Source organism: Cygnus atratus, chromosome 24 (assembly GCF_013377495.2).
Source record: "Cygnus atratus isolate AKBS03 ecotype Queensland, Australia chromosome 24, CAtr_DNAZoo_HiC_assembly, whole genome shotgun sequence".
Lineage (NCBI taxonomy): Eukaryota > Metazoa > Chordata > Aves > Anseriformes > Anatidae > Cygnus > Cygnus atratus.
Window position 1 is genome coordinate 4,096,914 of NC_066385.1, and position 127,504 is coordinate 4,224,417.

Consider the following 127,504-nt stretch of genomic DNA (forward strand, 5'->3'; position numbering starts at 1 on the left):
GCCCTGTGCTTTCTGATAGTGCTCTTGTTCCCATGAAAACCAAATTGCGGCATTGCTGTGGCCACCTGCGTGTTCACAAACCACCAGGGAAACACAAAACCTGATGAATGGGAATGAAATAAAGTGTGTTCAGTGTCCTCCTGCTGCTTTCGAGGAGGGACCCAGCATCTGTGAGCTGCCAGCACCAGGTCTAAGGTCAGCTAGACCCCAGGCACTGGTCCTTCAAGGGGTGGAGGAACCCCCCCCCCAAGTCCTCCCCACTGTGGAGAGTTTTGGGACTCTGTCTAGCAGTGCAGAGGAAGCTGCTTCTCCAGCCGTGTGTCCTTGTCCCATGCCCAGGACCTGGTGCCAAGGGATCCCAGGAAGCCACTGTCCAGGGCGCCCTCCCCTTGGCTTCCCTGCTGATGGGGTTTGTGCCTCTCCTCCTCTATCAGCCTCTAGTGGCTCGGCAGGAGCTTTGTCAGCACTGGCTGTGACCTGAAACTGAGCTCCCCAGCACCGAGGGGTCTGGTTCTCTGCAAAGGACTCGCTGCAGCCTGGCTTGGCAGAGAGAAACCTCGCCTTCAGAGTCAAAACCCAGCGTGTGACTTCTCACTTAGCCAGGTTCTCTTGTAGTCTTCTTGCTAAAAGTCCTCGCTTCTTCCATGCTACCCCAAGCCACTTGCAGAGGTTGCCCCAAAGCTTTGCCTGGTGCCTGTCCTGATTTATACATGGATTTTATACTGCTGCTGCCAAAGGATCCACGACCCCCATGTTAGGTGCTACACAGACACCCCTGCAGCCCTGGGCTTAGCAGACTTGCAACCTGTGCAGGCAGATGAAGTTTTTGGACAGGGAGAGCTGGACTGAGGGAGATGGGAGCATCTCTGTGTGGCCATGGCGGTGGCTGGACCCCTGTGGGACCGGGCATGGCGGGCAGTGTTGTACCTCTGACCCATGGTGTGTGCAATGCTGCCTCTTGCTATCAGGGCTGTCCGCAGGCTCTTGGCACTGGGACACCATTTCGATCCATCTTAAACTAAGAGAAATAACGCAAAACAAGTTAAGTGGGCTGCACGGGAGCTCCTCCAGCCTATGAGCACCGTTTCCCAGTGAGACGCACAGCCCCATATCCATGGCCCCATTGCGAGGGGGTGCAGCAGTGTCCAACGCCCACCCACCCTTCCCCTCTCCCTGCTGGGACCCCCCCAGTTTGGGGCAGAGCTGGGACGAGGGCAGCAGAGCCGCGTGCCCTGCAGCGGCAGCGCGGGGGCCGCGAGCGAGCGGCGGCAGCGGGGAGCGCGTGGGTGTGTGCAGGCAGGGCTGTATATCCAGTCTGGCAGAGGGTGTGCCTGCTCACACGGCGGGGAGCCGAGCCGGGAGCAGGAGCCCTGAGACACCCTCGGCTGGGGGACGTATGGCAAGGAGGGGCTCGGGAGATTAACGCCAGAACGAGACGCGTTCGCTGTCGCCTCGTGTCGTGCGCGGTCAGGTGCAGTGCAGCCCCCTCTCCCCCCAGCCCCGCGGTGTGCAGCCATGATTCACTCTCCACTGAAGACAGCGTTGGCATATGAGTGCTTCCAAGACCAGGCCAGCTCCACGCTGGCCCTGCCCTCGGATCACAAGCTGAAAACTAAGGGCACGGGGAAACAGCGGGTCCAAGAGCAAGTGATGATGACGGTGAAGCGGCAGAAGCAGAAGTCGTCGGTGTCGTCGAGTGTGGGACACTCCAACCGAGGTAATGTCCCACCGTGCGGTGGACAGCAAGGGGTCCCCTTTGAGACCGGTGCAGGTGCTGTGGGGTGCCCCTGCTGTGAGCTTTTGTGGGGTTTTGTTCATGGGGTCAGAGCGGCTTGCATCTCTAACAGGGTACCTGGGACAGGGGATGCCGGGGTCTCTTACACAGGATGGAGGCGTTATGACAAGGCACGGCACTGGTGCAGCGAGTCCATCCCTGGGGCTCTGGGCTGTGTCTGTGCCGTGCTGCTAGCCATTTGCTCCCTGGCCTTGAAGCTGCCTAAAAGCTTTGTGAACCTCTCCTCCGCAAGTGTCCCCTAGGAGGGCTTCTCCTCCAAACTCATCCCCTCCTGCAGGCAGCCAACGCCACCATCATCACAGCTCCACCGTGCCGTGGGGCTGGCAGCTCTGCGGCAGGCAGGGAGCAGGCAGCTCTGCTACGCACAGGGCATGGACCTGAGCTCTGGCAGCTCAGGCTTTGCCTCCAGAGCTCCTAACGTGTCCCCCATTTGAAGGCTGAGCCTCAGGGATGTCCCGGTGTGAGTGGCAGGAAGGGGGTGAGAGGATGAGAAATGCCCCTTCCTTACCTCAGCGGTGCAGTGGGGACGCTTCACAGTCCCCTCCGTTTTGCAGAGGGGTAGAGCAGGGTGCAGGCATCCAGCTGCTCCACCTCCACGTGGTTTGTGCAAGTCCTCAGCTGAGTCCTGGATCCAGGTTTCCTATAGGAACACCTTCCTCTTTGGCTTGAGGCTCGGCAAATTGTTTTCTTCTCTGTCCTTGCGTCTGGAGGAAGCTGACTTGGAGGGCAACCCAGCTTTCCCCAGACAGGAGCTGCAAAACCAGATGGGCACAGTAACCACAACACAAAACCTCCCGGCTCTTGGTGGTGCTTTCACCAGCAGCTGCAGCAAGCTCGCTGCTCTGGCCGGGCTTAATGGGAAGAGCAAAGCCTGAGGCTCTGGGGGATGGGGGCTGCTGGGGCTGGGACTGAGTCCTTCAGTGTGCCTGGGGAGTGCAGTGTGCGTGGAGGTGTTTGCAGGGAAGCCGGGTGAGCTGGGCTGGTCTCTGATGGCTCGTTCGGGGACTACAACTCGGTGGCAGCTTTTCTGAGCTGGATCTGGAGGCAGACTCCAGCGCTGGTGGGGTGGCACGGTCCAGACATGTTTGGGGCTGGTTTGCCAAGAGGCGCTGGGAAGGAGTGGAGGTGGCATTCCCGTAGGAGCCCTCCTGGATGCGTGCATCGTAATTGCTGCGATAGAGGGAATAGAGAAGCTTCATGGGAAAGGCGTGTGTGCAGTGATCCAAAATCTCTGCTTTCTCTCTCTTTTTTGCACGTTTGGGGACATGGACTCCTGTGGGTGGGTGGGGAACGGGGAGAGGAGAGCTTTCTTCTGCCACCAAAATGGCAGGCGATGGGAGATACAAATCCCCACCTCCCTCAGGAGGGTTTATTGCTTACAGTGTTATGGCGCCAGACCTGACCAAACAAAATACAGCCCAGGACGAGATGAGAGGCTCTGGAGGGGAATGGGGCACCACCAGCCTCCCTTTGCAGCAGAGGGTTATTCCAAGGGGAAGCAGGCAGGGGGACGTCTCCCACTGCTGCCCATGGGCAGGAAGGAAGGGAGGCAGAGGGGGATTATTCTGCTTGGAGAGGAGCCCAGGTGAAACCTCTGGGAAAGAAATAAAGAAAAGCAAATTCCCAAGCTGCCCGTCTCTGCTCGACAAGCTCAAGCTAAACCCCTCCTCCAGACACTTTTGGGAATGTCTGGGAATGGGAATTGCGTGGAAATGTGCAACTCTGGTTTCTGCGTCCCAGGGAAGCTGAGTCACATCCAGCTCCCAGCAGCTGCCTCCAAACACGGGGCTGAGGCTGCCCCGTTCCCACTGCGGGGAGGCTGGGCAGCACCGAGGTCCTGGTGCCCCTTTTTGACGGGCACGGGTGGTTTGCCCTGGGAACTGCTTCTTCCATGCGCTGCTGGAGGGACTCCCAGAAGGGCAAGGAGTTCCCATTTATTCTCCATCTTTTCTCCTGGGTGGGAGCCTGAGAGGGTCAAGCTGAACTTTCAAGGGGCAGCATTGTATCATATTGGTTTTTACTGCTGTCGGTCCTGAGGGCAGCTGAGCAGACCTAGTGAGATGCATGAATGTCTCCTGCAAGCAGGCTGAGGGTCTGTTGGGGTGGACATCTGCCACGTGCATCCCGGTATGATTTCTCTGAGATGCTCCTCAAAGGCAGCACAAGCTGGGTAATTTTTAAAGCCCCTTGATAAGTGTTCGAGTGCTGTTCCTTCTGTATCGACCCAGGTCCAGCTGTCAGTCCCTGCATGTTGATACGTGGCTTGAGCAGGAGCTGAAGAGCAGAGCAGGGCTTCCCCCAGCATCCCAAATGCCTGCACCCGTGTACGTAGGATGCGGACATGGGCATGTACCCCACCTGCACACAGCAGGGATGGGATTGTGAACCATAACTGGTGTCTCTTTAGAGGGAGCAGATGTTCCCTCAATGTCCTGCTATTGACATCTCCCAAAAAACAGTTGGTTAATTGGAGTGCAGCGGATCAAGGCAGTGAGGCCGCTGTCTGAAGATCCTGGTGTCATGCACAAGACATGGAGCGGTGGCAGGAGAAAAGGCCGAGCTGAACCAGTTCCTCCTGGCCATCAGCGCTGATCTCCCAAGTCCTCTGGCTAAAGAAAAGCTTTGCCAGCGCCTCGTCACGGGCTGGCGAGGTGCAGCAGCGAGCAGAGATCTGAGGAAACCCAGACTGAGTGTTGTATCCACCGGTGTCGCGGCTGAGCCACAAGGCAGAGGCTGGCTATGGTTGAGGGAAGTCCCACCAACATCTAATGGGGGAATTACTCCGATGTGCACGGAGGGCATTGCGGACAGTCAATGTTTTGACTTCTGTAACCTTCCCCTAGGAGGAGATGGGTCAGTGAAAGCTCCTCCACAAACCTTTCAGGTTATTGAGTATAGAAAGGGACGTCCCTTCTGCTCAAAGGCCAGGAGGCAGAAATGCAGCCTGGTCATCCCTGCACGGCTCTCAGCTGCTGGGATTTCACCAACACTTCTCTCCTAGCAGGCATCCTGCTTTGGGCTTCCCACAGGCCCTCTTCTCTTACTACTTTTTTCCTGTGTTTAATCATCCTCATTGTTTTAAGGCTGTGCATGGTTTATTATTTGACTTGTCTAGCCTGCGCTACCGGTGACGGGTTCTTGTCTTGCCTTTCCCTGCCACAGATTAATATTTATTAATATGCCTCCATTGCCACAAAACTCCCTGTTAGCTTTATGTGTCCGGCTGAAGTCTTCTACTGTCATGCTTGAAAAATGGCACTTGTGACATAACTCTTCTAGCCATCAGCCTCCTAGCTTTAAGTGCTGCAGAGTTGCCTTTGAAGAATGTAAATAACTGATTAAGAGGGACATAAAGCTCAGGCATATTGTGTTATATCAGCTCTTACTTTGCTCTGCAATGATTGATAACAGAGGAGGATTGATAACAGTGAGAGGAGGAGGAGGGCAAGGCTGGCATGTAGTGGTGCTCACAGCAATTAAGCAAAAGCTTTTGCAATCCTTATCTGTGGTACTTAGCTTTTACAGTCGTGAGCTTTCCCACCGAAGTTAATGGGATTTATTGACCAAGTTTTGAAGGAAATGCTGTGGGGCAATGGCAATTTGGGGGTGGGAGAGAGGCCCAGCCAGAGCCTGAGCGGCCCTCAGGTATTTTCTGCCCCACTGTTGGGAGGCTGTGCTTCAGTGAGCGAGTCTCCTCCATGTTTTTTCTGCCTCTGTCCCACCTGTTATTTACCATTAATGCAGTGGTTTTAATCGACTCTGTGTCTGTGCAAGTGCAAGTGGGTGCTTCAGAGAGCTAAGCAGCAGCTTGGATGCCAACAAATGGGACACAGGCATAGCTAGGAAACAGTGTCAGGAACTTCATCATTGCCCCAGTGAGCAAGTCCACCCCCTGCCAAAGTGATTTTTTATGTTTTGTTTTGTTTTGTTTCGGTATAGTTTAGTTTAGTTTAATTTATGGAGACAGTCTGTTTTACCCCAGGGTCTCAGACGGACCTGTGGCCATCCTGTATGGTCTTTACCCATGCGGTGGCTGAACAGCAGAATATCCTCCTCTCCCCTAAGGGTGGTTATACACAGCCAAGCTGCCTCTCAGGATGAGTCAGGCAGAGAACTGTGTAAACTTAGAGGACAAAACAAAGCTGATGTTTTCTTCAGCCGCCTCCAACATAAAATCCCTAGGTTCTTCCTGGCCTTCATACTGAGCTCTCCAAGCAGCAGAGCGCGGTGCTGGGGTGGCAGGAACACCTTCTCCAACCAGCAAGGCAGCTTCGAAATGCCTTGAACGTTTGAGGCTTTGTATAATTATATATTTACAACCTCTTATGTGCAAGTTCTTGGAGGTGAAGGCTACTCTTCAACAACTGAAGAACATAGACCTGCATGAAACTCCTGGCCTCTTGAATTTGTCCACTGAATGGTGACTTTACAATGAAAATTACGTGTGCCTGAACTGGTTTATTTTTTGGCATTTCCTTGCTCAACCCCCAAGCCTTTAGTGCTGTGCTTGACAGGAATGGATGCTGAGAAAAAAAGCATGGTCCCGGGGGGACTGGTCAGGTTAACCCATGAGTCACACCCAAAATCACTTTCTTCCATTTAAGGGTGCTGTTGACTCACAAACAGCATCAGGAAATTCCAGCCTGCAGACACATTCTGTTTGCACAGAACAAGAGAATGATTGTGAGAAGTAATTCCCAGGAAACTGTTATGGGATTGCACTCAGAACTCGTATCACCTGGCACAAACTTATCATCTCAAGCCCTGCCTTGCTTCTGCTGAAGCCCAGTAGTAATCTCCTCCTCTGGAGGTTCATGGGAAACTACAGGGTAGGTAAGCAGTAGGTGAATTCTGCCCCTGAATTGTACCTCCCTTCTCAGGTCGATGGCTATTTCCTTCACACTTAAACACAAGTCCTGTGAAGCTTAATGTATATGAAGCAATCAGTGCTGGAGAAATAGGCATCTTGGAACAATGCTCACTGAGTCTATACATTTTATGGAAAACGAGATCCTGTAGTTTTTCTGCACAAGCATATGCTTGTGAACCCTCTCTGCTGTTGCTTATTCTGCATTCAGTGGCGTTCTGCAGATGCTGCCATCCGTGCAGTGCTGCTCCTCTCTTGTTGACAATAGAAAGAAAATCTCATTACTTATACTGCATCTATGGGGACGATCTTCCTGAGAAAATGCAAGAATTTTTAGCCACGTACCAAATCAACATAACAGGTTCTGGATGCCTCAGGCAAGGCAATAAATGAGGCATATTCCAAGGATCGGTGGCTGTAGAAGACCTGAGTGGCTTCGGGGCCTTTGTGGTAGAGTTTATCCAGTTTATCTAAGAGATGAGTCTTATCAAACCATCAGAGATTAGGATATTTCTGACATTACCCACCAGTTTAGGTGCATAACTTGAGACAGGTAAGTCCTGATTTTGCAGTTTGTTAGACATTCAGAGCTTTCCCTGGAAGTTAATTGGGGTGTAGGGTTTGCACTTCCTCGTAACGGGACTTGGGATGCCACAATTATTGAGCACTTTTGAAAATGAAATTTAAATGACCTTAAACTCTTTTGGACCATCTGAAGGGTGTTAAGGGAATTGCAGCTTGGAAAGAGAATGAGTCGTTCTTTTTTTTTTCTCGTAGTGATGAAAGCAGCCCTGAGTTCATAATGATGGAACTTCATATATTTTCAGGAAAACAAAGTATAAACAGAGTAAACTTTCAGAGACTGGTGATGGAAATTAAAGGCAATGCTATTTGTTTTTTTTTAGTACTTGACTATTTTAGATCCTCGGGTGTTAAATAGATGTGATCATCATTTACCAAGCCCATTTGTTATTTACAACTTACTGAATTTAGCAAGCCTTGCTCACACTATTCGTGTTGATCTTGTTATTAGTCTTCAGACCAGGAAAGCATTTTGTCCCCAGCCAGACTGGCAAAAGGGTTGGGGTGGGCTTTATCTTCAGAGAAGAGACGAATTTTAGTTACCTTCAAGTCAGAGTAAGGGGGGTGAGTTTCAGGTTCAGAGCTTCCAGGATGAGCGGCACAAAATATCACCCCATTCCTCACATATAGCAAAGACCCAAGATATCAGCCAAGTCTTTGGCCCAATCTGCTCTTGTCCACTTGTGGATTTTATGACACTATTTTTATTTTTTTATTATGGTCTTTTGTGGTGAAGACCTTAGGGTGTTGCTCGCAGTCTGAGGGTTGGATTTTCTAGGGGCTCTTCTGAATAAACATCTTCTTTGAGTTGCCTGCAATAGCAAGAGCGTGACTTACTGACTTTCTTTCCTACATCCCTGTTAAGTTTTCTAACTCTGTTATTCTTTGCTGACAATTTGAAAGAATGTAAACTCACTGGAAAAAAAAAAAAAAAAAAGAAAAAAAGAGTGCTATGCTTTAAAGGTGCACCCACTGGGACCACTTTCTCCTACTGACGGTGCTTTGTCCATTTACAGGTTCCATGTACGACTGTTTAGCTGATGGTTATGGCTATGGGACATCCCGAGGCAGCTATTACGCCAAAACCCAAACAGGAAACAGCAACTGGGGGTATCCGGTAAGCTACTCTTTTATCTGGGAACTGTGGCATGCTCTTGAGGTAACCTGCACGGAAAGCAGCCTCTAGCAGGAGAAGTCATGTGGCAAGGTCACAGCACTTCGGAAACTTGCCGGAGAGAGCTTGTGCATGGCTATTTTAGCAAGTAGCTCCATGCAGTGGGAGAGGATCAGTAGATGGAATCAAGGGGCAACAAGGACCTTATGTCGATGTCATATGTGGCTGGCGATTTTACTGTGAACAAGATTTAATTTGGTCTCATAGATTAGTATCCCAACAGCACAAAATGTCTGTTGCTGTCTGAAGGTCATAGCTTCAGATTGTCCCACCTCAGTTAAAGCTTGGAGCACATCCATTGCTCACTTCGAACAATTGCCATTTTTATTTCCATGCACCAAACATTATGTGAACAAAATCAAAGCAGTTGGTTGGGGATCATCAGGGAATTTGCATCATTTGCTGTTCCCACCTAAACGCTGCTTCAGTCTCATTTTAGATACTCTCTGAACTTAGAAAAGAGGTACTTCACTTCTCCCATTCTGTTTTCTACTGAAAATATTATATTACAGATTGCCAGAAAAAGCACTTGTAAGATTGTACTTGTCTTTGTGCAAACTGAGTGAACACATCCCGCAGAATGACCTGGGTGACAGACTCCTGGTGTACGGGGAAGCACTCCAAACCACTCCAAAGTCTACCAGGACTGCGTGTGCTTGTGTTCCCCCTCCACCTAGGATTCTGTTCTTCCACCTGTATTCTGTTCTTCCTTGGTTTTCATCAGCTATAAAGTAAAAAGCGCAATTCACAGATCTGGGATTTGAATACAGGAAAAAGAAAGGGCTCCTTTCAACAGCTGTGGGACTGTAAAGCAGCTCCCTGTCAACCTTCAAAGGTTTGAACCAGGAAAGGTGCTTATGTTGGCTTCAAGCACAGAGACAGAGGAGTGAAGCTTTTCCTGTTAGCTGCCGGATCCTCTGCCTGTTCACAGCATCTGCATTCCTCAGCTTCAGAAAGATTCGTCTGTCGTCTCTTTTAATGGCCATGCTGTAGCATGCTTTCCTCAAGGCAGCGATAAAGTCTCTTGCTAGGTTTGATGCTTGCTGCATGTTCAGTAGGTGGGCTGGGAGCAAGGGCATGTCTTTGAATTTCTTATTTACACTGTCTGTCAACTCAATGTCAACTGTCTGTCTGTTTCAAAGTCTTTTGCTGAGATGTTTAAATGCCAGACAGTGATATTTCTGGCTGGTGTAAGGCCAAACGAGTGGCAGTAATGGGTCAGAGCGCGGGGTCCACCTAGCTGAGCATCCTGTTTCCATCACGAAGGTGGTGATGGACCCCTGCAGAAGGGTCTAAGCAGGGCAAGCAGGCAGTGGTGCTTCCCAAAGCGTTTTCTTGGCCCCCAGCAGTTTGCAGCTAAGGGGCATCCTGAGCCAGAGGTGGAACCCCTGAGCTTCATGGTTGTGCTGATTTGTTTCCATGATTTATTGCTGTTCGTCTGTTGTGGCTCCGGAAAGAAGCATGTTGTGCTTTGTCTAAGCAAAACTGTTCTGTTCCAGCCATCTGGTGGTTTCTGGCTGGTCTTTTGTTAAGGAGAGAGGAACGAAGCCGTGGCTCCGCAGTTGCCCCTCCAGCTCATGCTACAGCGCTGGCAGCACGGCACTGCAGTCAGTGCTGCTGGTGTCAGTGCTATTGTTTAATTTTGTTAATTCCTGGTCTCCTTCCCGATCATTAGAGCAGCAGGACAAATGCAAGCTAGTTAGAAATGCCAACTGGCTGCTGGGGATTTCAGTCCAGCACTGATGTTGCTGTGTTGGCTTGCATGAGGATTATGAAGGTCTAATAGATGCCTCTGTTAGACACCACAGAGGACACTGCACGGAGCAGTTCAGTCACTTCTGGTTCACCACGGACTTGTACGGCTCATGGCTTTTCTCTGAAGGGCTCTCCTGCATTTATGGTCGGGGAAGGTCTTTCTCCAAGCCTAATTGTCTTACCAGCCTTGCATTCCGGAAATTTTTGGTCTTCAGGACCTGGGCTACTTTAGAAAATGGGACTGGGATTCATGAAGGATTCACAGTGAAATGAGTCTTACAAAACCTCGTCTATCTGAAAATCAGCCATTTTGTCCTAACAAGTTGTCTAGACTCCTCCCATAGCCAACAAAGAGAGAGGTACGAGGAGGTGATTCATCTCCTCTGTCGGGGAGATCTGTCAGGTCAGGATGAATCAGCCCCTCTGGATGCCGAGCTCCTGCCACCGGGAGCTGGGTCGGAGCAGCCACCTGCCAGGCAGACAGCTGCACTCAGGGGCGATGAGTCCCAAGCGCCATTGGCACGCTGGAACTTATAACCTCAAGCCTAAATCTGCCTAACAAGCCTAACAGACATCAGGCTCCCCAGCCGCACCGAGGAACCTCCTCCATTTTGTTTCTTCCAGAAGTGTGTTAAGGGTTTACACACATCCAATATGAGCCTCCAGCTTGGGTTAACTTTATTTGAACTTACTTGAAATCCACGCAGGTTCTAGGCATTCTGAAAATATTTCCCTTCTGTAATTCCCGGATTGTAAGACAGGGAAAAGAAGATAAAGCAAATCTATTTTTGAAGTAAAGATTGCTGAACTTCTCTCCTGGTGCTGTGAATGTTTCTGTGAAGTCCCAAAGGCCTTTGAGATGCAGAGGCAAGTTCAGACATTTCAGGGCAATGACCCGGTAGAGGGCCAGGAAAGTTGCTTACTCTTAATGCTTCTGAAATTTAAAGGATGTCATAGGCAATCCATGTCCATGTCACTGCTTCACAGCACCTGCAGCTCAAACTGCCTTTATCAGTGGCTGTAAATGACATAGCAAGGAGGTATGTCATCTACCCGGTCCCACCCGCAGCTCTTAAAAATTATTATTCCTGACTTACTGCTTTTGTCTGGTTTTGTATCTTATTGGAAATCTCAAGGTTTTGCTTCTGAGTTTTCTTCCCAACCTTATGAGATACTGGTGTTCAAATATTAGAGCAAAAGAAATTATACAAAGGGCTTCCTAAAATTGCTGTTGTCAGCTCTCTCTGGATTGGTCAACAGTTCTGGGTAAAACCTTTGACTTACCCATTATTAAAGATTATTTTCTGATTATTCCCACTGCGGCGTGCCTTGTTCATAGCATCGCTGTAAGTAGCTTTGTAATGAGTAATTATTAGCGGTGTAGGTAACAGAGAAGTCAGTGGGGCTGCTCCAGAGGGATGCACGCCTCCCTGCCCCTGGGGGCAGCACAGCAGGACCCCAGCCCATAGCTGCACTGTTCCCTTGTCTGACGTGCAGCCTGCAGGGCTGAAGTCCCCGGTCCCATCCACACAGAGATCGCAGTGGGATGCAGCAAATGGTGGGATGCAAACCTCTCTGCCTTAGGCCACCGGTCACGGTTAGTTTGAGCCAGGTGCTGTTGAGCTCGGAAGACCTGCAGGGACGTTTGTCACCGTGCTGACGATGCAAGTCGTGCATGGCCAGCAGCTCCCAAAGCCGTGGGAGCACAGGAGCTCTGCCCGAGGACAGGTCCCTCTGAAGGTGCAGAGGTGGCCCCAATTTATACGGACAGGCCCGGGGGTGCTTTGAGTGGGCTCAGCTGGGCGCCCACAGCAGCACAGTCATGGCAGGAGAGGTCTCAGCACAGGCTGACACCCCCATGGCACCCAGAAATGGGATCTGTTCAGCACCGGGCTTGAAGCCACTGCCACAGTCTGGTGTGCTGCCCACCACACCTGCAGACAGCTTTGGAGATGGTACCCAGAGCCTAAGGAAAGCAAGGCTAAGAAAAGGCAGTAAGAGGAGCCAGGATCACACCATCAGCAGAGGAGACCCTGAGGGGCTTCATTCCCATCTGCTTTGTGCCTGGGTCTGCTGTTGGCAGACAGTCGGGGGGTCCAGATGCTGGACAAGATGCAGAAGCACACCAGGACACTGTGCCACTGCCTCCACGGGGAGGAAATCTGCCGGCAGGATCCGGCCAGGCTGGGGGTGCCCCTTGGGTGGGTGGGTGCAGGACGAGCAGCTCCTCATCCTCACTGTGGGCTGGGGCTTGTGAGCTACATCTCTGGGAGCAGCTCAGCTCCCAGCCCGAGGAATATTTGGCATCTCTGCTGCTGTTGAAGCAGTTAACAGCGGTTCCTGATGCGGAACAGCTGGGGACCAGTGGCTACTGGGCCACCAGGGCTCTGCTGCCCTCAGCCACCACCAGGCTCAGCGCTGCACTGGCGCACCCAGCTTGGTTTCTGCAGCAGTCACGTCTGTTGTGATACCAATGCCAGGCATGCATTTTGGTGATCCCGTGGCACAAGAGACGGTATGCAGATTCCTAAGCAAATTTCTCTGGGAGAAAGTTGCAGAGGTTTCTCTCCCAAATGTGTTGTCTGCGTGAGTGGTATTGGCCACGAGATGTGCTCTCCCGCAGCCCAGTGCCCTTCTAACAGGCAGGGGCGCTGTCTGCTGCCCCTGGACAAAAATCCCCCAGCTCTAGCGGGAGCTTTGTCCCATAAGAATTTCAGGACAAAATTTGTCGTTTGCTATGATGACACATTCAAGGTGTGTTTTCTTTTTTTTAAAGAAAAAAAAAAAGAAAAAAGGAGGGGGTAGAGTTAGGCAAGCTTATCAAAGGATTTATCGGGGATTTATAGTTGCTGCACGTCACTGCTTGGTCAGATCCTGGTCTCCCTGTGAGGTTTCCCAAGAAGCTTTATGCTTTGGAATAGCAGGATTGTTACCTTCCCTGGCCAGAACAAACTGAACCATCTTCTGCATAAAGAAGCAGATGAGAAGGCAGATGGAACTGCAGCATTCAGGAGAGGTGGGGAAAAATGTTTCAAAAATGGAATAACAATGTATTTGCTGGTTTTGCAATTTTTCTCCCTGCACTGGAGTGTGTAGCAGGCAGCAGTGAAAGCATTTCGCAAGTAGCATCAAGAGTTTTCCCCACCCATCATTCAGGGTGGGACGCTGTCATGCTGCATTGCCTGTGCTTTGCCCTGCAGCCTGGGAGAAACCTGCTCTTGACGTGTTTATTCGGAGTCCTTTACTTCTCTCTGTCTGCTAGTCTAGAAACAAACAAATTGCAAGGGAAAAAATTAGAGCTAGGTAATGAACTGATCGCGTCCTTAGATGCAGAAGTCAGAAACACCCAGTTATCTGGGAGGGCCACCGACCGGAACGCACAGCTGGGATCTGAGCACGATTCTGCACCGGGCAAGTCAGAGACTTCCTCCGTGCTCCAGAGGAGAAGGCCTTTGCCTCTTAAACAGAGGATTTTCTGGAAGAAAAGGCAGAAAAGGACCCATAGTGAACGACTGAAATAAAGCCATTTTGACTTTCTCTCCAGCACCATTCTTTTTCCTGGTTGGAACAAGAGGCTAGAGACATTTATTCACCTGTCTGGTGTGAGCGCTGGGTGTCACAGTTAATGCTCCTTAAGTGGGCATTCATCTCAGACTGAGAGCTGGTGCTCCAAAGCACTTATTAATTTAAAGGCAGGTCTTTGCTGCTGCTGGTTGAGGGAAACATTTAGTCCTTGGGCCTGATAAGAGCACCTGCCGTGCTATCAGCGCTCATCTTCACTTCCTTTCCTCCCCGTGCCTCCCCTCCTTTTTTTAATATGAATGAACGGCTCCCAAGGCTTGGCCTCAAATGTACAGGCTCGTTTCAGAGTAGGGAGGAAAAGTTCAGGCTAACATTTGGGATGCTGCACGTGAGCAGCATCCTGCATTCCAGGAGAGACCTGGAGAGCTGCCCTGACCTCTCAAGTCCCATGGGAGAAGGCTCGGTGACAGCCACCGCTCTTCTGAAATGATTTCTAGATCTTGTAGGGCAGAGGGAATCACTGCTTTCTGCCTCCACCCTGCTTTGAGGGAATTCCTTGTCTTTTCCAGCATTTCTAAAGGGTGGAGGTGTGGACCTGGCCCGCCTCCCCCGTGCAAACACCCACAGGCAGTGGGCAGATGCAAGTCAAGGTGTTAGGAAATCTGGGCGGTTTATGAGGTTTGAAGGTGAGAGATTGATTATTTCCTTTCACTAATGCCATTCTGCAGAGGGAGAGCTCACCCTACACACATAATTGCATCAGCAAAAATTAGGAGATGGTTGTCAAGTGGCTCTTCGGACCACAGACTGTGTAATGGCATCGCCTTCACTGTTAGCAGTGAAGGTCTCTGGCTTAGCTTGGGGAACATCTGCAGTGGGGATGTGGGTCTTAGTCTGAGAAAGCCGCTCTTAAGGCACGGATGTGGCACTTTGCTGAGATCAAGAAGCGATCGGGTCAGCTACATCGGTGTGAGGATTTGTGGTGACCATTTGGCACACAGATCTGAAATCCGCTGAAGCTGGCAGGAGGCTCCTCATCGATTTGGAGGTTTTGGTGCAGGCTCCTGTTGCAAAGAGGAATTCTAAGATACCAATTAGGTCCGTGCCACTTGAAAGAGATTTAAATGGGCTCAGCCAAGCATCTGGTAGCATCAGCAATAAAAGTCATGCACTGACTTTGGTAATGAGCTTCACATCACACGGGAACTATTTTCCCATGAGTTTGCAAAAGGCCTCCCCGCCCTGCCAGGGCCTGCACCGACTTGCCACTCAGGGCTCCCTGTGTTGCAGAACGGAGACTTTCCAAACAGGCGGTCGCTTTGCTTCACCCTTCCCAGGCTGGCAAGAAGGAGAACAATGCTGTGTGCCACTATAAAACGCAGCAGGAAATACAGAATTGATAATTCCCACCTATAAACACAGACACACTCACACCTTCCCTCGCCCGCTCTGCTGGCAGATATCCCATGCGAGTGCACTGGAAAGCTTTAGCTAAATAACAAGCTAGCTCTTCCACGGTTAGCTGAATTGGCTTCAGCAAATGCCCAGGGGCTCCATGGCTCTGCCAAGCTTCTGACAGCCCTGCGAAATAATCCCAGCTTATACTGACTCATAAGGCACTGTGACAGGGCTCCCATCTAACAGGCTGCTGCTCTGTCCTACGAGCCCTGAGCCCTTGGAGTGGGTTCCCCGCTCCATGAGCCACCAAAGGCCACCCTGCACCTCCCCGTCCCTCGCTATCCCTGTTTCTGCGCGAGTAGCCAGGAAAATGAAGAAAAAAATGAGGATATTATCACCCTTAGAAGGATGTACTCATCCCCAGCGGTACCCCATGGCTTCCTGAAAGGTCATTTTGGCATTGTTGTGTGCTCTGGTCAAAGCAAAACCAGGATGGCGAGCACCTCTGCAGCGTGGCCACCATGAAATTTTCAGTGGGCCTGCCCCACTGCTGCAGGAGCCCCCGAGACTCATCATGTTTGCCCATGTGCCTTGTCCTTGCTCTTCTTATCGCATGCAAATTCTTTTTCCAAATCCCTGGGAGCCCTGCAGAATGCACCAAACCTGTTATCTGCCGTGCTGCAGTACTAACAGGTTTTTTCTGTATCCTCTGGAGTAAATGCAAAGAGAATTTTGTCCCCTTGCAGCAATTCACCTGTTTAGATGCAAACCTGCAGAATGAAAGTATCAAAACGACTTCTGACTTGTGCTCAAGTGGCAGAGCAATCTGGGTCCAGCGTAACTGGACTGAAGTGTTCCTTCTTATCCTGACGGCATGCCTGCTGCGCAACCCGTTCTGAGTTTTCAGCCGTTACTTGTGCAAGTCTCTGGGACGCAGCAGAGAGGATTCACTGCATTCCTGAAGATCAGTTTGTTAATGGAATTATTTGGCTTAATTAATTAGCATAATGACAATTCTGTAGAGTGTTGGAGGCAGAAATGATGCTGAGTGTGCTCAGGGCTGGGATGAAATGGGGCAGAGCAGCGGGATTAGGGTGATCCTGCATAGGACACCACGTTCTTTTTTGCATGGTGTTTCTAGGTTAGAAAAAGAAAAAAAAATGTGTATATGTATATATTTAGATAGGTACAGGACCACTGCATCAGGCACAGGCTTTTCACACCTTGTGCCATGAACTTCCATGGAAATACCAAGGTGCCAGTGCTTGACTTTTCTCTCCCAGCCCAAGGGACCCTTGGGCAGCTGTTGCAAAAAGAGGCATCCAATGTGCATCTGCTTAAAGCTCAGTGAGGAAAAAAGCCCCTGGCCCGAGAAGAGACCACAGATTAGCTTTTCCCAGATAAAGCAAAGGGAGATGAGGCAAGCCTCCAGGAGGAGGTCTCTGTCACCATCTTTATCCTTTAGTTCTTTTCATGCCTCTTTGCTCTGTTTCTTTGAGAAGTGCTTGCCTGGGTGCAGAGGGATACAGTGGAAAAACTTGGCATCATGGGGCAAACAGCACTAAAATAGCTTTAATTTTTAAACTTTCTGGAACACACACCTTTGTGACTTGTTTCCCAGGACTGACATCCAGAAGCTTTAGCATTGCAAGAGAATATTGGATCCAGTCCTGGTGTACTTGGGGAAAATCTGGAGTACTTTTGGTGAAGTGGTGGAGACATTTCAAACTGACAGCAGGACAACTAGAGCTATCATTTGTTTTGACTAATTGCAGTGGGATTTTTACTGTCTTATCCCCTTTCTTTCCTTCTTTCTTTCTTTGCTTAATTTCCTGGCTTACTCATGTCATTTCTTACATCACATCCCACATTGTTCTCAAAGTATCCCATTGTACAAGCTGACACAACACACCTTGTAATTCATAAGCAGATATTCATTGTCCCCACTGCTTTCTTGGCACAATGAGATTCAAGAATCCCTTCTTACCACTTTCTCACTCCCTTTAGTCCCTTTCTAAGGATTTCACAGGTGGAAGGGGAACAAAATACCATAAGGAAATTAAAAATAAATGCAGGCAGTGCTCGAAGGTCAGAATGGCTCAGCATTCTCTGTGATGGCAAGAGATGGGACGTGACCTTTCATGATGTGTAAGGTCTTCAGCTCCTGTGCTTATAAGTTGGGTTAGACCCCATGTGTTAGAAACAAGGCATTTGCTCTGGTAGCAGGTTCATGTTTGAGCTTTCACCTCTGATACCAAGTTCTTGGATGCCACATCCCAGTGACTGAGACCCCAGATTTCAAGGGAGGGTTTGGCACCCTTGTAAGGGCTGCAGGTAGGCTGAACTCCCAAACATTCTGATGTTTGTGCTGAGCTTGGCACATAAACACCTGGTGAACTGTGATGAGAATGAAGTATGCAGAATTCGATTCAGCTGCTCAAGGAGTTGACACTTAAAATTAGTCAGCTCAGGTGCAATGTATTTGTAGGTCTGTGCAAGGAGGCTGGTTCTGGTCTTCCTTCCAGGCTCACACAGCAAAGACCAGGAGATGGGGCCAGAAAAACCCCGGAGTGACAAACGAATTTGGTAGCTGTGATATCCATGCATGAGTGGGCTTGGCAATGCTGATTTCCATCTCAACCTTTCCTAATTTTTGTTGTCTCCCCTCTTGTTGTTGATCAGCTGTACAATGGGACCCTGAAGCGGGATGTGGAGAACCGGCGCTACAGCTCGTACAGCCAGATGGAGGGCTGGGGCAGCAAGCACTACAGCAAGGCTGTCTGCAGCCCCACCAGGGCCGGCAGCGATTACTGCTTTGTGCAGAACATCAAGAGCAGCCGGAGTGAGCCCGACCTCTACTGCGAACCACCCCGGGGCACGCTGAGGAAGAGTCAGGTGGGGGGCCGGGCAGAACACAAGGCAACCTTGAACCGCCAGAGCATCTACAGCAGCTGTAGCACTCAGCAAGGAACTACCAGGACAAGTAAAAAAATGCCAGCGCGGGCCCTCTCCTGCCCCTCCAGCAACAAGCCCGATGTGGTCTATGCCCAGCCCGTGATGAGCGGCAAGCAGGAGGTGGTTTATGGACAGACTCATTCCAGCTCCAGGTAAGTCTGCTGCCATGGGATGAACCTGAGTAAATGCTGACATCTGCTTTGGAGGTTTGTCCGTCTGAGCTAGTAACCTGAACTGCTTTACAGCCACTGGGGAGCTGGTCACCGTGCTTAATCGCATCCTGCAGTGGCACCTAAAGTGGGTCAGATGAGTCACGCTCAAAGGGCTTATTTCTCTTTATGGACTATGGAGGGAAAGCAATGTGGTTGGCTCAGTGTGAATGTCTCTGCTGCAGCTGTGGGATGCTGGACAAGATGATGGCTGGTGTCTCGGTGGTGGTATTGGCCGACAGCTCCTTTGCAAGGTGAGGGTGGGGACGTGAAGAGTGAAAATGCTGATGTGCACTTTGGGTGTCACACTGCTCTGCTTTGGCAGAAAACCAACCTGAAAAAAAAACTAAAGCTAAGGAGGTGGTTCCTGAGGGTCTGACTCAGAGCAGAGCTGAGAACCTGGTGAGCAGTCGTATTTACCCTTCTGGCTTTCCACCCAGTCCTTGCTTCATTCCCCCAGAAGATCTGATTTAGGTTCCAGAAAAAAATGAGTCAGAAACTGAAAAAAAAAAATCCTAATTGGAATTATTTACCTGGCCAGGAGAGAGGAAAGAATGGAATCTGTTCACTTCCTTCCTGTCGAGAGCATTTAGTTCCATTGGGCCAGGAATTATGGAGGATTGTCCTTTATATCTCAGTTAGCACCAGGTCACTTCTTGCAAATGTTTCCTACAACAGTAGGGAATGTAAAACAAACCAGTGAGTTTAGACTCCACCAAGCTGATATTTCTGTGCAATGCAGCGGAGGTTTCATCCCAAAATAAACCCAGCAAAACAACCAACCAACCAACAACAACAACAAGCGCCAAAACAAACAAAAACAAAAAAACACCCAACCTACCAAATAAAAAAAAAAAATCAGTGGGATTTTGATGGCATTGCAGTGATGTTTATTGAAAGCTGCCCTGATGCTGATAGCCACACTGCCTCTAACTTTGGTGCATAAAACATATTCTGGTGCTTAAGTAGTCTTGGAAAATATCTTGCTCAAGGTTGTGATGCTTTATTGGGCTAGGGGAAGAGGGTCTGCATCTTCCATAGGCGTTCCCAGGGGCTGCTGCACCACCATTGCTGCATCACTGGCAAACGGGGCTTGCTCTGCGCCACCCCAGGAGATGTCCCATCTCCCACGCAGGCACTGCAGTTTGTCACACAAACCCTGGAAGATCCTGAGATCATTTCTCGTGGTCCCTGGTGCAGAAGGGAATTTGCACGCTGCAGAATAAGTAAGAGGCTATTTAACAGGGAGTATAGCCTTTGTTACAACTCACACCAAAGGCTGGATTTTGTTGAGCTTCTGACCCAAGGTGTGTTGCAGATACTGAGAAAATCCCCCCTCGTGGTCGGCAGTGTGAGCCAGATTGTGCCCTTGTTCACATCTGAATGTTGATTTCCAGATTTCTCTGGCTAATTCTCTGCTCAACCTCCTTCATTTCACATTGAGTAGGGGAAATAGGTCCCAGAGTGTGTATGCCACGGAAGGTCACTTGCCCGTTAGCATGTTGACGTGAAGCCTTGGCTTCCCATGTGCCCAGTTCCCTTCAATTTAACACATGCAAAATTAGTCCTAGCCAACCTGGAGCACCAGTGGTATTGGCTTGCTCACTTCAGCAGCTTTGTAATTCCTCTGGAATGGGAAATGGAGACATTACATAAACTGGAAGTAACTTGTTCCAGGGAATTTCTGAGTAAAGAGCATAAAGGTGTAGTGGGAGTGATGGCAGAATGACTGAACATGGGACTGCAACTGGCTTCTGCATGGGGAAACCAAGGCTTCTGAGAAACCAGTCCCAGGCAGGCTTTTCCACTGTGCTGTGTAGCATTATAGCTGTAGACTTGGTCATTGCTTTGGAAAGATCACTAGAAGAATAATGGCACTTTCCAAAGAGAGGGAGAACTCCTGTTGCGGGAGGAATACTCCCCAGTGCCGGATGCCCTTTGGTCAGGGAGTGGCTGCATTTAGACAGTTCTCCTGGCTTGGGGCATTGCTCATCTGGCAGAACTGGTTTTGGTGTGGAAACGAGGGCTTCAAGTCCTGGGCTCAACGGGGGCTGTGTCCCCTGCGTGAATCTGATCTGGCTGGGGCACACCCCCGTGCTTCGCATGAGACTCACTGCAGAGCCGGATGGGTTTGGAGAGCAGTTTGGGCAAGCACTTCTGCTCCTGGCTCAAAGGAGTTGAGGTTGGCAGTTGTCGTCATAATTTTGGTAACATACCAAGGAGTTGTCGTCTTTGGAAAAATGATGCATTTGGGAGGCCAGCTGCCCTTACAGAGATGTGGCAGGTTGCTGTTAGCCTCGGTCTGGGATGCGCTTTTGTTGGGAAGGGGCCCTCTGGAGATGGGTTAGGACCATGCCTGGGCTCTCTTTGCTGTGTAGGACCATTTCTGGTCGGAGGAGTCTGCACTTGGAGCTGATCTGCATTTGAGTAGCCTAATCTTTGGGTAGGGAGAGGTTTGCTTGTAGGCAACCCATTATTAGCGGCTGCATGCCGGAAGAGGGCTTAGCTGGGGAATAGCTGCTAGAGTTCCCTGTCCAAGGCTCTGTTCTTCCCTTGTGTTTGGTTTTCATCCTATGAACTTCCTGTGTATGTGGATAAGTTTTCTGCAGGCTGGCAAACAGTCTCAGTGGGCAAGGGAAGGGCCTGGCAGTGTCCAGGCTCCGAGAGGCGATCTGATGGGGAGATTTCCACTGCGGTGAGAGGGGCTGGTGGCAGCGGCGAGCCACTGGGTCTCTTTATTAAGGAACTGCTCTGTAATGTGGTGGCTTTGAACAGTGTCAGTGCTGGTGCAAGAGCTCTGCTCTCGAGGTTTCTCCTGCTCCGTGTCTGATCTTCTGTTTGGATAGTGTGAGATGAAAATGGGGACATTTGGCGTTCCCAGGTAGTGAGAGTGGTGCGTGGATATCTAAATACTGGGCAGTGAGAGCTCTCTAGCTCTGGGTACCCAGCAGTCCCTCCAGCAGAAACAACATTTGGTCACAAAGTTACGTAATTTCTGGAATTGTTTGTGTTTGTGTGATTGTTTCCATTTATTGAACCAGCTTTGGCTGTATAAGACGTGGAAGAGCTGTGTCTTCAATAACTGTCTTTCAGAAGAGTCTCTCCTCTTACAGCAATGACTCTAGGTGAGGAAAGTGCCTTTCCTCCAGCTAGCTGTTGGGTAGTTTAACACCTAAATATTTTGGGGAAAAAGCTTGTGCCATAAAGTAAAACATGCTGTGGGGTTTTACTTGCCCCGTGACACTGGCTCTGGTGGTGAAATCTGAGTTTGGCACCGTTTGTTCAGGTCGGGGGGTTAAACAGTATAGGCCTGCTGCCAGAAACCTCCTCCTGAAGTCCCTTCTCTTCCACCATCCCTGTGGTTATGGCCGGGCCTCGGTGAGCAGAGTCGGGATGTCCCTTCCAGACACACTTCTCTACAGCCACTCAGGACCTTAAGCCTTTGTAAGCATTATGTGATATCTGCAACAGCATTTCCAAGCTCAGCATCTCCGTCCTGGGCTCAGTTCACAGGTTAATTTGGTGGCTCCTGCCCAAAGGCAATTACCAAAGTGCACCACACATATTTTGCCGGAATACAGCTCTCTGGAGCGAGCCCTTCTACCTGGTGGAGATGGAGGGAGACCTGCTGGTGCCCAGAGCACCCCCTTCTCCCCAGCAACCTTCTCCTTCCTGGGCTGCTGTGACACCCTGCAGATCTGCACCCTCTTGTCCTGGGAGGTGGCAGCAGCTGTGGTTTCAGCACCTAGTGAAGACACACACATGGTAGCCCCTCTTAACCACTTCCTCTGGCAGACAGCACTTTTCTGCTGTGGCAACAAACTCCAAGTGGCAGTGTGCCATCTGGAACTAGTCAGCAGCTTTTAGCTAAATACCATGAGACTGGGGAGTGAAGCTTCTACGTCCTCCTGGCTCACCAAGTAGCGATAACGAGAAGCAGTAATAAAGGGTGTGATATTTAATGCATCCTATAAATCTTTGAGTCTTTTTCCTCCTCCAGCTGGAACTCAAAGCACAGGAAGAGTAGTGCTGCCACTGGCTGATGTTGCTTTAGCTCTGCTTGCAGATGTGGTGCACTTAGTGCTTTGTACGTTGTGTTCAGATGGGACCGACAGCTCTGGCTGGGTTGGTGACACATGGTGCAAGTGACTTGGCAGTAGTCTGTGCCATATCCAACTGGTTGCATGCGCCTTGCTCCAACAGGAGGTGCCTGCATCTGAGCCAGTGCCCCCGTTGCCCCTGCGGAGATGCAGTCAGTGGCCAAGGGAGCTGAAGTCTGGGTAGGTCAGTGAGTTACCTGCTGGCAAAGTCAGTGCCTCTCCGTGCACTCCAGAGACCCAGGTGACTGCCTCAGCTGGAGGTGCTACTGAGAGGCCAGACCAAACCCAGCCCTTGTGAAGGATTTGGGGTATTCTCCTTTGTAAAGATGAAGAGGAGAGTTGGGGTGTCTGCTTGCATTCCCCAGCACAGGGGGTTGCTGATGCAGATCAGGAGCCATCAATGGGCACCCAAAATATGAGTTGTCTTCCATTATACTACGTGCACCTATGGCCTCATTTTAAGACATTGATACATTTCTCTTTGGTGTTCTCTATGCATGGGAGGAAGAACATAAAAAATGTAATTATTGCTCAGGTGAAAGCAAGTGCCTCTCAAGGGACCTGGCAATATGTAGTATTTTGGTGCAACACTGTTAAGGACCTGGCTGGTGGCTGTGGAGGAGGCTGGGGCAACCTTTTGGATCTTCAGTATTGCAAAAGCACTGTTCACGTATGGTCACATCTGCCTATGGTAACTCTGGCTTGGCCCAAGCTGAGCTGCAGCAGCCTCTGTGAGCTGTGGTTAACTTTAGGGACAGTAATTGTGTGTCCTGAAACCATATATTCCTAGGCAGAAGCTCAGTCCCTCTGGAAATGTTCTAAACAAGGAAAACACAGAAAAGTTATTGAAAGAGTCAGAAAGGTATTTATGGGGTTTTCTGATAGATCTCTTTTGGGGGATTAACCAAAGGAAATCAGTATCAAAGCACAAATTCTCCAGGACTGTGCCACACATGAACACAGAACCGTGTACAAAAGCAGACATCTTGATATTGTTTTGTGTTTATATGGGATAAGCTGCCTCTAAAAATGGCTGTTTCACTATGCTGGCTCTGTGTGATGTGAACTTGTCTGCACGGTGCATTTGCATCCAAAGCAACTACAGGGGAGCTGTGCATGATGCTGTCCTGGTGCAGTTCATACCACAGCTTGCACGTGGTGAGGATCTCCTTGTCCCTGACTCAGTGTCCATCTCCCTGGTATCTACCCACCAAGCAAAGCCCGAGGGGAAGCTTCATCTGAGCTCTCAGTGCCATCAAAACCTGGGTGGAGTCCCGTGGACAAATGTGGCTGCTTGGCATGGAGCAGCACCACTGGTTTGCTTCTGCATGGCCTGGCTCTGGGAGGCTTGGATGTGCTGGGTTCACTCAAGGTTTTGAGTGTCTTCACTCTCATTTTGTTAATGAACAATGCAATTTGTTACAGTTTTCTAGCTTCCTCTTCTCCTGGGGCTTAACAACCTTAACAACCAGGATGGAGGCTTAGATCTGCTCAACACAAACTAATCTGTTAATACAAAGTGAACAAAAGAATTTAGTATCAAACTAGAGAATTTCCCTTTCTGTGATACTGACACTCTTAAGTATTTGTTTCCCTTCCACACCTGAATCTGATCATCTAATTTGTCTCCTGATGAATCATTTCTAATTGAGGTCTCTCCTTACTCTGATTGCTTCTTTCTTGTGGAAGAAGAACAACCTTTGGAGCTCTTCCTACCAGGCGCATTGGCCCAGGTTGGAGATGGCCATGCTCCAAGAATTTGTCCTGGAGCAGACTGTTGTTCTCATGGTGTTGATCTGGATAGGAACATCCCTGACTGGCTGACGAACAATCTCCTGTTAGCATGGGCCTTGCCAGGGTGATTCTGTTCTCAGCTGGGAGAAATCACTGCTGCTTCTCCAGGGAGAGAACTCCAACAGAGCCCAGCTGCTCACCCTCAGTGAACTGCTCCTGGCAGCGAGCCAGCAGAGGAAATGGATCTTTTCCCATCTTTCCCCATGCAGAACTGGATCTGTCTGCCTAGTTTTTCCCTGCCTAAAGAGGGCTTGGACCTCTTATTAGATGGATGTGCAGGAAATTGCTTTCCTTCAATTGTTAGACAGAACAGGTATCCTTCTTTCTCATGAAAAGTGCTCCTGGTTCAGGGTTCTGTTTAACCTGGAAAATATATTTAAAAAAATAAATAAAACCACCACCAACAGACAAAACAGCATATTTACATATGCTGCATGACCACTGACCTGTTAGTTCTATTAATGTGCCTCCCTCCCTGTCCCACTGGCCCAGGTCTGAATTCTCAAGGAAGTCCCTCTGGTGCCATCTGTGCTGAGCCTGTCAGTGTTTCAGCTCTGTCGTGTGTCTCAGAGCAGATAAAAAAGATGAAGGGAAAATCACAGCATCCTGAACCTTACTGTGACTGAATCCAAACCAAAGATTTCTGAGGTTCCAAAGCTTCTAGTTTAACCTTCTTCTTTCCAATTCTGTGTTTCCCTGTTTCAAGTGGAATGGAAGCTTCTTGGAGCCATGTTTTAGTAGAGGTTCAAATGAAGAAAAATCATATGATGAAGTGATGTGTTATTCTTAGAGTAGAAATAGAAGTGAAATAGTAGAAATAGAAGTTCATCTAACTTTAGTTATTGAACACTTAATGCAAGATTTCATCTAATTTCTCTATATCAACAGAGGCAGAGCTATCTCCAGCAGGCAGGTCTTCCTGTCTTAAGATAAATGCTGAAGACAGAGAGGCAAGTTGTTCTTTGGAAGCACCTATTTCTGTCCATTGACTACACAGGGGCTTAAATGAGTAATTTAAACTAGGTGCAACTTCATATATAGTCTCTCATCATGTCTTTCAGTGCACAGCATAGTTGTTGGCTTTTGTATGGAATTTGCTATAGAGTTAGGATATTGTTCATAGACTCGTGCTGTGGGGAGGTGAGAGTCTTTAGATATTTGAGGACAAAATATTTTATCTAATTGTGAGCTGCTGGAGGTGGTGACCGTATCTGGGTGTCCTTTATAGAGCTTCATTCTTACATTTTTTTCGAACAATGAAAATGATTCTGCACACCGTGAGACTCAAAAAAAGTCACTCCCTCCTAGTAATAGTTAATATTTCAAATGTAATAGGTTCATTTAAAGATCTTTTTTTAAAAAAATCTCTGTTTTGTTAGAGTCTATTGGATTGTCTGACGATGCCAATCCATCCTAGCAAAGCCCACAGTTTCTGGTTTCATCCACTGTTATCAAAATATTTCCCATTTGCATCCTGTCACTGCTGGAACTGTAATAACCGAACAGGAGCTTGGGGTTCAACTCCTCTCAGTCCTGAACTTCATGTGATTATTTACTCTGGTGCAAATTAACACTGTGAGCTGAGATCCTGCTGCAGCCAGCTGCAAGCCCAAGGGACAAGGATGCTAAGACAACAACTTTTATTAGACTAACTGATATAATTGGAAACACAGACAAGCTTTGCAGTTCAGAGCCCCTTCATCAGTATGAAAGTATACATTTTTTCTAATTTGATGTGGTTAGGAGTCAATATCAGTAATATCATCAGGAATCAATATCAGTACTGCTAAATAAGTACAAGCCAAAGACAGCAAGACCTTGAGATTTTTAAACAAGGGGGTAAATCTCCAGGTGTTTGTATTTTACCCAAGGTTTTGCTCCTGCTCCAAGCCAGAGGTATTTGTAGCTTTCCTCCAGACTCTGCAGGTAGATTCTTTACCTATAACAGGGGATGACGACAATGACCGGCTTTTACAAAGAGCTTGGAGACTACTGACGTAAACATGCCCTGGGAGCAGGATGTCTCAGTGCTATTATTAGTATTTCATAAACTCTTTTGTTTGTCCGTTCCATCACTCCAGACATGCCTGTCACCTTTTTCTGCTTTAGCCTTCCAAGACCATTAGCTGCTCTCACAGTTTTGCTTCCACCACATCTCACATCAAAGGACAACACATTGTGGGAAAAGCATCTGCCTACTTTAGATTGTCCTAATAAACTGGCAGATGGTTTCATTCTTGTCCACTAATTCTTTCATGTGAGCACCAGTGAATACTGCTTCTCTCTTCCTTAATCCTTCTGCCTTAGACATAATAAGACTTCTAGCACCTCAACCAGAGGCTTTTATTTTCTGTCTCCCTTGTTTCTGCTGTTGGAGTGGGTCCATATTTCATTAGCCCTAGTGTTCCCTACCATATCTTTTCCACTTTTATCATCTCTTTTTTGAGACTGAGAAATGCAATAGGGATTCACAATATGGTTTATGTGATAATATTTTGCATTTTGTATTTGATTCCTTCCTAACAACAACCAGTACTGAAGTAGCCTTTTCAGCTGAGAACTCAATCAATGCTGCATTTCTCTTTAACATAGAATATGTGGTGATGAGATAGACGGCGGTACAATGACCATCCAGAAAGCCATACAACTTCTGTGCTCCTCCGATGACAAATACCAGGCCATGGGTGCTTATTACCTCCAGCACACCTGCTTCCAGGATGAGTCTGCCAAGCAAGAGGTGAGCAAATTCCTTCAGAGCTCTGCTGTCATACTGGATGTGGTGCCACATGAGGTGGATGAAATTGGTTGTCCTCAGTAGCAAGGTCCTTTTGATTTTCATGATGGAGCCTCATAACTCGTTAGTCTCACACAGGAGTTAATTAAGTAGGTTTTTTAACTATTAGTGGCCACTTTCTCTTAATAGCAGTTGGGTCAGTATTTTAACATAGGGGAATAGTTAGCAGGCAGCAGAGAAGGCTGTGACTGTGTTATCACCCTAACCCTCCGTGATACAGATTGAAGGGTTAGGGTGATAGGGGAGCAGCCACCCAAACACAGAGTTGTCTTCTGGAGGCAACTGCACCTCCTTCCACATGAATTTTCTGCTATCTCTGAGCTGTAGTGTCAGAGCCACACAAAGTTGCCCTAAATCCCACTGTGATCTTCACTGTGCGTTGCTCAATGACATTTTGGTCATCTATTCAAGCCAATGGGTTCATCACTGGTCACATACAAAGATGGTTGGCCAAACAGAAGGCCTCCTTACAGCAAAGTTCGTTTTTCTTATGCTCTTGCTCTCTGCTACTAAATTCATGGCAACGTGCAGCAAGGGAGGCAGTTTCAACGCTGGATCTGCTGTAGCAAGACTGTCACAAAAGTTTATCTCCGTCCTGGCATGTTTGCAGTCATGTAAATGTGGGTTTCTCAAGACAGCATCTGCATGAAGGTGGCTTTCAGTTTTCTGGCAGCGTGGTGGAGCTGCACATGCTGGCACAGGGTGCAGATGTGCCTCTGTGTCCCCGGTGCAGCTGAACCAAGTGCAGGGACCCCAGCCCACGTAGCAGTTGCTAATTGCAGTTTGACCACACCCTTCGTTACCGTTGAAAACAATGTGAGCACCCGCCTGTCCCATCGCTTCCCAGAAAGATGTTAGAGCAGGTATGTGAGTCATCTGAGCGCACACTTGGTTGCTTTTTTTTTTCTTTTTCAAAATGCGCTCATTCATTTCTATTGTCAGCAATTCTCCAGCCAATAAGTTTGTTTGTGCGAGCAGGCGCTCCATGTAGGCTCGTGTCCCCAGCAGACTTGACACAGGAGAAATCCTTCAGCTGGAGCACCCAGTGCTTTGGAGAGCTCACCTGTTTGTTTTTTTTGTTTGTTTGTTTGTTTTTTGAGCAGGGAATTTGCTCTGCCTTCAAACACCCATGGTGTGCACGCGGTGTCCTGCAGCTTGGGGCTCTAGCCCCTTCCCAGTGTCACCCCTGCCCATACCCTTCCCTCTTCTCTGCTGGAGCATGGCCCATTGCTGCTGGCTGCCCCTGAGGGTGTTTACGCTCTGCCGTGACCGCAGCTCAGCCTGTGATTTCAGGATGCAGATAAATTACCATGTCATGTCATTGCATTGCTATGGATGGCCCCTGTTGTAGGCAGGGCAACATTTTTGCTTGATGGAAACGGATGGAGGTAGGTGAAAGTTTGTGGGAGCAAACACATTTACATCAGCCAAAAATTCGGCCCATGGCCATTACTCATAGGCATCCACTTCTAGAGTCTGAGCTCTAACCTCAAGGACAGCACCCTGGTGCCACGACTGATGGCAAGAACCAGCCGTGCCGTCTGAGGGCTCCAGCCATCCTCCTCTGCCAGGTCCCGTGAGTAGGTTCCACGCTGACTCCTTGCAATTATAGCTGTCCTTCTCCTGGCGATGGTCTGCACAGCACTCCAATGTCAGCATGTCTCTCCTGGTGCAGGTCTATCGGCTCGGGGGAATCGCCAAGCTCGTCGAACTGCTCCGCAGCACAAACCAGAACGTACAGCGGGCAGCGGCTGGAGCCCTCCGAAATTTGGTCTTCAGGAATCCGACCAACAAGATAGAAACCCGGCGGCAGAATGGGATAAGGGAGTGTGTGAGCCTCCTACGGAGGACAGGGAACACTGAAATTCAGAAGCAGCTGACAGGTACATGACAGACCGCCAAGAGCCCCTCAGCTGGTGTCAGCCCAGACACCTCGAGCCTCCGAGGAGCTCACCCCTCTGCAAGCACCATGTTCCCATCTGCCTGTGGGCCGCGCTGCCTGACACACAGAGCCATGGTGCTGCCATACCAGCAAGAGGATATTTTATTGTCCTGTTGCATGAAATGGCAACCTAAGACACAAAGTAGAGGAGGTCCTGGCCCTTTGGTGTCCTGCAGGGGTTCCCCAAATTATAGTTGCTCATCGGGGCTGTGCCTCTCCCAGGTTTTCCTGATGTCGCCCTGCCATTCCCATGCTTTCCTGGCCCCCTGGCCCCTGTGCAGGGGATGACAAGGGTATTGGCAATCCCGGTACGGCTGGGCAGGTCATCTGGTTGGGGTCTCTCCTCTTCTTGAAGGATTGACTTGAATTCATTGGTGCTGGTCACCCCCAGCTGTGCCTGAGGTCCTGTGTGCAATCCTCCATAAGATCCCTGGAGAGATGCCTTCCTCTCGTAACCTGATTACAATAAACACTAATTCTGGGAGGAGGGATGATGCTTAGATGTACACCTCCTCATGATACCACGCTCCCATTGCCCATCTCCCTTGGGGATGGGCAGAGACTGGGGTTTAGGGCAGCCTCTGCACCCTGAGTTCAGATGGTGGGAGCAAGAACTTTTTTTGCTGGAATTCACTCTGATCTCAAACTTTCTAATGCATGGTGACCTTCTGCTTGGGCTTGTGTCCCTCTCCTTCCTAGGACTGCTCTGGAACCTCTCCTCCACCGATGAATTAAAGGAAGAGTTGATACAGGAGGCCCTCCCCGTCCTGACAGACTGTGTTATCATCCCTTTCTCTGGCTGGTCTGATGGCGGCTGCAACAGGACAAGAGAAATTATTGACCCAGAAGTTTTCTTCAATGCCACAGGGTGTTTGAGGTGAGTCATCAAGCAGGGACTTAGTGTAGCTTGCCGTGTGTTGACAAGAGCTGAATCTCTCTAAATCCTCTTACAATAAGCTAAAAACCACACTTGCTGCAATGCTATTAATAAAAAAAAAAAATCTCTCTGAGAAAATTTTCCCGACTAACAGAGGGTGAAGAAAAAAATGTATGCAAAATATTTTCGTAGTAGGTGTTGTTTATTTTTAAATAGGGTTGCTCTTGTGAAGTCTCTGCTCAAAAAATATAAGTTGCTTTGTAATTGGAGAGCTGTAATACTGAAACCTGACAGTGTTCAGCTTAGACCAGGAATCTTGGCACTTTTTGCCCATACATTTTGAGGTTTCCAGAGAAAATTCTGGTTGCTAGAAAACAAACCGCTTTGAGTTCTGGGCGATAAAAAGACTGAATTCTCTATATGGGGAAAACAAGCATTTTCCCACTAATTTAAATAACTGTTTTAGTACAGAATAGTCCCACTGCCTTGGACTTTACCTGCCACCCCTGGCCTATGCAGCTTGCTGCATATTGGCCTATTTTGCCAGATGGGTCACCCCCAAAAGAGGAGGAGCAGACTGAGCCCGGAGTAGTTTACTTTTTCAGAGAAAAGCCAGAGCCCTTTTGTAGAAGATCTTCGTCCTGGCTTGCTGTTTCTCCTACCACCCTCCTCCACTTGGATGCGAGCACCTTGTCTCACTGGGAACAAGTGGAAAAAAAAAAAAAACTACCCAGTATAATTAGGTACTTTCATCAACTGAAGCTCTCCCCGAGGGAGCGCAGCACCGGCCGCACCCTTACCAGACACGCAGCTAGCAGGAGCTGTATCTGCTTGTGAAACGAAATGGGTGAACACAGCAGGGGCCTTTTGAGACGTGATACTATCATCTTCTGTGGCTGGGAACCGTGTCTGAAAGATAGCGAGCGCTGCTCCCTTCCCTGTCTTGGAAGGCAACCTTCCCCGCGCAACAGCACGTCGTGATGTGCACTGTGGAAGGATGCAGCCCTCCATTTTGAGACCATCTGAACCCACTGATACTGCAAAACAGCTTCTTAAAATGAAGGAAAGAGTGCAGGGACAGTGTAAAACCAGCTTTCCATGGAGTGTAGCTCCAGAAAAGTTCTGCCCCTGTCCTGCAGCCTGCAGCAGCAGGATCCTGCTGAGGACGGTCCTGCAGGATGGCGAGGGAGCTGGGAAGGTGTGGGGGCATGGGGAGCATGGAAAGTGGGGCGAGGTGGTCGGGAGCCCCTGCTCCATGGGGGGAGCCAGGCCAGCTCTGACTCACTGCGCTGCAACAGCATCACACAGGGATGAGAACAGCCTTGGGTTTGCCCTGGGCTCAAGCCATTGCTGCTCAAGCATTTCTGGATTGCAGATGAATTCATGGTAATGAAGAGGCTGCAAATCACAGTGAACATCAAATCCAGTTCTGGAACGCCTGGAGTGAATATCTCACAGTGACTGCCAACCTCTCTTTGTTTTTCATTTGCAAGCTACAAGGCAATAAAACAGGGAAGAAAAAAAAAAGGCAAAAAATATTTCCTGTTACTGGAAAAACTCCCCAGTCCTGGCAGCAACCTGCTGGGTGCTCAGGAATGCATTAGGAACTGGGCAATCCCACTGGTCAGAGCCATTGCTGCTCCTCAGCAGGTCCTTCCCATTCCCCACACAGGCATTGCTGTAGACCCTGTGTAGTTGTAGTTCCATGTTTACAACCATTTGCATGTTCCTGTTTTGTTTTTTTTATTATTATTTATTTATTTATTTTTGGACACAAGGAGGCAATGAGTCTATGTAACATCACGTGTGGCCTCTGATCGTTCTCACTAGGAGGATGTCTTCTATACAGCGTTCCTTAAGAGGACATTTCCCCCTATGGAATCAATCCAGAAGAGCAACATGAGAGCTCTGCAGCACTGCAATCATACAGAAGGCCTCCAGAATGAAAGCAGAACTCTGGCCTTGCTGAATATAGGAAAAAAAAAAATCAGTCAGGGCCATAATGAGAAAAGAGCTGATAGAGACTAGTGAGTGAAGCCAACTCATTCTCTCTCCTTCTTCCCTCCTGACATGCTCTGCCATGGCTTCCTTCAGAAACCTGAGTTCTGCAGACATGGGGCGCCAGACCATGAGGAATTACCCTGGCTTGATCGATTCGGTCATGACTTATGCCCAGAACTGCGTGGCTTCTAACCGACCTGATGACAAGGTACCAGCTGCTCCTCCCCGGCTCTTTGCCTGAGTTCAGCCCCGTAGTTACTCATTGCAGCTTTCGGAACATCTCCAAATCCCTTTCAAACAAGCATGAGAGGGGACTGGGCTCTTTGTGGCTGCTTTTGACCTACCAAATCCCAGTGCAATCTGTTATAGCATTGCAAATGTGCTGTGCTCTTGGCCTAACATAGATGTCTGTTTTACAATTTCCCTTTACCAAACACAGAGCCACCGCAAAATAATTTGGCTCCTGAGCCCCCAGAATGCTCTCCTCCCTCACCTTCCCACCCGGGACCCTTCCAGCATCTAAACTTCCATCTCTCGCCCTTCCCACCACCACATCTCTTCTTCTGGCAGGTCACAAGTACATAAGCCCCACGTTGGCGTCACATTCAGCAAGAAGCCAGGAGCCAGTGTCTTTCTACCAGTCCACTGACTGTGACACTGATCGCTGTGTGTAAATGGCACTTTTTTGGACAAAACAGAGTTTATAGCACATTTTCAGGAGCTCACACCTGCTATATTAGCCAGACATCCCAGAGTCCCCAGTACAATACCCATTAAAATCAAAAATATTTCAAATGAGCTCAGGATTGAGCAAATCCTCTTTAGGGGACAGCTTTTTTAAAACAAAACAAAAAAAAAAAAACATGGTTCCAGCAGAAGATACTGAAGCCAGATGTTTGGAAATGTAACTATGTGTTTTGGTGTTGGCTGCAGGTATCTAGTGAAATTCTCCCTTGCTTTTTTACATTGGTGTTTGCAGTCATTGATATCCAGGTAAAGCAGGCTTAAAAGCCTGTTCTTGGTAAAAATAAATAAATAAATAAATAAAAATAAAAAATAAAAAATCCCCTAATCTGTAGCCATGACTTGGATAAAATCATTGGAAGTTGGCTATGGAACTGAACAGTGACAGAGGGACCTAATGAGGTCCCTCAAGTCAGTCAGCTCACTGAGATCCATCAGATCTCAGTTTGGGCCATAAGGCCTTCATTCATGTCTACTCTTCCTTCTGTCTCCCCTCCACTGCCCTCTGGGCAGTGTTAAGACCTTATACAGTGTAGCTGCTAGAAAAGATAACTATGGCATGGTATATGTCCTCTCTGTAGCTATATGCAGTACTGTCCCATATTTCTGCCTAATGCGACCCTTGCATTTTTGTTCTGGGGGTGATTTCAGTCTGTGGAGAATTGCATCTGCATCCTGCACAACCTCTCCTACCGCCTGGATGCCGAAGTTCCCAACAAATACACCCAGCTCAACCACATGGCCCGGAGCGTTTACATGGACAAAACTCTCACAGGCTGCTTCAACAGCAGGAGTGGCAAAATGGAGGTAAGAGGTGCTCCAAAGGGCTTGGAAATGTGATGTTCAGCCCCATGCAGGGGCTGCAAGCGAGGAGCAGGATCTGAGTTTCCCATTTCTTGTCTCTTTGTAGAATGATGAGTATGGTGTCCCGCTTCCTGAGGAGGATTTTAAACCCAAAGGGCCCAGCTGGCTCTACCACTCCGATGCCATCCGCACCTACCTGTCCCTTATGGATCAGAGCAAGAAGGATGCCACCCTGGAGGCTTGTGCTGGAGCCCTGCAGAACCTCACTGCGAGCCGGGGACTGGTAAGCGCTCCTCTCCTCTGCAGACACTCAGCCAAATGTGTCAGCACCTTATGGTAGTCAGGAAGGGAAACGTCCTCCTTAAACTATTGCACTATTGCAGATCTTTCCACAGTGGAAAGATCCATTAAGATCCATCTCAAGTTCTTATAAACGCCAGAAATTTGTTCACATGGGGGCTAGAATCAGTGCCCCAAGGGTCAGTGTGCCTTTCCAGGGGCTCCTCTGGGTTTCCTCACTCTGTAGGTCATATCACCAGCACCTATAGTACTGGCACCCTCCCCCAGGACACCAGTGAGGATGTGCACAGATGTGGGCAATTGTCCTTAAAGCAGGGAGAATGCTTTAAGGGATGTGCGTGTGCCGCCCGTGTGTGTGTTTCTTAAGCAGGAGGTGGCTCTAATAACAGGGTGGGTTGTGCTGTGGATTGTGGATTGTGCTCACATCAGAGCTGCTTGTAAAATTACCCTTGCAGATGTCCTGTACACGCCAGTGTGGCAGCACAGAGGTGGCACGGGCTGTGTGATGCTGTGGACGTTGCATGGGCTTGGGGCTGGCAAGGGACACGTCACGACAGCAGCTCCGTTTGCAGTGCCCAATATCGCTGCCCTGGGCATGTCCTCACAGGCTGCATTCATGAGGACAAACCCCGACTTGTCTGTGTCGAACTTCATCAATTCCAATTTAAATAAGATGGCTAGGGAGATAAAGGGGTAATTATTTAGTACGTAGGAGAGGTGTGTCACGTGTGCGAAGCGTTCCACCCAGAAACACGGCGTGACTCACGGAAGGAGCCTGCGCTGCTGGGACGGCATTAACCTGCCAGCTCCGATCTCCTGGGAGCTTTTGTTCTGAGTCTTTCTTTTTTGTTACAAGGCTTTCAGTGTGAAATACTTAGGGATTTTTTTTTTCTTTTCCCATTTAACAAAACCGTGCCACTAATAACAAGGGGGAGGAAGGCTGGCACAGTAAGGGTAGAGCTGATCAGAGACACAGGGCTGGAGCTACGTGCTCCATGGAAACAAACAGGCTTTCGGCAATCAAGATCATTACACAAGAATGTTTTCTTTGGGAGGAAGAAAAACAAACAAACAAACAAACAAAAACAGTTCTGAAAGTGGTGCAACAACTTACTTCAGCATTCTAGCAGGGATGTTTGGAATGGACCTGGATGTGCAGAAGTGACTTTTGTTTTCAGAGGTCTTGCTCCAGCTCAGAGCTGGAGGTGGGGTGAGCTGCTGGGTATGTTCTCACTAAAACGAAAAAGAAAATAGGGAAGAAGCTTGCAAAGCTTACTATAACCCTTTAGCTTTCAGAGGAAGCGTCTGAATCTCTTCCCACTCTCACCTATATACATCTCAGTCCCACTGGTGTGAGTCTGTAATACAGCATCTGTGCATCCTTGGAGCATGGGAAGGAAATTGAGTCTCAGCCCCATGGAAGGGGGTCGCCTTCCAGCCCGTTCCCATGTCACTGTTGATGGATGTGTGTCACTCTAGGGGCATGATGAACTCCAGCAGCCTGCCTGGTGGTGCAGTAGCCAAGAAGGTCAGATTAAACTCTATTAATAAGTGGGCAATTTATTAATGGTATGTGCTTCAAAGTCCATGAGCACTCAGCTGCATTGGCTACACCCTAAGATCTTTTAGATTTACGTAAACAAACATGAAATCAGCATCCAAGATGTGTACTTTGGGCCTTTGGCTTGTTTCTTAAAGGTATCATTAGCTGTTTCTGCTCCAAAGCAGCCTATTACTTGTAGCACAACAGGGAGCTGAGCAAGGGCAATGCGGACATGAAAGGCAAAATTTCTCCAACTACTGGGAATATCAGTTAGGCAACCAAGTGTCCCCCCCCTAGGCCTCCAGAAAGAGGACAGGAGTCCCAGTCGTATGACAGCGGATGGGAGGCTGACTTTGCAAACTCCTGTGGAGAAGGGCAAATGACAAAGTAAGCGGGATTACGCTAGGAGAAGGTGTTATGCAGATGCTTATTTTATAGCATGGTTGTGTTTGTCTGAACCTGCACATCATTGCAGTTGTGTCCTTCCAGCATGGGAAGTCACGAGACATCACTGTTCTGTCTCCTAGATGTCCAACGCAATGAGCCAACTGATTGGTGTGAAGGAAAAAGGTTTGCCTCGCATAGCACGGCTCCTGCAGTCCAACAGCTCTGAAGTTGTCCGGTCTGGGGCTTCTTTGCTGAGCAATATGTCCCGACATCCTATTCTCCACAAAACCATGGGTAAGTAATTTCCACCACAGTGGATTCCAGAACAAAGTCTAGTTTCTACCTCTCTAATATATGCCCACCTCACTTTATAAACCCCATAACAGGACTCAGCCAGACTGGGCAAAACGGTGTCATTTGTTCTGGTCAAAAGGACCATTACAAGTGATATATGAAGGCTTAGCAACATGCCTGCTATCTCAGTCTCTACCAGCCTGTGGTATGCTTTATAGATAATAACAACTCTGCAGGGTTATGAGGATGTAGTGCAGATGATAGTTTTTGGGGAACTGAGTTGGACTTGACTACCCATAACCAACATCATTACCTTTCCAGAAGCCTGCAGCGCTCCTCTTAGCTCTGAAAACCAAGGAAAGGCTATTATGCTATTACCATCCAGCATTATTAGTGTCTCCTTCAGGGGATAACACTGCATTCTTGCATTGAATAGTGCTAACACAAATAATGTCATTCACCTCTGCTAGGTTTTATTTAAATGTTGATTGGAACATTCCACCTCTTTAGCTCACCAGGTGCTCCCAGATGTATCACGTCTCCTGTCATTCCAGTCTGGAAATACCAACAGCTATGGCGAGATCATGACATCAGCTTGTTACACTCTGAGGAACCTCATCATGTCCAACCCACACCTGGGAAAGTGTTACCTGACAAGCAACATGCTAAATAATGTAGTAAGCCTGTGCCGAAATGGGTGAGTTTGGGGCAGAAGGCATGGAGAGGGTCATACACAGACATTTTTGAGCCCCTGTACTCTGTGCAAAGCCAGATTAATATCAGAGCCTTCAGAAAACACTTCAGAGCCACAGTGAAGCATTATTCTTTCTCTGTACCTGTAAATTGAGGGTGCAGATACATTTCAAGCATGCTGGTAGAGACAAATCCTCAGCAGTGGTTTCTTGGAAACAGATATGAGCCATCCAGGGTGGGATTTGTAAAAGGGCCTAAGGAAATTTGCTCATTGAATTTTAAGAAAGTATAAAAGGAACTGAGGGACCAACATCTTAAACCTGTTAAAAATTCCAGCCCTCAGAGCAGGGAAGTTCAGAAGGCAACGTGAATCCCTAGTACCTGGGCTTCTCACTGACAGCTTCCTACAGCTCTTACCATGAAGGTCAGGTCTGAGATTCAGGCACAGCTTTTATATTGGTATTATGCTTGATTTAATGTTCAAATGTATTCATCTTTTGGCTGGAGCACCCACCTCAAGTGGCAAAATACAGCTGTGACAAACCATATATATTTTTATATATCTGCTTTTTATAAGTAGATCCTCTGGTCTACTCACCTACATGCCATGAAGTTCAACAGCTAAACAATCCCAACATATTTTACTACTTTTTCTTCTGGGATTATGTTTGAGTTTTGCAGGTAATAATTCCATCCTGTTTGTTATCCACACCCCTTATAGCCCTGTGTAAAAGCTTGTCAACCCTTGCCAAACCTTGTGCTCTTTTCTGGCCAAATTGGTGTTTGACTTACAATGGAGCTTACAGTATTATCATGTATTCTCCATTCCAAGACTCTCATCTCTCCTCCCATCTGTCTTTGTTTTAAAATACCTTGTGCAAGTAACCTGTTGTTTTCTGTTATGAAAAGACATTCACATGCCTTCTCCATCATCCTTTGATAAACTACGTACAACTTACCACTTGTTTCAAGGCAGCAGAGACTCAGTCATTAGAAGTGGCCTCTTTGTTTAGTTTGGACCTCAGCCAACATATCAGTCACTTTGCTGCTTTTATATGCTTCCACTCTGCAACAAGCCCAATTAACACAAAACCCTGCCCTCTTCTAAGTCTTCATTGTTATGAATGGCATTAACTTCTGCCTAAAGTCCCGCTTTGGCTCTCTCAGACAAGTCATCGGCTAATTTACTACTTCAGCAGAATATTGCACAACTGGGGTTGTGCGTACCTTAATTGTCTTGCCTGTTTTGTGTGTTGAGCTTTGTTTCTAATGAGTCATGGAACTGTGAGAGTTACTAAACTCTGGAGATGTCTTCAATGTGTTCCTCCTGTCTTCATCACAAATTCCTCCTGAGAAGCTCCCTGATCCTTTCCAAAAAAGGAACTTGAATTCGTCCTTTTACTCCTTTATTCATTTCTGTCCCCGTGGATTTTTATGCTGTTTGATTCTTATGAAAAAACACCAACAATTGACATCCGAGACTAATCTATTTTATTCCAACCATATTATTTCAGACTGTTCCCATAGGGCAGATGTTAAAAAGATCTCCCCTCTAGTGACTTGACCCTGCTAATTCACAAATTGGCTAACTCTGGCCATCCCATGTCGCACCTTGTTAGCATTTTGCAGGGCTTTCTCTCTTTGTTTGCCTTAGTTTCCCTATGGACACACTTCCTTCTCCCCAAGCATTGGTGTTGGTTGCTTGACGTGTCTGCGTAACGCTCCCCAGCACATGTTTATTCTGCCACCTACCAAATATTTCTTAGATTTTTGAACTGGTCTCTCTTTGCATTTGAAGCTGTAAGCATTTGAAGCTGTAAGCTTCAAATGTGTGTTTAACATGCTTGAACAATTTTGTATTCATATTTTAGGAAGAACTTTCAGGCTAAAGACAAGTAAATTGTGTATACTTTCCCTTCTCGTGTACTTCTCAAATGACACCCAGCTCTCCTCAAAGTCAGGGTTTCTTTTTCTTAATGCTACGTGTAGCTGTGTTCTGAGTGAAAGGCATGAACTGTTCAGGAGTTTATCTGATAGCTGTGGTTTCTTCTCCTTCCTGGAGCATCCCAATTAGATAATTGTCTCAGTCTCCTGCATATATCCTCCCCTATGACATAGGCTTCAGAGTGATGATGGTGTTTGCTCACTCTCTGTTATTTTTAATTCAGGTTGCCAAAATATTGAATATTATCTTTTTGTGTGTGTGTTGGTGTTTCTGAAAATCAAGCTCCCGTTACTGATTTTTTTTGTGATGTCCTTTTATTCTTTTTTCTGCAACTGTCTGAAAAATAGTCCTCTTCTCATTTTCAAGCAACGTTATTTTACTGTTAAAATCATCATTTTTCTCAATAATTCTCTGGCCTGCACCAAAAGTTTATCTCCAAAATGTCTTTCTGTAACTTTAGAGCATCAGACTTGCAATCTGTCTCTCAACCCCTTTATCACTGACTTGTTCCAATTTCTCTTTCTTTGTTCTTTTCTTGATTCCTTTTCTTTTCCACAGAAGAGATTCTGTGGAAGAAAGTTCTTCTCACCCACAAATTTCCAGCTTCCTAGTTCTACTAAAGATTGCATCTTGGTATCAATTTTGTAATCTTTTCCTTGGAAGCCCCTCTTGCAGGAATTTCTTGGCATCTCCTATGGTTCTTGATATTTTTGTCCTTTGAGGAAACATAAGTTCCCCCATTTTTTCCCATTATTTGATATGCATTGTTCCCATAATTTGGTATGCATGCTGAAAGGCACTGTCTTTTGTGCTGCAGTCATGCTTTTCCTCCTCAGTCCTTCTGATTGGGTTCTTGCTATATTTTGTTGGATTAATAGCTTTCAGGATGACTGCTACCACTGCCCCAGTGGACATATTCACTGTTGTCTTTCCATATCTTCTGATTCAAACTGTAAAAACAGTCTGTTCTTAAAATGAACTTTGATGGTCAGGCAGCTTGTTTTCAAAAAAAACTTTTCCCCACATGAGCTGTCCTTGATATTCTGCCCCATGGTATACACTTTATAGTTATACACTATTCCCAGCTCTTTTTTTAGGACATGTTACTTTACATATTGAGGTTGTCATCACAGCTGCATCAGTTCATGCTTAATCTTTTTATACCTAAATAGTAGCGCTGGATATTCTGTGCGTAACAGAGCCAGTACCAATCGTTCGAAATAAGAATGAACAGCTCTGCTATGTATGCTGCAGCTATATATGCTCTAAAGACACAATGGCAAAAAGAACATAGTTGGCATCATTAGAAGCAAATTATTTTAAAAAAATTAAAATCAGTCTATCTTAGAAACAGAAAAACAACGTGAAACAATATATCCCTGAAAAAAGGTATCTGGGATATGACTATTGAATCCTAAATAACTCAAAAGTTTATTGCTTTTCAATGGCTTTTCAGCCAGATACTGTTTTCAACCACAACATTTTTTTAAGCATAGTCATTCTGATGACAGGGTATAGGTTGGTTATAACCAGAGAAACAATTTTGCAATAAAAACTAGTTCTCCTGTCCCAAAACATTGCTCAAGAATTTCTGGTTATGCACAGCTCCCCCAGTCCTCAACGCAGTACCAACATATGTGATTGGCACAACCCCTGTGGTGATTCTAACCAGATTAAATTTGGGAATTTCTTGTATGCTAGGAGGTCTTTGATAATGACTGCTGCTTATGTGAGAGGAAAGCCCCAAAATATACTCAGTGGGGTTAGATTCCTGTCCTTCCACACTCACAGGAACAGTGTTTGCAGGTCCCAAGTGGTTCCTGATGACCGCTCTGCCACTCCTGTCCTCTAATGCGTCATTTTGAGGACACTTTTCCTAAAACTGGGAGCCAGGGAGGGTCCTGAGCCTGGTCTCCCCTTCATCACCCTGTTTGAGACAGGCTGGGGCTGTCGCACTAGGCCCACACCAGGAGTCTCCCACGGGCAGGACGTGGTCCAGCAGATCAGGAGCAGTGATAACAACCAGCAGTGAGGTTTAGATCTAGGTTGTCGTATGAAATGTTCCAAAATTATAGAAGATACTGTTATGACTCATGGTTTCGGAGCTGTTACATGAGCAAGTATCTATTAACTTGTGCTGAGTAAGGACTTCTGGTTACAGATGTTGTTATTGTGAATGCTCCCATCTCCTCCGTCCCCACAGGCAGCGTGGAGCCCTTCCCTGCACTGCCCTCCGGAGGGTTCACCCACGATGTCCCTACAGAGCCCAGGGACGGGCTGCCACCTTTGCACGCCTCTTTCACTCTCCTGGATTTCACACTCCAGAAGCACTCCTTCAGCTCAGTTTCTCTGCTCTGATCTTCCCCTTTTCATTTGTCCCGTTCTGGCCCCAGTGGTTGCTGTCGCGTAACCTCACTGAGAGAACAGCAGAGGTTTCCCGGGCAGGCCTCTGTCAGGCTGAGCCAGCCCCAGATGGGGATGGCTCAGGTAGGCCATGGGTAACACATCCTGATGTCTGTGGGCCGCTGCTCTGCAGCCATCCAGAATTCACCCACGCTGCTTTCATCTTCCCAGCTCCTGTCCGAAAGCGGCTGAAGCTGCTCGCCTCCTCCTGACAGATCTTTGGTCGAACAGGGAGCTGCAGAGTGTGCTGAAGCAGGTAAGGAAAGCCCTTCTGCCTCCTGGCTGACAGAGCAGCCCCGGTCTTGACTCACAGTGAGATTGCAGAGGTCGTGATTCAGCAGCGGGTATGGGCAGGGGCTGGGAGCAGCCTGAGGCACGGGACCGGTGACACAGCACTCAGGCACCACATACGGCCCGAGGAAGAGGCAGTGGGGTCGCAACCACAGCTCCCGGGGCTGTCTTTAGGGATTTCCCCATCGCAGCCCGTTGTGTAGGATCAGTGTATCCTGCCAAATCCTCACGAAAGTTCCTCCTCTCTTTTCCCCCATTTTCTTCTGCAATCCATAACCCTTCCCTGTGGTCACATCACCCCTACAGTCAGGATAATCTTTAAAAGCAATAAGAAGAGATTTTAGGATTTGTTTTGCTCCCTGCAACAGAAACTGTGGAAGTGCCAAGCCAGACGGGGCGCTGAGCCAGCTCCTAGCTCCCAGTGGCTTGCTTTGAACGAGCTGGGTTTTTCCAACTCAACAACAGCAGCACCTGCAGAGAGTAAAGGGCCAAATTAAAGAGAAGGAGTAACATCCACAAAGGGGAATACCCTGGGGGCAGGAAGGTAGAGAGAACCTAAATATCATTCTTCTATTAACGGTTAGGGACTTTTCTCCATAGGAGTTCGTGTAGCTTTGCACCAGGCTCTGCTCAGGAGCTTGTGCCAACTCATTTTGATGTGACTGAGTCACTCCTGTGCTCATCACATAGGTATATACATCAGAGAAGCAGGCTGGAAGTCTGCAAGGATATATGCATCATGCATGTATCTTTGCCATGTTTCCAGGATAGGGAATAAGATGAATTAACATTGAGTAAAGGATTACGTGAAGGTTTCCTTCAGTAAAGCTGGAGGAGTCCAGCTCCTAGCAGGCAGAGAACAAAGCAAGAAGGTGAAGTCCATCCACAAGGGTGCCTGTTTACGTGTTGAGGGCATGCAGAGGGAGGACAGAAAGGCTGTTTGAGAATGAATCACACTTTTTAGGTGGAGGACAGTTTTTGAACTGGGCAGGAGGCTGTCTCACAGCAATAGATAAGTATCAGTTTTGAGGGTAATGCACATTCACTGCACTTTGTATACATCTGCTTTTTCAGCAAGGATTTGATAAGAACATGATGGGATCTTTAGCTGGAACAACCTTCAGGACTCTCTCCTCCAGATTTTAGAAGCCTCTCCATGCACTTCTGGGCTGCAGGTGAGAACGGGGCCCACATCCATGGGGAAAGGGTGATTGGGGGCAGAGGAGCAGTGCATGAGCCTCATCAGAATTTTGCTCTTTTTAGTCATCCCCAAAGTGTTTTGTGTGATGCCTCACACCATTATCCTTAAACATTTTATGAGCACTTAAGAATCTGCCGGTAGCCTCATGTCAAAATTTGGAACTCTGTGGTACCATCCAAACAATCCCAACAGAGAAACCAGGTTGGAGAGATCAAGGGCAGACTTTTCAGAGCATCACTAGGATATTTTTTCAGTGTGGGATGAGGTCTGAATCTGCAAAGTACTTCTGATTCATAATTCCCACTGAAGGGAAAGGTGTTGACCAGTTCTGCATTTTTTCAGGTATCAGGTCTCTCTATTAGGTGGTATCGAGTTCATGGAGAATTAATTATTTTCTCTCTTCCCCAACATGCTCTTTGCAGTCAAACTAAGCACAGTCCCGATGTAAGAGGAAATGGCAAATCCCACTTCTCTCCTTCTCCCCAGGCATGAATTTCGCTTCTTGCTTTGTTGGGTGGTTTCCACTGGGACTCAGTGTGATACTTCAGAGGAGTGTGGGAGTCCAGGGGGAAGAGCTATGGGTGACACAGAAACTGGGGACAGGCCAAGGGAAAAGATTAAAAGTTAGCTTTGAATGTAAAGAAAAAGATTTCTTGAATGCTTTAATTATCTGGGTATTTCTTTTTTTGTTTATTTTTCTTCATTTCAGAATTTGGAACAAGTTCGTGTCCAGGAAGACAACCCTTTCACAATTACTTAGGATGTTAAAGGTGTAGATTGTTTCTGAGTTAAACTCAATTGTAAAGCAAACTAAACATATGGATTTCATGTGGATGATACTGATATTTTTAAGCATTTTCTTCTTTTTAGGGGGGAGAAGGGACTTTTAACGAGGTTATACTTTCTTGATGTCAATAATTATTTTTTTTTGCAAAGCGTGTGTCTGTGTAACTATGTACATGTTGCTGTGTATGTGTGCATGCAGACAACATACATGTGCACACTTGGCGAGTAGGATCTTCCTACGGGCATAGCCCCCTGTCTTCCACCAGAAGTCAGTTTGATTTGTGCAGTTTAACCCCCTTGTAGAGTTTTGATAAATTCCACTCAATCCATGCACCAAATGCTGCCACACTAAATACTTGTCACAGCCTATTTTTACTCACAAGTACAAAAATTACCAGTTTTATAGGTTCCCCCATTGCATATGGCTATTTTAAACAGATACACACAACAGTACTCTTCTTTAAAAAGGCTGGTTATTCCTAACGTTTATGAACATGGGCTTCTTTTCTGCTTTTGATTTTTTTCTCCGATGAACTCTTATAGTTATTAGTATTTTCTTTCCTGTCATGTGAACTCTTTATCTCAAGAAGCAAATTGACATCTGCTGATTTTCTCCTGGGTCTCAGTAACCGTTCTCTGAAGCTGTATGTGAGGAGACAATTATAACACATCTGCAGAGCATGAATATACCGGGTCCCAAATCATTTTGAGCACTGGAACAACACCATCTCATGACTGTACCTGGACAAATGTGGCTTTTGAGAAGCTGAGCTGGAGACAGGAGGAGTTTGTTTTCCCCAGGGTCACTCACTGACTGCCACCCAGGGCTCAAGAGTGAGGGATGTGGCCTTTTTAATCACTGTTTGTTTGTACTGATCAAGGTAAAGAAATAGCATTAATATGCAAAGGAGTATAAGCATGTGTGTGAAATCAGAAGCTCAGACACCCAGGGAAAGGACCAGCTAAGGATGCATTTGTGCAGGGGCAGCAGATCCTGTTTTGCAGATGCCAAGGGTTCAGGAGGTGCTTGGGAAGGACGAGTTATGGAGCTGAGTCTGGAAAGGGAAAAACAGTCTTGCTTTTTTCAAATGTCATCCTCCTCACTTGGTGGCAAGTGGTATATCCCATTCACTTGACAGATATTCTGTGATTCGTGACTGCCGAGGGTCTATCCATAGCATTCAGGTTGGCTTTAACACAGCTCCAGACCTAAGTAATGGAGGGGCACTTGTCCCCTGTTTTGACAGGACGGAGCACATGTCCGCAGAGAGGGAGATCGTTTGCCTGCTGGTTTTTCTCTTGGACTACAAAGGGTGGCTTAATCTTGTGCACTTTAATGAGCAACAACTATTTGCTTCCATTCACCCACGTTCAGTCGAGAGCTTTCTGTGCAGAGCTCCCAGCCAAATGAAAGAGAAAAAAGCACCTTTGAAGTGGAGAGCTAGAACCAGGTGAATCCGGTAGGACAGTTTCAGGAGCATTTAAACAGCAGCAAAGGAGCCCAGGCCTGTGGGCATGCCCTTGCCATACCTGCCAGATGTTACGTAGCTGGATATACATTCTCATTTCATGGTTCAAAATGTTTTCGGCAGGACCCAAGACTATGGACGTCCATAATGGCTGCAGTATCCACAGGAAGGATTGTTACAGTTTTGGTGTAAAAGTATGTTGCGTGCAATTTTGCATTCAGATTTGTTCCTGTAATTACATGTCAGACTGAAGTCCTGGGAGCTAATGTTTTTCCCTGTAAAATTAATTGGGGAAAGCTAACTACAAAATGTAATGATGGAATATTGAGGAAATTCATTCTAATTGGCTGTTATTTAAGCTTTATTTTAAAACAGTGCTGCTGCTTTCGCCGGTAATGCAGTTTACTATAGTGCTATATTAGGCACAAAGAGCTGTAGCTATATGATAATCATCTCACAATTAAATTTACAAGTACTGGAGATTTCATTACTAAATATTAAACTCAAAGGACCAGATACATCATTCCCATAAACGTTATTAGTACAGTAAAGTTTTTTGCTTCCAAAGCTAATAAAATGATAAAAATAGAATCTGTCTCCATCCTCGAGATCTTCCAAACTTGACTGTACACAGCCCTGAGCAGCCCAATCTGGCTCTGACGCTATCCCTGCATTGAGCTGGGCAGACCAGAGAGGTCCCTTCCAATCTTAATTTCCTTATTATGCTGCTGCACGTTGCTGCTCTCATACCTCAAAATATAGCTAACTTGAGAGAGCAGGGTGCTGTGTGAAGTGCTCTGCCACCCCAGGGCTGTTTTGCATCTGTTTTTTTTCCCCAGGAAATTCTCTGATACTCAACTCTATTTTCCTCTCAGTTTCTCCTTGTAAAATCTGGACTACAGATTCTACCCAAGTAGGAGAAGTGATCCTGATGCCCAGCTGTGAAAGGAAGGGAAAATCAGACTTACTGGAGTAACTGGTGTTGCTCATAACCAGCAGTTTGGGACATTCTTTTCCAAGCAATGCTTCTGCCAGGGACAGGGCTCAGCACTTGGATGCTGTTCTCACCTCCAAAGTTAACATTTTTCATTCTAGGGAGACGTTGTTTTTTAAAGGCACGTCTTTAACTCTGACACCTGCTTCAATGAGCTGTTTTCCTGGTTTTCACTTATGCAAGAGCCAAGCAGGGTGCATCCCCAGTGATACGGGTGAGGCAGGGGCACAGTACATAGCTCACGCTCTGGGTCGTACTGATGGAGAATTACTGAGGGAAGGACCATAGCTAGCAGCACTGTGAGCTCTGCCAGCAGCAGAAATAAGAGCAGTTGGGGCTTGATTTGCGCGCAGGACACACAACCATGTAAATAAATACCATACTTGTCTGTCCTGGGCTTAGCAGAGCTTTTTGGTCTATTTTCTCATAAAATGCTTTGTTTGTTTGTGTATGTACAATCTAACCCACGCCAGCATTTCAGAAGCCTCATGGACGAGTAGAAGGCAGTAGGCAGTTTTATTCCTCTCTGACCATACACCAGTTTGTGACCACCCTAGCCTACCAGTCCATAGCTATACAGTGTATTCTGTAAGATATAGGTATGTGAGAATAATGTATCAGTTTTGTTTTGGCTGTACTGTATGTATTTGCTTCACTGGAAAAGCTGAAATCAATAAAAATTGCTGGAATTTCTTCAAGCTTCCTGTTTCAGACAGTTTTATTTTTGTTGTCTTGCCACGATGTTGGGAATGAACAAAGCATCTGTTTGAGAGGTTTGCAAGAGCCTGTTACCCTGCAGCATTCAGCCACTGGTCTCACCACTGGTCTGTTCTGCTTTGCTGATACAAGGAATGAAGCTGTAAAGCCTGTTTCCTCCACCATTTCATCTTTGGCAAGCCTCAGAAGGTTTCTCGCCCATGAGCTTTTACAGTCACCACTTCAACCTACGAAAAATTTAAGTATTGATAGCATCATTTGTGTCACCTCTATGGATCCGCACTTTGTTGTGGAAAAAAAAAAAAAAAAAAACTTAATTTCTTCTGAACCTGACTCACATGAGTGGTGTTTGAAGCTACCTAGGTCTTATATTTAAAAAGCGAGATGAATTGATGATCCCCAGTGTCTCAGACAGCCATGGGCTGTCTTTGGTCCAGTCTGGAAAGTCCCAGACCAGTTCCTCAGACACAGCCATCATTCATTGTGCACGGTGACCTACTCTGAACCTGTCCCGATTAAATTATTTCCTGCAGAGATGGGGAGGCCAGAACTGCATTCAGTATGCAAAGAGTGACTAAGTTGTGGGTTTATTTAGAGATCTAATAGCCACATTTTTTGTTCTCTTCTGCTTCCCTAGTAATACATAAAACTCAGCTTGTTTTCTGCACCACTGTTGTGCATTGAGCTGTTGCTGGGATGGGACCATCTATCATAAAGTCTCCTTCAAGTCAACTCCAAGCCCATCATTTGGGAAGATAAGTTTATTTCACCCCAAGCATATCACCTAACCTTTTCTAAGCTGATGTTTCTCTGTCATTTATCCCCCATTCCTTATTGAGTTATAGTTCACCCAAGTTTTGTATACAGGCATCACATTTAGTTCTCAGGTACGTGGCCATGTGGGTTTTCCCCTGTCAGGTATTGGATGTTGTAGGAATCTTCCCCATTTCTCAGAGGCATCACATGTAAAAGAAAGAGAAAGAGAGAGAGAGAGAGAGAGAGAAAGAAGAAAGATCTTTCTCTGCTCTTCCCCTTTCCAAGTATTCTTTTCACCCTGATATTTATTGGCCCTCCAGTCTATGTGGCAGGCCTTCGTATAATTGAAGACACTCTTATTTTTTATATCTTATTCTTATGACGTTGCTCCTTCAACTTCTTTTTGGCATATTTAGTCCAGTTTACATTTAACTTGGCAGAGGTTATGAAGTTTTTCCTACTTTTGTCTTCAGCTATTCAAACAACACCTTCTGATAATTTCCCTCTCCTGCTGCTTAACCCAGCCAGCTCCCTTCTGCTCTTACTCGAGGATTTCTTAATTGGTGGGATTTACTGGGTTTGTCTTTCAATATGATAAGCATAACCTGCACTGCCTGTAATGTTCAATTCACCCTTTTTGCGTCTCCTTAACAAACATCATCCTTTAAGTTCCCCTTTCAGAAGAAGTACACAGTGATGGAAGTTTAGGCTGTTCTTGATCCAGATGTTGATGGTACAGAGCAGGTCTACAAATGTAAGATTTGGGACCAGACCCTTCATGCTAATCAGGACCAATTTTAAGGCTGCATCTGCTTTGGGGACTTCCCAGCCTGCTCCAAGGAATTGCTGTCAACAGCATCTAAGGATTTGGTCTCTGCATCACAACCTGCAGCAGCTGTAACCTGACCTACATGGGGACAACTGAAGTGCAGGACACACAGAAGATGCAGTGATTCCTGCACTGGGAAACACTGCAGCGTACAAATACCGATGGCAGTGCTGCAAAAGCAATAAGGAAGCAGCATCCTCTTGATCTCCTTCAGAAGATGGCTCTTCAGAGAAGAAATCTGGCAAAGGGGAACAGGATCTCAGCTACGAGGAGTGTTTAGCTTGTTTACTCGAGGCAAGGTTTAGGGATAATCCTTACCACTGACAAGTGTCTTACAAAAAGAGGATTCATAGCCTATCAGACAGGCTAGGCACATCCTGTAAACCCTTGCATAGAAAAAGGGGCAGGCATCACCCCGTGCTATTTTGCACAGAGCTCCTTTCCAGGAACACCCTCTGCTGCTCTGCTGAGATTTTTGAAGGCTGGGAAAGCACCAGAGGATTAAGCACAGAGGCAAAGCATCAAACCCCAAACTCCTTAATCAGCTTTGGATGGACCTTATACAGCAACACTTTGTAAAAGAAAGTGCATTGACAACCATGATCGTTCCTTACCCAAGCTGTTTCTAGGACAGTGCATACTTCCAATTGGCTTTGAATGTAGTACCTAAGCAATTGTCTTATGAAAGCCCTTGTGGAACAGTGTATCCAGAACTGCTTGGGAAGATTAACTATCAATATTGCATGTGCTGATGATGTCAATTCCACAGCTTCTTCAGGTACAATCCGCACCTGAAGGCACAGCCAAGAACGGTCATATAAATTATAGGCTAGGAAAGCAAGTAGTCTTCCATTGAGTCTAGCAGAGATGCAGAGTGTCTAAAATTAATGCAGATGAGTCCTACCTCTGTATTCTTGAGCAGGCTCTCTGGACACTGAAGAAGGACAGGTCATGTGTCATTGTAGATTGCAGCACATGGCTGAAATTTAGAAATTAAAGGTTGCTCAGCAATGAACATGACACTACTATGTGTTTGGATCTCTCTCTGTCCATTTGCAGTACGTAAAATGAATACCAAGAATCTGGAACATGCTTTCATTTGGGGACCATTACCCACATAAGAAAATTTCCGTTTTGGACAGGGCAGCCTGTAGACACATGCAGAGACCATAGGGATGTTAGCAAGAAAAAGACAAGCAAGATGCTCCTTGTGTGGTTCAAATGCAGTGAAAGGTGCATCCCCTCCAGAGGCTGGGTCAGGGAGTCATGTACACAATGATTTAGCTCAAAGGCACTGGTATTGCAGAAGGATTCAAGAGAAACAAAATGGGGTCTGCAGCATGCAGGGCATTTATACAGCATTCCTTCTCCAAAATACAGCAAGCACTAAGTTCATGGAAACCTTACAGATCCTAGAGCTCATAGGACCTCAAATAATGCATGAGACTCAACCTGAAACACCTTATCGCAGCAATAAAGTAACCCCAGTGTAGCCCCACCGTGCCACTTTTGAATCTTTATTGCTGTCTATGATGTGTTTGGAGCAGACTCTGCTCTCCATTTCCAGGCCTGTGGGACACCTTTCCTGCAGGTCCCAGGCATCCCCAGAAATACCCCACTGCCTCAAGCCACCACCCGGAAGATCATCACCTCCCAGCCCAAAGCGGTTCCCAATTTGGGCTAATTAAACTGTGCAGAGACCACATGGCACTGTGCAGAGCATCCCTAGGACACACCGAGCCCTGGCCGCACACCGCAATAGCACAAACGACCCCACAGTGCCACTGCCTCGTGCTGGGACACACTTGTACAGCCAAGCTCCTCTATCTCGGTTTCCCACACCCTGGGTGCGATCACCCCGAGCAGAGGCATCGCCGTGGCATCCCGGTCCCACACGGCACGCTCCCGGAGGACACGTGGCAGCCCATACCAAACGCCCTGCCCCATAAAAGCCTGGTGGGTGTAAATGAGCTTCAGCATACACAGGGCACCCACAGCCCACAGCCCCCATAGCACTCGTGCACCCACACTCCAGGGCGTCTCCACCACGGGAGCTGGGGACACAGGTCAGAGGAAGGCACAAGTCCTGTGCAATGACTCATTCCCTATTTACCTTCCCTGTGACGTTCGTTACTTTATGCTCCTCCATCGTATAACCCTCATTTGTATCTTTCCTGCAGCTATATGTCCTTGCAGATTTAATCTCACTGAGCACGGAAGTTGTTATCTATCCAAGACCGTACTTGGCCCCTTTCTTGGTGTTTTCTAAGCTTGCCTTTGTCCCTTGGGACATGTTGTAGGAAACCCTTTTGAGGGACTCCTATGAAGCTACCAAACCCAGAACCACATCTCTCTCTCCTCTAACAGCAGGTCTCTCCTTTGCATGGCCGAGATGCAGGAAGAGCCTTTACAGCCCCTTCTCCTCCATCCACGTGGGTGGAGTAGTGACATCCAGACCAATATTTCCTTGTTTCAGGAAATACCAAGCGCAGTTTGTCAGGATGTGGCATCGACCCCCGGATGCTCACACTGAATGACCGCCGTCTGACCAAGCCCCAGTTATGCTCTTCCAGCTCCCTTTCCAGCTTTCTGCAGTCTCATGTCAGAAGGGATCTGGTGAGTGGGCAACCACATCCCAGCTCCCACCCATCCGTGCACTGCTCCTGCAAGCTGGTGTCACCAACGAGACCCTTGGTGCTCTCAGCATCCCCAGCCCGCAGCAGGGATGAGCAAGGGAGCGTCTCACATGGGGAAGAGCACAAGAGTCTTTGCAGGGTACAAAGGGTGACACTGGGGAGGAATTGCTGGCAGTAAACCTGAGGTAGCAGATATGCTCCTGGTCAATGCTTCAGCCAATACTGCAGGTCTCGGGTGCGATCTCAGATGTCCCAAAGCTGTGAGATGGCCACATCTGAGCGCTGCTCCTGCAGCAGCTCCAGAGCTCGATGCTGTCATACCCAGACCTGCCCGAGCCTGGTTTCTCCCCTTCCTGTGGAGCTGTCTGCTTTTCTGCAAATGGGGAGCAAAGCCAGAGGAAATGCCCCCACCCCGCACAGGCGTGCCCGGCTTCCCAAGGCAATGCAATGGAAAAAAAAAAAAAAAAAAGAAAAAAGCAGGTAGAAATTTCCAGAAATGATAGCGCTATTGGAAGTTCCTGGCACTACAAAAGCCAAATACTTTCCCAGAAAAACTGAGTTCCTCCCTCCTTTCGCTTTACAAAGAGCCTCACAAGTGTGCTGCAAGTTCTTAGCTAACAGATTTGAGCTCGGGCAATAACTGTAACTGCTTTTGGGTCCCGGGGCCAAGTTTCAGTCTGAGAGATGACCCAGACTGGGTGCTGTGCAATTAAGCATGGCAGGGATTTGCTTTGTGCATCTTATTGCTTTCTTCCTTACTTTTTCTATTCTTTCCCCGGGAAGCCTCTTTATCTCACGGTACAGGTAACTCCTGCCTCAATCAGCAAGGTTCTCTCCTGGCAGAACAGGAAAATCAGTCTCTTGTCAGCAGGGTTGAAAGAAACACTCAAAAAATATAAAAAAATAAATGTGAGATTATCTGAGCGTCTTTGAGTTCCACCCTGAATTTTTTAGCGCTTTTCAGCCATTAGGAAACCAATTCTTGTTTCCTTTCAGGGGAGGAGAACCAGCACAGGGGTGCTGAAGGTGATGCTTTGTGTCACAGAGGGGCCACTGGCAGGATCCCAGCAAGACTCTGTATTCCCCAGGCTGCAGCACAGCTCCTAAATGGCTCCCATCATTTTTGTCTGGGCGATGAGAATCTGGCTGTGCCTATCTCAAATCTATTTTTCTTTTTCTTTTTTCTCTTTTCCCAGGGCTAATCCAGAAGCAGCCTAGAAATGATTTCCTGAGGGAAGCAGAGAAGCAGAGGGTTAAAGAGCCGGGGGGAAAGGGAGAAGGAGGAGATGGCACAGGCAAGTGTTTATGTTATCCAAAGCGATGACTCCTTGGTACACGGAGCTAAACCCACACCCATTGCCTTTCTGCCCCTGGAACCTGGGCGAAGCAGCAACAGCACTGCAGGGCTCAGCCACCGTGGGAAAGGCAGCGGAGCCCCAGTGAGGCCGTCCGCGCGGCGCGACCCGCTGCGGGTGACTCAGAGCCCCACCTTGCTCTGAGCAGGAGGAAGCAGAGCTCGTGGAGAGGCACCCGAGAAAAGGCAGAGCATGAGAAAAAGACAAGCAAGCCCCCCCATGTTCATGCACACACACTCCCCACGATGCTGAGGGTAAAGGACTGGTGGAGCCACACATGGCATCAGGCATCGCGGCAGCCGGTGGGGGCACGAGAAGCAGTGGAGGCGTTTTTCTTCCACACATTGATGCCCAGCAGGGAAAGGCTGGCGGTGACTGGTGGGGGGAGATGAGCAGCATCTTACTCATGGGCAGGTAGCGGGCTGATCAGCTTTGTCCTAGGAAGGGCCAAACAGGGCCCCAGGCTGAAGGAGGCAAGAGCAGCATACGTGGGGATGCCTCCCCCGCGGCTCTGCCATTGCCAACGCCCTCCTGTCATGCACCCCCTTCCAGGGGGAAGCCCCAGCACGAAGAGGCTGTGGCACCCCCAGGAGTCCCAGCTGGGAATTTGGTCCATGCATCTCCTGGTGTTTGGCAGGGGATGGACGGTTCTGCCCTTCATCCTGAGCAGGAGGGCAGAGGGAGCCATGGTAGGGGACAGGGGGCAATGCCACGCAGCCCTGTGGCAGTGGGGGCTTGTGAGTGTGATCCAGCAGGAGAGCTACAGACACTTTCCAAAAAGTTCCCAAAGGGGAGCACAGCTCGCCTGGTGCAGGGGCAGCACTTCCATGTGCCCCGGTCCGCTCACCACAGGAGCACCAGCGTGGCACAGCCTGCCAAAAGCTGCTGCCTTCAGCTTTCATTTGGCAAGATGCTGCAGGGGCAATCCCCCTGCGAGAGCACCATGGCTCCTTCCATGCACACCTATGGATGTGCCACAGGGCTGCACCTTCCCTGAGTGCCCAGGACCTCGAGCACCCTCTGCCCAGACCATCACCACCACCCTGTCACCCTCCTTTGGGTCCATGGAGAGCTGAGAGGAGCACAAAACAAGGTGAGGCACCAACATTAGTGCTGAGTCTCCCTCACTTTCAGGCACCTATTGTGGCTCTGGGTGTCTGTTCTGTTGCTCTGGTTTTTGAGGGGGTCCCATGCCATTAAAACGTGGTGCTGAGCTGCCTGCACAACACCCTGCAGGCACAGCAGGAGCTTGCTGCTCCTATTCACTCCAGAAATCCCGGCACAAACCCCCTCACGTAACCTCAGGTGCTCTGAGGTCCCCCCAGATACCTGCTGGCTGCTGGGGCTCAGCACCAGCATGCACATCAGGAATCTGCATCCAGCATAGAGCTCGTGCTGTGCCCTGGGAGAGAGCCCAAACCCTGAGCCTCCGTGTCTGAAGCCAGACTCCTGCTTTCAGCATACCACAGAGCAACACAGCTACTCGTTTCAGACAGACCTTGGCACCTACCAAAACCAGACCGCAGATTCAGGGCCTTAAATATCACTGGCCAGGGAAGGGCCGTCCAAGGTCAGAGGTGATTTTGCATCATCGTCTGTTCCGAAGCACAAACTTGAAATGCTTTCTCTGAACCCTGGGATTTTCAAAGGGGATGAGTGATTTCAGAGGTCTCAGGTGATTACACATTTTTAAAGCCCTGTTTTCTTAAAGTCATCTTGGGGCATCTCAACACATAATTTGTTCAGCACAAATTTGCCAGTGCTGGTGGTGCTGTGAGGGTGCCCCGTGCTTGGCTGCCAGCAGTGCAGAAGGAGATCTACCGTCATCTCTCCTCCCCTCTGGCTACGGGCAGCAATCATTTCCCCACAACTACCTGCACAGCTTTGCAGGGCTTGTAGGACAGCTTGCTTGCATTTTATTTTTTAAGCTGCCAAACACCAGCTTTCCATAAGCTGAGCTAAACAACCACATCTGAAAAACTTTCCCTACAACCCTGGCCTCTATTGCTCATTCCCTGTTAGGAGAAATCTCTTGGGATCAATCCACCCTCACCTGGGCAGCTTAAAATTAGACACTGAAGTCTGAGGTTGTCACTCTGGGTTCCCTACAGAGCCAGTGGAGAGAAATAGTCTGCCCAGCATGTGGTTCACCCCATTATACGAAAGAGGTGGAAGGAGGGGCAAATTAATAATTTTCTATTTCCACTGTTGATTAAGGAGGTCCAGATGAAGATAAGAAATGCTCAGATGTACCTAGGTTGCCTAAACCTCACCCTTTATCTTTTGTGAGTGCACATACACAAAAACACCCATGCTAATGCTATATTGCAAAGGGACAATCTTCATTTCTAGGATGTTGGACTAGCTCTACCCTGGCAGGATGGGATGCAGAACAACACATTTCCTGTGCCTTTCTGACATGAGAGTGAAACGAGTAGCAGACCACCAAACAGGGTGAAACCAGGTGGAGAAGCTTTGCAATGCTCCTGCAACCTGGCGCTGGCACCCATAGGGCACCTGCATGGGTGTGCTCCTGATTCTTGTCTTGCTGTCACCACTCACACTGTTCCTGTTTCTCTGAAAAACCCAGCTCCTGGAATCATCGAGCTGTTTAGGAGGTTCACTTTCCTTTTTTTTTTCTGAGCAAAAGTCTTCAGAGAAAAGCTTGACATGCTCAGCAACGCCCATGTGCTGGAGGGTAACACATCGTTTTGGTTGGGATTAAGAGGACTTCATTGTAAATAGCTGGGTGCTATGACTCATGCTCGTAGCTTTGTTCATTTTGCTCGTCCTTAGATGGAAAGCCTTCTAACTGGATTTCCTCAGCAATTTGTGGCTACTTTCGCTGTATTTGGTTGGACATAAAGCAATGCAAAGAGGCCGGGTGGCTAGCAAAGCCTCACCTGAGTGTCCAGCCTTGCCTTTATGATGGTGCTCTGACCCAACAGGGAAATGGGAGCTGGAAGTTGCATAACCGGTGCCAGTTACCCACAAGGGCAATGGAAATAAGGAATCTTATCCCCAAAACAGGGATATCATGTATTTGGTTTTTGTGTCCAGCAAGACTTGTACCACAGACTTTTGCAAAGGTGACTGCTGGGAGTCTGGGAGCTTAGCAAGGGGAGATGCTGTCAGAAACCTGAAGATAGGAAGTGAGTGCCCAGTGAAAGCAGTTAGGTATTTAATTTAATGTGTCATGGAAGATCTCCCCTCGCATGCATGTATGTGTGTACAGACATGTATGCCCAAGGGAAGAGGCTCATTCTCTGCCTGGCCTTCTCCCACAGAAAATTGCAGCTGGCAGCACGGCTGGAGCACGATCAGGTCAAGCTGGAGGTCTGCAGGGTGACTAAGGCAGTTCGGGTGCAACCTTTCCCAAAGAAACACATGGGTATTTATGCTCAGGGATGGTCTCAAATTCAATAAGCCACTGAATTAGCATGTGGGGCCATTGCAATGGGAACACAGGGCCAAAAGAGTTCAGGCATCCAAATATGAAGGCACAAATCCTCGCAGCAGGCCACATCACTGCACACGCCAGTGTTTGAAATGCCTCTGGCATGAACCCCAAATTGCCAGATGCACAATTACTGACCAGCTATGTAGACAGGGCTGTTGTATCCACTATACTCCACAGGGCATGGCAGCTGTCTGGCCAGCATGCCCTTTGCAGACATAAAAATAATACTTTCAATATCACTTCTTCTCTTTGAATGTAACCAGACGCACATGAGCTGCTCTGTGCTAATCCATCTCACACACAGCATTCTGGGCTATTTAATTTCACACTGCTCTGTAGGATTTCAAGTTCTCAGGCGCTGAACTTGACCACTCACACACCCACATCGGGACATAAACAAAAATAAGAAAACAGCACTGGCCTCATTCTCCCCTTTCACATCCAGGTGGTACCTAGTAGGAAACAGACTGAAATTCATGGTCCAAATCCCAAGATTTCAGGTCTTCTGTTAGGGTAGGTGTAAAGCTTAGGGTGCCTGTCAGTTCTGTATGTACTGATGCTAAGCCACCCTCTCCTGCCTGGCTGACGTTAAGGAGCTTTAGTATAAGGAGGTACTGAGCACAATAAAATGGCATTAGCAAAGAGCTGCACTGAAATAAGGACAGAACTGGGTGTGTGGACAATTCATTTTTTTAGTGCTGTTAAGCATCTTAGGCTGAGCCTGGACGTTATTACTCTGTCACAAAAAAAAAGATTGCAGATAATGAGCTAATAACACTTCACTTTCCCAGCCTGCTTTGCATCTTCAAAGCGCTCCACAAGAACAAACTAATTAACTGTCCAGAGAAGAAGCTCATGACTAAGAGCTGAGAAGCCATGTGAGTCAATCCGCTTGCAACAGGTCTTTGCAGATTTCAGTAAAAATTCATTTCGGAGGAAGGTCTGCTTACTGGCCCGACTGGTCACACCGATCCCTGGCCACATTCCACGGGTGTGAGCGGCGCGGACGGACCCAGCCCGGGAGAAGCCCCACCGACTTCAAAAGAGCAACACCTCGACAGGAATGCCCCAAAACCGACCGTGTGGCTTCCTCCTTCTAATTTGTGTGTGTGCGCGCACCCGGCGCGCACTAAAACTGCTGAGCTAACAGTCCCAGTCCCTGCAAACCTCCGCCAAACAAGGGCACATCCCGATCAGCATGGGAAGGCATTACTGGCAAACAGCCCCATTCCAGTGTCCCGAGACCATTAATTCAGGAACACCACGCCATACCGTGGGATTTTAATGGAGAATTAGCTTTTCTAGTGTAACTTTGGGGGGTACAGACCTGGCGTAGCCTTGGAGCTGTGTCTCCAGCTTGAGGAGCAGCGCTGAAGTCCCAGCTCTCTTATTCCTTGCTTTGGGCAAATTATTAAGCTTCCACAAGAATGTGACTTCTCCTGCAGGTCCTTGGCTTTTGGGGAATGTGGGTCACATTTGCTTGAGCAAAACAGAGATGAGAACGTCATTTTTTTTTGCTGTGGGTAAGTGAACTCAGAGGCCCAGCCCTACAGAAAGAATTTAGACATTTCAGGCCAAGAATTTTCTCTTGTAAACTCCTGCCTAGCTGCATAAATCTCCACCAGGAAGCATCCTTGGTCTACCTCTGGGGCAGAACCTCTAAACAAAGACCCTTTCTAAAGGAAACACCCAACCCAGAGGCGCTTCAGAGACACAAGGCCCCATCTCACAACCCCTCTGTCTGGGGGCTGGTGGGTTTCCAATGTGCAGTCCCCCAGCCTGCAGGCTGCTGAGGGTCCTGAGAAAGCACTTTGCTGTCCTTCTGTTTTGTCCATGGCACTGGAAAGCCTGATATGGCCAAATCCACTGATGGATCCAGGTGCCTTTAAGTGACCTCATGTCTTTAGGGCAGGTGTTATGGGCCATATGCTTTCCTGCAGAGCACTGGGCCAGATTTCCAAAATCTCTCAGCACACTGCGACAAAATCCAAGGAGGAGTTTTGTGCCCGGGAGAGCTCATGTCTTCGTGAAACATCCAGGGTTGGGTATGATGCTGCATCCATGCCTGGGACTCGTCGCAGACAGCGATTGCTCCCCTTGGTTCCTCACCTGGTTTGTGGGCAGAGGCTTTAGGGAGTTTCACATCATTTTTCCTTCTTCCCAAAAGAGAAGTGCTTCTTTCTGGGTTGTTTATTGGTTTGCGTGCAAGGAGCTGCTGGTAGGTCGGCCTGTCCCTAGCCCAAGGGCCTGTGAGCTGCAATTGGGACTTTTCCGCAGCAGCCAAGAAATGCCAACAATTTCCAGAATCCTTTAGTTACTCTTCCTTTGCAATGAAGATGTTTGGAAGGCAGCAGTTAATCACAGGGCTCAGCAATTTACAGGGCTAATTGCCCCAGAGGCAAATAACCAGGGGATGAGGAAAAGTTCCCATCCTGCATAAGTGTGCTCCCTCCAGCCAGGACCCCGGCCCCTGGCTTTGCCACGCCAGACCACACAGCCCCGAGTCACCCTCCGGAGACTTTTGTCTCTGCCCACTGCTGGCAGGGATGGCTTCAGGGTCTGCTGGCGCCTGATTTACTGGGGGCAGCTGGAGGGGCAGCAGGAGGAGCCCTTGATGGAGCTGGAAGACCCCAAGGGATCCCATAGAGGGACCTGGAGCTGAAGGGCCCCAGGGATCCCATGGAGGGATCTGGTGCCCAGCATCAGGTGATGCTGACATCTCTGCACTGTGGTGCTCCACCACCCGTGGGGGACAGGAGCCCTTGGTGCAACCAGCCAGCCCCAGAGAGCTCCCCATCCTCCTGGCAGGGCCCTTGGGCACCTCTCCCAGCACCCAAAAATGCTTCTTAGTCTCTGGCAGCATGATTCTGCTTGTATGTATTTTGAAGTGTTTGAAACACTGTCCTGGACAAAAACTCTGGGGTGGAAAATATCTCAAAGCCAAAGGTTTGCTTTCCAAAACACGTTGTTAAAAAAAAAAAAAAAAAAGGCAGAATTTGAGAACTGCAAAATTAAATTGAATTTCATCTCGTCTGTTTTATTTTGTTTGAGGTGTGGCATGGCACACAGCCAACAGCCTGACAGCCAACAGACTGACAGCCCAGCGCTGCAACACTGCCTGAAAAGTTACAGTCGCTGCTCTATTTCAACAGGTAATCAACAACATCTGGTTCATCGTGAGAGATCAAAGTGCTTCCCTGGATCAAAGCGTCCTGTCTTTGTCATGATATCAAAGTTAGATTTATTGCTCTGCGAAGGTACAACTGTATTTATTTACGTGTGCAGATAAAAGGTTTGGGCAGCTCACAACGCTTCCGAAACCAGATGAGCGCCCCAAATAGAGTAATTTCAATGTTGTGCTGTGCCACAATCTCGTACATCAGCTGTAGTGTGTAGCACAGGCAGCATAAACCAACGTCATACGAAGAGAGCACTGAGTGCTGCAGCTCTGCTGGGCTTAGGAACCAGAGCTCAAAGCCATGCTCATATCAGGCGGAGGAGAGATAGGAACTTGGATCTTCCATCTCACCAGCTGGTGCTGTAACCACTGAGCTGTTAGATAAGGGATGCATTGCCTTCCTCTGCTGCTTTCTCCTCCTCCTCTGTGTCTTTTTTTTTTAAGTTCTGGAGGCAAGGTGGGCAGAAAAACCTCTGCTTTGTCTGAGCTGCTTCGCAGCATCAGGCTGCAGCGTGAACCCCAGCAGCCACAGCGTGGTGGTTGGCACAAAGAGCAGGCAGGGATGGGGCAGGCGTGGTGGCACCTCGGGCAGGGGTTAGGGCCCCCGGGCATACCTGGGTCTGGCGTTGCACTGGAATAATCCACAGCAGGCCAGCTTCTTGCATATTTATATCATGCAGGAAGGCAGACAAAGAGAATTGCTTCGTAATGAGGATTTTCCCAGGCACAGGTCATGCCGGGTCTGAAGGCAAAGCCTGTAAGTCCACACTTCAGCACGAATTTCCATCTCTTTGAGTTTCCAACGGGCCCAAACTGGAGCTTGTGTGCAGCGGGGCACATACCGTATGCTGGGGTCATGCTGTGAGAGCATGGGGTGCAGGACCTTGCTCTTTGCAAAGGTGATGGCACTTTGTGAAGGAAATCCTGTCCTCATTAAACATGGCCATCAATGGACTTAGGAGCTGAACATGGGTGTCTGAAATAAAATACCAAAACTCAGTCTGGCATCCACATCCCCTTTGGAGCACTCCAGCTGCAACTGCAACCAGTGCAGAACTAAGGGTATCCTGAAACACATCCCCTGCCCTTGAGTGTCCAAATCCACTGGGGATGCCCCAGGGGTGCCGCGGGCATGGTTCCCCTGTGCCCCCTGCTGCTGTTTCACCTTACTGCGGAGGCACGTTGCAGGATCCAGCACGGTGAGCTCTGCACGTGTGTGCACACAGGTAGCCACGGGTGTGTGCACAGAAGTAGCTGTGGCTGAGTGCACATGCCTGGGACTCTGTGTGTGCAAGAGTGTGTGCACTTGCATGCAGCTCCCTTCCCCTCTGGGGAGCAGGGTGCTGCAGCACATGCTTCTGAAGATATCTGGCCTCGAAGTTAGAGTGGGGTTCTGGGAACCGCCCCCCCCCCCCCCCCCCCCCCCCCCCGCCTATGGTTTATGGGTTGGAGATGACACAAAACTGGGAGGAGAGGCTGACACACCAGAGAGTTGTGCTGCCATCCAGAGGGACCTGGACAGGCTGGAGAAATGGGCTGCAGGGACCTCATGGGGTTTCCTGAGAAGTGCTAAGCCCTGTCCCTGGGGAGGACCAGGACCAGCCCCAGCCCCAGGATGTGCAGGGGGCACCCACAGGGAAGCAGCCAGGCAGGAAGGGCCCTGGGGGCCCCTCAGGACACCAAGGTGACCAGGAGCCAGTGATGTGGCTCACAAATAAACTGACGGTGTCCTGGGCTGCATCAGGCAAAGCGCTACCAGCAGGGCGAGGGAGCTGATCCTGCCCCTCTGCTCAGCACCTGCAGCGCTGGGACCAGTGCTGGGCTCCCCAGCGCGAGAGAGACCTGGGCAGCCTGGTGGTGAAGGTGCTGAGGGGCTGGAGCATCGCTGCTGTGAGCGGAGGCTGGGAGCTGGGGCTGCTCAGCCTGGAGGGGAGGAGGCTCAGGGGCAGCTCCCCAAGGCCTGCACGTTCCTGCAGGGTGGCGATGAGGGGACGGAGCCAGGCTCTTGTCAGCAGTGCCCAGGCCCAGGCCCAGAGGCTCTGGGCACAACCTGGAGCCCAGGAGGCTCCCGCTGACCCCCAGCAGCACGGCTGTGCTGGGGGGGCCGCAGCCCTGGCACAGGCTGCCCCGAAGCTGTGGGGTCTCCTCCTTGGGGAGCTCCAAAACTGCCTGGACGTGGCCCTGGGCACCCTGCTCGGGGTGGCCCTGCTGGGGCAGGGGGGACTGGAGGGACCCAGGGGGCCCTTCCCACCTTCACCGCTCTGTGATTTTGTGATTCAGACTTCGGTACTGCCCAGGACTGCCAGAGCTGCCTCTGCAGCTTGGCCGCTCCTGCCAACCATCACAGCAATGCTGGTGCTCAGCACCACACCAGGTCAGGAGATACAGTGCAGCATTGCCTTTACCAGTCACAAACCTTATGGATCCTATGCTGGGCTCCCTTTTGGTTTCAGCATCTCAGTGCTCATGCCAGTTGTTGCTGCCTGCACCAGAGAAGAGCATGGTTTACAGCCAGGGATTCAGCTGAAACCTGGGCATGAAAGCACAAGCAAAAGCAGTGATTCAGCCATCACTAGGAAGCTTATTTTCCTTCCACTGAATGCCAATAAAATGCTGCTTCCAGACAACTGCTAAACCCTTTTCCTTTCCATCCCAGAGCATTGTTGCCTGCTTTGTCAGCGGGACTTGTCTCATGGACATGGGTCATTGCGTAGATGCTAAACTGTGCTTACGGTGCATTAAAGTCCTCATTGACGATTTTACACTTCTGTGGAATCAGCATAAAGCGTGGGCGACTTCTACCAGGTAAAGGTGATTAACTGTTACCTATGAGCTGGCTACTACAGGCAGTGATTTACAGGGCTAAGATATTAATTGAAACTCATAGTTTTATGGGGCGTTTATAAATAACCATAAGAAACTTGCAAGTGTCAGGTATTCTCTGCATGCCACCCAGGATGTGGGAGTTGGTGCACCTCAAACTTCGCGCTGTGCCTGTTGGGGGGACAAAACACCCCAGCACCTCCAAGGTGCAGATACCCCAACTGATGGGGCCAACGAGGGGCTCAGCATCACCACTGTTGAGCCACACGGGGCCCTGGCAGCATTTCAGCTTCAAGAGCTGCCACTCCATCATCCTGTGGACCCTCGTGTACCACTGCAGCTAAACTGTGTGCTGTAACGCTGGTAGTCTGGGCACATGTGTCTCTGGCTCCTTGGGATGTGTGTTGGCCAGGTGGTCCCAGGACAGCAATTTCCTGTGCTGCCTAGAGCATCCCAGGCTAATATGACCTGGACAAAGACATGAGCAGACTGTTTCTGTCTGTAGTGGTGGTGGCAGAACTGGGCTCTTCAAAATCTGTGTTTCAGCCTCTGGGAACCATCCTGGGTCTTGAGTAGGCTGAGAAGAGCATGAAGCTGCCTTGCACACAGCTCTGGTTTCTGCCGCAGCCCAAAACATCAGAGCAATATTTCACCAGCACCTTCTAGGTAACAAATGCATCTTCTTTTGCATCTGCTCCAGCACATGGGGATAGCGGTGCCCTGCCATGGAGCTGCATCAACACACCACGAGGCGCACACACTTGTGAGACCTGGGCAGAGGTTCCTAACCCTGTGGTCCAGGCTCATGCAGTTGTGCTGGGACCCCTGTGCTGGGACTCCTGTGCTGAGAACCAGAGGAGGAGGTTTTGTACCCTGGGCTGGAGCTTTGAGGCGCCCTGCAGCCCTTTGGTCAGGGCAGTGGCACCACTGGGGAGCACAGAGGTGTGCCACACCACGCTGTGGGACGTGAGCCTGCACTGCAGCCAGAGCCACGCACCCCTCTGTGGCACCTGCCAGCGCCTCTTAGAGCTGCCAAAAACCTCCTGTACTGCACAGTCCATGGGGGCCACCACCTGGTCCCTGTCCAGGGCTTTGGCTGAGACACCAGAACTGCCCTTGAGAGGACACCGGTTTCACATGCTGTGCGCCAGAGTGATGCTGCACAAGGAATTGCTCCGCAAAGGAGGATGTTTGCATGCTGTGGCCAAAGATGCTGTTGCTCTGCAATGTGCCAGAGGATGCTACACCTCGTAGCTCCTGGGATTAGAGAGTGAACCCCCTGCTCGGGAAGGGCAGGGTCTCTGCCCCTTGTACTGTGCTCCAGAGGATGCTGGTGCTTTGGGTTAGCATCCAGAGGTCCTGCTGCCCACATGGACACTAGGGCCCCACAGCACCTAGCAGACACTAGCACGCTGCCAATGTTCCCAGTGGCACAGCAGAGAGGCTGTTAGGACCCTCCGTGAGCCCCCAAGAGGCTGCTCTCAGGGGCCCCTCACTCCACAGCACACAGTGGTGTGTCCAGCCCTGTCCTACTGCTGCACTAACCCAAGACTCATCCTCTTGCAAAACACATGGCATGCGTGGCAGGATGGGGACAGCACGCCCGGACATCACTCACCAGCACACAGCACCCTGCACCGCACCCCAGGAAACCTTGGCACAACGTGCTGCACCCGTACAACCACCCCGCAGCCCGTGCAGCACTCGGGATGCATGCAAAACCCCAAAGAAGACCCCAGACGGCCGTGCCATGTCCCAGGGGATACCAGCATCCCGCACCGCACTCTACCAAGCCCACTCATGGAGGGGACATCCACGGACACGGGTGGGAGATGCAGCAGGGCTGGGTGCTGACTCAGGGTGCGGGGAGCAGGGAGGGAGGTGCCAGGCAGGGAGGAGGGCGCCGGTTTCGGCCCCGGCGCGCAGGGAGCTGGGCTGGCGGGGGGCCAGCGCGCTGCCGGGACAGGCCGTGCTGTGGGAAGCAGGGAGTGCCGCCGTGCCCCCACCCTGGGCGCTGCCGCCCGCGGGGACGGGCAGAGCGGAGGCAGCGCCTCTGAGCGGCACCGGGCGCCCGCATGGGCACGGCCCCTTGCTTCTGCAGAAAGGTTTGGGGGATCGGTTTTTGGAGGTATGGGGAACAGGGTAGCTCCAGGTTGTATTCTTCTGCCCTGAGTGATGTTCTCTGCCAGGGGTCATGCGTCAAGGCAGGGTGGGAATGTCACTGGCTGAACCTTTGCTGTCCTCTGGGGATTTAGGGCTACGGAAACGCTGAGGGGCTGGAGCATCTCTGCTGTGAGCGGAGGCTGGGAGCTGGGGCTGCTCAGCCTGGAGGGGAGGAGGCTCAGGGGCAGCTCCCCAAGGTCTGCACATTCCTGCAGGGAGGGGACGAGGGGACGGAGCCAGGCTCTTGTCAGCGGTGCCCAGGCCCAGGCCCGGAGGCTCTGGGCACAACCTGGAGCCCAGGAGGCTCCCGCTGACCCCCAGCAGCACGGCTGTGCTGGGGGGCGGCGCAGCCCTGGCACAGGCTGCCCCGAAGCTGTGGGGTCTCCTCCTTGGGGAGCTCCAAACCTGCCTGGACGTGGCCCTGGGCACCCTGCTTGGGGTGGTCCTGTACCAAGGGGGGACCAGAGGGTCCCAAGGGGCCCTTCCCACCTCCACCACTCCATGACTCTCTGTCTCCATGATTTCATGCCACAGCACTTCCAGCCTCCCCACCTCTCCCCTTTTGTCCCAGGAAGGGTCCAGGCTCATCCCTCCACACCTGGGTTTTGAGGGGGTGGGTGGTAGGAGGTTGGTTGCCCTCCACTTGCTGCCTCTCTGAAGCTGAGGCTTCCCCCAGCCTCGCTCCCCAAAACCTGGTGGCATGTGTTGAAGTAGGCATCTCTTGACAGTCAGCACCAGGAAACCTGCAGGTGTTCCTGCATGGCTGGGCCTGGGACGGGGGTAACAGGCAGCCTCAGCATGAAGGGAGAGGAAATTTCTTGCCAAGTGACAAGCAGCCCATGAAGCTCCACCATCCTGTGCATCCAGCTCTTCCCCATTACTTCCCCCATTAAGGGAGAAGCCTCACAGCCCAGATGCTGTTGAGCAACAGCAAGGGACAAGCCTGCTGCAAGCCTGGTGTCTTCTGCTGGCCCACAGGCCAGATGCATGCCCCAAGAACTCTTGGGAGTATGCAGCAGATGTGCCCCTGTGGGCACTGCATGTGGGAGCGTGTTAGAGAGACGCCTACAGCTAAACGAAAGGGATCTGCACCCCTGTGAGGACAGAAAAAACAGTCTCTCCACACTGACTCACCTCCAGTCTTCATTGGAAGCTGCCAGAAACACACAGACAAGGGTCTGCTCCCCTTTGGTGGGAACAGGGAGGAAGGTAGCCTGGTGGGTGGCAGGGCTTGCGACCAACCCATGGACCAAGGGGGTTGGGAACAGGGCCCCTGCCCACGTCACCCCCCAGGGCCACCCCTGGCACAGAGAGGGGCGCGGGGGCTCTGGTAGAGCAAAGTGAAGCGACCGTAGGGAGAACTGCAGCAGGAAAAGCAGGTCAGACCACTGAGGTCCGTTACAAAGGCTCCCAAGGACCACAAGGCAAGGGGCCATGTTATGCGGGAGGCCCCAGATGGCCGCTGCGTCCTTCGTACTCCAGGGGTGGGCAAGCGGCGCAGCCCGCTTCGCTTCCTCCTGGTTCAGAGCTTCGAGGTGGAGACAACACCCGCGCCCCCTCACCACTCTCTTTATTTACAGACACAACATCATTCGGGGGTGTGGAGATGAGAAGCAGCACCTCGTGAAGCCTCTGCCCACCCAGACCACGCCGCGCCTGCAGCAAGGCCCCTGCGAGCGCCGCGCAGTGGGGCGGCGGGCACGGGGCAGGCCCCATGGCGCGGGGCAGGCAGCTCGCCAAGGCCGAGCCTCACCTCTGCCTTCTGAGCCATCTATTTCCACCGGCCGCCCACCATGGTCTTCCCACGGGCAGCCTTCGACCTGGAACGGAAGGAGGAAAAGATGTGCAAAAGGGCACGAGTGAAAATGGAAAGAGGGGAGAGGTGGGCACCATCGGAGGTCCTGCAAAGAAGAGCAAGCCATCCCTGGTTGATGCTTGTTGCCCTGCAGGAAAGGTCTTCCTCCCTGGCATGGGGCTCAAGTCAGTCTGTGTGGTTTGGGACGTTTTGGGAACAAGCTCATGCATTTAGCCAGGTGTTTCCAACCAGCCCAGAACCCTTTCCCGTGCTCCTCCCTCCCAGTGATCCTTCAGAGAAGAAACGAAGGATCTCCAACCCTGGAGGCTGGACGATCCCTCCCCTGAGGTCCAGAAGCTGTGAGGGTGTTAGCCAGGACCCACTGCACCACTCTCCTTAACCAGAACTGGGGGAACTGGCCATAGATCAGAAGGAGGAGGAGGCTCAGGTGGTCATTGACGGGCATTTCTGGCATCCTGAGAGTCACTGACCCCCCTTGGATGCCAGTCCCCAGGCCAGCCCCTTCCTCAGCCCCACTCCTGGACTGATGTCAGCACCAGGGGTCCATGCAGCACTCATGCAGTGGGGGCACGCAGCCTGTACTCACCCTTTGCTGCAGTTACAGGCCATGGTAGGGCAGAAGAGAAGAGAGATTTGGTGTGAGCAAGGGGGGGATGCTGCTAACTGCAGGGGAGGATGCAGGGGGAATGCTGCTAACTGCAAGGGGGGCATGCTGCTAACTCAGGGGCAGGCTAAGCACATCTCATGCAAGGAGGCAGAGTGGGATGGGGATGTGAGAGTGGCATGGTGCCCCCGAGAGTGCAGGTTAAACACCCACCTCCACCCTGGGAGTGTTATGAAGGGTTCCCCAGCCCTGCACAAGGGGCATGGGGACCGGCTCCCCTGTCTTTGTGGGGCTGCACAGCTCCCACAGCCCATGGGATTTCCCCTCCTATGCAAGCTGTGGTCTCCAGCACCTTCCCTGAGATGCTGGGCAGAGGCCCTGCAGGGATGGGGACAGCTGGAGGCGGGCAGGACCCTGGAGGACACAAGGCTCCAGGTACAGAGACCTCTCCCTGGGGTCTGTCCCCAGCCAGGGTCTTTGGGACAGGGGGAAGCTGGTGGAGCTGGGAGACCATGGGGACCTCTGGATGGCAGCAGAATGGCACAGACTGAGGTCCCTGGGCCAGACCTGCAGGTCCATGAACACGGGGTGCCAGCAGGTATGAGGCAGCCAGAAGAAACATGGGGTGGGAGCTGGAGCCCGGGAAGCAGGGAGCTGGAAGGGCAGGGGGTGGTGAAGGAGGATGCTCGGCCAGCCCAGGTACTTACACCTTCTGGTGGTCACTAACACGGTTTCGGAGGACGTTGATCTGAAAGAGAAATGCAGGTGGGTGGTGAGGCTTGGCGGGATGCCCCATGCCTGGCTGGGGACAGGGTGAAAGTGCAGCACTGCTCTCTCTTCCCCAACCATCCCTGCCTGGGCTTTAGCGAGCAGAGTACAAGTCCCTGGGAGCTGGGACGCCACAGGGCCAATGCCATCACCAGCAGCCACATCCTGCAGCACTTCACAGCTGCGTGCTCGGCACTGCCAGGATGGCAGCTGCTGGGAGGGTTGGTTTGAGCCCTGCTCATATTCACATGGGAGGCAGAAGTGGCTTTGCCTTCCACTGTGTAGAGCCTCTTAGGTGTTTGTCACCCCATGCCAAGGTGGGCACGGGTCTTTTCTGACACAGCCAGCTCCCCAAGACATCTCTGGCTGGTGCCCAACCCACCCGGAGTTCGAAATGGGGAGCTGATGGCGCAGCCAGGCACACAGAGGGCGAGTCAGCCCAGGGAGGACCTGGTGGCTCACCTCGTATTTCTGCCGCTTGAACTTTTCCTGCAGGTCAAATTTCTCAGCCTCCAGGTCGCGGATGGTTTGCCACAGCTCCTTGGCTTTGTCCCTGTGGGAAGGGATGGGTGATGTCAGTGCAGAAAAGGGATGTGGCAGCAGGGTCGCTGCAGGGGACGGGGCAGCAATGCCACCCCCTGCACGGCAGGGACCATCTTGCCTCCTCCCCCATGGGTCCCCGCAGGCTCCAAGCCCAGCTGGGGACGTGCTGACAACGATGCCAGCCCCACGCGTGTGTCAGGGCTGTGGGGACACGCATGTCCCAGGCATGTGAGCGTGGCTCCCTCTGATGGCCGACACTGTCACCAGCAGCCTGTCATGGTGGCCTGGCACAGCCACCCTGGGGTGGCACAGCCCGTGCCCCAGCCGTGCTGTCACCCAGCGGGTGGGACCCCGTCCTGGACATCCCTCCTGCAGCACCCCTTACCTCAGCTTGTCTTCACTGAGGTGGTCGATGTTCAGGGGCTTCCGCCGCTCGCTGAGGATCTTCTTCTTCTTCTCCCGCTCCGTTTGCTTCTTCCCCCCCTTTTTCTCTGACTGCAGAAGCCATCAGTCCACCGGAGGGAAGGAAACCCGCCCAGACTCTGCTCTGCCCCCATCCCCAGCTCTGCCTCCCAGCACCCCCTGTGTTTGGCACTCCAGGAGTACACGAGGTCCTCAAGGACATGCTGGCAGCACTGGACCAGACACAGCCCCCAGCCCCTGTCCCAGTCCCTGGGGTGAGGCCGGACCCCCAGCTCCTGCAGCGCAGGGCTCCCAGCCCACTTTGGTCACCACTGTCACCCAACCTTGGCGGCCTGTCTTCTTCTGCCCGTAGGACCCCCGAGCTACCAGCACCGAGCATCTTCGTGGTGCTGTGGGGCCAGCCCATGGTCGAGCTCCCCCTGGGAGCACCAATGGCTTTGCTGCAACCCCTGGGGCAGGATCGCACCTTTTGCATGTAACCTCCAAAATGCAGCATGTTGGAGAAAGCTTTTTTCTTTCGGGCTTCCTCCTCGGCCTTCTTCCGGGCCTCCTCTTCCTCTTTGCGAGCTCTCTCCTCCTACCAGGGTTAGCAGTGGGTCAGGAGGGGATGGATGGAGACCTTGTGGGCCAGCTTGCATGCAAAACACAGCTCCCACGTGCTCCACGGCCAGGCTCGCATGGGATGAACGGCTGGGGTGGGCCCCGTGCCCTGCAGGGGGCCGCTGGCCAAGCCCCCATCCCCATAGGAAGACTCACGGCCATGCGGGCTTGGCGCTCCTTCTCCCTCTCGCTGCGGATCCGCTGCTGCTCTGCCCTCTCCGCCCGCCGCTGCTCCTGCGGGAGGCAAGAACGATGGCCTGGATGTCCCAGGCCATCCCCTTTGTCCCTAGGGACACAACACTGGCCCCTGAAGCCCTGAAAGCCCCAAGGGCAGCTCTGCTGTGCCCACATCTCCCAGGGGAGCACAGGGACCGGAGCCCATGGGGAAGGGGGGATGTCTCAGGTCCTGCTGTGGGGACTGCGAGGAGAGGATTGTGGCTGTTTGCCCGGGGTAGAGGATGGCAACAGCGAGGAAAGGAGAAGGCTGCAGACATACAATCCTGTCCTTGAGGGAGATGAGCTCCTCTTCCTCCTTCTTCCTGCTCTCAAAGTGGGCTTCGATGAGGGCCTGCAGTTCATTCAGGTCCTTCTCCATGCGCTTGCGGTGGATGTCCTGCATTGGACAGAAAGGGGGGCGACAGCTGTGCTCACACAACGCAACCCCCCAGGAGCCAGGGAGCCCCCATGGGGCTGGGCTGGGCGCGCTACTCACATCAAAATCCAGGCGCTCGCCATCGGGGATTTTGGGAGGCACCAGGTTTGGCATGAAGGGCCTGCAAGGTGAGCGGGAGGGCTGTGAGCCTCCAGCAGGTACCTGGGACGGGACAAGGCTTTGCACCCAAGCTCTGATCTACCCAGCCCTCCTCTCTGAGCCTCACGGCCCCCAGGGCTGCAGAGTGAGCACATTTTGAAGACAGGGAAGAGTAATGCTGCTTGCTGGAGGTTGCCAGCTGGACAGCCTCAGAGGAAGACCTCTGGCATTCCCGGGAAGGTCTCCAAGGCACCCGCATGGCTGGAATAACTCCGCAAGCAGCAAGCAGCGTGGCCACGTCCCTTTGCCAGGCACCCTGGGGCTGGCAGCTACCCCACCGCTCACCCAAAAGAGAGTGGAGGAACTGTGTGCTCCAGCATGAGCTGGAAACCATCGCCTCAACCCCCGTGGGCTCAGTCCCGGGGTTGTAGGGGCTCACACAGATGCCAGCCCTCCTCCTGCCATGGCCAGGAGCACTGTGGGGAGGTGATACCCTGGCTGTGCCAAGGACCACGTACCCCAGGCTGGGGTGCATGCAGATGTCCTCCAGCTGAAGGGCCACAGGGCAGCTGGACCTCCTCCAAGGAGCACATAAAATGCTTCAAAAATGCCCATACACCCCATTCTTAGGATTCTCTTCATATTCCTTGTTTATCTGCCTGTTTCCTCTTGTCTCCTTGTCTCTCCAAGTCCCAGTCTCCACACTATTTTCATGCTTTTAAGGCCTCACTGCCTGTGTCCCTTGTGGATCTCAACCAGTGGCACCAAGCCCATCACGTGGAGGCACAACTCCTAGTTCAGACCTTGCACCAGAGAAAATGCACCAACACTTACTTGGGTTTGGGCTTTGATTCACCTGTGGGTCCCCAGGAACAGGAGAGAAAGACAGTGTTAGTGGCACGGAGGCATTTGCTTTCACACCTCGACCCAAAACCCCACAAAACTGAGCCAAGCCCCCCCTCTCTCCCAGGTAGATCTTCCTCCACCAGAGGCAAACAGTGAGGTGTCCACCTGTGTGCCAAAATCCCACACACACCGATGCTCCCCACCAAGCGTTTGGAGCCTCCCTGCACCACCCAGGGATGGTGCCCCCCACCCCAGAGAAGACCACGGGGGGATACCTCACCTTCCCCAGGCTCCTGATCTCGGTCTCCCTCTCCACCTGCGGAACACACGGTGCTTGGTCCCGGCGCCAGCCCTGCCATGCACCCTGCCCAAGCGCAAGTGCTGTCCCCACTGCAAAATCCCCCCTCCAGCTCTCCAGGATGAACAGGGGAGCACTTTCTCCCCTGGGGAAGCAGTAGCTCTGCCCTCTCCTTCCATTTTGGGGGTGAATTTCTTACCGAGGCAGCAAGAAGCCATCCCTCCTGCAGCTCTCCTACTGCCCTAGCCCTGGCAGAGGACAGGCCCAGGGCAGTTCTGCCCCATTTGCCGCAGAATCTCCCTTCAGCAGCAGCTGAATTTAACACTGAAAACCCCGCGGCAAGGGGACAGCACCTTTGGAGATTGGGTTCAGGACTGAAATGGCCCAAAAATGTCCTTCCTCCACTCCTGCTTTACCTTCTCCTGATGCTTTTGTTTCATCTTCTTGTTCTGTTTCAAAAGTAAGGGGGAGAATGTGACCAGAGCATCCGCAGGTGAGGGCTACCACCTCCCCCGTGTACCCTGCTTTGTGGAGCGGGGCTGGGACCTGAGCCTGGCCACCAGGCAGGACTGTGTGGGGACACAGAGCAGGCAATCCAGGCCGCTCCAAAGGGGTTTTCAGATGGCAAGACACATCAGAGCATGGCCCCAGCTCTGGAAATCCCCACTCCGAGACAACAGCTACCTCTCGGTGGAACAGGCTCAACACATTTTTGGCATTATTTTGGAAGGCTGGAAACGACCAACTTGGCAGCAGGTCAGCAGCCAGCAAAAACCAGCATTAACCTCAGGCTTGTAGGGCCAAGGCACTCAGCACTTCGTAAGGTCAGGGAAGGGCAGCCCAGTTTTGGCACATCTTTACTGGAAACCAGCGATATGGGGGCTGCAGGCCCTGCCGCAGGTGACACCAGGACATCCCAGCCCTGCTCCGGGGCACAGCATGAAAGCCAGCGCCCCACCAACACAGAGCATGACCATGGGATCTCCCACCACGTGCATACCTTCTGCCTTGGTTTCGTCAGTCTCCTCTTCTGCCTCCTCTACCTGTTCTTCCTGACCTGGGGAACAAGGGCAGCGTCAGTGCGAGAGCCGCGGCTGCCGCTGGCTCCCCGCAGCCCCCTCATGGGACATCTGCGGCTCGGAGCCGGCCACCAGCAAGGCCAAAGAGACCCGGGGGAGAGGAAGCTACGGGAGAAAGAAGCAGCAGCTCAGAAAGCAAAGGGCTTCGTTCTAACCTGCACCCGAAGGCTGGTCTCTGTGCTTGGGTGGGGAGAGGGATAAATTTAAAGGATTTAGAGCCTAGTTTGTCCCTCGTTCCCTCCCTGCCAAGCTGGGCCCTCAAACCCCAGGGTGCAGGGGAGGGATTTCTGCTGCTCTCCTCTACCCAGCAAAGAACAAGGCTGGGTGGCATAGGTCTCATTTATGCCACTGTTGGAGCCTTTTTCCACTGGAGGGAGCAGTATCTCCACGAGAGTCCTCCATGGGAGTGAGAGCAGCGCTGGGGCTCACAGGTCCTGGGAAGACTTGTGGTCCCGCAGCAAGAGAGGAAGAAAGAAAAAGATGACAGCAAGCCACGGGCATGTTTGGGGGTAGATGTAAGACAGAGACCACAGAAATGAGAGCAGGTATGCACGGCTGGATGGGGGGAGTGCAAGAAGCAACAGAGAGAAGTGAAAGAATGAAAGAAAACCTTTCCCCAAGCGGGGAAAGGCACAAGACAGATCGACCCACAGTGTGTTCACAGCAGCAGTGGAGAGATGAAATAAAGAAAGGTGCAATAGCTACCGTCTTCTTCCTCAATCCATTCTTCCTCTTCTGAGCCAGGGAGGAGGGGAAGGAATAAGCGCAGAGGTTAGTCAGGCGCCGTAAAGCTGCAGGGTGTAGCTACGGCACGCGTGAGACGAGGACTCCGGCCCTTTGCTTTTAACTTTCAGGATGCTTCACCCTGCAGCAGCCCGGGCTGCCTGGCAGTGCCCTGAAGCAGCAAGAGCCCCAGCAAAACCCAGGCCCCAAGCCCAGCCTCACGTGCTCAGCCCAGCCGTGTCCCAGAGCAGCTGCATGCATCGCGGGGGGGTCGGTTCTTCACCATACGGGGGCAGCTGGAGGTTTCTCCTTGAGCACCATTAACATACATTCAGCTGAAGCTCCAGCTCCCCTTGAGCTATTGTGCTCACACCTCTGAAAATACCCAAATCCAGCATTTCCACCCCTCTTTTTGAGACAGGGGATCTCCCTGTTAAAAGAGATCCTAAGAATATTCAGGCCGGCTTTGATCCTACTGATGTTTCAGGTGGAGAAATTCACAACATGGCCTCATACAGCCTTCTCTGGCCCATTGCAGCCCAGGAACTTGCCGCCACCCACCCACTCGAGCATAACACCGAACCAACAGCACTTATCCTTCTAACCACAAACGAAACACCTACCTTCTTCCACGTACTCCTCTTCACAGAGCACATGTGTGCACAGGAGAAAGGGAAGGGAAAGAAGACGCAGGTTATTGAAGCTGCTCTGATCATTTCTTAGCATCAGTCTCGGGGCTGCTGTGGATGCTCCACGTCCCCTTACCTTCCTGCTCCCTGCAAAGCACGACACAAAGTGCCCCAGTTACAGCAATCCTCTGCAAAGGAGCTGAAGTTTCCTCAAGCTGGGTCCCACTTTCCATAGTGGTGGGCAGTGGCTGCTCAGCAGGCTGCGTGTGCCGTGCTGTAAGGTGGCAGTGGGGACAGGCCAAGACCCCCATCCTCCAGCAGGCTGCAGATATCAGGCAGCCTGCAGTGCTCAGCTGGCACTCCGATGGTGGTCAGAGCCCAGGACCATTTCACCGCTCGAGAAGGTGGTCTGAAACTCTAGGAATGGGCAGCCTACATCTCACCTCTGTACCAGAGTCCTTTCCTGATTTAAGGAAAACACACTGTCTGTCCTCAGATGTGCCAAGGGAAGCTGAGCACAGACCCATTGCCGGGCATGCAAGGTTTTCTTCGTGCAAGATCGTTATATTTAAGTGGCACTTAAATATCAGAGAAGGACTCAGATCTAATTTTTCTGGTGGTGAATGAGAAAATAGCAGCCATGTTTGGACCAGTCCCTGTAGCCACATGGCTCCAACATCAATGCCCTTCTCTTCAGGTGTTCCAGCAGCCCTCACCAGCAAAACCTGCCCTCAGATTTGGGCCTTGTTGAGATGCTCAGGATGCTGCGGTAGGACCCCATCAGCAACACACTGATGGAGCCAGCCTTTTCTCAGCTCCATCCCATTGATTTAGAGGACATAATTTTTAGGGCAGGGTCTATTCCTTTGCAGAGCATTTGCTTATTGGCTACTGATGCCAAACTCCCCACTGCGGGGATATTAGAATCATCACAGCAGTGATGACAATGGGCAGGGGGGATCCCAAAGTGCTTTCATGCTGGGTGCTGGGGCAACAACCACAGCTGAGCCCCCCCATCAGCACCTCTAAGCAATGCTTGACCCTGCAGCAAGACAGGAATTGGGAGAGAGAAAGGTGTTTAAAAACACACCACTTACTGCTCATACTCTTCGATGACCTCTTCAGAGTCCGACATGCTTGGTTATCTAGCAGAATTCAAGACAAGGTGGAAAAAGCGAGGGTTAGGAGCTGAGATAAGGACAAGCACAGCCTATCCTCCAGCACCCACAACATGGGCACAGTGATGCTGCATCTCTCCAAAGTACTTGGAGCTGGGAGCTGTCCCCAGCCGGGCTGTGGCGGCAATATCTCGGTGGAGATAAGGTCCCCCCACTCCCCTCCCATCCCAGGATCACAGCTCGCCCAAATAAGAGGCAGGAGATTAGACACGGCCTCGTGCCATGCTGATAGCTGCCATCAGGAGCCACGTCTGGGACACACAGCTCCCCTTGCTGGAGCCATCCCAGGGTGCTGTGTTTGCTCAGGGCACGGGAAAATTACCCAATTATAACGTTCAGCTTGTTTTGCTTCCTGACTATTCTTAGCTCAGCTGGGATATGGGAACTTGCAGGGACATCCCATTATCTCCAATTTACAGCCGCAGCACAAGATCTCAGCGAGATCACCCAGCCCTCCAAGTGCAGAGGGGCAACCTGGGCTCAGCAGGGGCATTTCCCTCAGCATCCCGGTCCCGAGGCTGAGCTTAGCGAAAGGGGACAATAATTCAGATCCCAGTTTAGCAGCAGGGCTAAGTGTAGCTAAAACCGTGGAAATATCCACGCTCATCTTCCTCGCACACCTATCTCCCTCCCAGCCCACGGCTGGGTGAATGCCACCCATCGGCACTCCTCGCCCTGCTCCCACCCGATGCTGCAGCACAAGGTCGCGCAGCCCAGCCCCTGCACAGCCCGGCCACCCTGCTCCTGCGGGACCTCAGCGAGGCTGCAATGCGGCAGGACAGCGCGAGGCAGCTCTAGAAATAACCTCCATGTGCTGAACCACCTGTTCCCAGAGCAGCACCGCTGCCCCGCTCCCATCGGGCGACCGGGAACAACTGGCCCTAGCTGCATCTGTTGGGCATTTATTACCCTGGATGGGTCGAACAGGCTTCAGGATTGCTTATTAAAGATGCTGAATCCGGGACTGGGACCCACAGGCATGGGGAAGATGCACTGCAGGAGGGATGCCTCAGCATACCACACGGCTGTCAAACCTCCCTCCTGAGCAATGACTCAGGAGTGCTTTTTGGAGACAAATGAAGTCAGAAGCCAGCCCTGTCTGTGCCAGGTTCACTGCCCCAGCTGCTGCTGTTGTCCCCTTTCCTCCGACGGACCCGGGGCTCAGCCCCATGCATTCCCCAGAACTCCCCATGCCTGGCCCTGCGAGGCACCATCCTGCCACCCCAGAGTTTGGCCAAACCCTTTTATGTAGCCACTAGCAGCCAGGGCTTCATGGGGCCCTTGCACAACACAGGAGCAGAGATCCCCTCCTGGCCACGAGGCTGTAAATGTGCAATTCTGGAAGTGTATTTCTGCATTCCCATTCACCTCCTCTCTGCTACATCACCAGATCCCACCAAACATTTACTGAGGAACAGCAGCAAAATCAGGGCTGTTAACGGAGCACACAAGAAAAGCTAACGTTACACTGGAAAATGCCTCTAAGAAATATTTTTCCATCCTCTGTGCAGAAAATGGCACAGAAGCAGGATAAATCTTCCAGTTAAAGCTCTGAACACTTGTTCTGAAAGGAACGGGAGCATCCTGGCTCTGATGGTCCCCCTGGGCCAGTACGATGCTCCCAAAGCACCGCATCCCTCCTGTCCGCCCGGAGACACGGGGAGCAGGGATCTACGAGATCCCCCAAGGGCACCCAAAATCCTTTCCAGCCATCTTGTGTCACTCAAACAGCATTGGATGTGCTGCAGAGAAACCCACTGGAGAGGGTCCTGATGCTTTCCCCGGGGGAATGCCTTCACAGCAGAAACACATCCCAGTGAAAGCAGCTGGGCAGGGCCGTCAGCCCCAAGCCAAATCCACGCCGAGCCTTTATCTCTTGGACTTTCACAGCAGCGCCCGAGCATCCCACGCTGCCCCAGCCTTACCTCTGCTGTGGGGCGCAGGTGAGGTCCCACGGAGCCGCGGGGGAGCCGGCGGGTGTCTGGGGTGTGCTCCTTGGGGGGCAGAGGCTATAAGGGGCCCCCAGCGCCCACCCCGGGGCGGGCAGCGCCGGCAGGAATGCGCCCGGCGCCCAGCAAGGAATGCAACACTTGTGAGCTGCTATTTTGGCAGCTGCAGCCCCGGCCCCCTCCGCGCTCCCCCTGCCCCCCCAGGAGCCCATATAAGCCCAAGCTATTGTGTGGCCTCAGAGATTTGCTATTTTAAACCCGCCGGACGGAGATACGTGAGTGCCCGAGGGGCTGACACAAGCCAGCCAGCTGTCACCTTCTAGGGCTGGGGACGCTGATAAGGCAGCGCCAGGGACCAGACCCTCCGCACCAAGATGCTGTCCTGTGAAGGTTCGGATTGTTTTTACACCCCCACCCCCTTGAGACATCTGTCTCACGTTTTTGCCTTTTTTCCTCTTGCGAGAAGATGGGAAGCAAACCCTTCAGGTCCCAGTCCAGGAGCAGCCAACCAGGAGCTTCTTAGAAAGAACTTTTATTAGACAAAAAAAAAAGTCATAGAGGAAAACCAAATCCCTTCTAAAGCCCGACAAGCAAGATGAGACCAAGGGGCAGCAGGAGGGTCCCACACCGAATTTGGACACCGCAGTGGTTGCTGAAGGCACAGCCCCAGCCCGTGGCACGGCCCCAGCAGGATTTGAGCATCGTGTCATGGGCTGCCCAAAGTACCTTGTGCCCCCCCCAGGGTGGGCACAGCAGCCGGGGAGCATGGGGACCAGGTGGCTTTGGGGTCTGCATCACAAAGGGCTCCAGGGGAAGTGTGAGAGGGGAACAGGGCTAGCAGAAGGGGCCCAGGACAGGGCTCCCAGCTCCACGCAGCCCCACAAGTAGGTCTGTGGCCAGCCTGCCCTCCGCATAGCACTCAGCAAAAGGGGTCACTGCTTGCAGGGGACGGGAGTGGTGGAGAAGGACATGTTTGAGCTGTGTGCTGGAGGGAAGCACCAGTGCTATCAGGTCCACCTGCCCTCCACGGGGTCTTCAAGCTAGGCTGGCGCATGAGCAACTTTGCAAACAGTGTTTTAGGGGGTTAGGTCCCCTCCAGCAGTCACAGCTTGGGGAGAAGATGACACCTGCCTGCACCCCCACCTCACCCCACACTCAGGGATGGGCACGGTCCATGGGTGGGCAGCCAAAACTCCCCTGGCCCGGCAGCCTCTCACCCCACAGCAGGATCTGGCTGCAAGGTACATGCACAGGCTGTTCCCCTTAGCAAGCACAGTTTGGGGCACAGCCAGGGATTAGGAGCAGAATGCCAAAATGTTGCAGGGAAGAGAGGCAAGAGCCTGCCTTCAGCACCCGCAGGGAACCTCCAGGCCAGGATATTCCTGGAGAGGCAGGGAGTGAGGGTTGGGGACGCGGGGATGGGATTCCAGCCTCCTTCCTTCCCAGCCCACAAGCAGAGGACCCCGGCCACCCCGTTCCACCCACACGTGGCAGTGGGGACTCTCATGGCAGTGGGCAGGGCCGGCATGGATGATTGGGCAGGGCCAGGCTTTGATCTTCAGAGCAAACCAGTTTTTCCCAGATCATCTGATATTATTGCATATGATATTATTGCAGCTGGAAGAGAAAGTGAGAAACAGTGAGGCCGGGGCTGAGGCTGGGGGTGATGCACGGGCGAGCAGGTCCCAGTTCTGCCCCAGCTCAGAGCAGTTTTCAGCGCAGCTCCACATCTACCTTGGTGCCTGCAGGGGCGTCTCTGGGCTGCTTTACCCAGACATCACGCTTTGGCAGGCTGTTTATTTTCCCGATGTCCTGCAAATAAGAGAGCAGTGAGTGGCAGAAGAAGGTTTTCTCCATGCATCATATGCATCATTGCCTTGCTGCCTGTAACCAGCCCTCAAAGTATGATTGCCCCAGCTAAAACCAGCCAGCCTTGAGATCCTACACCTGTAGACCCCAAAAACCAAGTGCAGCTCCAGCCCGCAGAAGTGAATGGCAGCTTTATTACAGGAAAATACAAGGAAAAAAAAGCCTTACCCAGGAGTGACCCCAGGAGCAAACCCTTTCCCAGCAGCCAGAGCCAGCTCAGCCTCCCGGCACAGACACGTTTGGGCAGTGCTAATCCCGGAGCTCAGCACCGGGGTGCCCAGGCTTGCCCGCCCCAGCTGCGGGGCTGGGCTGGAGCTGCCCCTCCTGTACCCAAACAGCTGCCACGAGCAGCGGCAAAATCTTATTGCTTTTCGGGGTGACACCTGCCCAGCATTTGTCCTGGCTGATTCTCTCCTTTCCAAGTACAGTGAGTTGTCTTGAGGACAAAGGGTCTCCTGCCCATCTCCCTTTAATCCACATCCCTGGAGCAGCACCTGAGTCTGAGTCCCCACAGCCAGGCACTTTGTCCCCCTGGCTGTGGGACCCCCTGTACTGGGGGGCTGGGATCTGCACCAGGACGCAGATCAGGCCCAGTACTCAGCAGGACCTCTTGGTGCACACCGGGTCTCAGGGCCAGGCTGGATGGGGCTTTGAGCAGCCTGGTCTGGTGTGAGGTGGTGTGCCCACGGCAGGGGGGTTCGAATTAGGTGGTACTTGAGGTCCCTTCCCACCCAACTCATTCTCATTCTGTTTCCAGGCCCCACAGAGCTCAGTGGGTAAGCAGTGAGCATACAGCTCATCTCCCAGCGGCCTGCAGGTGGCAGCTGAACCTATGACCCGAAGCTTCTCTCAGACCCTTTAGTGGGTTCAACCAGGGGTTTTTCAAACCCTCCAAGGCCCACCTTCCCCAGATGCAGGGGGTTGTCCCACTAGGCTGCCAGCTGCCAGGAGTTGAGCCCGAGCTCTTGGCACAAGCTGGTACCTTGCTCTTTTCCTCCTTGGCAGGCTCCTGAGTTCGGCTGATCCACAGATTAATGCGGGATGTCACCGACCCCGGGATCTTCAGGTTGTCCTGTGGCACAGAGAGGGACACCACGGTTGCAGCACCAGCTCTCCCATTGCACAAAGGCAACCCAGGACAAACCCCCAGGGCACAGGGAGACGGGACAAGCCTGCAGCAGGCAGAGACCAGCCCACACCTTGGCTCCCTCCCAGCTCCCCAAATACCAGCACATCGGCACAAACCCACACGCTGCCAGAGCACGGTTTCGGTGGCTCAAGCCCAGCCCTGCTCACACAACAACCACCAAACTCCCACCAGCAGCCTGCCACAGTGTGCGTTGGTACCCAAACCAGGGAGGATTTGCCCAAAAAGCTGGTGCCTGCCCTGGCACAGGACTCCCCCCGGTGACTCCTGCCCTCACCTTCCTGGCTGCGAGCGGCTCAGCCTTGCTGGGAGCGCTGGCCTCGAAGAAGTTGCGCTTGCTGGCCACCCCCTCCGAGGTCACCACGAGGCTCTTCTGAACAGTCACGGAAGATCTCACCGACCCCGAGCGCTGCGAGGAGAGAGGGCTGTGAGCAGGGGCCGTGCTGCACCCCAAGGGGTGAAGAGCAAAGCCCTGGGTCAGCTCCTTCCCTGCCCATCACCAGCTCATGGGATTGCCCACCAGGACCATGCAGCATCCCCACAACCCCTCTCCAAGGGATATCCCCTCTGCTCCTATACCCTGAGGCTGATCCATTTTTCTGCATGGGACTGTCTTCATCCCCATCAGGGCTGTGTTTTTTGGTGAAGCCCAGTCCCCCTCTGCCTTCCCAGCTCAGCTCCAGGCCCCCTTTCCCTCTTCCCCCCCCCCCATCCCTGCACCAGCCTGGCTGTGCCGAGGGTTTCGGTACCTGCACAGCCGAGGTGTACTTTTCCAGCTTCTCCTCGATGGTGGTGTTGCTACCTGGGATCCTCAGGCTCGCGCTGGTGAAGAAGAGGGGAGGGAATTGAATGCAGCCCCCACCATGCCCTGGACTCGGCCCATGGGGGGCTCCACTTGTTGGGAGGAGGCCCCATCTGACACCTGATCCCATCTGCCAGTGCTGATGACTGAGATCTCAGGGTCTCACCACCTTCCTAGGGTCCATACATTGAAAAGAGCTCTTAGCTGCCCAATTTACCCTGTCCTCAGCTGCCAGGTCTGAGCTGCATCTTCACACAGGTCAGGAGGGTTTTGTCTATGGTACCCAGAGGAGCAAGCCCAGGTGCCCATAAAGCCCTGCTCCCCTGTCCCAGGTAGGACGGGGAGTCTTATCCACCCCCTGCTTCCAGACCTGAGCCCTCAGTTCCCTGAGAAGTTTTAAGCCCCTAGCCCAAACCTTGCCACAGAGATGTGGAGGGTAACTTGAACCGCCCTCCAAAGCGAGATCAAGTTGCTCAGGGACCTGTACGGTTGGGTTCTGGATAGCTCCAAGGGTGGGGGGACACTTTTGTGGCACTGTAACCAACTCCTGGCAGTGCAGATGCAAACACCGGTCAGAGACTGCATCAACCAAGAGACCACAGGCACAAGCTGGGGGTGACCTGTACAGATGCCAGCTCTGCGGTGGACTTTGGTCTGTCTGCTCTCACTCCAGGCATCGCTGCCTGGTCAGCCAGGCACCCTGGGGACAGGAGACCTGTGCCAGGGCACTCACTAGCTGGTCCCAGGCCCCATCCCCTCCTCTCCCTTGGAAAACAAGCATCCCTGCCCAGGAAGGCCGAAGCAGCATGAAGAGGGTTGCTGACCTCCTTGTGAGAGGGCTTTCATCTTCTTCTTTCTGTTTCCTTGAGATCACCTGGAAGACACAAGGCAAGGAGACACTGGAGCCATCCTTGGTCATCACAGATAAACACAGGGAAAACTGGGTCAGAGTCAGCTCCCTGGTTTTCAATCTAGCACTGCTTTCACCCACGTCAGAGCCCACCTCACATCTAAGCTGTCTGGATTGAAGACACTTGGTAGTGCTATTTCATTCCCAGTGAAGCACTGTGAATTCAGGTAAACCTACCCAGGCAGCCCTAATTCACAGCATGGAGGAACTCAATGGCTTTGGTGCTTTTCCCAGCCTTTTATTACAGAGCCTTTTTTTTTTTTTTTTTTTTTAAGTGGGCACAGGCTAGAAATGGAGATATTCTCAGGGATGTAACAAGGAATGAGATGGAGGATGGATTGTTTTTCCTCCTGCATTCTCAGAGAAGAATAGAAATGCCAGAGGGTGGATGGTTATTCCTGTGACTCTTTGGGAAATCCGAGGACAACGCGCTCCCTATTTTCTCACTACTTCCCACAAGTTTCCATGCCAGCACAAAGCATATGAACATGGACTTGTCCACAGTCACACGCCTTTGGTCTGACAAGGAGAAGGGAAAGGGAGGGAAGACTGAAGCAGAGCTGCAATGCCTAGACCAAGGATGGATTTCAAATACACATTTCGGAACAGGCTCTGCCAACACGGCATGGATACCAAAGCATCCCTTCCTTCATCTTCCACTGCCTTAACAGGAGTCTTCCTCCCACTTGCTTTTGCTCTTACCCGAAAGGAGACAGTCCTTGGGCTGCTTCTTCTGATGGAACTACTGTAAGTGGCATAATTTCGAGAAGCATCTGACTTTTCTGGAGGTTCATCTTGGGTGGGAGGGGGCTGTATTACCTCCTTTAAGGGACTCCTGGGTGGATGCTGAGGAAAAAGCAGACATCTGATGCACCTGTGCAGAGTTTGTGGGGAAGGTTCAGGTGCAGGGATCAGAGCAGCCAGGGTGGAAATGGTTTGGAGACAGGGGTTTGAGATCCAAACCCTCCAAACCTTGGCTGTCTTCTTTGGATTCACAAAGCACCCCTAACACCCCTAACACCCCTTCAGTGAAAGCCTGATGGAAATCAGTAGGGGCTTCCAGGAGAAGGTGATCAGAATAGCACGTGCAAGGCAGGGAAAGGAGGTAGTGGGACCCCGGTACCACCTCATCCATCTTCTAGAGCAAGTGTGGTGGGGGCATGGACAGCATGGGCACCCGGCACCCCCCCAGCCATGCATGGCGAGGAGATGCTGCTCCTCCAGCGGCACCACGAAGCCCTCCCACACCCAAACGAGAAGCACCTTGCCCAAACACACCTCCCCCAAAAGCCCAGAGGCTGCATCTCCCTCCTGCTACTTTTGGTCTCTCGCCCTTCCTCTTGTCCTTCCAGGGCTGCACACCCCAAGGCTCAGCACCTTTCCCACATCCTGCTCACCTGCTGGTCCGGAGACGGGGTCCCCTCTGAGGCTGTCTTCTCCTCTGTGCTGCGGGTCCTCGTTCGGGTCAGGATCTTCACCTCGCGGACCCGGCAGGCCCCCAGCTCCGGAGCCGCTTGCTGCTGCGGCTCCCCCTCATCCCTCCGCTGCTCCCCTTGGGGTGTCCCCGTGCCTTGTCCCTCTTTGTCCTGCAGCCGTCCCCTCACCACCATCTTCCTCTCGTGGGCTGGCTCTGGGTGCTGGTCTCCTGCTGAGGCTTCTCTGCCCGTGGCCGCATCCTGACCCCGCTCTGCAGCCCGGCCGCTCTCCTGCCCTGTGTGGGGCTGAGCTGCAGCCAGCTCGCAGCTCGCTCCCACCGCTGCCTCCCGCTGCTCCTTCTCCTGTTTCGGCTTCTCAGACACAGCCAACGGGGACCTTGTCCGTCTCCCTTCTTGCGTCTTCAGCACCTCCGAGAGCTTGCGCTCCTCCTCTTCCTCCGGAGACGCCGGCTTCACCAGGGACTGGGGCCTAGAGAGAGACCAAGCAGGGGTCAGGCCTCAGCACCCTGGGCCGGAGGGATGGCTTCCAGCAGGTGAGGTTCACTCAGAGAGAGGCTCTGGGGCACATACAAATCCCACAGGTGTCTCTGGAGTCACAAAATCACAGAGTGGTGGAGGTGGGAAGGGTCCCCTGGGTCCCTCAAGTCCCCCCTGCAGGGTGCCCAGGGCCACATTCAGGCGGGTTTGGAGCTCCCCAAGGAGGAGACCCCACAGCCTTTGGGCAGCCTGTGCCAGGGCTGCGGCAAAAAGTTTCCAAAAGTTTGGATTACGTCTCTTTTTCCTTGTTTTTGGCAGAAAAATGTAGCATTTCTGCAGCCTCAACCCACGGCAGCAGCACATGGCCTGGGAAAGCAAGCACCTCCCAGGCTGGACCAGGAGTGCCTGCAGGACTGGCCAACAAATGTTTTAAGTGGGGTGAAGGCAGCCCAGCTCCTTCCCATTCCCTTCCCAAGGAAAGAGCAATGCTAGCAAAAACAGAGAGCTGGTAACAGCAAGCAGCAGCAGAGCCCTGCTCTGTGCAGGAGGCCTCTCAGCAGTTTCAGCAGCAGGATAATAGTGGATGCCTAGGAAAAGTGCAGGACAGGTATGAAGTCTCCAACCAGGGGAAGCTGGGGGACTTCAGGGCATGTCTTGATATTCAGAAGCTCACCGTAGCTCCATAAATGTGTCCAGTAGCCTTTGGAAACCCCATAAAACATTGGCACCCACCAAGTCTTGTGCCAAGGAGCTGTGCTGTGGGCTCAGAGCAGCATCCCTGTTTGAGACTTGTGACTGTCCCTTCAGTGGATTAGGAAAAAATGTCACTGTCTTTAGGTTTAAAACATAGGTTGTAAGACCATCTGCTATGGCAGCTGTCAGCCACAGTCCAGATACAGTCTGCCAAACAAGCCTTTTCCCCTCCTTTCCCAGGCAAACACAGGCACCAGCCTGGGAAGGGGCAGGTAGGACACTTGTGCAGGACCACATGGGCTGTATCTACATGGCCTCCAGGGCTTGGAAAGTAGGTGGGATAATATTTATCCTCGTCCTGAATCCCCGCATTGCATTCACCACATAGCTGGCCTGTGCTAGCACCAGGGAAGGGGGACATGTCCTGTTTACCTTGTCCATGCAGCCACATCCTACCCCTCTCCAACCCAGGCAAGAGAACAAGGCGGCAAGCTGCAAGCACTCAGTACCACGAGTGAGGCCGATGCCAGCAGGACCTCACGCACCTGCTGGGCGTTGGGCTGGGGTCTTTCACTGGGCTTGGAGGTTCTTCATCCACCGATGAGGAGGACAGCAGGCTCCGGTGCCTTCGCCGGCGCTCCCTTTGCTGCTCTTCTTCATCCTCAAGCGTCCTCTGCTTGGCCAGGCTGTTTGGGGTGGAACATAAGGTCATGGTGAGGCTGTGTGCCTCGCGGGGATCCCACAAAGAAAAGGGACCGCAGTGTCCTCGGAAGGGCCCAGGGGGTGGCGGAGGGACCCTCCCCAGCAGGGTTGCACGGGGCAGGGACAGAGGGACACCAACGCGAGCCGGGTGTCGCAAAGTGCTCTCGCTCCACCCAGCTGATCCGGGCATTTCCCAACACAAGCACTTGACTTCCCAACTCCTAATTTCTCCTGTTTAAGGCAGCATTCATTTAAAAGGAATCCCTACATTAAGCAAGCCTTTCCAGGCACAGATATTTAACCTGTAACTCAGCAAGACCCTAGAGCCACCGCAGGGATCTCAACCACACGACCTGGAAGGGTAACCACGAGTGGCAGACGGTTTTAGCCCCAGCATGAATTGTGGGGGTGGCATTTTAATTTTTATTGTGCAAAAAGCCTCAGATGCAAAAGCATCTGAGGCTGAAGAGCAAGTACCGCTGAAGAGCTCTGCACAGGAACAGGGACACGGGAGCCCCCTTGCTCCCCACATGTGGCCTCCCAAAGCCAGAAGGACCAGGAATGTATTACAGCCACACCTTATACCAAAATGACAAGGTTCATAAGCACCTTTAAAGTGTTACCTTTAAAGATTTTATTTTAAACAATTAATATTTTTTAGACTAAAATGCCAACACGAATAAAAAGTTGTTTGGAAAACACCAGCTTTCCCTTCCTTCCGCTGTGCAAACCATGCCCAGCCTTTCCGCCAGCACATGAGCTGTGTTGGGCAATATTTCGTGCCTGCATTGCATTTTTCACAACAGCGTTCATGTACCTGTAGCACTAGTCCTGAACCAGCTGCAAAAACACACGGGGTCACCAGCACCACCAGGGGCAGATTCCTCCTGGGAAGCCCTGGCTTTTGCCCTCCCATGCAGGATCTGGCCCCATGCAAGCACCAGGGGCTGGCACTCCAGCTGCATCCAGGCCCAGGGTTTGCTTTGAATTTGACTTTATGAACGTGAAAGTCAGAGCACGCTTGGGTCTGTGGTATTGCCAGCACTGCTGCGGACACAGTGACTCGCCGTGTGGTTTGCAAGTTACTGTGTAATGAAGCCTGGGTCATAAATTAAACCACATTACCCCCCGCAACCACTCGCGGCTTCTGTTCTTCCTGGTGGATGGAGGCAGGGGAGCGCTGGAGGGTCAGTAAAGCAGAACGGAGAGCACGGGTCCCAGCGGGCAGCTCAGCCCCTGTCTGGAGACAGAGCGATGCCATGGGGTGTGCTGCCCTACCACTCCCCCATCCCCATCACCCCCAGCATGCCACCCCAGGGTGGTCCCCAATGTGTGGCATGGGGTGGGACAGGGATGGAGAAGGCTGGGACCTGCCACAGGGAGCCTCTGTGAGCATCCCCAGCTGGGTCTTGCTCTGCCTGGGGACATGTCCCCAGCCAGCCCCCCACAGCAGCATTCGTCCCATGAGCCTGCAAACATTGATGTACAGCTGGGCTGCGCTCGCAAGGCTGCAGGGCTGTGCCTCTGCCAAGCTCTCTTTGCGTGTCCCTCCTGCGGTGACAGCATGGAGCCCCAAAGCCAGTCCAAACACGTGTGAGAGCTGGTTACTTCTTTGATTTGCATGCACAGGCTTCTTCAAAATGAAACAGATTTTCCTGCCTCGAATTTGCTTGGCTCCTGCAGAGGCAGCGCATATCCTGGCGTTACCAACGTGCAATTTCTCATTATCGGTAATTAAATAATCCACACATTAGGCTATGGATTTGCTTTGCCAGTCTTTCCCTCCTCTTTTCAAAGAGGGATTTCTTTCTCACTGTCTTGCCTTTTTTAACCTCAAAGAGATGAGTAAAAGAAGACTGGCAAGTCTCCCCTGCCTTGTCCTCTCCTGCCCGGTTAATCATTAGTGCTGAGATATTTGACATCTGTACTGTTTCAGGGAATTCTGCCTCTTCTAGGGAGAGAGAAGCTGCCTCACTGCGTTGTGAAACTTCCTGGGTGCAGGACCCCACTGGGCTTGTGTTTGGGCAGCTGCACAGCTCAGAGGTGGATCTGGACGGGGTTTGGATGTGCCCTGAATCCATACTTGTGCACCCATGGTGGAGGCAGCGGTGTGAGCTGGCAGCCTCCGAGCAACAGGACCTCAATTCCCAACTCTGGGCTGACCGGGCTGGGTGTCTTACCCAAAATTACAGCTGATCTGGGGACCCTTTGACCACTGTCTCACAGCTGGGTGAGGGGACTTGGTCTCTGATCCACCACCACGATGGGGATTTCTGCTCCGTTTTGTGGGCTGTGTCTGAACCACCATCACCGCCCACGCAGCCAGCAGCAGAGGTCGGCGGTACCAGCCTTGGGTCCGTGCGGGGTCAGGGCTGACCCCACATCCCCATGAGCCACCAGCCCCCGCCTCACCCGGCCATGCCCAGGAGCTTCCATCGGAGCCCAAATTGCTTTTTGGGAAGGGCGCAGCAGCAGGGCCGGGATGGTTCAGAGGCTGGGGATGAATCAGGGCTTGCTCAGCACCGGATGGGCAGAGCCGGGACACGCACCCAGGGGCTGCACGGCTGAGCACGAAGCCCCGCAGCCACCCTTGCAGCAAGCCCGGTGCCACAGCCCACCGGAGAAAGTCAAACAGAGCCAGAGACCAGGAACACACCCAGCGCGGGGCGAGGATGCTTTGCCAGAGCTGTTTTCCTACGCAGAGCTCAGCTTCCCCAGGCAGAAGAAACAAAACTGCCTCCGATCTCACCCACCCACGAGAAACCCCAGCAGCACCGAGCCACCTCCGCAAGCAGCCCCCCGACGGCAGCCCCCGTCCGTCCCCGTCCTCCCCGACGCCCCACAGTGCCGGCAGCCCACCCTCGCCTCCTGGCCGCATTCAGCCACCCCCCAGGCACCCACCTGGAGAGATCGGACCAGTTCCTCCTGCTGAAAGACATCCCGGCTTCACGAGTCTCAGAGAGCCCCCAAAACCTGCGCAGGCATCCAGGCCAAGGCGCCGGCGGATCCACGGGGATTTGCGCTGCTCGGGGAGGGAGGGACTCCCTACAAGGTTATTTCCCTGTGCACCTTTACCCTGCCTGCAACCCGTTTACCACCACGCAGCATCACATGGTCTCTTATCTACCTTGACAGAGGCAAGGCTGTAATTTGTCTACTAGCGGCGCCGCGCAAAAGACGCCCTGCCCAGGAGTGCCATGCAGAGCAAATCCCTGCGCGCTGCCTGCTGTGCCAGGGCTCGGAGAAGGACCCGTGCTCGGGGCTGGATCCATCCAGGTCTCCCAGGGTTTCGGAGACAACTCCCAGCCCAGAACCTGTTCTACCAGCCGCTCTGCGCCCGTCAACACCTCCTCCAACGCTGGCCTGGAGGAGGTGAATTACCTTGGGCTGCGTGGGAGGAGGCAGCCGCTGGCTCTCAGGGATCCAAAACAGTCATTAAAACACCTCCGTCAGGGCGCAGACCGGCCCTTTCCAAAGAACAGGGGAGGGTTCCCCCCCTCTTTGCAGCCTGGTCTGGATGCCTTGGGTCGAGCAGACAGAGCTCCCCCATTTTTAGGAGATTTGCTGCAGTAAAAAGCACTCAGAAAGTCTTGGGGGAGGTGGGGGAAGCCTGAGCAAGGGGTGATTTTTCGGTGCTGAAGCCCTGTGCACGCACATCCGGCTCCTGGCCTGGCCCATCCAAGCCACCAACCCCTCCATGCTGGTCCCCAGCCCCCGTGCCCCCAGCGCTCACACCGTGCCCTCTTCAAAGGGCAGGGGGAAGGCAATGGGGAGCTCACTGGGGCCATGGGGGCACCCCAAGCACCGCGGGCTGGGCAGGTTGGTGGACGCCTGCAGAAGTCCTCTGGGACCCCTGGGTCTGCGGTCCCCACGGGGTCCCCAGGAGCGGTGATGTGGCCGGGCTCCTGCCCCTGCCTCTGCCCCACAGGGTGTGCCCAGCGCCCGAGCAGCTCTCTGAATCAAAGGTGCCTGATTAAAATCCTGTCTCTAAAATATAGCCCTGTCAAATGATCCATCCACCACGAGCCAGGCTCGTTCTGCTTTTCTTCCTCTTTGCTGTCACAGCCGTCTTTCAAGTGTTGTCATACATACAGAAAGTTCAGTGAGCTGTGGTACAAGTGAAAAAAAATTACTTAAATAACCTTGTAAGCGTCCCGCTAATTGCTGGCAAACTATATATAGCAGTCCAGCATCAGCAAACTACTATAAAGCAATAAACCTTTCTGATTAATGCACAGTGAGCACTTTACTTGCAAAACTCGTTGCCAAAGGATATCACTGAAGCATAGGACTTAACAGGATTTATAAAAAGGATTACACTAGCGTAGTGAAAGAACATCCCCAGCTAGGATCTATACGGCAAAGGAACATAAAACCTCATGGTTTGTGATTCCTCTTGTTACGAAGATGAAGAAATTCTAGACAGGCATTTAGCGGACAGGGATTAGGCAGGGGACAGGCGCTGATGACGCTCACCTCTCACACTCCCCCGGTCTTTCTTTTCAGCTCAGACAATTTTTGAGCTGAACCAAAGACCCCCCCAGGGGGCTGCTCCTCCGGGGATCTGCCCTGGTTCTCTCAAGCCCAGGAGAACTGCTGGCATGAACCTCCAGCGAGGAGTTCCCCGGGTCTGTTCTGCGTTGCAGGAAGAGCTCCCACCTCTCCAGTTGGGGCTGACTCATGCTGAGCTGTTTGGCTGCACAAAGCGCTGATCTCCAGCCTCCAGGACACTCCTGGTCTGAGATTTCTGCTGTCACAGAGCGGTTAGCTCATGTTTTCCCCTATGCTGCTTTTTTTTTTTTTTTTCATGTTTGCTCTAATCCCAGGCTCTCACTCCCAGGTAGACAATGGCCAGCCTCGAGCCCATTGTCTTAAACATGAAGTCATGTTGAATTTTTCTCTCTGTGTGTCACTTTGTACTCTCCTGAACCTCATCAGCCCTTTTATCTTTTATCCCCAAATCCCAATCCTGCAAGATTCCTCTGAATGCCTTCATCATGACCCTTCATCTCTGCCATGCTGAATACACCCAAATTATCTGCAGGCTTATCTCACCATTGCTGTTTCCTATCTGTTAACTGATTATTTACCGCTGGTTGGACTTTCCTTCTTAACCGTGGCTGACCTTTTCCAGCCTTTGCTCCTGGAAATCCAGGAAAACTCTTACCTACTGAGTCACCCTTAGCCACTAGCTTGCCGACGCCTTCAGCGAGCACCAGCAGCTTTGTGACACCAGACTTCCCTATACAAAAGCTATTTCAGCTGCCCCACACTCATCACCAAAGCAACATTCACCAGCTCAGCCCAAGCTGCAGGTCCACAAAGCTGAATGTGATGAAATTGGGTGCGGGCACAAGTCCCTGCGGGGAAGGGATGCCAGCGGGGAACCAGGCTGACGTTTATCCAGACCTGCTCCACGCACCAGGCTGCCGTGTCTGCCGCCCCAGATCTCCACCCAGGAGAGGAGGAGGACAAGGTTACAGCGTAGAGCTGCACTTCTCCCTGGACACCCGTTTTGCCCAGGGTGGAGAGCTTGCAGCCAGCCCTGCAGCTCCTGAGGAGCTCCGGGAGGCCAGACCTTCATCTGATGCAGATCAGCAGAAGACACCCATTTATACCTGCTAAGGAGCCAGACCAGTATCAGCTGGTTTTTTTTTTTTTTTTTTTTTTTTTCCCTTGGGAACAGTGTCCTGTGTCTCATCCCTATGCAGAGCCTGTTTCTTTGGCTACAGGGCAGTGGAGAGCTTCCAGTTTCCATAACCGTGCTGTAATTAGGGCATTCCTCTGCCTTGCCCCAGGGCCCAGCGGTGGATCCTGCACCTCCACCCTGCCCTGCTTGGTCCCCAGCATCAGCCCCAGCTCGGCTCCTTTAGCATGCTTGCTCCCTGCCTAAAATTCCTTCAGCTTTTGGACAGATTGGGGTAATGCACTAGAAATTCTTAGTACAGAGGTACCTCCACTGTACGAAGTGATTTACAGTTCAGTTAAGGAAGGGAGGAAGGGAGGAAGGGAAGAAAGGAGGGAGGGAGGGAGGGAGGGAGGAAGGAAGGAAGGAAGGAAGGAAGGAAGGAAGGAAGGAAGGAAGGATGTTGCCAGCTGGAAAGCAGCTGTGTGGCAGATCCCATCCCTCACAGCACAGGAAATTAGCTGTAATCAATGAGGAATTCCTTCTGATATGAGCAACGAGGCAGAGGTTGACTTTCCTCTCTGGGCTGGCAGCCTGGTGCAGACCCAGCGGGGCAGGGAGCTGCAGGGGTGCAGCTGGGCTGCAAACGCACCCAGGGCAGCACCCGGTGGAGCTGACACGTCCCCAGGGACGGCCGGTCAGCAAGAAGGACACAGAGCATCCTGGAGAAGGATTTAGTTGGCTTTACAGCCAGCTAGGAGGGAGATTTTTGAATGGCCACATCAGGCCAATCCCTTTGCATCTCCCTCACTGCAGTTTTGACAGCAAAACCTTTCCATTTGAAAATCATTGCATAGATTATTTTTTTTTTTTGACTGACCAATTCAAGTGATTTTTGCAATTTTGAGCTTCCCTTTTTTTGCTCTGGGGGTTCTTGGCTGCCAAAAGTTGCGGCTTGAGGGATGGTAGGCACAAGGCCCTGTTCAGTTCAAGGAGACAGGACTGACTCATGCCCTTCTAGAAATAAATTCAGTTTCCTTAGTGACTGCTCCAAGCATCATCTTCTCTTCCAAAGGAGAGCACCTTGCAGTTTCCCCCTGGAATTGCAAGGGGCAGGAGAAGAGCTGGCTCCCAGGGCACGGAGCCAGGAGAGCTCAAAGGAGACAGCTGCATCTTCCCCTCGAGACTCAAGGCGGGGGGTTTCCATGTTTCTAAGAAAGCTGAAATCCACAAAACTTTGTCAGCCATGGCAACTGATGGTCATGGGAATGGTTTTGTGCCAGACAAGGATGAAAGCAGCGACTGGAGAACATCGTATCAAAAAAGCAGGTGAACTTGCAGAGGAAGGAATTTGGGGTCGGGTTGTTCTTTTTCCTTTTTTCCCCCAAATCTAAAACCCAGGCTGGCCACATGAAGTCAGCTGCAGCCTGCGATGAGCACACGTAAGTCTGGGAGCTTGCTGAGGACACCCTGGGTGCAGAGATGTGCTGGCGAGCCCGAGGCTTGGCTCAGCTGCGGTTTGGGGCGTTTTGGTGCTGAGGATCTGGCGACGAGCTGGGCACCTGAGGAGCACCCACGGGAGCCTGGTCCCACAGCACCCACCACTTGCATTGCCTTTCATCTCACTGCCATCCCTCCCTGCCCCGCAAACACGACCCCTTTTATTAAAGTCCCAAATTATTGTAATTAACGCTAAGCTCAAAGCAACTGCTCTCGACCCCGACTCGGCTGGGGTTTTCTGCTTCTGTTTCAGGTCTAAAGAAGGCTTTGTTTCCATGAAACCTCCCTGCATTTTCCAGCTATTCCAGTCGGTCAGGTACAGCCATTGCCTCTGCCTCCACACCTTTCTTCCCCTGCCAGAATCATTGCAGCCGAGTGTGTGAGTTCCCCCGGGGATAGCGTGCCGCCCAGATCCCAGGACGCAGCCTTGGCGCGGCGCCCGCTCGGGCAGTGAGCTCGGAGGGGCGAGATCGGAGACGAACCCCAGCACTGTGCTGGGCCGAGACTGCTCTGCCACGTTGAGCTTTGGAAGGAAAACGTGGGTGGGAAAGGCTCCGGGCGCTGGGCAGCAGCCCTAGGAGTGGGACAGGTGGTGCTGCCCCTGCTAGGGGGACGCGGAGGGGGACGCAGGGTGACAGCTGCAGGATGGTGGAAATGGGAAGGGACCTCGGGAAGTCATCTGCCTGATGCAGCCCAGGACACCATCGGCTTCTTTGTGAGCCACACTGCTAGTTCCTGGTCACCTTGGTGTCCTGCGGGGTCCCTGGGGCCTTTCCTGCCTGGCTGCTTCCCTGTGGGTGTCCCTGGCACGTCCTGGGGCTGGGGCTGGGGCTGGTCCTACCCAGGGACAGGGCTTGGCACTTCTCGGGGAACCCCTCGAGGTCCCTGCAGCCCATTTCTCCAGTCTATCCACGTCCCTCTGGATGGCTCAGGTTTGAAAGTGGGGATGCTGCAATTGCTCTGGATACCCTGGGGACAGGGACAAGGACCAGGAGCCCCCCCCAGGGGCTGAGCCTCAGCATCCCCTGCAGTGCAAGCAGGCAGAGGCCCCATTTTGGTGCAAATTCTCACCAGTCCTCCCCTCTCCTCCCTCCAGCCCTGCTGGCGTGTTCCGCCCTGCTTGCGCCCACCCAGCTGCAGTTTTGGGGGGCTGTGATATAGGGAAGGGTGGTGCGGCGTGGCTGGGGGTGGGCTGGGGGTCTCAGCAGAGCTGGGAAACACCAGGGAGCAGCCAACAGGGGCTGGAAGAGATGACCCCATGCAAGGCTGGTCCCAGGGCATGGTGGCCTGAGCGCTATCACGAGGGCATCGCAGGGTGGCAGGAAAGGGCTGGGATATCTCCCCCAGGGGACTGCGGACCAGCACCTGCTCATGGCCCACGCAGTGAGGAGCCCACGCGGCGCAGCCCCGGAGACCGTCCTTTAATGCGCGCGCAGCCGCGCGGGCACATCTCAGGCTGCACCCAAGGGTGGGGGAGCAGGGGTACCGGCAGCCATCCCCGGGGCATCTTGGCAGTGGCAGGAGGGGCTGGCTGGCTGGTGGCCCCTCCAGGAGCGCATCCCGTGGGGGTGATGCCCACAGGAGCCGCTGTGCTGGGGCTGTGTGGGAGCAGGGCAAGAGGCAGAGCTGGAAGGAAGAAGCTCAGATCTCCTTCCCGCACGGTTGTCCACACTTTTCATCTCGGTGCTGAGCTCAGGGTGAGGGTGCAAAGAGTGCGGAGGGGCAGCAAGGGAAAAGGGGGCAGGCAGCGGGGTTGGGGACCTTCTTCTGTCCTGGCACACCTGCAGGAGAGAAACAGAGCAAAGCAGTGGGGCAGAAGAGGAATTTCACCAAAAGCTGCCCGAAGCTGGTGCCAGCCATGCCCGCACTGTGCAGGATGAGTGCAGCGTGGGCAAACCCCGGGGAGACGGGGAGGACAAGCTGGGGGAGCTGCTGGTGGGGGCTCCATGGTTGGGATGTGTGGGGCAGGGACGTGTCCCCCGTGTGGAGTGGGTGATGGGGCAGGTGGTGCCTGTTTGGGGCAGTTCTGCATTGCCCCAGCCACAAGCACAGGCGGGGGGTGCTGCAGGGAGCAAGGGCACTGCAGGGAAGGGCGAACTGATCCCCTACCTCTCACTGCCCCGTGGGGGACTTGGCAGCGTCGAACATCTTCTTCCTCCCCTCCATCCCCGACATGGCCTCCACGTTCTTGCGCCAGTCGCCCACTTCCACGGGGCGCTCCTGCCAGGGGGAACGGGGACAGGACTTGGCGGGGGGCAGCCGGCAGCCCCACACCATCCCACCCCATGGCACAGAGCCCTGCTCGGGGTCGGCAGCTGCCCTGCTGCAAACGCTCTGCCCCGTGGGCCTGGGGCTGGCCGGGAGGACGGCGAGCAGCAGCCTGGGCTCTGCACGGTCTGGATGTGCGTGGATACCTGCCCAAACCCTGGCTAAGCTGCACTGGGAGGCACGAAAATCCCAGAAAATCTCTTTAGCAGGAAAAAGCCAGCACGTGGGACTAACTCCAGAGCTACACCAAATGTGAGCAGAACCATTTTCTGCACAGGATGCTCCCATCTGTGCTTCCTCTCAGCTCTCGGGTGGGACTGGGGTTGCTGGTGATACTGGGAGAGCCCGGCAGCCACAGCTGGGGCAGAACGGGGAGGTGGCGGCGGCCTGGGAGCGTGCCAGGCACCGGCTCTGCCAGCCCACAGGCATTCATAGATTACGAGCCGGGCCCCAAAATCATCTCATGGCATCTGCAACAGACTCAGATGTGTTCACCGCCTGGCGTTGGGATCTGTAAGTGCAGTTTTCTGTCCGAAGGGCTGAAAAGATGCCCTACTAGCAACAGTGGGGAAAAAAAAAAAAAAAAAAAGAGAGAGAGAGAGAGGAAAAAGAATAGAAAATGAAGTTTCCTGTGCAATCTGCTGAGCTGGGCCCAAGAAGTAAAACATGGTGATTTTGGGAATAGGCACTGGGAAAGCAGCACAACTCTTCTTGGCTGCTGCAGAAAGGACCAAAACATTGCAATTCCTGAACATGGCACAAAGAAAAAATCCCCCCGGTCTTTTTGGGGTTGTTGAAGTGCTGTGCTGCAGCACTGCTGGGATGTCCAACCCGACAACCAGCACCATGACAGGATTTGTGCCTCCTCGTGGATATTTAGCCCGTGACGGGCTCAGGGCCGTGAGCCAGGACAAGGTCGAGGTGCAGAGCTGGGACCCTGACCCCTCAGGGTGCCATTTCCCACCTGGAAGCAGGGGCAGCTGTTGGTGCTGTGTCCCCATGCCCACATCCTGCCCCTCAGAGGGGCTCAGCACCCCTGGGTGGGTCTGGGTACCGTGTGCTGCCCCTGGTTTGGGGGAAGACTTTCCCCTCTTGTATCTCTGCAAAGCCACTAGGACTGGGCTGCCTGTCTCAAGCGTGCTTGCTGGGCTTGCTTCCTGTTATCTAATCTGGGTCTGGGAGTCTCCTGGGTGTTTTCTGGGCGTGATTGCAGTAAACAGGAGCTCTGCTTGTTCCCAAGAAGACCAAAGACCAAACTCCCTGAAAGTGCAGCTCAGCAGGTACGCAGAGGGAGCTGCAGTACCCTGGCTGGAAGGGCCCCACTCATTCTGGGAGGGAAGAGCATCACCGAGGCAGCCTCAGCTCTCGCTTGCCATCATCCAGCAGCTGCCTGGCCAAGCCAAACTGCTCCCGTGGTGTCATGCAATGGGCATGGCACGCTCACGGCATGCTCACAAGGAACGAGGACAACCCCCGAGGCTTTACAAAGGACCTTGGAGAAGGGCAAGGGCAGCCCTAGGAGGCCTCTCCATCTCTGGGAGAGCGACCCACCTTCTCCGTGTCCTCCTTCTTGACGGACTTCAGGTTGGCTCTGAGGTCCATGGAGACCTTGTGCTTGGAGCCCAGCAGAGCCCTCAGCATGGCATCGGCAGAGACGCGGACCCGCCGCAGGGGCGGTCGCTTGAACTTCCCCCGCAGGTCAAGCACTTTGATTTTCAGGTCTTTAATCTGCAGGAGGAAGGCAGGGAGGTCACTGCCTTGCACAAGGTGCTCCTGCGTGTAGCGGGCCTCTGCTGACCCTGAGCCACAGCTGGGACAGGCCTGGCCTTGGGGACACCTCCACCGAGGGACTGTCCACCCGAGCACAGAGCTGCCCTCACCTTGTCCCAGCCGCCTGCGTGGCAGCCAGACCACCAAGAGATCTTGGCCCTACAGGTGGTGGTCAGGGGGGGCGAGGAGGTTGCCCAGGGACCCAGGGGACAGTCTGAGCTCCCTGAAGCAGGGACAGATCTTGTGCTGAGCGATGTCTGGACCCGACACCACTTGTGCAGAGCAAATAGCAGCCCTGAGGTAAGGCTGGGGCACGTCCCATGTCCCAGCCCAGCCCAGTCCCTGACAGACCCCCACCAACTGGGCAGGAGGTCACGTAACAGCAAGCCCATTCTGCTTCCTACCTCCCTGGTGTTATGGTTGCACTTCGCTTCGATGTCATATCGCTCTTCATCCACAATTTCAACCTTCTCGTGCAGCTCCCTGCACAGGTCCTGGGGGCCAAGCACAACAGGGGAGCGGTGAATGCTGGCCCCTGTGCCCCAGAGGAGCTCGCTCCATGCTCAGGACACAGAAATACCTGGAGCTGGCTCAGGGAGAGCCCGCTGGTGTGCAGCGGTGTGATCCGCTCCGACAGGTACCTTTCCTTCTCTGACTGCTTGTCCACGATCTCCTGATCCCACTCCTCCTTTGCTTTTGCCAGCATCAGGCTCTGTGGACACAAGCAGACGGCGGAGGTGTGAATGTCCAGGCACCTGCGTCTGTCCCGCAGCCTCCCCACGCAAGGTCTGCAGGTGGGACGGGGACGTCCCCACCTGCCCCCAAACCTCCTCCCCGCTGCAGCTGCCCTCCCCAGGTCACTGCACTGCTGCAGCACACATCAAACCCCCCCGCAGCCTTCGTGTGGTGACCCCAGAGGCAGGGGAGCGGCGGGGCTGAGATATCAGAGGGCTGAGGTGGTCCAGGTGGGTGCCGACCTCAGCACTTTCCTGCGTGGCTTTGCTCTGCTGCGGCAGCCCGAGACCTTCCCAAGCCACACGGTGGGGAGCTGCAGGGCTCTCGGTGCCCAAACACCAGCTCTGTGGCTTCAGAGCAGAAGGCCTCGGAGACTCTCCCACCTCCCTAAAGTGGAGGGGAGGGGAGATTTGCTCGGTGTGTCAGCCACAGGGCCCACGAGTGAGGGTTTCTGAGCAGACGAGGTGGGGATGGGAGCTGCTCCCAAAGCCCACGTTGCGGCCGTGCCCCATCGCTGTCCCACCAACCCCAGCTCCTTTTCCCCAGCCAAACCCCAGGGAGTTTCCAACCCTTAGGACTCACCTTCAACAGGAGCTTGCGCGAGGCTGTGATCTTGGATTTTCTCTAGGGGAAAGGGGAGGAAAAAAGCTTTGAAAACAAACTCAGAGCAAACGCAGGGGAGCATCAAATCACTCCGAAAGGCAGGGCACTTACCTCCCTGCAGGCAGGCACGCGTTCAGGCAGGAGCAATAAGGAAGGAGAAGAAAGAACAGGGCATCAGTGAACAGCAGTCAGAAAGAGGTGGCAGTTAAGCAAAGCTTCCCGAGTGGTTGCAGTTGGTGTCCTTATTTCTGCATGCAATAGTTGGCTCCTACAAGTAAGCCCAGTCTGCAGCCAGGCTGAGAGGATGGAGCTCTCTGGAAATGCAGTGGGTGCTGAAGACCACCCCTCAAAAAGCCAAAATTCCATTCAAATGTGGCAAGCGAGCTGTCATGGTACCCACTGTGCCAGGTTCCTGAGGCTCGGGTCACAGCACCCTCATCCACACCTCCCTGCTCAGCCTGGAGCCCGGCGCTCCGGGGTCTGTTTCAGGTTGGCAGGGCTCAGACGTCTCCCATGGCCTTGCTCGATGGAAGCCTGGCAGGGGGGGGTGTCCCTCTGCTATTCGGGAAACGTGTTATATTCGTGCGATGTGCTACCAGGAGCCTTGTGGCAAAGCAAGAGCTGCTGTGGGCTCCCCAGCGCGAGAGAGACCTGGGCAGCCTGGTGGTGAAGGTGCTGAGGGGCTGGAGCATCGCTGCTGTGAGCGGAGGCTGGGAGCTGGGGCTGCTCAGCCTGGAGGGGAGGAGGCTCAGGGGCAGCTCCCCAAGGCCTGCGCGTTCCTGCAGGGTGGCGACGAGGGGACGGAGCCAGGCTCTTGTCAGCGGTGCTCAGGCCCAGGCCCAGAGGCTCTGGGCACAACCTGGAGCCCAGGAGGCTCCCGCTGACCCCCAGCAGCACGGCTGTGCTGGGGGGCGGCGCAGCCCTGGCACAGGCTGCCCCGAGGCTGTGGGGTCTCCTCCTTGGGGAGCTCCAAAACCGCCTGGACGTGGCCCTGGGCACCCTGCTCGGGGTGGCCCTGCTGGGGCTCAGCCACCAGCGGGTGAACACCTCCACGCGATGCACCCCCCCCGATGTCAGGATCTCTGCTGTAGGAAAGCTCCAAGCTTTCAATCAGGTTGTTGAAATCACTAACAATTTTTAGCCGAAGACAGGTGATCTTTGCAAAGGGATCGGCACAGAGGTCTCGAGCACTGCCTGGACCTCATAAAAACAAACGGGATCAACCAGCACAAGCAGCAAAGCAGACGGGGAGCATTTAATGAAAGCCAAGGGAAACCCCTGCTACTTACGGCTCTGGCATGGTGGCGTCGTGCTGTTCTCCTGGAAATAAATAAATGCAAGAATAAATAAAAAGGGAATGAAGCTGAAACAGGTGAGCAACTCCCAAAGCAGAGCTCCCCGTGGAGCCACGGGCTTACAGGAGGGACGGAGCGAGGAGGGACAGAGCCACAGCCACACATCGCAGCCGAGCAGATTCCTTCAGCATCCACATCCCCGTGAAATACTCAGTTTCATATTTTAAATATGCTCTGTAATCCTATGCCCCAGCAGCAGCTGCAAAATGCTGTTCCCCGGCACTGCCTCTAACACCGCCCCTGCTCGCCCAGAGGCCAGCTGCTGCGTAAACTTGAGTGACAGAAAAATCTGGGGGGAAATGCCAATCTTTTGGAAAATGACAATTTTTCTTTCCTCTTTCCATCCAGGAGTAACAAACTGAAGACACGTTTCAGAAAGAAATGGCTTTGTTCAGTGTTTAGTTCTGTTCCTTTGAACTGAAGCAAAGCTGAGATTTTTTGCCTCAACCTTTTGCATCCCCACGAATTTGGGAAGCATTTTAAACCCCAAAGATTACTGCTGGAAAGAAAAAAAAAAAAAAAAAAAGAAAAACAAGACTGGTTCTGGTCTCAAGGAGTAGCTCTGAGGCACGCGTGGGGGCTGTGCTGAGCAAATCCCAGTGTTTCAGGCAGCACTTCACCTCCCAGCCCCGTCCACTTGTCCCTGTCTCCTCCCCGTCCCCCGCTGCCTTGCCAGAACTGTGGCTTGAAGGATTGCAGCTGGCGAGGAAAATGCCATAAAACCCCAGCAGGAGCCCTCTCCCTTGGGACCTGCCAGATCCCTGGACCCACAAGGAATAACCCCAAGAACAGGAGGTATATATTTACATGTATATATATATGTTTAGCAAAAGCCCCGTCCATCAGATGTAAGCCACCAATTTCACTCCTTTTCGGAGGTTTTTGGTGACAAAACGAACATCCCGGAGGACACACAAGGAAGGCGGCTGCTCTTGGCTGACAGGGGTCAGGTCCCAGCTGCTCCCTCCCAATCGTCCCCGGGGGGGGCAGCGAAGCCTTTGGCTCCCTGGCGCTGGGCAGGGGCTGGCAAAGCCGCTCGGCGTCTCCCTCCTTCCCCGGTGGAGCGAAGCCGCAGTCCCAAGAGCTGGCACCCACACCACACCTCAGCCAAGTGACCTCTACCAAGGTCAAACAAGTTTTAGGGCCAAACATTCTTAATTTGACTTCCCAGAGGGCAGCCAGGGCTCTACCGAGCAGCAAGACATGCCCAGCAAATTTGTGTCAGGGATTTTGGGGCTCCAGCCAGATATGGAGCATCCGAAAAAGACTTTGCTCTCTGATGGGGACAAGTTAACTCTGCACTGTTCACATGCCTCCAGCTGTGAAAAGCTTAAAAAGCTTATAACAGCTTTAAATCACAGAAAACCCCTTAATTCCAACACAGCCAACCCTGACATCCCCCCGCAGCACAGGGGCTGGAGGCATGCTGTGCACATCCAGCACGATGCCACGCACGCTGCTCGCACCCCAAATTCACCTCCCTGCTCCCACCAATGACCCTGAGCAGTGAAACCGGGATGAAAGGGCTAGTGCTTCCCAAAATGCTCCCGTTTGCCACATTTCAGGAAAATTAAACAAACATCAGCTGCAAAGCAGCTGGGGCAGGTACCTCTCCCCGTGACGGTCTCACCGCTCCTCTCTCCGGGAGCAGAGGAAACCTTTGGCAGATGCAGGTTTCACCGGGCTCTCTGCCAGACCCAGGAGCACCCCCCCCCCCCCCCCCCATGAAGAAGGGGGAGAAATTCAGCCAAAATTTGCCTGCTGGGGGGAGCTGGTCCTGCCGTGGGGCTACCCCAGCACCCGCAGCACGGCCGGGGCCGGGACCCCTCTTACCTCGGTGGCGCCTGGTGTCTGTGGAGCCGCGCACTGCGGGGGCCCGGCGACAGAGGGGGAGTATTAAACTGCAGGCGGCTTGCAAGTGGTCGGTAAAAATAGCACAAATCCCCTCTTGCGTGCACACATTTGCTGCGAGCCCCGGCGCCCTGTGACGTGCGGCACCCACCTGGGGCACTGCCTCGAAGATGGGGTGACACGTGGCACCGCACGCTCGCGCTGTCGCACCCGTGTTTTATTGCACCCATGACCCCTGCGCAATTTGGAGAATTCCTGGGCTCTCTGCGTATGGATCACCCCGGTAATGCTGGTGCTTACTGCCCGATGCCCTGTGCGCACACTTGTTTGTGTGTGCACGCAGCTGTGCCAAGCCAGGCTGACCAGGGGTGCAGTGGCAATGCCTGTGCACTTTCCACCGTGCTCCTCTCCCTTCTGAGCTGGAAAAGCCCTGCAAGGAGACAGAAACCACAATCCAAAGCACTGCAGTGCTTTTTCCTTGCAGAAAATCTCCTGATATACATTGTTTTTTTGCAGAAACCCTCTGAAGGGAGATGGGGGTGGAGGGCAAGCTGAGCTGATGTGCAGACGCCCATGCACGGCGGTGCACGCATGCTGCGCAGCGCTGCAAGCACAGAGCAACGTCCCCATGGGACTGCTGGCCATGGGGCTGTGACTGCAGGGGGCAGGACAGGGCACACCAACTAGGGGCAATGGGGAAGAAGAGCAGAGATGGGGTTACACCGCCAGACCGGGTGGCTGCTTGGGACCGAGGACGGGGCAGCCCCCTCTTTGTGGGGCAGGACCAGCCAGACTTGGTCCTCCAGACCCAGCACAGCCTGGCAGGCTGGGATGCTTCAGTGATTTCCAGCCCTTCATCAGCCCTGATATTGTCCCCATGAAATCACTGAAAATTAGCAAAAAACCTGCCATCTCCCCCCCGCCCCACAAAGCTGGGTGTCCCCGCTGCAGGAGGCTGGGGCCGGCAGCACCTGTTCCCAGGATATTTTTAGGGGCAAGTTTAGGAGCAAACAATTCCCAGCGTGCGGCCCAGCAGGGACAATGCCTGGTATTTTAATCCCGAGGCTATTATGGTCGTGGAGGGACATGCAGCTGCGTGCATGGGGCAGCTCCACGGTGGGGGGACAAAGAGAGCCCTGTGTGCCACGGAGCGCAGGGTGCGCGGCTTCCCCTGCTCCTTCCCCCACCAGGACACCCCGAGGAGCTGTGCTGTGGGGGCAGCAGCCCCCAGGCTGGTGTGAGCTTGGTGGCAGTGATGGGTGACAGCGGCGGTGGCAGCAGCACTCCCATCCTGCCTTCACCTGCGCTGGTCCCAGCACGCAGAGGTCCAGCGCTGGATCTGCCCCCGGTGCTGCAGCCCTTTATAAGGCAAAAAGCCCCACGGGGCCGTGCCTCCAGCATCTCTCCTCCGCCTGGGATTGTTCTCTGCCGCAGAGGAGCCAAATTTAGCCAGTGACAAAGGCGCTGCATTCCCTGCAGCCCTGCCCTGGGGACCCAAGGGCTCGGTGTCCGCAGCGCGGGCGATGCTTGGGATGCCATTAGCCGCGGGCTCAGGTTTCCTCCTCTGCTAGGACCCGGGCTGAGGAGGAGGGAAGGGTGGGCGAGGGATGGGGTGGGGGCACCCCACAGCTCGGGGCTTCAGTTTCAAAGCCCTGAACTCCGGCCAGCAGCCAAAGGGCCAGCAGGAGCCCAGGGTCTGCCCATCTCTGCTCCAGTTGCTGTGACGAGGACATTTGGGGTCCTCACCCCGGGTCATGAACAGCCTCGAGACATGGGGCTGCTTTTTGGGGTGGCTGCTGATGCTACGGGCACCCCTCTGAGCTGCTGGTGGGTAGGACGGGGACAGGCTGAAAGCCTGGGGGGGACCAGTCTGAGGCCCCGTTCCTTGCACAGCAATGTCCCCCGGTGTTTGGGACACACCGATTAAAACCGGGGCTGCCACCGAGGGGATGGATGCCAACAGCAAATTCCCAGAGCTGTATGGGGAGATCAAATCCCCCTGGGACCAGCGGCCTCGTATAAAGGGAGCCATCAGCTGCTCTGCCTGTGCTTACGGGCTGACAAAATTAAGCAAGGAAGTCAGTTTATATATTCTAAAAAACATTCCAGTTTTCAGCCTTAGGCAAAATATTTTGAAAAAAAGAGAGAGAGAGAAGAAGGAAAAAGAAGAAGAGGAAGAAGAAGAAGAAAGAAGAAGAAAGAAGAAAAAGGAAAAGGAAAAGGAAAAGGAAAAGGAAAAGGAAAAGGAAAAGGAAAAGGAAAAGGAAAAGGAAAAGGAAAAGGAAAAGGAAAAGGAAAAGGAAAAGGAAAAGGAAAAGGAAAAGAAAGAAAAAGAAAAAGAAAAAGAAAAAGAAAAAGAAAAAGAAAAAGAAAAAGAAAAAGAAAAAGAAAAAGAAAAAGAAAAAGAAAAAGAAAAAGAAAAAGAAAAAGAAAAAGAAAAAGAAAAAGAAAAAGAAGACTATTCTCAACAATCCAAAATTTCAGGCCCAGACACTGACACACTTCTAAAGCTTTTTCAGGGTATTTCCAGGCACTTCCACCCACCTCAGCCACTGGACACATCTCAGCATCCCCTGTTCCTGCTGCCTGGGGACAGCGGGGGACACGGGCGTGTGTGAGCTCTGCTGCCACCCTCTGCAGCCCTGCCGCCTGCTGCTCGTGTCCCTGCCTGTGGTGCCGGGCGGAGGGACGGACACTGGTGGCACATCCACCGCTCGTCACCTCCTCCGCACCCCTGGGACACCCAGGGACATGATGTTTGGGAGGGGGAACCCTGAGCAGCTCCTGGACCCCGCAGCATCCCGAGCTTCATGCCACGGACAGCAGCGCTCATCCTGCCCCCGGAGCCACGAGGCCGTGCCAGAGGTGCCGGAGCAGTGCCGCGGGTGCGGTGTCCCCGGCTCTCGGTGCCCCACGAGCAGCTCCGGGCACGGGGCAGCTCCAGCACGGGCTGCTTGGGGCAGGCTCTGGGGTCCAAAAGGAGATTCAGTCACTTAAGGATTGTAGGTAGGGTTGCTCAGCACTGACATCGTTTTAGCAGCGCCTGAAGGAAGCCAGATACTTAACCCAAAGCTAAAAGGAATACAGGGAAGACGTTCTGCTTGCCGTGATTGTGATTTCATTGTTGCCATCCATTTAATCTCAGGAAACAGAACCCAGAACCTGCACCGACATCCCTCGGAGCAGCGAGGCAGTGCCAGGGCTCACAGCAGGAGGAGGTACGGCCTCGCCTGCCCCGGAGCATCGGCACCACCGCGCTGCAAAGCCCTCTGCCAGCCCTCAGCAGCCATCGGGGGCACCCAGCCAGCCCTGGAGCTCCCCCCGCACCCGTTCTCACCTCCTGGCACTGCACAAGGGCTGCCAGCTCAGCACCCACGGGTGCTGGCCCCAGGGAGAACGGGGGAACCTCGGGGCTGGGAGCCATGGAGCCGGCTTTTCAGGCTCCTGCCTTTGAGCTCGGGTGGCTCCAGGCACCTCGCTCCATCCTGGGGCTCTGCCTGGTGGCCCCCAGCATCCTGGTGCCACCGGGGCTGTGTGACTCCCACCCCCCTCGCCGTGCCTCAGTTTCCCCACCTCCTGCAGTGTGAGGAAAGCTTCCCGTGTGTCCTCGCTCTGCTTTTCGGGCTGGAAGCACCCCAAGAGCTCCCTCGCATCCCCAGCTCCTTGCAAATAGTCAGCTCACCACCTCTGGTTCAGACCCGCAACATGCACGCAGCCCCCAGCACCAGGTCACCAGTGGTGGGGACGCACCAGACGCCGCCCCTTGTCCCTGCTCTGCTCTGGCCAAGCCTCTTGGCACTTTCTTTGCTTTTCAGTCTCTGGGTGACCTTTTCCTCTGCATGAAAATCTCAGCCCCCCCCCCACCTGCCCACACCCACAGCACGCTGCCGAGGGGATTTGCCTGCACGCAGCCGGGTCTGGCAGGTTCCTCCTGCACCCAGGGGGCTCCGAGCCCCAGGGGGACAGGGCTCAGCTGCACCTTGGGGTGCGCAGGGTGATGGGGAGCTTGGGATGGGGATGGAAAACCTCGGCCTTCCCCATGGCTGGACCTGAAACACCGACATAGCAATTTGCCTTGCTCTTTCTGTCCCTAAATTTCTAAATTTCTGTTCCTAAATCACCTAAATTTCTGCCCAGCTCACAGGTGCCCTGACCGTGCTGCTGCCTCCTGTGTCGGTGTGCAGGGGAGGTGTCCACGGCCAGGGCTGGTGTGTGCACACCCCCATGCTGCCCATTTTCCTCACAGCTCTTTGCTGGCACTTGGAAAACAAACGATATTTATTCACAGTGAGTGGGAGAGCAGGAAAGCCAAGACCCAGGAGTTAGGGCCCCCCAGGCTGGTGCAAAATTTAGAAAACCCCTCGTGCTGGTGCTGCCACCCCTGGGTGCTGCTCCTTAATGGTTCAGGCTTGGGATGCTCGCAGGGCTTTGCATGAGCCCCACTGAATGCCCCAACCCTGGGAGCTGGGGCTGTATGAGAAGCCAGGACAAAGATCCCTGGAGATGTCTTGCGAGCACCGACACCGACCGTTGACAACCCCATTCCCCCCAGAAGTGTGTGGGGATGCGGCCTGGGGGTGCTGGGCTGGCCCATGCAGGGCTCTGTGCCCCACCATCCCCATGTCCCCACCCACGGTTCTCAGACCGAGGAGGAGCTGGGACTCGCTGGAGCCCCAGGAGCCAGAACAGCCCCGAGCCTGGGGGGCTTCAAGCTCTGAGCCTCTGCTGCTCAGCACCCTCTGCACCCCCCGTGCTGTGCTCCCCCCGGCACGCTCCTCCCGTGCAGAGCTCAAGCCAAGCGCACAGTTTGGCTCTGGCTGCACCCCCAGTGCCCCCGGCTCATCTCCGCTCACAGGCAGGGGGGATTTAGCAAATGAACCTCCGAGGACCAGGGAAGAGAAAACAGGTGGAAAACCACCCAGCACCTTATTCCCAGGCTGCTCAGAAAGAGCCCGGAGCACCAGGAGCAGGCACCGGCCGTGCCACCGTCCCTCCCCAAAGCCACCCGGCGCTGGCTTGGCACGGGGCCACGTGGCCGTGGCGCAGCCCGGGGGACATCGCGCCGCGCTGCCGCGTTCCCACGCAGCCGGGCAATCTCCCAGCGGATCTGCAGCGCCTCCGGCCGCGGGGCTGGGGCTCAGGCTCCGGCTTGCGGAGCTCGGCGGCTCCAGGCGCTCCGTCGGCGCTGCTTGTCGGGGCAGAGCTCCAGCGCGAGGTCTCCCTTCCCCGGCTGCTGCCCCTGCCTGCAAAGCCAGGCAGCCGCGCTCCGGGCACCCGCTCGTGAGCCACCTTGGGAACCCCTGGGGACAGCGGGAAGGGGACCCAGGAGGCTGGGGGTGGTGGTGGGGGCTTGGGAGCCCGGCTGCGGGATGCCGGAGGATTTAGGGGGACAGCTCCAACCCGTGAAGCTCTGTGCAGGGTTTGTGCTCTCCCATGCCCTGCAGGGCCCCACAAAACAAAGCAACAAGAGGGGAAGCAGCAGAAGGGCCTGTTTGGGGATGTGCTCGGTACAAGGAGTCCCCATTGACTTCCCCAGCATCACCGTCAGTCCCAGGACAACACGAGGCAGGACGGTGTCCAGCAGCACGGCCACGTCACTGCACCGTCCAGGCACAGTGACCAGGGGTCCCTGCCGCAGCAGCTCTCCAGCCCCTTCTCAGCGTTGGGGCTCAGGGGGAGCCGTGTCCCCTTCCACGTCCATCTGTCCCAGAGCTCACCGCTGTGCTGCTTCCTTCGGGCTCAGCCTCTCCCATCCCATCCCCTGTCCCGCAGGAGAGGCCTGGGGGTCTCTGCCAGTCCGCCACAGTCCTGGCCATGTTGGCTGAAGGACAGGCGGCCCCCGGGTGGGGATGTCACCTCCGTCATGTCCAGAGCCCCGGGCAGTGGCCCTGGCTGTGTCCTTTGCCCTGTTGGTCCAAGTGGATGCGGCTCGAGCCTTGCGGCCCAGCTCCTCTGGTGCCTCGCTGTCCTGCTCCAGGAGGGAGAGGCCGGCGCCTGCGCTGTCCTCCCCAGGGCCACCAAGGGTGGTGGCCTCAGTTGCCGGCCGGGATCCCATTCTCCCCGCCGCCCGCCGAGCCGAGCACCGTCTCCATCCTGCTCCTGGGATGCTGCGGGGCCGCAGGCTGGCCCGGTGGGGCTGCATCGTACTGCACCACTGCGGAGAGAAGGCGCTCGTCACCCGCCCAGCCCGCGCGGGGGGCAGGATCGGGCCCCCAGGGGAGCTGGGGAGCGGAGTCAGCTGCGGTCCCCACCTTCATCCCACGTGCAAGGTGGTAAAGAGCCCGTCCCGTATCTTTCGGGCCAGGCCACTCTGGTTGGAGGGAATTTGTTAGGGTGTCCCTCTCTGGGGGTGAAATTCAGGGAGGGGGGGAAGCCTGAGCTGCTCCAGGAGGAGGTAGAGCCCAGCCGGGTCTGGGGGCCAGCGCACCCCATGCACCCCCTGAATACGCATGAAATCCCCATACCCATCCACGGGAGCCCCCTGGCCCTGGGGCCACAAGTGCCGTGAGTGCCATGATTCCCAAGGGAGCACCCAGGGACTGGATGTGGACCCTGGGACAGGATCCGTCAGGTCCCCGCGCCCCAAGCGCAGCAGGGCTGGTACCTGCTCTGCAGCTGTGCCGTGCCCGCACGATCTGGATCGCCTGCTGGTTCTTGAAGCGGACGAGGCCCATGGTGATTTCGGCGTTCCAGCCGGGGTCCTCCTGGGCGCAGCGGAAATCGATCTCGTGGCTGTCGTCCATCACCACGGTGAAGTAGATGTGCCGCTCCTTCCACTCCACGCACTCCACCGCCTTCATGCGCGCGAAGCTCAGCTCCTTGCGGCGCGAGCCCTTGGGCTCGAAGAGCTGCAGCCCCTTCTCGGTCAGCAGGCACCGCTTCTTCTTCCAGAGCTGCAGCAGCCCCCCGCTGCGCTTCTCCAGCACCCCCTCCCGCAGCACCTTCTCGGGGGTCATGGCAGCTCCTCGGTGCCGCAGGATCCTCAGCTCCTCCGGCCGAGCATCCCCCGATGGGGATTTCCAGCCCCCCAAGGCGGGCGCCAGGACCCCCACGGCTCGGTGCGGGGCTCACCGCCCCCGGGAACAGCCCCCCGCCGGCTCTCACAGCGGGGCAGCACCGGGATGCCCCATGCTGGCCGTCCCTATCGCCGGGGCTCTGCCTCCTGCCCCATGCAGCGTGTGGGATCCCCGGCTCCGTGCTCCCCAGGATCTGTCGCTGCACGCCCGGCCGCTCTCCCACTTGCATTCCTTCCCCGCCTCGCCTGGCCCCTCCTGCCGCGCAGGCACCCTTCACGCCCAGGCGAAGCCCGGCCAGGCCCGGCACGGCCCCACTGCACCCACCCGGACGGTGCTTTTGGGGTGCCTGCAGGCAGGAGCAGCCCCAAGGCCCTCTGTGAACCCCGCAGGGCTGCAGGGGGGCAGTGGCAGTGGGGACGGGGGGCTGTGGGTGCAGCACGAGGTGACCGCGGGGCTACGGGGGGGCAGTGGTACCCGCACGTGGGGCCAGTTGGGGCAGGGGCTTGGGGAGCATTCCTGGACAGGAATGGGCTGTGGGGTGAGGTGGCAGCTAGGGCAGGGGGCTATGGGGCTGGCACAGGGGGCGATGGGGGTGCGGTGCCACCTGCACATGGGGCTATGGGGTGCGGTGCAGTGCCACCGGGGGCGCGATGCTCTGGCCTTGGGGGAGCTGTGGGGACCCCCGTGAGGGAGCCCAGAAGGGGGACACATGCAGAAAATGCCCGATGTCACCACGCCGAGGGGGCTCTACAGGGCTACCCTGCAAGGGGGACAGCCCTCGCCACCCACCAGCCACCAGCCCTGCACCCAAGGGTGCTGCCCCAGCCCTCAGCACCAGGCGCCCCGCACAGAGCTCCTGCCCCTTAAGCCCTCCCAAGGAGAAGGACTCGATGTCCCCAGCCTGTCCCGCAGCGAGGACCAGCACCCCCAGCCTCGTGTGACCTGCAGGGAGCGGGGCTGGGGCAACACGGCACAGCCTGGTCCCGCCGGAGTCCTCCCTCCCCGGCAGCAAAACACCGGCGCCTTTCCAGCCCGTCTCGTTCCCGGCCACCGCGGCTCCGTCTGTTCCCGTGCCAGTGCCTGGCGGAGGGGTTGGCCTGGGTGTGCTGCCCCCGGGGACACCTGGGGGCATCGTGCTGGCCGTGGGCTGCTCAGGAGGGTGACGGTCACAGCACCGCGGGTGGCTGGATGAGCCCCTGGAGGTGCTGAGGGTGCAGGTCCCTTCGCCCTGCGAGGGCTGGAAGGGGAAAAATCCCCGCGGAGCCGTGCCGGGGTCACCATCTGGGGCTGGTGCCTGCCGGGGGCAACGCTGGCAGCTGGCATGGCCAGTGGGCAAGTCTGCAGCCCAGGACAGGCACCTCATTATCCCTCATTAACAGGGCAGGGCCGTGGCTGCCGCAGCCAAGAACTGGTTCGTGCTCCCCGGGGCCAACCTCGCCACGCTGGCACGGCTCCCGCCTGTCCCGGGTTTCGGGACATCGGGCGGCCCCGGCTCCTCCGCGGTCCCCAGCACCCCCACCGGGGCTGGGCACAGCCGGGGTCACCCCAAGCACCGCTCCTGGGGGGAGCAGAGGTGCCTGGGTCCATACCCCAAGGAGCATCCGGGGCTGTTTTCCCTTGTGCTGGCAAAGCTCAGCTCCAGGGATGCTGCATCCCAGGAATCTGGGGAGAAGTTTGGGGACTGTGGCTCCCAGCTCACACCAGCCACTGCAGGCTCCTTCCTCGGCACCTGGGGAGAGCCGAGGGCTGCCAAACCCCCAGCTCTGCTGCTCACGGCCTCGCCACCACAGCGAGATCATTTTCCCACAGCCATGGAGGCAAAGGAGCTTCGGCCAAGGCTTTCTCCACGCCTCTGTCCCTGGGTGTCCAGTCCCAGACTCAGAGAAGGGCCGGGGTCTCGTTCTGCTGCAGCTCCTGTCCCCCCCGAGGGCACTCATCTCTTCAGAGGCACTTTTGGGCACCCCCTCCCCATCCCCAGGGGCTGGCAGCCCCCAGGCCGGCCGCAGGGAGGGACGGATGCTGCTGGGTGCAGCGCGGCTCCGCTGCCTCCGCAGGCGGTTGGACAACGCTTTGGTGCAGACGTCCAGACGTGTCCGTCCGTCTGTCCGGCGCCGTGCCCGTGCACGGGGAGCAGTAACCAGCAGAGGGTAGCAGACGGTCGCAGCCGCCCCGCTGCAGATGGGGCAGGGCACGCCCAGAGAGCCCCCCACATCCCAGCCGTTCCCCAGGGTCTTGCCCCACCACCTCCTCCACCCCACCCCAGAGCAGCCCCAGGGGCGCCCGTCCTGCCCTGCCCAGGCTGGCACCCCCTGCAAACGTCGAGGATTTCGGTCCCGACCTCACCCTAAGCCACTTCAGGACAACGCAACCACCGATAACAATCCCTCGGGGCAAGGTCCCCATCCCAGGACGCTGCCCAGGCTCTCAGCTGGGGTATTTGGGGCTGGAAGCCGAGCACAGACCCACCCGCGGTGGGCTGCAGCATCCCCGAGGGCTTGGGCGCTGGGGAGCATCCCTGGGAGGGAACGAGAGCGCGCAGCGGGCTGCGAGCGAGCAGCCTGGGGGCAGCTCTGCCAAAAATGCCCAGCGGAGACGAACCCCAACCACCCCCTGGGCTGTGTTAGCACGAGCAGAGCCAGCGGGCTGGGGAGCAGGCAGTCCTCTGCACGGGGCCACATCCGGACGCTGAGCCTGGCTCTGAGCCCCTCGGTACACGAAGACGGAGACAAACAAGGGAGGCCAGTGGGGAGGCCCCGGGGGAGCACGTGAGGTGGAGGAGAAGCCAAAGGACTGCGTTTGTTCAGCGTGGGGATGGCTCGGTGAGACCAAACTTCCGTTTTCCACTGCTCGGAGGAGAAAAACAGAGAGAAAAGAGACGCAGAAGTGCACAGCAAAAGGACAAGAGACAAGACACGTGTGCCACAAGGGGGACTGATGCACACAAGGAACAGAATGCTGTGATGGGAGCTGCACTGGTGGCACCTCCTCCGTCTTCGGAGGGTTCCCGACTTGACCGGACACCAGCAGCTCTGCTCAGCCCGGCCTTTGGAGCTGGCCCTGCAGGGGAGGCGGCTGGGCTGGAGACCTCCACAGGCCCCTCCCACCCTCCGCCTTTCAGAGATCCCAAAAAACCCAAACCCAGCAGTTTTCCCCAGCTTCGACCAGGTCTCCAGAAGCCAACAGCCTCAGTGGAGCCCATCACACTCGCAGCACGTCAGCACCCCCCCCGCTCTCTGACACCTCCTCTACAGCTACGAGGAAACGAGCCCGAAGAAAGGCTTGCTCTGCCTTTATTGACTAAACAGCATCGCTTGGACGCGCGCCCAGCATGGTGCATGCAGCTGCAGCGCCGCAGCACGGCACCCACCCCACGCTCACGGAGAGCGCGGGCGGCTTCCTCCCCCCGTGCCCCCTCTCCAAGGCGGCCAAGTTTCGGTCTCTGCACCGCGGGTGGTGCCCGAGCCCGCTGCTCTCCCTGCTGCTCCCCACCCGTGCACCGGGTGCCTCCTGCCACCGCCTCGGCCAAAACCCAGCCAGGCAGATCCAGCCCAACCCGGCCAGGAGAAGCCTGGGGGACAGGCTGGGTGATGGGATGACGGTGGGGAGGATTTCGGGAAATGCAGAAAGGGCTTGCTGCCCACCTCAGCTTCCCAAACGTCACATGAAAATCAAGGGTGTGATGAATGGGAGAAAGTGCTTAACTTGATAAAGGTGCCCAAGTCCTACCCAAGGGATTTCTGCCTCTCTCGTGCTTCTCAAAACACCACCCAGCCCATTTGCCCAACCATGTTTACAATCATTGTGCTTCAAAAAGCAACAAAACTCCCTGTGGAGCTCACGAGAGAGAAACTCTAAGCTGCGGCGAGGCTGATCCGGTGGGTATCTCACACAGGTCAAAGGAGAGAAGCATAGAGAGAAGGTGAAGTGTTTAGCTGAAAACAAATTAAGCCTGGGAAGCTGCCAAACTGGTGGATCACGATCCAGGGTGCTGCAAAGAAAAGAAAACCTCAGGAGTAGGCGAAAAGTTCTTAATTATTCAGCACTGCTGGGCACGCCTGTTTGGAGGAGCGCCACGTAACAGCCGGGACAGGGGCACCGATTCGGTGCGCACGCGTGGCGGCACCACCACACACCCAAGTTCTGCTGTGGGCCTGCTGGAAGCAGGCAGCACTTTGGAAATGGCCACGCAGGGAGGGAGCAGAGGGAGAGCCCGGCCAGCAGAGCCCAGCCGGGCCACGTCGAGTTCCAGCGAGCTGCTCCCCAGCTCCTGCTTTAACTGCAAGCCCTGATCACCAACATTTCCCGTCCTCCCGCTCCATCCTGGTCAATCGGGGGGGAATAACCTCTCAGGCAAGGCCAGGCTTGGGTCAGCTTTGATGTTTATTCCTTGCTCGGTGACACAGCGCAGCGTGGCACATCCTGGCGGGACGGGCGACGGAGCGGAACGTTTTGGGCGCGGGGGCCTCGCTGCGGGTGGGTGCGAGCTGCCTCCCCAGCTGCGGCTGTGCCGGCGGGACCCGGGGTGGCGGTGGGGGTCCCACAGCTTCAGGGGGCGCTGGGCCAGGGCAGGGGGAAGGCACTGGTGCTGCGAAGCAGCGGGCAGGGATGGATGAGGGTGAGGGTGCTCACTGCGGTGCGGGGAGGGCCGGGAAGCCCAGGCTGGTCTGGAGGGGCTCAGGGCGAGCAGAGCCCGGCTCCTGGTGCCTCACTGCGAGTGGATGAGCGCCCCGGCCCCCTGCCCGAAGCCAAAGCCTTTGGGCCCGAAGTTCTTGGCATAGCAACCTGCAGAGAGAGGGAAGAAAGAACAAGGTAAGGGCAGCAGCAAGAGGGGAACACGGGCACACGAACAGGTCCTTCTCCTGAAGCAGGCACTGCTGAAACAGATCAGGGTTTGCCCGATCTGCTGGGCAAACAGAGAGGCCCCCCGGCCCCGCAGCCAGCCCCCAAATCAGCTGTGGGGGTCACCACCTCCCCAGCCCTCGCTCCCATCCCAGTTCCCAGCACAGGGGCTTGACCCCATGCCTCCACCGCCAGCATCCAGGACAAGCTGCCCCCGACCTGGGGGGACCTGAGGCCCAGGCCCCCTCTCATGGTGGCTGCGAGGGGCAGGGCAGGCGGCACGCACCTTTGCAGTAGATCTCCCCGTCTTTGTCTGCCAAAGTGGTGGACTCCAGGCTCTTGCCACACTTGGCGCAGCGGAAGCAGGACTTGTGCCAGGACTGCGGGACAGGAACAGAGCACGGTCAGACGGTAGCCAGGGACAGGGCAGCAATGCTTTGGCTACCAAGTGGGTCCCTTTGGAGGCCCTGGTTCTGACCCAAAGCCATGAGCAAAGAGGTCTGGAGAGGATGAAAGCCCTTCTGTGGAAGAGCTGTCCTCCCTGCCTTCATGCACAGCGAAACCCCCCAGCCCCAGGGGGAGAATGCAGAGGGGAAACATCTGACGTGGTCACTGCGCCCACACTGAGCCCGTTAGAGAGCCTTCACCCCACCTGCAGCAGTCACTTAAGGCAGTAGGTAAGAAGCAATCACCCCCTCTTTGGGGGCCACACTCTCTAAAACACAAGGATAAATGCCCCAGCTTAGTGACCTGGGATCCACCACTGCTGCTGCACCTTAGCCTGGGGGTGGTACCGGGGGGGACACCTGCCCCTGCACAACTTCAGCTCCAAGGAAGGCAGCAAACAGATATCAACAACGCAGAAATCAGCCAGCGTTTAAAAATAAAACTCCCCCACGGCCCTGCCAGTCCTCCAGGGATAAATGAGCTCACAGCCTCTGAGCAGCCCGCAGAGTAGCCAGAGCCGCTCACAGAGGAATTTAAATAAACAGTTTGGAAAACATGAAACCTTTTTTGGAAGAAAATGTGAAATTAGGGCCGGGGGAGGAGGTAGCAGATGGAGTCATCCAGCAAACATTAGCACATGAAATACATGCCCTGGAATCCTCTGAGGTCTGCTCGAGCACAATCGCTTTGCCAGATTTGGGTCCCTGTAAACATCGACAACAGCAGGAGGCCTAAAGTCCGGGTCATCATTTTAAGGATAACTTTGCTTTCCAACCCTGGGCTGACCCACAACATATCCATCACAACCCCTGCACCGCCAGCCATGGTACAACGATGCCGCGAGGCTGGGGACACGGAGGATGACAGTGAAGCTATGATCTGGGTATGGCGAGCACCAGGGCTGCTGGGGGGTGTCCTGCATCGACCCGAGCTGACCCGGTGGGCTCCACACCTCCACCCACCTCCCCCTGTCCCGGGAGCAGCAATGACCTCGGGAATTCATTCCCTGCCCCATATTTGGGCTGCGGCATCCCAGCCAGCAGCAGAAGGTGGAGAAGACCCGCTGGACGATGCGTTTGACCAGTCAGCGGTGGCAGTGGCCACGGTCACCCCACTGCTCATCCTCCAAACCCATCCAGCAGCAGGGACGTCCACCGCGACCTCCGCTGAGCAGCACTGACTACGTTTTATAAATCGTATCTCTCTCCCACCCACAGGCCTGGAGGAGTGAGGCAGCCTGGAGAACCTGGTTCCCAGAGGTGCCACACGCCCTCCTTTAGGCTTCCAGCGGGACCTGTGCGGGTCTCCCTGCCACACAGCCACCTGGGCTACGTGCGTGCCCATTCTGCTCCACCCCGCTTCTTACCTTTCCAGCTCCGATCACCTTCTCGGCCGCGTACACCGCCTGGCCGCAGCGAGGGCACCCGTCAGACCCGCCGACTTTCTGGGCCATTCCGGAGGCGTTGGGGTTGGTGGGTCGGTGGGACTGGCCCCTGCAGAGGGGAGGGAGCGCGTTATCAGGGCTGCAGGAGCAGGGAGGAGGAGGGAAGGGCTGTGGGAAGGCAAACCCCAACCCAGTTTTGGGGGGCCTGGCAGGGTGGTGTTGAGCCCCGTGGAAACTTCAGCCCCACGGCTGGGTGCTAGGAGGGGATGGGCAGCACGCTCGGGCTGTGGGGACGTGTCCCGTCAAGCCCTCATCCCACTGAGAAGATGGGAGCAGATGTGGGCCTCCCGCCAGCTACGTGCCATGCCCAGGACTCTGGAAGCTCCCTGAAACTGGCGGGCAGCTCTCCCTGCCCTGCTGGTCCTCCAGGACGTTATTTCTTTGGCCAGGAGGGATGACCCATCCAGAAACACACCCGAGTCCACTTCCCCCACAGGGAGACCATGGGACAGGGCAGGGGCCGATTCCTCAGCACCTCGATGCTACCAGGAGCTGGGTTATACCGGGCTTCTCCCTCCTCCCTGGGCGCAGGGCCCAGCTGGGGGCTCAGAGCTTGGGGCTCTCAGCTTGCCCCAGGCTGATTTCACCCCAGGGTGAAGGAGGAAGGCTGCAGGGGGCAGGTGTCCCTGGGGAGCAAGGTGCCCCCAGCACTCTCCAGTTTAGGGTCTGCTGGTCATTCAGCGGGGTTTGCTGGGCTCCGTAGCCAAGCACCACGGCTGGACAGATGTGAGGGGAAAAAGATGTGTGCCCACAACAGCCCCGGTTTCAAAACAAGGCTTCAACTCACTCTTCGTATTTGATTCCCAGAGACTCGCCCTTGTCAGTGCTCAGGGTCCCTGCTCCCATCCCGTATCCATAGCCCTTGGGGCCGTACTTCTTGCCATAGCAGGACTTGCAGTAGATCTCCTCTCCATGCACGGCAACAGTGGTGCTGTCCAAGTTCTTCTTGCAGACCACTAGAAGAGAAGGGAGGGCCCAGCCATTAGCCGTGCACCCAGATCTCCCTAATTAGCTGGAGAAAACAAGTCCTCACAAAGCATAGCACGGCTCGGCTTTCAAGGAGCAGGAAACCCTAGACAAGATCATTGTTCAAAGGGAGCGCATGCAAAACAGCTGGAGATAAGGATCACAACAAGAACATTGTCTGGCTTTAAAAGGAAGCAACCATCAAAGCTACAAGGCTGATAATAAATAAGGCAATAGCTCTGTTAACCCCGATGGTGCCGGCATCCCAGGGGGAAGCGGTGGAGGAAACGGGAGCCACCATCAGCCAGGACGGGGCAGATTTCCCCACAGACCCCAGGCAGGTTCCCAAGCCCGGGGGTCTCAGTGCTGCAGCTCCGCCACGCTCCTCGTCCGCTGCAAGGACACAGCGACAGGCACCTGGCTGAAAGCTTTTCAGGCAAATAGATTTTCCCTCGTGTTTAAAAGCAGGCCTGCAGCCGTTCCGCTGCTGCACTCCAAGTCTTTTTGGCGCTCCACGCTATGGTGTGCGGTTGCCTCCCCGTACCCTGAGACCACGAGGGGAGGGAGGTGTTCGTGCCAACACAAGTCACCCCGGTCTGCGACATGACCAGGGTGTGCAGGGGCACGCTCAGCACACCTGAGGCATTCAAGCTTTGGGCATCAGTGTGGGATTAAGACGGGACACAAGGGGACAGCAGGGATGCTTGGGGACCCGGCTGAGCCCATCCAGAGCCTGAGCCCGGCGCTGGGCTCAGACCACACAGGCTCCTCGCCCGACTTTTAGGTTTTCCTGACTCCCGTCCCAGCTCTGATCTCAGCCTCCACGTTGGCTTCCAAGCCCTTCCTGGCACTCACCGCCCAGCAAGCTGCAACGGAAGGAGAGCAGCAACCAAACAGGCTCGCAGCGATCTCCGGTGTTTACCTGCCCCATACGGAGCAAGACGCCCAAGGCAGAGTCCACGGCACTGGCAGCCAGCCCCAAAACAGATCCTGTTACAGCTGTGACACAGCCTTCTCCATCCTGCTTACATGCCTTAAATGTCAACGCTCCCAGCAGCCCGTTTCCCGCCCCACCAGCAGGAAAGTTTCTTGGCCTTTACCAATATCGCAGGAATGCAAACAGAGCACGGCGCTCCGCTAGTGCACTAAATACAGGGCGAGAGGCAGCGGCCCCGTTACTAAATATGGTGCTTCTCCTCCGTGGCCACCGGCAGCCCCGCACGCTGCTGATGGGAAAAGGAGGTGGAAAGGGAGCAGGAGGTGGACTGGGAGACGTGTCTTGCCATCTAAGGAGGGTCTGGCAGGGTCTCCTGCTGGCTGCGGGCTCGCCCAGCAGTGCAGGCAGCGCGCATCCCCGTGGCTCCGGTGAACGGGTCCTGTGGCTGCCGAACGGTGGTGGGCATGGGGGGTGTCACCGCGGTACCCCGGAGCTCATCGGGGGCAACTCTGTGCTCGCACAGACCCTGCAGGACTGGAATTTGGGGACTGACACCGGCAGGTTTAAAGGCTTTGTGCTAGGGGTGGTAGCGAACCACGGCATCTGGCTTTCTCTTTCGCTGCCCCGCGTCTGAACCAGCCACGTTTTGCCAGGCAACACAAAAATTCCTCCCCATCTGCTTCCTAGAAATCAGCCCCAGCTCCCCATCTTCTGCATTGCAGAGATTCCAGCGCACTGCACTCATCGCCTTAAGGACCCTTTGTTTTTCTAGGAGCAGCTGAGCTGCCCCACAAAGCAGCCGTACACGGGCTGAGGCCGGCGGCCCCTTACGTTACACTTCTGCCTCGCTGTGTTGACTCGGTTGGACCCACGCCATGCAGTCAATCAGCACTCACTCCCGGAGCCGATCTCCTGTTTTAATGCACTGTGGTAGGTTTGGCTCCCTTCTGATTATTTTCTTGGCAAATCAGGCCCGAGTATTTGTTTTTCTGCCCTAAAGATAACAGCTTCGAATTCCCCGGTGGGGCCCAAGCGCAGCACTGGGGAAGAGGCTGGGAAGGCAGGCGGAGCAGGGAGCAGCTCGGCATCGCCCGCGGCCCGCGGCACGGGGCTGGAGCAGGCAAGGCAGAGCTGCTGGGGTACGGGCAGAGCACAGGGACAGCAGCCCGGGCTGCAGTCGCCTCCAGACCTCTCCCTGGTGGCTTGTTTCCGTGTGTTCCCTTCTCGGAGCAATGCCTCGTGCCTGATGTCTTGGCTCCTGGTGCCAGCCCCGTGCTCTGGGTGCTGGCGTGGTGCAAGCATCCCCCAGCACTGCCCCTCTGTGCAGAAAGGGCCATGGGGAAGGACAGATGCAGAGCAGGGAGACCTCAGTCCTCAGACTGGAGGGCGCTCCGAGGTCCCCCACCAGCATTGTTTCAGATGGTAAAAGCCAGAGGCGGGGGCAAACAAGGGAAACGTTCCCCACCCTCCTTATCTGGGGCTGCGGAAGAAAGGACTTCCTGCTGCAGGGAGCCAGCACAACCTGCCACCGCTCCTGCCCGTCCAGGGAGAGCCGCTCAGCAAACTCCCCTTCTCGTCCCCTCGAGCCAAAGCGAGCTTTTCAGCCCGGGCACTGCCAGGCAGGAGGGCTCCCGCTCACGCTGGCCACCCCCCGCGCTGCGCAGGGAGCTGCTGTCCCACGCCTGCATCCATCCGTCCGCAGGCCAAGCAGACCCACGCCAGGTGGACACAGGAGCACAGCGCAGCTCAGTCCCCCGAGGACACTGCTATTTCCCTGCTGGAACTGGCCTACGGACAGCAGTTCTAGCCGCGTGCCTGTTCACACACCTTCCCCTCGCTCTGCTCGCTGCCCATACGGGAAAGATCCCGTCTGTGCTCCCTGCTGCAATGGGAGGCACCTGGGAACAGGGCTGAGACGACGTGAAACCTCAGCGGGGCCCTGCTGAACGGGCAGCTCTGAGGTGCACCCCCGCTGCTGCTGCTCTGCGACGGGTGCAACGTGTTGACGGGCCACCAGCAGCCACACACAGCGTGCACACTCCTGTTAACGCATGAGAAGCGGTTGTTCTGTTCAGGGACAGCCTTCAGGGCAGGGGAAACCTGGTAACACGCAGGCTGAGGACAGTGGCAGTCTTGTTGTTCAAAGGACGTTGGGCTGGGACCTGCAGCGTGGCTGTCCTGGCTTTAAGGAGCTGCTCTCAGCAATGTGACGCTACTCACCAGTCCCTGCACTGCTGCCCTGCTATCTCCAAAGGGAGACGTGAGTGTCCAGGACCTGCAGGACCTGCACGAGAGTGCTGGCAGGTTCCTGCAGAGCACACCAAGGGAGGGACCCCTGCAGTCAGTCCCCAGCCAGATCCTGTTCCTCTGCCCTTCCCTGGAGGCGTCACTTGGGTCCCAACGTCCGACAGGGACACCCTCTGCAACAGCAGCTCGGCAGGCAGGCTGGTGGTGACGCCTCAGCACTTCCCAGCAGGCTTTCCACCAGCAGAAGGACCACATCTTCTTCCCACTGGGACACCGGACGCAGGGGCAGGTCCCACATCGCCTCCCAGTGCCCAACCACCTTTTTAATGCAGCAAAGCCGCACAGAGGATCACAGTTAGCATCATCCCAGGGCAGCGCACGGGATGTGCCCCCTTCTGCCACCACTGCTTGCAGAGGCCCTGTCTCGTGCTCCAACCCTAAACGTCTGGAGGCGCCCCGAGGACTCAGCCTCGCCTTTCCCTGGGGCAGGGACCGAGCGTGTCTGTGTGTGGATGCCGGCTAAGGCCAGCCCTGACAGCTCGGCTGGCCCCTGGTGCTCCTGGCTGCTCCTCCAGCAGAACTGACTTTCCAGTGTGGAGGAGAGCAGACGCCTGCCACAGCTCCCACAGCCCAGCTGCTCGTGGAGGAAGCCTCAGGAGCGCTTACACGGCTCGTGAACAGGACGGGAGCGGGGGCTGAGCGGGGCAGGAGGGCCGAGGGAAGGGCTGGTACTCACTGCACAGGAAGCAGGACTTGTGGAAGCTGCTGCCTTCGCACTGCACCTCCTCGGCGAAGTACACCGCCTTCTGGCACACGCCACACTTCTTCCCTCCACCCCAGTTCGGCATTCTGCGGAGAAAGCAGGGGCAGAAAACGTTTGCTGGTTGCATCGGTTCGCAGAGCTGCTAATTAGAGGAATTAGCAGAACCCAGGACGCCCAGGGGACCCACCGCTACGGCACCCAGCAGTACAGGGGCACCCAGGGACGACGGGTGCTGCCAGCCAGCAGGAACGGCCCCGTCCTGGAAGCAGTGGAGCTCACGGCTCCTTTCGTGCAAGGGCAGGGGAGGAAGAGGGTGATGATGGAGGCTCACAGGGGCACGCGGTGACGCCACCAGACGCTGGGGGTTCTGGCACCATGTCCCCCACAGCCTCCATACCCTGTGCATGCCTGGCCGGCCGCTCACACCTCCTCCCTGTACGGGGATCTCAATCTGCTCCAGGACCGCAGGAACAGAGCGAAGGCTGGGAAATGGGCAGCCCCAGGGGCACAGGACAAACACCTGAGCACGGCCATGCAGCTCCTGGGCAGGATATAAATGCTTCTGCTTCTCCCTCCTCTTTCCTGAAACGTCTCTGGTGATGCGTGATCAAAAGGCCCCTTTATCTGCAGATCTGCAGATAAAATCTGCAGATAACCCCAAAATATGAGGAGAGGTTAACACAGGTGGCTGGTCTCCAACCCAGCCTTGATGTTTCTGAAGACCAGGCCAACAGAAACCTCAGGACACTCAAAATCAACAAAGTCCTGCTAGGAGGTGCCGAGGGAGGCCGGCTGGTTGAGTGTGGCCGAGAGGAGGCTGGGGAGGACCTAATGGCAACCTCAGGTAATTACAAAGACAACAGAACCAAACGATTTTTGGTGGTGCCCCGTGGTACAGGAAGGGTCCATGGGCACAAGCTGCAGCTTGGGAGGTCTCTTGGGAGGTCTCCAGGGTCCTCTCCCCATCAACACCTCTGTAATCCTCCACGTGGGAACGGGCAGCAGGAGCCACCTTCCCCTTCCCCAGCTCCTGAAAAGGGGGGGGCGAGGTCCCCAAAACAAACAGCATTTGCACTGCACGCCCCCCGAGCCGGGTGCCACCCCCCCACGGGCAGCACCAGAGGCAGGGTGCTGGGTCAGGAGCTGTTTGGGTGAGACCCGGAGGCAGGAAGCCTGTTGCGAGCTGGGTTTCCTACCAGCGCGCGGCGGTGCCAAATCCCTCCCTTTCGGACAGATCATCCCAGTCCCGGCCTTTGCATTGCCTTAAAAGGGCACGAACCGTTTCTCTGGAAAGCGCCTTATTTCGTGATTTCCTCCTGTCCTGGCAGGAGGGCGCGACCAGGTTCGGGAGCTTCCCCGGGGGGCAGAAGCAGCCCGGGCAGCCCCCCCCAGCTTGGGGCAGCGGAGCTGCCACCAGCCCCTCCTGCCCCACGCCAGACCCCTCGGGAACAGCACGCCGCTGGCTGTGGCACGTGGTTGTGGCTCTCCTGCCCCTTCCCAAGCAGGACGGCCACCAGGTCCCACCGCTGGGGCCTTCGGAGCCCCCTTTTTTTTTTTTTTTTTTCCCCTTCCAGCAGCAGCAAAGGAAGAAGCTTTGTCTACCCAAAGCGAGACCTCTGCGGCGGGGACGCCCTTCTCTGAGCTGCGGGGCACAGAGGCTGCTCCCAGGTCCAGCCCTGATGTCTGCCCCCGGAGCAGATCAGGCCCTCGTGCTGCTTATTTTCCGCATCTGCCACGGGAAGATTAGAGGTGACGCTTTGTGTAAGCAACTTGACTGTGACGGGGGCAGGGGAACCCCACCGGAAAGCACCCAGCAGCACAGAGGCAGCCCCGGAAAAGCTCCACAAACGGTCCCCAGACAGGACGGATCTGTAGAGAACCGGCTTGCCCTGGGGACACACGGGCTTGTGACGGTCACAGCAGGGCGCAGAGAGAGCTCGACAGAAGCTCTAAGTCACAGGGAATTCCCTCTCGGTCCACAACACGCAGGGCACATGCTGACAGCCCGGCAGGCTGCAAGAGAGACAGAAAAGCAGCTTATGCTAGGGTTCGGTTGGCAGGAAAAATAGAAATATAGGGATGCTTCCCAAACCCTGCGAAGCACCCAGCTCACGGAGCCTGCACCAGCTGCCTCGGATGTACAAGCAAAATCCTCACGCCGGCCATCCGGGCAGACCCGTCACCCCAGCTCCCCCCTTAACGGCTGCTTGAAGGGATCCTGGAGGCTTTGCAACCATTTCCACATTCCTCAGCGTGCTCTGAGCCACGAGGCTGATCGCCACACTTGTAACACTCAGTGACCGCAGTCGCACTTCTCCAAATCACCATCGGGCCCACTCCGAATGAGGAACACAAGGGGACCGTCCTGCAGCCAAAGACCTCGCTGAGCACGGGCACGAGTGAGACCCAGGGCAGCCAAACGCACGATTATTTCCCTCCCTCCTGCAGCTCCGCGTCCCCCAGCACCGAGGGAACCCCAGCCGGAGCCCTACAGACAGCATCCTCTGTGCCAGCCGTGGCTCAGCGCTGCAGCCGGAACGTCGTCTGCTCTGAGCGAGGCAAGGGGCCCTAAAAACTAAGAGACCGCCGCGCTATCAACAGCTGTATGGCTTGGAAGCAAGGAACCACGAGTCTGACGTGTTTTGGAGATTAACTGTAATTCCAGTGCCTGGTGTCTGGCCCTAGAGCAGCACGGTTCACCTGCTCAGTGCAAGTTGCAGCCTCACCCACCTTCCAGACGAGCCTGTGGCACACCAAGGCAGGAGGCAGCCTAGGCTACACTGAAGAACCAGGCACAAACCACTTCAGAACCAGCACGTCCCAGTGCTTTGGGATGCTGCTAAACCTGGGCTTTAAGGGAGAGCAGGATTCAGGTGACGCCAGCAGCTGGAGGAACAGCAGACTGACAGCCCCTGCTTCCAGGGCCTGGAGAGACCGCTGTGCTCACGCCACGTGCCCCAGAGCTGGCACCCACAGTTTTACCCGCCTGGGTTTTAACTGTTGGAGCGAACACAGCACCCGCCGCAGCGTGCAGGCAGCGTCACAGCTACGGGGCGCTCACAGCAGCGCAGGTTCTCGCCTTGCACCCTCCCGTGAAACTTACCTGCAGCCACCGGGACGTCAGCGCAATCGTTTGTGCTCCTGCAACAGCTGGAAAACCTTCCCCAAGTACGTGCCCAGCTGTTCTACTGAAAATACCCTGCAGTGATTCGTCACGGAGTACTCACTTTGTGCTTGGAGGAGATCACTAAGGACCAGGAGACCCAAGCTGGCCTATGTAAAAGGTTATTTTTTTCGCAAGGAGCATTAATAAGAGGGGATGGCAGGAAAGCACCAGTGCTGCACAAAATTCGCTCTGGATGATACTCACAGCAGTTCGTGCAGGGTTATTGCATGGCCTGCCAAAGGGACCGGACAAAGGGAGGAAAGCACAGCTGGAGCCCCAAGCCCTGGGGTGCGATTACTGCCTTCCAGTTAGAGAGCAGCTGGCATGGCTGTGACACGAGCGTTTATCTGAAGCGGGAGGCACCCGGACAGAGCACGGGCAGAGCAGAAAGGAGTCAGCTCACGGCGATGCACGCAGCTCCAGGAGGGAAATCACCAGGACAGAGCATCAGGGAACTGCGCTGGGGCCCGTGGGGCCTCTGTCCCTAACAAACGGCATCGTGCATGGAGCAGCTTTCACGTCACCCGGGCACAAGTGGAAACGGCCCTACAAGATGCAGCTGGAAACGTCCCCCGTACCCCCATGTCATCAGCAGTGACACGAGGAGACTTGGGCTGCCAACGGTGTAAGTGAGGATAAATGAGTATCATTCACCACACAGTGGCGTTGAACTGGTGAGCAAGAGGAAAAGGGGGTCCTGAGGACTGCGAGCATTGGGATGCAGCAAAACACTGAGCATCAGCACAGAAACCAGTGAACCGACCCCGCGGCAGCAGCTGTATAGGGTCAGACATCTCTGGGGGCTTTGCCTGGATGGGAAGGGTCGGGGGGTCCGAGGTAGAAAGCGACCCTCACACAAGGTGGGTGTACTCAACTCCACCAGTACCCGGAGCAGGATGCTCGGCACTGCTTCTGCTGCTGTCACAAGGCAGGTCTGCAGGTTTGCTGTGCAGGGACGGGGCCAGCGCCAGGCCAGCAGGGTGCTGAGCCTGCTGCCATACATGGGTATTTGTGAGCGCTCACCCACCGCGACTGCAACGCGCCTGTGGGGCTGCGTGCTCCTTCCTGTTGCTCACACGGCTCCCAGGCTGTGCCTGCAAACCTGAAAGCTTCCTATCACAACTGACATTCAACTGATTTGTCAAAGAAAATCCCGATTTCACCTAGAACAAACGCCAAAAGCATTTTCAGATAGGCTAAGAAAAGCTACTGACTTCTGCAGGAATCACAACCCCTAATCTGACCGAGCCCACCTGAGCTTTTGCAAACCTTTCTGCCCCATCGGTCACATCCTCGGCACGCTGTGCTGCCTCCTGGCAGAGGGGACAGGAGCTCAGGAGCCCGGCAGACGGAGGAGATGGAGGCTGCCCGGACAGCACGCACCAAACCGCCGGCCCAGGGAAGGGACCGTGCTGCCTGCGCTGTCCCTCAACGCCGCAGCAGCAGCAAGCGCTGGGCCACATGTGCAGAGCAGCGCGTCCTGCCCAGGGCCCGGGCTGATCCCAGCAAGAGCGAGCCCCTTTCCAGCCTCGCCACCGAAACCTGCAGGCGCGGAGGCCTCGCCGATCTCCCACCTATCGCCGTGTCAGCACCCGCACCTCCTCGCTCCCTGCATCCCGGCCCAGCGCCGATTCCTCGAGAGGTGCTCGGGGACTTTGAAGCAGCTGCTGCTGAGCTCCGGCTTCCCCGGCGAGCAGCGCCACTTGGCAGCACCCGCCGCGTCTGCCAGGCGCTAATTAACGCCCTCTCCTACGCGCTGGCCCCGCTGCCAGCTCCGAGGATCTGAAACCGTGCCCGAGAGCATTCAGCCAGCTCCTGAGTGCTGGGGATCCCTTAATACACGGGTGTGCAGGGGAGGCGGGGATCGGGGGGGCTGCAGGAGGGGACCTGGCCCCCCAGGGCTCCCCACGCTGACAGACGAGGCGGTAGCAGAGCTTTGGGCCACGAGGGCTCCCCTCGGCATCACGGCCCGCCTGGGGCGGCTCCCGAGCCCCGGGGCCAGGCGTTGTGCCCGCCGGGGCCGTCCTCCCCCCCCACGCGTGCCCGTACCCTGCCCGTGCCCTCCCTTCCCCACCCGGCCCGCAGGAGGCTGGGGGGGTTCCCGCGGCGCCCCCCGCACCTACCTGCAGCGGGGCCGGGCGGGTCGGGTCGGGTCGGGGCGGGTCGGGAGGCGGCGGGCGCGGCGCTGTGCAGCCCGAGGCCGCTCGGGGGCTTTTGTTGGCGGCGGGGGAAGGCGGCGCTTGGCGCTCGGCGGCGGCCCGGCTCGGCCCGGCCCGGCCTGATGTCACGGCGGCCGCCCGCCCCGCGGGGCTGTGCGAGAGGGCACGGCCCGGCCCGGCCCCGCCGCCATGCCTGAGGGGCCCGCCTCAGCGGCCCGCCGGCCCCCCACGCGTCTCCCTGTCGCCATACGTGTCCCCCTGTCACCTCACGTGTCCCCCTGTCACCCCACACATCCCCCTGTCACCCCATGCAGCACCCTGTCACCATACGTGTCCCCCCGTCACCCTGCACATCTGTCACCTCACGCCTCCCCCTGTCACCCCATATACCCCCCTGTCGCCATACGTGTCCCCATCACCTCACGTGTCCCCCTGTCACCCCATGCATCCCCCTGTCACCATATGTGTCCCCCGGTCACCCCACACATCTCCCTGTCACCTCATATATCCCTCTGTCACCCCATGTATCCCCCTGTCACCCCACAGAGCCCCCTGTCATCCCATGCATCCCCTTTTAACCCCACACAGCCCCACTGTCACCCCACACATCCCCCTGTAATCCCACACAGCCCTGCTGTCACCCCACACAGCCCCCTGTAACGCTATACATCCCCCTGTCACCCCACACAGCCCCACTCTCACCCCACACAGCCCCACTGTCACCCTACGCAGCCCTGCTGTCACCCCACACGTCCCCCTGTCACCCCACGCAGCCCACTGTCACCAAACCCTACCGAGTCCCATCACTAACCCATGTCCCTCGGTGCCACGTCCACACATCTCTTAAATACCTCCCGGCACGGGGACTCCCCCACCTCCCTGGCAGCCAGTTCCGATGCCTGACCCACCTCTGTGTGAGGAAATTCTTCCCGACGTCCAAGCTAATCTTGCCCTGGTGCACCTGAGGCCATTGCCTCGTGTGACCCGAGAACAGAGACCGGACCCCCTCTCTGCAGCCTCCTTTCAGGTGGGGTCTGCCCTCAGCCTCCTCCTCTCCAGCCTGAACACCCCCAGTCCCTCAGCTGCTCCTCACAGCTCTTGTTTCCCAGCCCCTTCACAGCTTCACTGCTCTTCTTCGACTGCATTCCACACCTGAATATCTTCTAGAAGATTCAACCCATTGGAGCTCACCTGAACTCGGAGGCCAGCAAAAACCAGGAGCCTCCAGGAGCCTCTAAGAGGGGACACCGGGGAAGAGAAGGGTTTTGCTGGTGCCTGCAGCAAACGCTCCTATTTAATTTATCTAGCATGGGCTGGCCTTTTTCTACTTGAAAAAGAAAGAGACCACCTACACATCTTTGGGGCTCAAGGGTCCCTTTCTGCTCGTTCTCTCCTGAACCACAGTGCCCGAGGCAGGCAGGCAGCCTGTCTGCAGCAGGCTCAGAGCCTGGGCACAGCTTCACGGGACAGAGCCGAGAGGAAGGGAGGAGCGGGAGGGGAGCAGAGGGAGGTGCTTCCTTTGGACCTAGAAAACTTTGGCATTGTATCCTTTGCCCTGAGCTGTGGGTAAGAAATTCCTGGTCCTGAAGCAAGACCTGAAATGCAGGGAGGGGACGAGGATCACGAGGGGAAAATGCTGCTCATGTCCTGTGCGCAGGGCAGAGGCACCTAACTTCTGTCCCAGAGGAACAGGATGCCTCAGAGTAGCCACGCTGCCACGCTGGGTGACAACGCTTCGTGTGGGAACCCAGGCCCTGACCAAGCAAGGACAAGCCGAGCACAGGTGACCTGGCAGGCATGGCCCATCCAAGGGCTCAGAGCACCACAGGTCACCTCGTCACTCGGGGACATTGGGAACAGGTAGGGGACAGGTGTTAGCTGGGCATTCAGGGCCCACAGACAGGAACGTGCGGCTCATAGTTAGCAGGGTACGGCCATATCACTGAGTGGGGCACCACCAGATGCCATGATGCACATTGCCAAGAGGACAGAGATGCGAGCACCCTGGTGTCACCCAGAGCAGTTGGTCATGGCAGCCGTGGATCTTCCACAGGGTTCCCTGAGGCCTTGTTGACAGTTACACTCCTACCCCTGAGCTGCTGCAGCCACAGCTCATGGCTGCGTCCTTCCCCTCAGGGTTGGGAAACCTCTGCCAGATGACTCAGAGGAAGTGTCTAATGCACAGCACTTGGTGCTGCAGATGTCAGCCTCCAGCAGACCTGGACAGAGTTGGCCTCTCCAGCTGACTTCCCCTGGCTGTGCATCAGGGGTTGTCAGGTTTCAGAGGCTCACATACCCCTGCTTCTTTTCTCCGGAGATGGAGTGTGTGAATTAAAAGCTGACTCACAGCCTCGGCCCTCTGCATCCTAAAATTTGGGGTCCACTGCTGCAAACCTCAGGTCTGCTCTTTGCTCTGGGGCTGCTTGCTCCAGAAGGGGCTGGAGGAGGAGATCAGACTTGTGAAGTACCTAACCCTCTGTAAGGAGGGAGTGAGGTCCAGGCCTGTCCCCTCCCCGGCACGGGCAGCGGGATGCCTTGCTGTCTCAGTGAGACGCTCTTCCCTTTCAGGGCAGAGTCCAAACTCATTCACATCCCCAAGCAGCAGAGCTACCGCTCGGGCTGTGCACCGCAGGCTGGCTTCAGCTCTTCATTCCCTTTCATTGCTGCAGCCTCACCGTCCATTCAGCAGCACCTAGGAAGGAAGGAAACAAAAAGTTTTCACTTCAAGACTCCTTTTCTAGCAGGGGGAAGAAGGCAAAGCAGCTCCAGGAGCTCGGGCATGTGCTGTGGGTCCCCACGCCATCTAGTGTCGCACCAGCAGTGGGATGCTCCACGCTCTGCTGCAGGGCTGGGGACGTGCAAGCGAGGAAGGCGGTGAGACTGTGGGCTCTGCAAGCCTCCTAAGCAAGGTCAGTGGGTGATGTGCAGCAGGGACCTTAACCCGCTCCAGCTTTATTTCCAAAAAGACTTGAGCACGTGCTTGGCTTCACACAGCACAAATTGCCCCAGCAGCTCACGATGGTGCAGTTAAAATGTGCCGGAGACGTCATGGGCACCTGGGAATGATCCCACCAGCAGGTTAAGGCAAACAGTGTCCTGGATTGGTGAACTGGGAACCAAGCTGCCAAAAGGAGTGACCAAAGACAGTGTGGGGTTGCAAGAGATCAAAAATGGTGCTAAGAGCTTGAAACAAAACCAGCAGTATTTGTGGGACATCGTCAGGGTAACCAAATCTTAAAAGAGCGTGGAGTTCACAAGCTGTTAGATTCTGTCTTTGATCTACCGTAGTACCCGTGGCAAGTTTTGTAAACTTATTTTTCAGCAAACATAAAAGGACTGATTTTTTTTTTTTGAACTCCAAACAAACAAGCTGCTGGCAGAGGTGCATAAAAAGCACAAACCTGGGCCATTCCAGAAAGCCGTTTTATTATATAAATAAAGCGCTTATTTATAACAGAGCAGTTAAAGAAAATTCAGTGAGAAACTGAAGGGAAGGAAAACAGTACTTAAAGATGTTAGCAGCTGGAAGCACACAGACAGAGTTTTGTTCAGGATCTGGGAGCTGCATGGCCAGCAATATGTGCTCACGTAGATCATCCTGGGAGTAGATGTGGAATAATGTTTTTTGTTCAAAAGCTTCCTGCTGAGATAGGAAGGCCAGAGCTGAACTGAATGTGAAGGCATGGATCATAGGAAAGCAGAGGTGGGAATGTGTTCACGAGTGTCAAGGATCCAGGGTGTGTTTGAGAGGAGGAAAGGATGGCAAGAGGCTCATAGCCACAAACAATAGTCCTTTCTTGCAGCCAAGTCTTTTTTTTTTTTTTTTTTCCCTGGGGTTATAGTCCATTTTCAAGATAAATTGTATTTGGAATAGGGCTGCCATTCTTCTGGCTGTGGTTGCTACAGAGTGGGGGCAGTTTGCAGAAAGCACAGATTACAGCAGACATTTCCAGGAAGGCACTGGACTGACTCCCTGGCATACAGAGCAAATCCCACAGTTCAGGGACTCATGCAGATCTGTGCACGTGCAAAG

The 127,504-nt window shown here is 54.1% G+C and overlaps 6 protein-coding genes across 11 annotated transcripts; 1 reads left to right on the forward strand and 5 right to left on the reverse strand.

Moving 5' to 3' along the window:
• The first annotated feature begins 1,515 nt into the window (after window positions 1–1,515).
• On the forward strand, window positions 1,516–46,315 carry PKP1 (plakophilin 1). Its single transcript, XM_035561443.1, has 14 exons — window positions 1,516–1,717; window positions 8,261–8,361; window positions 17,776–18,200; window positions 26,744–26,888; window positions 28,621–28,828; window positions 29,587–29,764; window positions 31,859–31,973; window positions 33,161–33,316; window positions 33,420–33,596; window positions 35,684–35,837; window positions 36,348–36,534; window positions 41,050–41,134; window positions 42,244–42,344; window positions 43,080–46,315. The coding sequence occupies exons 1-13, from the start codon at window positions 1,516–1,518 to the stop codon at window positions 42,313–42,315; spliced, it is 2,205 nt and encodes a 734-aa protein (XP_035417336.1). The 3' UTR covers window positions 42,316–42,344; window positions 43,080–46,315.
• Window positions 46,316–65,136: 18,821 nt separating this feature from the next.
• TNNT2 (troponin T2, cardiac type) lies at window positions 65,137–73,751 on the reverse strand. Of its 3 annotated transcripts, XM_035561437.1 has the most exons (17): window positions 73,714–73,751; window positions 72,753–72,763; window positions 72,611–72,628; window positions 71,970–71,999; window positions 71,186–71,242; window positions 70,602–70,634; window positions 70,168–70,203; window positions 69,876–69,897; window positions 69,003–69,063; window positions 68,787–68,903; window positions 68,447–68,524; window positions 68,157–68,267; window positions 67,653–67,762; window positions 67,187–67,277; window positions 66,664–66,704; window positions 65,939–65,944; window positions 65,137–65,356 (listed from the first exon to the last, which is right to left on the reverse strand). In XM_035561437.1, exons 1-17 carry the CDS (start codon window positions 73,749–73,751, stop codon window positions 65,308–65,310), a joined length of 909 nt encoding a protein of 302 aa, XP_035417330.1. In that variant the 3' UTR covers window positions 65,137–65,307. The 3 variants fall into 3 exon arrangements, with proteins under 3 accessions (XP_035417330.1, XP_035417331.1, XP_035417332.1); XM_035561438.1 differs by lacking the exon at window positions 71,970–71,999; XM_035561439.1 differs by lacking the exons at window positions 70,168–70,203; window positions 71,970–71,999.
• A 3,694-nt stretch (window positions 73,752–77,445) lies between these two features.
• On the reverse strand, window positions 77,446–87,051 carry LAD1 (ladinin 1). The gene is made up of 10 exons (XM_035561589.1): window positions 86,913–87,051; window positions 86,681–86,801; window positions 83,623–83,763; window positions 81,869–82,376; window positions 81,174–81,317; window positions 80,386–80,435; window positions 79,509–79,581; window positions 79,037–79,168; window positions 78,595–78,684; window positions 77,446–77,555 (listed from the first exon to the last, which is right to left on the reverse strand). The coding sequence occupies exons 1-10, from the start codon at window positions 87,049–87,051 to the stop codon at window positions 77,457–77,459; spliced, it is 1,497 nt and encodes a 498-aa protein (XP_035417482.1). The 3' UTR covers window positions 77,446–77,456.
• Window positions 87,052–92,456: 5,405 nt separating this feature from the next.
• Window positions 92,457–102,911, reverse strand: TNNI1 (troponin I1, slow skeletal type). Its single transcript, XM_050715266.1, has 7 exons — window positions 102,825–102,911; window positions 96,261–96,302; window positions 95,524–95,655; window positions 95,348–95,437; window positions 94,725–94,901; window positions 93,015–93,125; window positions 92,457–92,686 (listed from the first exon to the last, which is right to left on the reverse strand). Exons 1-6 carry the CDS (start codon window positions 102,909–102,911, stop codon window positions 93,018–93,020), a joined length of 636 nt encoding a protein of 211 aa, XP_050571223.1. The 3' UTR covers window positions 92,457–92,686; window positions 93,015–93,017.
• Window positions 102,912–105,456: 2,545 nt separating this feature from the next.
• Window positions 105,457–106,443, reverse strand: PHLDA3 (pleckstrin homology like domain family A member 3). The gene is made up of 2 exons (XM_035561507.1): window positions 106,092–106,443; window positions 105,457–105,641 (listed from the first exon to the last, which is right to left on the reverse strand). Exons 1-2 carry the CDS (start codon window positions 106,441–106,443, stop codon window positions 105,520–105,522), a joined length of 474 nt encoding a protein of 157 aa, XP_035417400.1. The 3' UTR covers window positions 105,457–105,519.
• A 4,422-nt stretch (window positions 106,444–110,865) lies between these two features.
• On the reverse strand, window positions 110,866–124,949 carry CSRP1 (cysteine and glycine rich protein 1). Of its 4 annotated transcripts, none has more exons than XM_035561502.2 (6): window positions 124,663–124,949; window positions 118,120–118,232; window positions 114,021–114,189; window positions 113,156–113,282; window positions 111,629–111,722; window positions 110,866–111,285 (listed from the first exon to the last, which is right to left on the reverse strand). In XM_035561502.2, exons 1-6 carry the CDS (start codon window positions 124,779–124,781, stop codon window positions 111,209–111,211), a joined length of 699 nt encoding a protein of 232 aa, XP_035417395.1. In that variant the 5' UTR covers window positions 124,782–124,949; the 3' UTR covers window positions 110,866–111,208. The 4 variants fall into 4 exon arrangements, with proteins under 4 accessions (XP_035417395.1, XP_035417397.1, XP_035417396.1 ...); XM_035561504.2 differs by lacking the exon at window positions 124,663–124,949 and adding an exon at window positions 123,436–123,593; XM_035561503.2 differs by lacking the exon at window positions 124,663–124,949 and adding an exon at window positions 118,667–123,210.
• Window positions 124,950–127,504: the final 2,555 nt, after the last annotated feature.

Coding starts and splice junctions, on each gene's coding strand:
- PHLDA3 (XM_035561507.1), bottom strand. CDS start 106,443: ATGACCCCCGAGAAGGTGCTGCGGGAGGGGGTGCTGGAGAAGCGCAGC. Junction 105,642..106,091: donor ACGGCACAGCTGCAGAGCAG/GTACCAGCCCTG, acceptor TTCTCTCCGCAG/TGGTGCAGTACGATGCAGCC.
- PKP1 (XM_035561443.1), top strand. CDS start 1,516: ATGATTCACTCTCCACTGAAGACAGCGTTGGCATATGAGTGCTTCCAA. Junction 26,889..28,620: donor ATGAGTCTGCCAAGCAAGAG/GTGAGCAAATTC, acceptor CTCCTGGTGCAG/GTCTATCGGCTCGGGGGAAT. Junction 33,317..33,419: donor GCAGGAGTGGCAAAATGGAG/GTAAGAGGTGCT, acceptor GTCTCTTTGTAG/AATGATGAGTATGGTGTCCC.
- CSRP1 (XM_035561502.2), bottom strand. CDS start 124,781: ATGCTAGATAAATTAAATAGGAGCGTTTGCTGCAGGCACCAGCAAAAC. Junction 118,233..124,662: donor TTGCTGGCCTCCGAGTTCAG/GTGAGCTCCAAT, acceptor CTTTCTCCGCAG/AATGCCGAACTGGGGTGGAG. Junction 113,283..114,020: donor CTGGGAATCAAATACGAAGA/GTGAGTTGAAGC, acceptor TCCCCTCTGCAG/GGGCCAGTCCCACCGACCCA.
- LAD1 (XM_035561589.1), bottom strand. CDS start 87,051: ATGGATCCAGCCCCGAGCACGGGTCCTTCTCCGAGCCCTGGCACAGCA. Junction 79,582..80,385: donor GAAAGCCCTCTCACAAGGAG/GTCAGCAACCCT, acceptor CTTCTTCACCAG/CGCGAGCCTGAGGATCCCAG. Junction 79,169..79,508: donor AGTACACCTCGGCTGTGCAG/GTACCGAAACCC, acceptor CTCTCCTCGCAG/CGCTCGGGGTCGGTGAGATC.
- TNNI1 (XM_050715266.1), bottom strand. CDS start 102,911: ATGGCTCCCAGCCCCGAGGTTCCCCCGTTCTCCCTGGGGCCAGCACCC. Junction 94,902..95,347: donor GCAACCATAACACCAGGGAG/GTAGGAAGCAGA, acceptor TTCCTCCTGCAG/ATTAAAGACCTGAAAATCAA. Junction 93,126..94,724: donor AGAAGGAGGACACGGAGAAG/GTGGGTCGCTCT, acceptor TCCCCCTGGCAG/GAGCGCCCCGTGGAAGTGGG.
- TNNT2 (XM_035561437.1), bottom strand. CDS start 73,751: ATGTCGGACTCTGAAGAGGTCATCGAAGAGTATGAGCA. Junction 67,278..67,652: donor CTCAGTGAAGACAAGCTGAG/GTAAGGGGTGCT, acceptor CCCTTCCCACAG/GGACAAAGCCAAGGAGCTGT. Junction 66,705..67,186: donor TCAAGCGGCAGAAATACGAG/GTGAGCCACCAG, acceptor TTTCTCTTTCAG/ATCAACGTCCTCCGAAACCG.